The sequence below is a fragment of the Chiloscyllium plagiosum genome, unplaced genomic scaffold, assembly GCF_037043375.1.
Source record: "Chiloscyllium plagiosum isolate Xiang-an unplaced genomic scaffold, Cpla_swu_hap1 HiC_scaffold_45, whole genome shotgun sequence".
In the NCBI taxonomy this organism is placed as follows: Eukaryota; Metazoa; Chordata; class Chondrichthyes; order Orectolobiformes; family Hemiscylliidae; genus Chiloscyllium; species Chiloscyllium plagiosum.
The window spans coordinates 25,097,657-25,223,915 of NW_028270183.1; the positions used below are offsets into that span (position 1 = coordinate 25,097,657).

Consider the following 126,259-nt stretch of genomic DNA (forward strand, 5'->3'; position numbering starts at 1 on the left):
ACTGTGTGGTGGATATTGCACGGTATTGTATATTGAGTGGTGGATATTGCACGGTGTTGTATATTGAGTGGTGGACATTGCACAGTATTGTATATTGAGAGGTGGATATTGCACGGTGTTGTATATTGAGAGGTGGATATTGCACGGTATTGTATATTGAGTGGTGGATATTGCACGGTGTTGTATATTGAGTGGTGGATATTGCACGGTATTGTATAATGTGTGGTCGATATTGCACGGTGTTGTTTATTGAGTGGTGGATTGCTGCTGTGTAGATATTACACTGTGTTGTATATTGATTGGTGGATATTGCACGGTGTTGTATATTGCGTGGTGGATATTGCACGGTATTTTATATTGAGTGGTGGATATTGCACTGTGTTGTATATTGAGTGGTGGATATTGCACTGTGTTGTATATTGAGTGGTGGATATTGCATGGTATTGTATATTGAGTGGTGGATATTGCACGGTATTGTATATTGAGTGGTGGATATTACATGGTCTTGTATATTCAGTGGTGGATATTGCACGGTCTTGGATATTGTGTGGTGGATATTGCACGGTATTGTATATTGAGTGGTCGATATTGCACGGTATTGTATATTGAGTGGTGGATATTACATGGTCTTGTATATTCAGTGGTGGATATTGCACGGTCTTGGATATTGTGTGGTGGATATTGCACGGTATTGTATATTGAGTGGTGGATATTGCACGGTATTGTATAATGTGTGGTCGATATTGCACGGTGTTGTTTATTGAGTGGTGGATTGCTGCTGTGTAGATATTGCACTGTGTTGTATATTGATTGGTGGATATTGCACGGTGTTGTATATTGAGTGGTGGATATTGCACGGTAGTGTATATTGAGTGGTGGATATTGCACGGTATTGTATATTGAGTGGTGGAAGTTGCATGGTATTGTATATTGAGTGGTTGATATTGCAATCTGTTGTACATTGAGTGGTGGATAGTGCACGGTGTTGTATATTGAGTGGTGGATATTACACTGTGTTGTATAAAGTGTGGTGGATATTACAAGGTATTGTATATTGAGTGGTGGATATTGAACGGTGTTGTATATTGAGTGGTGGATATTGCACGGCGTTGTATATTGAGTGGTACATATTGCACGGTATTGTATATTGAGTGGTGGATATTGCAGTGTATTGTATATTGAGTGGTGGATTTTGCACGGTATTGTATAATGAATGGTCGATATTCCACGGTGTTGTATATTGAGTGGTGGATTGCTGCTGTGTAGATATTACACTGTGTTGTATATTGAGTGGTGGATATTGCACTGTGTTGTATATTGAGTGGTGGATATTGCACGGTATTGTATATTGAGTGGTGGATATTGCACGGTATTGTTTATTGAGTGGTGGATATTGCACTGTGTTGTATATTGAGTGGTGGATATTGCACGGTATTGTATATTGAGTGTTGGATTGCTGCTGTGTAGATATTGCACTGTGTTGTATATTGAGTGGTGGATATTGCACCGAGTTGTATGTTGAGTGGTGGATATTGCACGGTATTGTATATTGAGTGGTGGATATTGCATGGTATTGTATATTGAGTGGTGGATATTGCAAAGTATTGGATATTGTGTGGTGGATATCGCTCGGTATTGTATAATGTGTGGTCGATATCACACGGTCTTGTATATTGAGTGGTGGATTTCTGCTGTGTAGATATTGCACTGTGTTGTATATTGATTGGTGATTATTGCACGGTGTTGTATATTGAGTGGTGGATATTGCACGGTATTTTATATTGAGCGGTGGATATTGCACAGTATTGTATATTGAGCGGTGGATATTGCACGGTGTTGTACATTGAGTGGTGGACATTGCACAGTATTTTATATTGAGTGGTGGATATTGCACGGCGTTGTTTATTGAGTGGTGCATATTGCACGGTATTGTATATTGAGTGTTGGATATTGCACGGTATTGTATATTGAGTCGTGGATGTTGCACGGTATTGTATATTGAGTGGTGGATATTGCACGGTATTGTATATTGAGTGGTGGATATTGCACGGTATTGTATACGGAGTGGCGGATATTGCACTGTATTGTATATTGAGTGGTGGATATTGCACGGTGTTGTTTATTGAGTGGTGGATTGCTGCTGTGTACATATTGCACTGTGTTGAATATTGATTGGTGGATATTGCACGGTGTTGTATATTGCGTGGTGGATATTGCAAGATATTGTATTCTGAGTGGTGGATATTGCACGGTATTGTATATTAAGTGGTGGATATTGCACGGTATTTTATATTGAGTGGTGGATATTGCACAGTATTGTATATTGAGCGGTGGATATTGAACGGTGTTGTATATTGAGTGGTGGATATTGCACAGTATTGTATATTGAGTGGTGGATATTGAACGGTGTTGTACATTGAGTGGTGGACATTGCACGGTATTGTATATTGAGTGGTGGACATTGCACGGTATTGTATATTGAGTGGTGGATATTGCACGGTGTTGTATATTGAGTGGTGGATATTGCACGGTGTTGTATATTGAGTGGTGGATATTGCACGGTGTTGTATATTGAGTGGTGGATATTGCACAGTATTGTATATTGAGTGGTGGATATTGAACGGTGTTGTATATTGAGTGGTGGACATTGCACGGTATTGTATATTGAGTGGTGGACATTGCACGGTATTGTATATTGAGTGGTGGATATTGCACGGTGTTGTATATTGAGTGGTGGATCTTGCCCGGCGTTGTATATTGAGTGTTGGATATTGCACGGTATTGTATATTGAGTGATGGATATTGCACGGTATTGTATATTGAGTGGTGGATATTGCACAGTATTGTATATTGAGTGGTGGATATTGCACTGTATTGTATATTGAGTGGTGGATATTGCACGGTATTGTATACTGAGTGGTGGATATTGCAGTGTATTGTATATTGAGCGGTGGATATTGCACAGTATTGTATATTGAGCGGTGGATATTGCACGGTGTTGTACATTGAGTGGTGGACATTGCACAGTATTGTATATTGAGTGGTGGATATTGCACGGCGTTGTACATTGAGTGGTGGATATTGCACGGCGTTGTTTATTGAGTGGTGCATATTGCACGGTATTGTATATTGAGTGTTGGATATTGCGCGGTATTGTATATTGAGTGATGGATATTGCACGGTATTGTATATTGAGTGGTGGATATTGCACGGTATTGTATATTGAGTGGTGGAAATTGCACGGTATTGTATACGGAGTGGCAGATATTGCACTGTATTGTATATTGAGTGGATATTGCACGGTGTTGTTTATTGAGTCGTGGATTGCTGCTGTGTACATATTGCACTGTGTTGAATATTGATTGGTGGATATTGCACGGTGTTGTATATTGCGTGGTGGATATTGCAAGATATTGTATTCTGAGTGGTGGATATTGCACGGTATTTTATATTGAGTGGTGGATATTGCACAGTATTGTATATTGAGCGGTGGATATTGAACGGTGTTGTATATTGAATGGTGGACATTGCACGGTATTGTATATTGAGTGGTGGATATTGCACGGTGTTGTATATTGAGTGGTGGATATTGCACGGTGTTGTATATTGAGTGGTTCATATTGCACGGTATTGTATATTGAGTGTTGGATATTGCACGGTATTGTATATTGAGTGTTGGATATTGCACGGTATTGTATATTGAGTGGTGGATATTCCACGGTATTGTATACTGAGTGGTGGATATTGCACGGTGTTGTATATTGAGTGGTGGATATTGCACGGTATTGTATATTCAGTGGTGGATATTGCACGGTATTGTATATTGTGTGGTGCAAGTTGCATGGTATTGTATATTGAGTGGTGGATATTACACGGTATTGTGTATTGAGTGTTGGATATTGCACGGTATTGTATATTTGAGTGGTGAATATTGCACTGTTATATATTGTGTGGTGGATATTACACGGTATTGTATATTTGAGTGGTGAATATTGCACTGTTATATATTGTGTGGTGGATATTACACGGTATTGTATATTGAGTGGTGGATATTGCACGGTATTGTATATTGAGTTGTGGATATTGTACGGTATTGTGTATTCAGTGGTGGAGGTTTCACGGTATTGTATAATGAGTGGTCGATATTCCACGGTGTTGTATGTTGAGTGGTGGATAGCTGCTGTGTAGATATTACACTGTGTTGTATATTGAGTCGTGGATATTGCACGGTGTTGTATATTGAGTGGTGGATATTGCACGGTATTGTATATTGAGTGGTGGATATTGCACTGTATTGTATATTGAGTGGTGGATATTGTACGGTATTGTATATTGAGTGATGGATATTGCACCGTGTTGTAAATTGAGTGGTGGATATTGCACGGCGTTGTATATTGAGTGGTGGATATTGCACGGTATTGTATATTGAGTGGTGGATATTGCACGGTATTGTATATTGAGTGGTGGATATTGCACGGAATTGTATATTGAGTGGTGGATATTGCACGGTATTGTATATTGAGTGGTGGATATTGCACGGTATTGTATATTGTGTGGTGCAAGTTGCATGGTATTGTATATTGAGTGGTGGATATTGCCACAATATTGTATATTGAGTGTTGGATATTGCACGGTATTGTATATTGAGTGGTGGATATTGCGCTGTATTGTATATTGTGAGGTGGATATTACACAGTATTGTATATTGAGTGGTGAATATTGCACGATGTTGTATATTGAGTGGTGGATATTGCAAGTTTTTGTATAATGAGTGGTCGATATTGCACGGTATTGTATGTTGAGTGGTGGATTGCAGCAGTGTAGATATTGCACTGTGTTGTATATTGCGTGGTGGATATTGCACGGTGTTGTATATTGAGTGGTGAATATTGCACGGTATTGTATATTGTGTGGTGGATATTGCACGGCGTTGTATATTGAGTGGTGGATATTGCACGGTATTGTATATTCAGTGGTGGAAATTGCACGGTGTTGTATATTGAGTGGTGGATATTGCACGATATTGTATATTGTCTGGTGGATATTGCATGGTATTGTATATTGAGTGGTGGATATTGCACGGTGTTGTATATTGAGTGGCGGATATTGCACGTTATTGTATATTGAGTGGATATTGCACAGTATTGTATATTGAGTGGTGGATTGCTGCTGTGTAGATATTGCACTGTGTTGTATATTGAATGGTGGACATTGCACGGTATTGTATATTGAGTGGTGCTATTGCATGGTCTTGTATATTGAGTGGTGGATATTGCACGGTATTGTATATTGAGTGGTATATATTGCACGGTATTGTATTTTGAGTGGTGGATTGCTGCTGTGTGTATATTGCACGGTATTGTATATTGAGTGGATTGCTGCTGTTTCGATATTGCACGGTATTGTATATTGAGTGGTGGATGTTGCACTGTGTTGTATATTGAGTGGTGGAAATTGCACGGTATTGTATATTGAGTGGTGAATATTGCACAGTGTTGTATATTGAGTGGTGGATGTTGCACTGTGTTGTATATTGAGTGGTGGATATTGCACGGTTTTGTATATTGAGTGGTGGATATTTCACGGTATTGTATATTGAGTGGTGGATATTGCACTGTATTGTATATTGTGTGGTGGATATTGCACGGTATTGTATATTGAGTGGTGGATATTGCACGGTATTGTATATTGAGTGGTGGATGTTGCACGGTGTTGTATATTGAGTGGTGGATATTGCACGGTGTTGTATATTGAGTGGTGGATATTGCACGGTATTGTATATTGTGTGGTAGATATTGCACGGTGTTGTTTATTGAGTGGTGGATATTGCACTGTATTGTATATTGAGTGGTGAATATTGCACGGTGTTGTATATTGAATGGTGCATATTGCACGGTATTGTATACTGAGAGGTGGATATTGCACGGTATTGTATATTGAGTGGTGGCTATTGCATGGTATTGTATATTGAGTGGTGGATATTGCACGGTATTGTATATTGAGTGGTAGATATTGCACGGTATTGTATAATGAGTGGTCGATATTGCACGGTATTGTATATTGAGTGGTGGATTGCTGCTGTGTAGATATTGCACTGTGTTGTATATTGAGTGGATTGCTGCTGTGTAGATATTGCACTGTGTTGTATATTGAGTGGTGGATATTGCATGGTATTGAATAATGTGTGGTCGATATTGCACGGTATTGTATATTGAGTGGTGGATATTGCACGGTATTGTATACTGAGTGGTGAATTGCTGCTGTACAGATATTGCACTGTGTTGCATATTGAGTGGTGGATATTGCACTGTGTTGTATATTGAGTGATGGCTATTGCAGGGTGTTGTATATTGAGTGGTGGATATTGCACGGTGTTGTATATTGAGTGGTGGATATTGCACGGTGTTGTATATTCAATGGTGCATATTGCACGGTATTGTATACTGAGTGGAAATTGCACGGTTTTGTATATTGAGTGGTGAATTGCTGCTGTACAGATATTGCACTGTGTTGTATATTGAGTGGTGGATATTGCACGGTATTGTATACTGAGTGGTGGATATTGCATGGTATTGTATATTGAGTGGTGGATATTGTACGGTATTGTGTATTGAGTGGTAGATATTGCACGGTATTGAATAATGTGTGGTCGATATTGCACGGTATTGTATATTGAGTGGTGGATTGCTGCTGTGTAGATATTGCACTGTGTTATATATTGAGTGGTGGATATTGCACGGTGTTGTTTATTGAGTGGTGGATATTGTACGTTATTGTATATTGAGTGGTGGATATTGCACGGTATTGTATATTGAGTGGTGGATTGCTGCTGTGTAGATATTGCACTGTGTTGTATATTGAGTGGTGGATATTGCACGGTGTTGTATATTGAGTGGTGGATATTGCACGGTATTGTATATTGAGTGGTGGATATTGCACAGTATTGTATATTGAGTGGTGGATTGCTGCTGTGTAGATATTGCACTCTGTTGTATTTTGAGTGGTGGATATTGCACGGTATTGTATATTGAGTGGTGGATATTGCACGGTATTGTATATTGAGTGGTGGCTATTGCATGGTATTGTATATTGAGTGGTGGATATTGCACGGTATTGTATATTGAGTGGTGGATATTGCACGGTATTGAATAATGTGTGGTCGATATTGCACGGTATTGTATATTGAGTGGTGGATATTGCACGGTATTGTATACTGAGTGGTGAATTGCTGCTGTACAGATATTGCACTGTGTTGCATATTGAGTGGTGGATATTGCACTGTGTTGTATATTGAGTGATGGCTATTGCAGGGTGTTGTATATTGAGTGGTGGATATTGCACGGTGTTGTATATTGAGTGGTGGATATTGCACGGTGTTGTATATTCAATGGTGCATATTGCACGGTATTGTATACTGAGTGGAAATTGCACGGTTTTGTATATTGAGTGGTGAATTGCTGCTGTACAGATATTGCACTGTGTTGTATATTGAGTGGTGGATATTGCACGGTATTGTATACTGAGTGGTGGATATTGCATGGTATTGTATATTGAGTGGTGGATATTGTACGGTATTGTGTATTGAGTGGTAGATATTGCACGGTATTGAATAATGTGTGGTCGATATTGCACGGTATTGTATATTGAGTGGTGGATTGCTGCTGTGTAGATATTGCACTGTGTTATATATTGAGTGGTGGATATTGCACGGTGTTGTTTATTGAGTGGTGGATATTGTACGTTATTGTATATTGAGTGGTGGATATTGCACGGTATTGTATATTGAGTGGTGGATTGCTGCTGTGTAGATATTGCACTGTGTTGTATATTGAGTGGTGGATATTGCACGGTGTTGTATATTGAGTGGTGGATATTGCACGGTATTGTATATTGAGTGGTGGATATTGCACAGTATTGTATATTGAGTGGTGGATTGCTGCTGTGTAGATATTGCACTCTGTTGTATTTTGAGTGGTGGATATTGCACGGTATTGTATATTGAGTGGTGGATATTGCACGGTATTGTATATTGAGTGGTGGCTATTGCATGGTATTGTATATTGAGTGGTGGATATTGCACGGTATTGTATATTGAGTGGTGGATATTGCACGGTATTGTATAATGAGTGGTCGATATTGCACGGTATTGTATATTGAGTGGTGGATTGCTGCTGTGTAGATATTGCACTGTGTTGTATATTGAGTGGATTGCTGCTGTGTAGATATTGCACTGTGTTGTATATTGAGTGGTGGATATTGCATGGTATTGTATATTGAGTGGTGGATTTGCATGGCATTGTATATTGAGTGGTGGATATTGCACGGTATTGTATATTGAGTGGTAGATATTGCACGGTATTGAATAATGTGTGGTCGATATTGCACGGTATTGTATATTGAGTGGTGGATATTGCACGGTATTGTATACTGAGTGGTGAATTGCTGCTGTACAGATATTGCACTGTGTTGCATATTGAGTGGTGGATATTGCACTGTGTTGTATATTGAGTGATGGCTATTGCAGGGTGTTGTATATTGAGTGGTGGATATTGCACGGTGTTGTATATTGAGTGGTGGATATTGCACGGTGTTGTATATTCAATGGTGCATATTGCACGGTATTGTATACTGAATGGATATTGCACGGTTTTGTATATTGAGTGGTGAATTGCTGCTGTACAGATATTGCACTGTGTTGTATATTGAGTGGTGGATATTGCACGGTATTGTATACTGAGTGGTGGATATTGCATGGTATTGTATATTGAGTGGTGGATATTGTACGGTATTGTGTATTGAGTGGTAGATATTGCACGGTATTGAATAATGTGTGGTCGATATTGCACGGTATTGTATATTGAGTGGTGGATTGCTGCTGTGTAGATATTGCACTGTGTTATATATTGAGTGGTGGATATTGCACGGTGTTGTTTATTGAGTGGTGGATATTGTACGTTATTGTATATTGAGTGGTGGATATTGCACGGTATTGTATATTGAGTGGTGGATTGCTGCTGTGTAGATATTGCACTGTGTTGTATATTGAGTGGTGGATATTGCACGGTGTTGTATATTGAGTGGTGGATATTGCACGGTATTGTATATTGAGTGGTGGATATTGCACAGTATTGTATATTGAGTGGTGGATTGCTGCTGTGTAGATATTGCACTCTGTTGTATTTTGAGTGGTGGATATTGCACGGTATTGTATATTGAGTGGTGGATATTGCACGGTATTGTATATTGAGTGGTGGCTATTGCATGGTATTGTATATTGAGTGGTGGATATTGCACGGTATTGTATATTGAGTGGTGGATATTGCACCGTGTTGTAAATTGAGTGGTGGATATTGCACGGCGTTGTATATTGAGTGGTGGATATTGCACGGTATTGTATATTGAGTGGTGGATATTGCACGGTATTGTATATTGAGTGGTGGATATTGCACGGAATTGTATATTGAGTGGTGGATATTGCACGGTATTGTATATTGAGTGGTGGATATTGCACGGTATTGTATATTGTGTGGTGCAAGTTGCATGGTATTGTATATTGAGTGGTGGATATTGCCACAATATTGTATATTGAGTGTTGGATATTGCACGGTATTGTATATTGAGTGGTGGATATTGCGCTGTATTGTATATTGTGAGGTGGATATTACACAGTATTGTATATTGAGTGGTGAATATTGCACGATGTTGTATATTGAGTGGTGGATATTGCAAGTTTTTGTATAATGAGTGGTCGATATTGCACGGTATTGTATGTTGAGTGGTGGATTGCAGCAGTGTAGATATTGCACTGTGTTGTATATTGCGTGGTGGATATTGCACGGTGTTGTATATTGAGTGGTGAATATTGCACGGTATTGTATATTGTGTGGTGGATATTGCACGGCGTTGTATATTGAGTGGTGGATATTGCACGGTATTGTATATTCAGTGGTGGAAATTGCACGGTGTTGTATATTGAGTGGTGGATATTGCACGATATTGTATATTGTCTGGTGGATATTGCATGGTATTGTATATTGAGTGGTGGATATTGCACGGTGTTGTATATTGAGTGGCGGATATTGCACGTTATTGTATATTGAGTGGATATTGCACAGTATTGTATATTGAGTGGTGGATTGCTGCTGTGTAGATATTGCACTGTGTTGTATATTGAATGGTGGACATTGCACGGTATTGTATATTGAGTGGTGCTATTGCATGGTCTTGTATATTGAGTGGTGGATATTGCACGGTATTGTATATTGAGTGGTATATATTGCACGGTATTGTATTTTGAGTGGTGGATTGCTGCTGTGTGTATATTGCACGGTATTGTATATTGAGTGGATTGCTGCTGTTTCGATATTGCACGGTATTGTATATTGAGTGGTGGATGTTGCACTGTGTTGTATATTGAGTGGTGGAAATTGCACGGTATTGTATATTGAGTGGTGAATATTGCACAGTGTTGTATATTGAGTGGTGGATGTTGCACTGTGTTGTATATTGAGTGGTGGATATTGCACGGTTTTGTATATTGAGTGGTGGATATTTCACGGTATTGTATATTGAGTGGTGGATATTGCACTGTATTGTATATTGTGTGGTGGATATTGCACGGTATTGTATATTGAGTGGTGGATATTGCACGGTATTGTATATTGAGTGGTGGATGTTGCACGGTGTTGTATATTGAGTGGTGGATATTGCACGGTGTTGTATATTGAGTGGTGGATATTGCACGGTATTGTATATTGTGTGGTAGATATTGCACGGTGTTGTTTATTGAGTGGTGGATATTGCACTGTATTGTATATTGAGTGGTGAATATTGCACGGTGTTGTATATTGAATGGTGCATATTGCACGGTATTGTATACTGAGAGGTGGATATTGCACGGTATTGTATATTGAGTGGTGGCTATTGCATGGTATTGTATATTGAGTGGTGGATATTGCACGGTATTGTATATTGAGTGGTAGATATTGCACGGTATTGTATAATGAGTGGTCGATATTGCACGGTATTGTATATTGAGTGGTGGATTGCTGCTGTGTAGATATTGCACTGTGTTGTATATTGAGTGGTGGATATTGCACGGTATTGTATACTGAGTGGTGGATATTGCATGGTATTGTATATTGAGTGGTGGATATTGTACGGTATTGTGTATTGAGTGGTAGATATTGCACGGTATTGAATAATGTGTGGTCGATATTGCACGGTATTGTATATTGAGTGGTGGATTGCTGCTGTGTAGATATTGCACTGTGTTGTATATTGATTGGTGATTATTGCACGGTGTTGTATATTGAGTGGTGGATATTGCACGGTATTTTATATTGAGCGGTGGATATTGCACAGTATTGTATATTGAGCGGTGGATATTGCACGGTGTTGTACATTGAGTGGTGGACATTGCACAGTATTTTATATTGAGTGGTGGATATTGCACGGCGTTGTTTATTGAGTGGTGCATATTGCACGGTATTGTATATTGAGTGTTGGATATTGCACGGTATTGTATATTGAGTCGTGGATGTTGCACGGTATTGTATATTGAGTGGTGGATATTGCACGGTATTGTATATTGAGTGGTGGATATTGCACGGTATTGTATACGGAGTGGCGGATATTGCACTGTATTGTATATTGAGTGGTGGATATTGCACGGTGTTGTTTATTGAGTGGTGGATTGCTGCTGTGTACATATTGCACTGTGTTGAATATTGATTGGTGGATATTGCACGGTGTTGTATATTGCGTGGTGGATATTGCAAGATATTGTATTCTGAGTGGTGGATATTGCACGGTATTGTATATTAAGTGGTGGATATTGCACGGTATTTTATATTGAGTGGTGGATATTGCACAGTATTGTATATTGAGCGGTGGATATTGAACGGTGTTGTATATTGAATGGTGGACATTGCACGGTATTGTATATTGAGTGGTGGACATTGCACGGTATTGTATATTGAGTGGTGGATATTGCACGGTGTTGTATATTGAGTGGTGGATATTGCACGGTGTTGTATATTGAGTGGTGGATATTGCACAGTATTGTATATTGAGTGGTGGATATTGAACGGTGTTGTATATTGAGTGGTGGACATTGCACGGTATTGTATATTGAGTGGTGGACATTGCACGGTATTGTATATTGAGTGGTGGATATTGCACGGTGTTGTATATTGAGTGGTGGATATTGCACGGTGTTGTATATTGAGTGGTGGATATTGCACGGTGTTGTATATTGAGTGGTGGATATTGCACAGTATTGTATATTGAGTGGTGGATATTGAACGGTGTTGTATATTGAGTGGTGGACATTGCACGGTATTGTATATTGAGTGGTGGACATTGCACGGTATTGTATATTGAGTGGTGGATATTGCACGGTGTTGTATATTGAGTGGTGGATCTTGCCCGGCGTTGTATATTGAGTGTTGGATATTGCACGGTATTGTATATTGAGTGATGGATATTGCACGGTATTGTATATTGAGTGGTGGATATTGCACAGTATTGTATATTGAGTGGTGGATATTGCACTGTATTGTATATTGAGTGGTGGATATTGCACGGTATTGTATACTGAGTGGTGGATATTGCAGTGTATTGTATATTGAGCGGTGGATATTGCACAGTATTGTATATTGAGCGGTGGATATTGCACGGTGTTGTACATTGAGTGGTGGACATTGCACAGTATTGTATATTGAGTGGTGGATATTGCACGGCGTTGTACATTGAGTGGTGGATATTGCACGGCGTTGTTTATTGAGTGGTGCATATTGCACGGTATTGTATATTGAGTGTTGGATATTGCGCGGTATTGTATATTGAGTGATGGATATTGCGCGGTATTGTATATTGAGTGATGGATATTGCACGGTATTGTATATTGAGTGGTGGATATTGCACGGTATTGTATATTGAGTGGTGGATATTGCACGGTATTGTATACGGAGTGGCAGATATTGCACTGTATTGTATATTGAGTGGATATTGCACGGTGTTGTTTATTGAGTCGTGGATTGCTGCTGTGTACATATTGCACTGTGTTGAATATTGATTGGTGGATATTGCACGGTGTTGTATATTGCGTGGTGGATATTGCAAGATATTGTATTCTGAGTGGTGGATATTGCACGGTATTTTATATTGAGTGGTGGATATTGCACAGTATTGTATATTGAGCGGTGGATATTGAACGGTGTTGTATATTGAATGGTGGACATTGCACGGTATTGTATATTGAGTGGTGGATATTGCACGGTGTTGTATATTGAGTGGTGGATATTGCACGGTGTTGTATATTGAGTGGTTCATATTGCACGGTATTGTATATTGAGTGTTGGATATTGCACGGTATTGTATATTGAGTGTTGGATATTGCACGGTATTGTATATTGAGTGGTGGATATTCCACGGTATTGTATACTGAGTGGTGGATATTGCACGGTGTTGTATATTGAGTGGTGGATATTGCACGGTATTGTATATTCAGTGGTGGATATTGCACGGTATTGTATATTGTGTGGTGCAAGTTGCATGGTATTGTATATTGAGTGGTGGATATTACACGGTATTGTGTATTGAGTGTTGGATATTGCACGGTATTGTATATTTGAGTGGTGAATATTGCACTGTTATATATTGTGTGGTGGATATTACACGGTATTGTATATTTGAGTGGTGAATATTGCACTGTTATATATTGTGTGGTGGATATTACACGGTATTGTATATTGAGTGGTGGATATTGCACGGTATTGTATATTGAGTTGTGGATATTGTACGGTATTGTGTATTCAGTGGTGGAGGTTTCACGGTATTGTATAATGAGTGGTCGATATTCCACGGTGTTGTATGTTGAGTGGTGGATAGCTGCTGTGTAGATATTACACTGTGTTGTATATTGAGTCGTGGATATTGCACGGTGTTGTATATTGAGTGGTGGATATTGCACGGTATTGTATATTGAGTGGTGGATATTGCACTGTATTGTATATTGAGTGGTGGATATTGTACGGTATTGTATATTGAGTGATGGATATTGCACCGTGTTGTAAATTGAGTGGTGGATATTGCACGGCGTTGTATATTGAGTGGTGGATATTGCACGGTATTGTATATTGAGTGGTGGATATTGCACGGTATTGTATATTGAGTGGTGGATATTGCACGGAATTGTATATTGAGTGGTGGATATTGCACGGTATTGTATATTGAGTGGTGGATATTGCACGGTATTGTATATTGTGTGGTGCAAGTTGCATGGTATTGTATATTGAGTGGTGGATATTGCCACAATATTGTATATTGAGTGTTGGATATTGCACGGTATTGTATATTGAGTGGTGGATATTGCGCTGTATTGTATATTGTGAGGTGGATATTACACAGTATTGTATATTGAGTGGTGAATATTGCACGATGTTGTATATTGAGTGGTGGATATTGCAAGTTTTTGTATAATGAGTGGTCGATATTGCACGGTATTGTATGTTGAGTGGTGGATTGCAGCAGTGTAGATATTGCACTGTGTTGTATATTGCGTGGTGGATATTGCACGGTGTTGTATATTGAGTGGTGAATATTGCACGGTATTGTATATTGTGTGGTGGATATTGCACGGCGTTGTATATTGAGTGGTGGATATTGCACGGTATTGTATATTCAGTGGTGGAAATTGCACGGTGTTGTATATTGAGTGGTGGATATTGCACGATATTGTATATTGTCTGGTGGATATTGCATGGTATTGTATATTGAGTGGTGGATATTGCACGGTGTTGTATATTGAGTGGCGGATATTGCACGTTATTGTATATTGAGTGGATATTGCACAGTATTGTATATTGAGTGGTGGATTGCTGCTGTGTAGATATTGCACTGTGTTGTATATTGAATGGTGGACATTGCACGGTATTGTATATTGAGTGGTGCTATTGCATGGTCTTGTATATTGAGTGGTGGATATTGCACGGTATTGTATATTGAGTGGTATATATTGCACGGTATTGTATTTTGAGTGGTGGATTGCTGCTGTGTGTATATTGCACGGTATTGTATATTGAGTGGATTGCTGCTGTTTCGATATTGCACGGTATTGTATATTGAGTGGTGGATGTTGCACTGTGTTGTATATTGAGTGGTGGAAATTGCACGGTATTGTATATTGAGTGGTGAATATTGCACAGTGTTGTATATTGAGTGGTGGATGTTGCACTGTGTTGTATATTGAGTGGTGGATATTGCACGGTTTTGTATATTGAGTGGTGGATATTTCACGGTATTGTATATTGAGTGGTGGATATTGCACTGTATTGTATATTGTGTGGTGGATATTGCACGGTATTGTATATTGAGTGGTGGATATTGCACGGTATTGTATATTGAGTGGTGGATGTTGCACGGTGTTGTATATTGAGTGGTGGATATTGCACGGTGTTGTATATTGAGTGGTGGATATTGCACGGTATTGTATATTGTGTGGTAGATATTGCACGGTGTTGTTTATTGAGTGGTGGATATTGCACTGTATTGTATATTGAGTGGTGAATATTGCACGGTGTTGTATATTGAATGGTGCATATTGCACGGTATTGTATACTGAGAGGTGGATATTGCACGGTATTGTATATTGAGTGGTGGCTATTGCATGGTATTGTATATTGAGTGGTGGATATTGCACGGTATTGTATATTGAGTGGTAGATATTGCACGGTATTGTATAATGAGTGGTCGATATTGCACGGTATTGTATATTGAGTGGTGGATTGCTGCTGTGTAGATATTGCACTGTGTTGTATATTGAGTGGATTGCTGCTGTGTAGATATTGCACTGTGTTGTATATTGAGTGGTGGATATTGCATGGTATTGTATATTGAGTGGTGGATTTGCATGGCATTGTATATTGAGTGGTGGATATTGTACGGTATTGTATATTGAGTGGTGGATATTGCACGGTTTTGTATATTGAGTGGTGAATTGCTGCTGTACAGATATTGCACTGTGTTGTATATTGAGTGGTGGATATTGCACGGTATTGTATACTGAGTGGTGGATATTGCATGGTATTGTATATTGAGTGGTGGATATTGTACGGTATTGTGTATTGAGTGGTAGATATTGCACGGTATTGAATAATGTGTGGTCGATATTGCACGGTATTGTATATTGAGTGGTGGATTGCTGCTGTGTAGATATTGCACTGTGTTATATATTGAGTGGTGGATATTGCACGGTGTTGTTTATTGAGTGGTGGATATTGTACGTTATTGTATATTGAGTGGTGGATATTGCACGGTATTGTATATTGAGTGGTGGATTGCTGCTGTGTAGATATTGCACTGTGTTGTATATTGAGTGGTGGATATTGCACGGTGTTGTATATTGAGTGGTGGATATTGCACGGTGTTGTATATTGAGTGGTCGATATTGCACGGTATTGTATATTGAGTGGTGGATTGCTGCTGTGTAGATATTGCACTGTGTTGTATATTGAGTGGATTGCTGCTGTGTAGATATTGCACTGTGTTGTATATTGAGTGGTGGATATTGCATGGTATTGTATATTGAGTGGTGGATTTGCATGGCATTGTATATTGAGTGGTGGATATTGCACGGTATTGTATATTGAGTGGTAGATATTGCACGGTATTGAATAATGTGTGGTCGATATTGCACGGTATTGTATATTGAGTGGTGGATATTGCACGGTATTGTATACTGAGTGGTGAATTGCTGCTGTACAGATATTGCACTGTGTTGCATATTGAGTGGTGGATATTGCACTGTGTTGTATATTGAGTGATGGCTATTGCAGGGTGTTGTATATTGAGTGGTGGATATTGCACGGTGTTGTATATTGAGTGGTGGATATTGCACGGTGTTGTATATTCAATGGTGCATATTGCACGGTATTGTATACTGAGTGGAAATTGCACGGTTTTGTATATTGAGTGGTGAATTGCTGCTGTACAGATATTGCACTGTGTTGTATATTGAGTGGTGGATATTGCACGGTATTGTATACTGAGTGGTGGATATTGCATGGTATTGTATATTGAGTGGTGGATATTGTACGGTATTGTGTATTGAGTGGTAGATATTGCACGGTATTGAATAATGTGTGGTCGATATTGCACGGTATTGTATATTGAGTGGTGGATTGCTGCTGTGTAGATATTGCACTGTGTTATATATTGAGTGGTGGATATTGCACGGTGTTGTTTATTGAGTGGTGGATATTGTACGTTATTGTATATTGAGTGGTGGATATTGCACGGTATTGTATATTGAGTGGTGGATTGCTGCTGTGTAGATATTGCACTGTGTTGTATATTGAGTGGTGGATATTGCACGGTGTTGTATATTGAGTGGTGGATATTGCACGGTATTGTATATTGAGTGGTGGATATTGCACAGTATTGTATATTGAGTGGTGGATTGCTGCTGTGTAGATATTGCACTCTGTTGTATTTTGAGTGGTGGATATTGCACGGTATTGTATATTGAGTGGTGGATATTGCACGGTATTGTATATTGAGTGGTGGCTATTGCATGGTATTGTATATTGAGTGGTGGATATTGCACGGTATTGTATATTGAGTGGTGGATATTGCACGGTATTGTATAATGAGTGGTCGATATTGCACGGTATTGTATATTGAGTGGTGGATTGCTGCTGTGTAGATATTGCACTGTGTTGTATATTGAGTGGATTGCTGCTGTGTAGATATTGCACTGTGTTGTATATTGAGTGGTGGATATTGCATGGTATTGTATATTGAGTGGTGGATTTGCATGGCATTGTATATTGAGTGGTGGATATTGCACGGTATTGTATATTGAGTGGTAGATATTGCACGGTATTGAATAATGTGTGGTCGATATTGCACGGTATTGTATATTGAGTGGTGGATATTGCACGGTATTGTATACTGAGTGGTGAATTGCTGCTGTACAGATATTGCACTGTGTTGCATATTGAGTGGTGGATATTGCACTGTGTTGTATATTGAGTGATGGCTATTGCAGGGTGTTGTATATTGAGTGGTGGATATTGCACGGTGTTGTATATTGAGTGGTGGATATTGCACGGTGTTGTATATTCAATGGTGCATATTGCACGGTATTGTATACTGAATGGATATTGCACGGTTTTGTATATTGAGTGGTGAATTGCTGCTGTACAGATATTGCACTGTGTTGTATATTGAGTGGTGGATATTGCACGGTATTGTATACTGAGTGGTGGATATTGCATGGTATTGTATATTGAGTGGTGGATATTGTACGGTATTGTGTATTGAGTGGTAGATATTGCACGGTATTGAATAATGTGTGGTCGATATTGCACGGTATTGTATATTGAGTGGTGGATTGCTGCTGTGTAGATATTGCACTGTGTTATATATTGAGTGGTGGATATTGCACGGTGTTGTTTATTGAGTGGTGGATATTGTACGTTATTGTATATTGAGTGGTGGATATTGCACGGTATTGTATATTGAGTGGTGGATTGCTGCTGTGTAGATATTGCACTGTGTTGTATATTGAGTGGTGGATATTGCACGGTGTTGTATATTGAGTGGTGGATATTGCACGGTGTTGTATATTGAGTGGTGGATATTGCACGGTATTGTATATTGAGTGGTGGATATTGCACAGTATTGTATATTGAGTGGTGGATTGCTGCTGTGTAGATATTGCACTCTGTTGTATATTGAGTGGTGGATATTGCACGGTATTGTATATTGAGTGGTGGATATTGCACGGTATTGTATATTGAGTGGTGGCTATTGCATGGTATTGTATATTGAGTGGTGGATATTGCACGGTATTGTATATTGAGTGGTAGATATTGCACGGTATTGTATAATGAGTGGTCGATATTGCACGGTATTGTATATTGAGTGGTGGATTGCTGCTGTGTAGATATTGCACTGTGTTGTGTATTGAGTGGATTGCTGCTGTGTAGATAATGCACTGTGTTGTATATTGAGTGGTGGATATTGCATGGTATTGTATATTGAGTGGTGGATTTGCATGGCATTGTATATTGAGTGGTGGATATTGCACGGTATTGTATATTGAGTGGTAGATATTGCACGGTATTGATTAATGTGTGGTCGATATTGCAGAGTATTGTATATTGAGTGGTGGATGTTGCACGGTGTTGTATATTGAGTGGTGGATTTTGCACGGTGTTGTATATTGAGTGGTGGATATTGCATGGTATTGTATATTGAGTGGTGGATATTGCACGGTATTGTATATTGAGTGGTGGATTGCTGCTGTGTAGATATTGCACTGTGTTGTATATTGAGCGATGGCTATTGCAGGGTGTTGTATATTGAGTGGTGGATATTGCACGGTGTTGTATATTGAGTGGTGGATATTGCAAGGTGTTGTATATTGAGTGGTGGATATTGCAAGGTTTTGTATATTGAGTGGTGGATATTGCACGGTATTGTATATTGAGTGGTGGATATTGCACGGTATTGTATATTGAGTGGTGGATTGCTGCTGTGTAGATATTGCACTGTGTTGTATATTGAGTGGTGGATATTGCACGGTGTTGTATATTGAGTGGTGGATATTGCACGTTATTGTATATTGAGTGGATATTGCACAGTATTGTATATTGAGTGGTGGATTGCTGCTGTGTAGATATTGCACTGTGTTGTATCTTGAATGGTGGACATTGCACGGTATTGTATATTGAGTGGTGGCTATTGCATGGTCTTGTATATTGAGTGGTGGATATTGCACGGTATTGTATATTGAGTGGTATATATTGCACGGTATTGTATAATGAGTGGTCGATATTGCACGGTATTGTATATTGAGTGGTGGATTGCTGCTGTGTGTATATTGCACGGTATTGTATATTGAGTGGATTGCTGCTGTGTCGATATTGCACGGTATTGTATATTGAGTGGTGGATGTTGCACGGTGTTGTATATTGAGTGGTGAATATTGCACGGTATTGTATATTGTGTGGTGGATATTGCACGGTATTGTATATTGAGTGTTGGATATTTCACGAAATTGTATATTGAGTGGTGGATATTGCACGGTATTGTATATTGAGTGCTGGATGTTGCACGGTGTTGTATATTGAGTGGTGGATATTGCACGGTATTGTATATTGAGTGGTGGATATTGCACGGTATTGTATATTGAGTGGATTGCTGCTGTGTAGATATTACACTGTGTTGTATATTGAGTGGTGGATATTGCACTGTGTTGTATATTGCGTGGTGGATATTGCAAGGTATTGTATTCTGAGTGGTGGATATTGCACGGTATTGTATATTGAGTGGTGGATATTGCACAGTATTGTTTATTGAGCGGTGGATATTGCACGGTGTTGTATATTGAGTGGTGGACATTGCACGGTATTGTATGTTGAGTGGTGGATATTGCACGGTGTTGTATATTGAGTGGTGCATATTGCAAGGTATTGTATATTGAGTGGTGGATATTGCACGGTATTGTATATTGAGTGGTGGACATTGCACAGTATTGTATATTGAGTCGTGGATATTGCACGGTGTTGTATATTGAGTGGTGAAGATTGCACGGTATTGTATAATGAGTGGTCGATATTGCACGGTGTTGTATATTGAGTGGTGGATTCCTGCTGTGTAGATATTGCACTGTGTTGTATATTGCACGGTGTTGTATATTGAGTGGTGGATATTGCACGGTATTGTATATTGAGTGGTGGATATTGCACGGTATTGTATATTGAGTGGTAGATGTTGCACGGTGTTGTATATTGAGTGGTGGATATTGCACGGTATTGTATATTGAGTGGTGGATATTGCACGGTATTGTATATTGTGTGGTAGATATTGCACGGTGTTGTATATTGAGTGGTGGATATTGCACTGTATTGTATATTGAGTGGTGGATATTCCATGGTGTTGTATATTGAATGGTGCATATTGCACGGTATTGTATACTGAGTGGTGGATATTGCACGGTTTTGTATATTGAGTGGTGAATTGCTGCTGTACAGATATTGCACTGTGTTGTATATTGAGTGGTGGATATTGCACGGTATTGTATATTGAGTGGTGGATATTGCATGGTATTGTAACATTGAATGGTGGATATTGCACGGTATTGTGTATTGAGTGGTAGATATTGCACGGTATTGAATAATGTGTGGTCGATATTGCACGGTATTGTATATTGAGTGGTGGATATTGCACGGTATTGTATATTGAGTGGTAGATATTGCACGGTATTGAATAATGTGTGGTCGATATTGCACGGTATTGTATATTGAGTGGTGGATATTGCACGGTATTGTATATTGAGTGGTGGATATTGCACGGTGTTGTATATTGAGTGGTGGATATTGCACGGTGTTGTATATTCAATGGTGCATATTGCACGGTATTGTATACTGAGTGGATATTGCACGGTTTTGTATATTGAGTGGTGAATTGCTGCTGTACAGATATTGCACTGTGTTGTATATTGAGTGGTGGATATTGCACGGTATTGTATACTGAGTGGTGGATATTGCATGGTATTGTATATTGAGTGGTGGATATTGTACGGTATTGTGTATTGAGTGGTAGATATTGCACGGTATTGAATAATGTGTGGTCGATATTGCACGGTATTGTATATTGAGTGGTGGATTGCTGCTGTGTAGATATTGCACTGTGTTATATATTGAGTGGTGGATATTGCACGGTGTTGTTTATTGAGTGGTGGATATTGTACGTTATTGTATATTGAGTGGTGGATATTGCACGGTATTGTATATTGAGTGGTGGATTGCTGCTGTGTAGATATTGCACTGTGTTGTATATTGAGTGGTGGATATTGCACGGTGTTGTATATTGAGTGGTGGATATTGCACGGTATTGTATATTGAGTGGTGGATATTGCACAGTATTGTATATTGAGTGGTGGATTGCTGCTGTGTAGATATTGCACTCTGTTGTATATTGAGTGGTGGATATTGCACGGTATTGTATATTGAGTGGTGGATATTGCACGGTATTGTATATTGAGTGGTGGCTATTGCATGGTATTGTATATTGAGTGGTGGATATTGCACGGTATTGTATATTGAGTGGTAGATATTGCACGGTATTGTATATTGAGTGGTGGATATTGCACGGTATTGTATATTGAGTGGTGGATATTGCACAGTATTGTATATTGAGTGGTGGATTGCTGCTGTGTAGATATTGCACTCTGTTGTATATTGAGTGGTGGATATTGCACGGTATTGTATATTGAGTGGTGGATATTGCACGGTATTGTATATTGAGTGGTGGCTATTGCATGGTATTGTATATTGAGTGGTGGATATTGCACGGTATTGTATATTGAGTGGTAGATATTGCACGGTATTGTATAATGAGTGGTCGATATTGCACGGTATTGTATATTGAGTGGTGGATTGCTGCTGTGTAGATATTGCACTGTGTTGTGTATTGAGTGGATTGCTGCTGTGTAGATAATGCACTGTGTTGTATATTGAGTGGTGGATATTGCATGGTATTGTATATTGAGTGGTGGATTTGCATGGCATTGTATATTGAGTGGTGGATATTGCACGGTATTGTATATTGAGTGGTAGATATTGCACGGTATTGATTAATGTGTGGTCGATATTGCAGAGTATTGTATATTGAGTGGTGGATGTTGCACGGTGTTGTATATTGAGTGGTGGATTTTGCACGGTGTTGTATATTGAGTGGTGGATATTGCATGGTATTGTATATTGAGTGGTGGATATTGCACGGTATTGTACATTGAGTGGTGGATTGCTGCTGTGTAGATATTGCACTGTGTTGTATATTGAGTGATGGCTATTGCAGGGTGTTGTATATTGAGTGTTGGATATTGCACGGTGTTGTATATTGAGTGGTGGATATTGCAAGGTGTTGTATATTGAGTGGTGGATATTGCAAGGTTTTGTATATTGAGTGGTGGATATTGCACGGTATTGTATATTGAGTGGTGGATATTGCACGGTATTGTATATTGAGTGGTGGATTGCTGCTGTGTAGATATTGCACTGTGTTGTATATTGAGTGGTGGATATTGCACGGTGTTGTATATTGAGTGGTGGATATTGCACGTTATTGTATATTGAGTGGATATTGCACAGTATTGTATATTGAGTGGTGGATTGCTGCTGTGTAGATATTGCACTGTGTTGTATATTGAATGGTGGACATTGCACGGTATTGTATATTGAGTGGTGGCTATTGCATGGTCTTGTATATTGAGTGGTGGATATTGCACGGTATTGTATATTGAGTGGTATATATTGCACGGTATTGTATAATGAGTGGTCGATATTGCACGGTATTGTATATTGAGTGGTGGATTGCTGCTGTGTGTATATTGCACGGTATTGTATATTGAGTGGATTGCTGCTGTGTCGATATTGCACGGTGTTGTATATTGAGTGGTGGATGTTGCACGGTGTTGTATATTGAGTGGTGAATATTGCACGGTATTGTATATTGTGTGGTGGATATTGCACGGTATTGTATATTGAGTGTTGGATATTGCACGGTAGTGTATAGTGAGTCGTGGATGTTGCACTGTGTAGTATATTGAGTGGTGGATATTGCACGGTATTGTATATTGAGTGGTGGATATTTCACGAAATTGTATATTGAGTGGTGGATATTGCACGGTATTGTATATTGAGTGCTGGATGTTGCACGGTGTTGTATATTGAGTGGTGGATATTGCACGGTATTGTATATTGAGTGGTGGATATTGCACGGTATTGTATATTGAGTGGATTGCTGCTGTGTAGATATTACACTGTGTTGTATATTGAGTGGTGGATATTGCACTGTGTTGTATATTGCGTGGTGGATATTGCAAGGTATTGTATTCTGAGTGGTGGATATTGCACGGTATTGTATATTGAGTGGTGGATATTGCACAGTATTGTATATTGAGCGGTGGATATTGCACGGTGTTGTATATTGAGTGGTGCATATTGCAAGGTATTGTATATTGAGTGGTGGATATTGCACGGTATTGTATATTGAGTGGTGGACATTGCACAGTATTGTATATTGAGTGGTGGATATTGCACGGTGTTGTATATTGAGTGGTGAAGATTGCACGGTATTGTATAATGAGTGGTCGATATTGCACGGTGTTGTATATTGAGTGGTGGATTCCTGCTGTGTAGATATTGCACTGTGTTGTATATTGCACGGTGTTGTATATTGAGTGGTGGATATTGCACGGTATTGTATATTGAGTGGTGGATATTGCACGGTATTGTATATTGAGTGGTAGATGTTGCACGGTGTTGTATATTGAGTGGTGGATATTGCACGGTGTTGTATATTGAGTGGTGGATATTGCACGGTATTGTATATTGTGTGGTAGATATTGCACGGTGTTGTATATTGAGTGGTGGATATTGCACTGTATTGTATATTGAGTGGTGGATATTCCATGGTGTTGTATATTGAATGGTGCATATTGCACGGTATTGTATATTGAGTGGTGGATATTGCACGGTGTTGTATATTGAGTGGTGAAGATTGCACGGTATTGTATAATGAGTGGTCGATATTGCACGGTGTTGTATATTGAGTGGTGGATTCCTGCTGTGTAGATATTGCACTGTGTTGTATATTGCACGGTGTTGTATATTGAGTGGTGGATATTGCACGGTATTGTATATTGAGTGGTGGATATTGCACGGTATTGTATATTGAGTGGTAGATGTTGCACGGTGTTGTATATTGAGTGGTGGATATTGCACGGTGTTGTATATTGAGTGGTGGATATTGCACGGTATTGTATATTGAGTGGTGGATATTGCACGGTATTGTATATTGAGTGGTAGATGTTGCACGGTGTTGTATATTGAGTGGTGGATATTGCACGGTGTTGTATATTGAGTGGTGGATATTGCACGGTATTGTATATTGTGTGGTAGATATTGCACGGTGTTGTATATTGAGTGGTGGATATTGCACTGTATTGTATATTGAGTGGTGGATATTCCATGGTGTTGTATATTGAATGGTGCATATTGCACGGTATTGTATACTGAGTGGTGGATATTGCACGGTTTTGTATATTGAGTGGTGAATTGCTGCTGTACAGATATTGCACTGTGTTGTATATTGAGTGGTGGATATTGCACGGTATTGTATATTGAGTGGTGGATATTGCATGGTATTGTAACATTGAATGGTGGATATTGCACGGTATTGTGTATTGAGTGGTAGATATTGCACGGTATTGAATAATGTGTGGTAGATATTGCACGGTATTTTATATTGAGTGGTGGATTGCTGCTGTGTAGATATTGCACTGTGTTATATATTGAGTGGTGGATATTGCACGGTGTTGTTTATTGAGTGGTAGATATTGCACGGTATTGTATAATGAGTGGTGGATATTGCACGGTATTGTATATTGAGTGGTGGATTGCTGCTGTGTAGATATTGCACTGTGTTGTATATTGAGTGGATTGCTGCTGTGTAGATATTGCACTGTGTTGTATATTGAGTGGTGGATATTGCATGGTATTGTATATTGAGTGGTAGATATTGCACGGTATTGAATAATGTGTGGTCGATATTGCACGGTATTGTATATTGAGTGGTGGATATTGCACGGTATTGTATATTGAGTGGTAGATATTGCACGGTATTGAATAATGTGTGGTCGATATTGCACGGTATTGTATATTGAGTGGTGGATATTGCACGGTATTGTATATTGAGTGGTGGATGTTGCACGGTGTTGTATATTGAGTGGTGGATTTTGCACGGTGTTGTATATTGAGTGGTGGATGTTGCAAGGTTTTGTATAGAATGGTGGATATTGCACTGTGTTGTATATTGAGTGGTGGATATTGCACGGTGTTGTATCTTGAGTGGTGGATGTTGCACGGTGTTGTATATTGAGTGGTGGATATTGCACGGTATTGTATATTGAGTGGATTGCTGCTGTGTAGATATTGCTCTGTGTTGTATATTGAGTGGTGGATATTTCATGGTATTGTATATTGAGTGGTGGATATTGCACGGCGTTGTATATTGAGTGGTGCATATTGCACGGTATTGTATATTGAGTGGTGGATATTGCACTGTGTTGTATATTGAGTGGTGGATATTGCACGGTATTGTATATTGAGTGGTGAATATTGCACGGTGTTGTATATTGAGTGGTGGATGGTGCACGGTGTTGTATATTGAGTGGTGGATATTGCATGGTATTGTATATTGAGTGGTGGATATTGCACGGTATTGTATATTGAGTGGTGGATATTGCACGGTGTTGTATATTGAGTGGTGGATATTGCACGGTATTGTATAATGAGTGGTCGATATTGCACGGTGTTGTATATTGAGTGGTAGATTGCTGCTGTGTAGATATTGCACTGTGTTGTATATTGCACGGTGTTGTATATTGAGTGGTGGATATTGCACGGTATTGTATATTGAGTGGTGGATATTGCACGGTATTGTATATTGAGTGGTGGATGTTGCACGGTGTTGTGTATTGAGTGGTGGATATTGCACGGTATAGTATATTGAGTGGTGGATGTTACACGGTGTTGTATATTGAGTGGTGGATATTGCACGGTGTTGTATATTGAGTGGTGGATATTGCATGGTATTGTATATTGAGTGGTGGATGTTGCACGGTATTGTCTATTGAGTGCTGGAAATGTGTTGCTGGAAAAGCGCAGCAGGTCAGGCAGCATCCAGGGAACAGGAGAATCGACGTTTCGGGCATAAGCCCTTGTTCCAGGCTTATGCCCGAAACGTCGATTCTCCTGTTCCCTGGATGCTGCCTGACCTGCTGCGCTTTTCCAGCAACACATTTCCAGCTCAGATCTCCAGCATCTGCAGACCTCACTTTCTCCCCATTGTATATTGAGTGGTGGATATTGCACGGTGTTGTATATTGAATGGAGGATCTTGCACGGTGTTGTATATTGAGTGGAGGATATTGCACGGTATTGTATATTGAGTGGTGGATATTGCACTGTGTTGTATAGATTGGTGGATATTGCACGGTATTGTATATTGAGTGGTGAATATTGCACGGTGTTGTATATTGAGTGGTGGATGGTGCACGGTGTTGTATATTGAGTGGTGCATATTGCACGGTATTGTATATTGAGTGGTGGATATTGCACGGTGTTGTATATTGAGTGGTGGATATTGCACGGTATTGTATAATGAGTGGTCGATATTGCACGGTGTTGTATATTGAGTGGTGGATTGCTGCTGTGTAGATATTGCACTGTGTTGTATATTGAGTGGTGGATATTGCACGGTATTGTATATTGAGTGGTGGATATTGCACGGTATTGTATATTGAGTTGTGGATGTTGCACGGTATTGTCTATTGAGTGGTGGATATTGCACTGTGTTGTATAGATTGGTGGATATTGCACGGTATTGTATATTGAGTGGTGAATATTGCACGGTGTTGTATATTGAGTGGTGGATGGTGCACGGTGTTGTATATTGAGTGGTGCATATTGCACGGTATTGTATATTGAGTGGTGGATATTGCACGGTGTTGTATATTGAGTGGTGGATATTGCACGGTATTGTATAATGAGTGGTCGATATTGCACGGTGTTGTATATTGAGTGGTGGATTGCTGCTGTGTAGATATTGCACTGTGTTGTATATTGAGTGGTGGATATTGCACGGTATTGTATATTGAGTGGTGGATATTGCACGGTATTGTATATTGAGTTGTGGATGTTGCACGGTATTGTCTATTGAGTGCTGGAAATGTGTTGCTGGAAAAGCGCAGCAGGTCAGGCAGCATCCAGGGAACAAGAGAATCGACGTTTCGGGCATAAGCTAGCTCTGATCTCCAGCATCTGCAGACCTCACATTCTCCCCATTGTATATTGAGTGTTGGATATTGCACGGTGTTGTATATTGAGTGGTGGATATTGCACAGTGTTGTATATTGAGTGGTGGATATTGCACAGTGTTGTATATTGAGTGGAGGATCTTGCACGGTGTTGTATATTGAGTGGAGGATCTTGCACGGTGTTGTATATTGAGTGGAGGATATTGCACGGTGTTGTATATTGAGTTGTGGATATTGCACGGTGTTGTATATTGAGTTGTGGATATTGCACGGTATTGTATATTGAGTTGTGGATATTGCACGGTGTTGTATATTGAGTGGTGGATATTGCACGGTATTGTATATTGAGTTGTGGATATTGCACGGTGTTGTATATTGAGTGTTGGATATTGCACAGTGTTGTATATTGAGTGGAGGATATTGCACGGTGTTGTATATTGAGTGGTGGATTGCTGCTGTGTAGATATTGCACAGTGTTGTATATTGAGTGGTGGATATTGCACGGTGTTGTATATTGAGTGGTGGATATTGCACGGTGTTGTATATTGAGTGGAGGATATTGCACGGTGTTGTATATTGAGTGGTGGATATTGCACGGTGTTGTATATTGAGTGGTGGATATTGCACGGTGTTGTATATTGAGTGTTGGATATTGCACAGTGTTGTATATTGAGTGGAGGATTGCTGTTGGGAGGAAGTGAGGACTGCAGATGCTGGAGTCCCAGAGTTGGAAAATGTGGTGCTGGAAAAACGCAGCAGGCCGTGCAGCATGGGTGGATCAGGAGAGCCGAGGTTTCGGGTGTCGAGCCTTGTTCAGGAAGGGCTGATGTGTGGACCTGCCCGCGGGGAGGGCGCGGGATGGTCACGTGAGCGAGCCTGCAGCTGGCGCCTGCGCACTGCCCGCTCCCTGTATCGCGCTAAGATGGCGGCGTCCTCCCTGGAGCAGAAGCTGTCGCGCCTGGAAGCCAAGCTGAAACAGGAGAACCGCGAAGCGCGGCGCCGTATCGACCTCTCGCTCGACATGAGCTCGCCCTCCAGCCCGAGGAGGCCCAGACCCAGTAAGCGCACGGTTCTGCGGGTGCGGCCCGTGACCGGGAACGGTTTGTGTGAGGACAGGGGGCCCCCTGCGCTCCGGCCCCGGCCGCGGCCCCCGCCGCCTGACAGCGGAAACGCGCCTGCGTCACCCTACTGGGCGGGGTCGGCGGATGACGGGCGGTCGCCTCGGCCAATCGGGGCGCGGGCTGGCCGCCGGAGACCGCGTCATTCGGCGGTTCCGTCCAATGACAGCCCCGGGGGGGGCGGGGCTTAGCTGGATGTTGTCACGGGGTTGGGGGGTGGTGGTCGCGAGCTGCGGCCGTTAGATCGGGGACCGGATTCTCACAGAAACCGGGGGGAGGATCCCCTCACAGTGTGCTCTCTGAGGCTCCCGACTGACTGCAGAGCTGGGCTGGGGCCGGGCGGCCATCCGCCGGCTGCTCCTCGGGCAGGGTCGGGAGGCCCGGCCTGGTCTGCTCTGATTGACGTCGCTGTCAGCCAATCGTCTGGCCGCGCGGCCCATCAATCAGCGCTGCCGTCCAATGGGCGGCAGGGAGGAGGCGGGTGTGTGGGTGGGACTTCCGGGCAGACCTTGGTCTGTGAGGGTGAGCGGAAGTTGCTCTCTGGGCCTCTGAGTGTTGTTTGTTTATTTATAAACAGTGGGCTCCCAGGGACTCAGGCTGCCCCTTATCTCCCTCCAGCCGTGGGTGTCTGGATGTTCTCAACCTCCCTCTCCCCTCCCAGGCCTGCAGCCCCCCCCATTCTCCTGTCCTGTTATAATTTCCTGGGTTTCTGGAAGTCACTTGATTGTCACCCCCTCCCATCCCATTAGCAACACCCCTCTTCTTTATCTGGGACATTTAATTGTGGAAAACACTCACTGTCACAGAAAACTGGCGACCCCTGCCTGGCTAACTGGTTTAATCAAAGAGAATTATTAAAGTGTGTGTTGAAAGAAGGAAGAGAGACTGAGGGTTTTTCCTCTGGAGTATTTATAAAATTGTATTCGTCCATCTCTGCACATTATGGTCCTTACGTCCCTATGGGTTTTCAAATGATTGTGAGCTAACTTTGTACCAAGGTAAAAGTATATCCATGTGCTGATTGCTTGGGGGGTGAATTTAGGAGTGTTTTGCTGATTCGGATATTCCCCCAACAAGTGCAAGACATAGACTTTCCTGAGGTAGATTCCTTGTACTTTGATGTAAGGTGATAGGTACAGGCATAGGAATTAAGAGCAGAAGTAGCTCTTTGGTATTTCAAGCCTTCTTGCCGTTTGAAACAATAATGGTTGGTCTGTGTCATGGCTCTGTACTTGTACATTATTTAACGTGTCATAACTTGAATTCTCTCCAGTTAGAATTGCTGCTTATTAATACCAGTATTGGAGCAGATTATTTGAGTATTTCTGGTTTGGAGTGTAATACATTGTTTTGATTACTGATGATCTGTGGTTGACCCCAGCAGCAACTGACCAGTTGTAGTTTAAACCTGCAACAGATCACTTCCCTCAGACAGGTTTCAGAAAGTATCAGTCCAAGTTTTGACTATGCTAAACAGTATTTACTGTTACTGAATATATTAAGAATCTGAGTAATGCTTTTTTTCAGTGTGTATCTATTTAGCGAGTCAGCAATTAAAGTCACTAACCAAGCCTCTTTACATGGGCTGAACCTGCAGAATGTCTTGCAAAACGGTAATTAACTCCACAGTGCAGATCTTGTAAGATCAAAACAATGCTGTGATCCCACTTGCAGACTTTGGTTAGCAAGGCTGCTTGTTGTGTAGTGTTGTCTGAGTGTTAGTTATGAGGGGAGAGGGTGAGAGTTATGAGGAGAGTACATGTTGCAGGCATGGCACTTGAATGTTGAGTAGGGAGTGTCAATCAGACATGCATCGTGTGATTATGCAGCAATGTCATTGGTGGAAGAAGAATCGTAAAACACAGCTTCCTAACGCAGACAGTTGGATTAACAGTTTGTGGAAGTTGATGGGCTGGTTTAGGTAGTCATCTGATACATGTATTCATGCCTACGTGTAATGGTTTCTGAAACTACTACATAATGTGAGTCAAACCTTAAATTGTTTGGAGGGGGGGTGGGGGGAGTCCAAATTTCATTGGCTATTGTGTTGCTGTTAGTGTCAGATTTTTGAAGACCTGTCTTTTCTTCAGTAACCGTATCCAATAAGTCTAACTATCGGGGATCAAGGTATTGTTTGGATGGCTTAATGACAGTTGTAGGTTTAAGATTTACTTAGGTTAAATGTACCTTTGATATATCAGAAATTCTTTACAATAATTCACCAGTAATTCATTTGAGCTTGAGTACCTGTAATATATTTGGAACACATTACTGCCTGCATCAACATAGCCAAGCAAGAAAAAAAAATCTTTGCCTTGGGCAAAATAACTTTCACATCTGCAAACCTGTTGGAAGAATATCACCAGGTGTTAGGCGCTGTCTCATCTGTTCCTTATATGGAGGCATAGATATAGGAAAAAAAAACAATCTTCTAAAATGATCTGTTGGAATGGAAATTATGAAGTCTAAATAATTAGAGTGGAAAGGGCGGAGACAGGGTCACACCATGAAAGGTAAGTTTTGGACTGATTCCAAGAGATTCTTTACATATGGTGATCAAGCAGGCCTTCATAGAATAGCAAAGAGGGGAGCTGTGGCCTTTCGAAATAATAGATGAATGGATAGAGTAGGCTCAGTAGCATCCCTTGTACTTCATGGGCCTTTGTTTATGTATATTCAGTGTTATGACAAAGATGGGTACGCGGGAGGGTAGTGTGAAATGGTTATTGATATCCTAGGCCATGCTATGTCTACTTAAGTATTCAAATCCTTAAAAATATATGTATGGGTGGCTTTGGCATTTATGATATTCCTGCTGAATGTGATAATGGTGTCTGAATCAGGAGATTAATGCTTAGTGATAATATACAATAATTGAAAAGACTCTATGATACTACAGGTGCTTTGAGATCAGGCAAATGATAAAGGTCTAAATTAGTCTCTGTTCGCAGCTTGTGCCCTGGGCATCCCCAGCAATTGACTGAATAGCTTTCTAACTTGTGGCAACTTCTGCTAGGTACACTGCAGGCTGAAATTTAAAAGTTTCAAAGGGGTGAAGATTTTTATTTGTTGAATGATGTTCTTTAGAAATAAATTTTTAGAATTCACTTTCAAGATGGTACTGGCAATGTTGATTATTTTCCAAATTCTGTTCATCTGAGAAGAATTTGAGCAACTTTGAGTTGAACAATGGCTTACTGCACCAGAATGAGCCACATTAGTGTGGGGCTGCAGTGACTGGTTGACCATGGCACATGTTTCCCCCAAATGACATGAGTGAACCAGTTAGGTTTTTAACAGCAATCAAACTGTTTCACAGTGACTTTTACTGACTTTGCTTCTTGGAGCTAAGCTCCAGTTTTAAAGTTGTGCCCCTTTGATCTGGAATTGTCTGCCAGAGGAAAGAATTTCTCTGTCTCCCTTTTTGAATTCTTTTACCACATGAATTGCAGTTGTAGGTGAGACTGTAATGAAAATGGCAGACTTATTGATGAACTGCATATGTCACTGTGGAAGAAAAGGATAAAGCAGTATTAATACAATGGAGGCTGAAAATAATTTGGAGGATTGAATTTAAAAACCATCTAAAATGATCTGTTGGAATCGAAATTATGAAGTTTAGTGGAAAGGGTCATACCATGAAAGATTGAACAAATGATAAAGCAGATTATTATAGAATTCTTTAATAGAGAAGCAGTTTATTTCTCCACTCCTCACTTCACTTTCATATCTTTGTGACTTGACTTTCTCTTGCAAATTCATTTATCCTGTCATTGTTCACAAGGTGGGCCATCCAGTCAGTGAGCAAACAAATCCTAATTCATTGCCAAAACTGGTATGGCCTCAAGACTTGTTAGCTCAAGAGTATACTCATTCAGTATATTAGTCCAAATTAATTTTCGAGGTGTCCTGCATTTATTGCACAAGCTGTTCTGCATCCCTCAATCTGCCATAACCACTGCTCTGCTATATGCATTCCTTATTTCCCAATGAACATGGAACAGGAGCCGTTGAGTTTGCTTCGCCAATTCTAGTCCAGGATTCTTCTTAGATTAGATTACTTCCAGTGTGGAAACAGGCCCTTCGGCCCAACAAGTCCTCACCGACCCACCGAAGCGCAACCCACCCATTCCCCTACATTTACCCCTTTGCCTAACACTACGGACAATTTAGCATGGCCAGTTCACCTGACCTGCACATCTTTGGACTGTGGGAGGAAACTGGAGCACCCAGAGGAAACCCACGCAGACACGGGGAGAATGTTCAAACTCCACACAGTCAGTCGCCTGAGGCGGGAATTCTATCTGAGTCTCTGTCGCTGTGAGGCAGCAGTGCTAACCACTGTGCCACCCATTCTGTCAAGGTAAATTTGCAGGTTGAGTCAGTCGTTAGGGAAGGCAAATGCAATGATAGCATTTATTTTGAGAGGACTTTAGTATAAAAGCAGGGGTGTCCTTCTGAGGCTCTATCAGACTCTGGTCAGACTACATTTGGAGTATTGTGCACCGTTTTGAACCCTATATCTCATGAAGGATGTACTGACCCTGGAGCGTGTTCAGAGGAAGTTTACGAGAATGGTCCCAGGAATGAAAAGCTTAATATACGAGGATTCTGTGTCTATGCTCAATGGAGTTTAGAAGGATGAGTCGGGGCGAGGCGGGGTGGGGATCTAATTGAAACATACAGAATATTGAATGGCCTAGACAGAGTGGATGTTGGGAAGATGTTTCCCTTGGTTGGAGAGACTAGGATCCGAGGACACTGCCTCAGAGTAAAGAGACAACGTTTTAGAGTGGAGATAAGGTGAAACTTCTTCAGGCAGAGAGCGGTGAATCTATGGAGTTCACTGCCACAGAAGGCGGTAGAGGCCAGGTCATTGAGTAGATTTAACACTGAGATAGGTTCTTGAGGATCAAGGGTTACCGGGAGAAACTTATCAGCCATGATTGAATAGCAGAGCAGACTCCGATGGGCTGACTGGCCTAATTTCAGCTCCTGTGTCTTATGGTCTTATTTAATAAAATCATGATTGATCTGATTGTAATGTGGGATCTGTAATCCTGCTCACCTTTGCTCATGAGAAATCAATTTACCATTGCTTTAAAAATATTCATGGACCCTTCATGAGAAGGTGGTGGAAGCAGAGACTTCCAAAAAGATTCAGCCCTCTGGAAGGAAAAAAATCTTGTTCTAATCCCTGTATTAAGTGGGCGACACTTTATTTTTTAAGCAGCGAATCCCTAGTTCTAGATTTGACCATGAGAAGAAACATTCTCTCTCCATCTACCCTCTTGAAGACCACTCAGGACATTACAGGAAATTTTATTGAAACATATACTTTTCTATTTTATAAACCTGCAGCTCCATGTGACGCCGATAAAGATCTGTATTGCCAACTCTTGCCAAAATCTTGAATCCTTTGCTGCCTCCTTAGCCCCGCCATGGTATTTCCACTGTCTTACACACCTTCACCGCTGGAGTTTAGCAATGCTGCTCCTTTTCTTCCTGTCAAATTCCCAGTTCCTTCTGAAGAGCCTGGAATATGTGTAGACCACCAACATGTGGAAAGGTCTCATGGCCACCATATTATAGATTTTTATATTCACTTGCAGGGCATGGACATTGCTGGCTGGCCGGCATTTACTGCTCATCCCTAGTTGTCCTACGGAAGGTGGTGAGGAGTTGGCTTCTTGAACTTCTGCAGTCCCTGGACTGTAGGTAGACCCATAATACCATTAGGGAGGGAATTATATCACTTAACCAGATAAATAGTTGAAGGTGGGGGAAAAAAAAAATCAAGGATGTGGAAATAAAATGTGGCAAGTGTGACAAACTGGATTGCTCTCCAAAAGAGGCAGAAATATATGATGAGCTGAGCAACCTTCATCTGTGTTGCATGATTGGAATCCTCACAGTCTGAACTAACTTTCCAAGATGCAATGCTTCTTCAGCACTGGGTTCCCAATAGTACAGTGCTCCCTCTGTACTGTCCTGCTAACAGAGTAATGCTCCCTCTGCACTGGCCTTCCCACAGCACAGCATTCCCACTCAGCCCATCGGGTCCACACTGACCCTCTGAAGAGCATCCCACCCAGACTTACTCCCCTACCCTGCCCCTGGAACTCTGCATTTCCCATGGCTATTGCTTGGACACGATGGGCAATTTAATATGGCCAATCTACCCAACCTGCACATCTCGGGACTGAGAGAGGAAACCAGAGCACCCAAAGGAAGCCCACGCAGACGAGGGAAGGATGTGCAAACTCCACACAGGCAGTCACCTGAGTAGGGAATTGAACCTGGGTCCTTGGTGCTGTGAAGCAGCAGTACTAACCTTCAAGCCCATACCTTCAATGCTATGTGCTTCAACAAACTGTTTCTTCATACAGAGGGAGCATTGCAATGTTGGAGGAACAGAAGAGTGGGAATGCTGTGCTGTTGGAAGGCCAGTGCAGAGGGAGCATTACTCTGTCAGCTGGACAGTACAGAGGGAGCACTGTACTATTGGGAATCCAGTGCTGAAGGAGCATTGCATCTTGGAAGGGCAGTTCAGACTGTGAGGATTCCATGATTCTAAGCATTTAAGGACAGACTTGATGCATGAGGCAAAAAGAATAAGGATCTAGGGAAAGGTGGATACCAGGGATGGGTGGTGGGCAGGGCAAAGGCCTTTTCAGAATATGAGAGCTAGTAGATGACTCACATATATAAAGACTGTACTGCAGGTATTGTGTAATTGTTGCAGAAGTTAATTTCACCTGAATAAGTGAGGATACTTAGGATCAGGAATGCATTGCCTGAAATGTAGAGACCTAACAGAAACTTTCTAAAGGGTATATGCAATGCTGAGATGGACAGAATTTTAATCAATCAGTAAGGGATTCATCAGCTTGAGGGAAAGGGCAGGGAAGTAAAGTGAAGGTTTATCAGATCAGCCATGATCATTGAATCATCCATTGGTCATCTCTTACTGAATAATGGATCAGGCTTGCTGAGTTGAATGGCCTCCCGCTATTCCTAGATCCCACTGTCTTATACTGTCCTATGCCAGCCTTTGGGTGCAGACCACATCCCTATACTGCCTAGATCAGCATTCTCTCTCTTTATCTTTTCAACTGAACTGGCCTCCAGGGTCCATGCACAGCAGTGACCTCTGGAACTGCAAGTCTATGCCACATTGGCATGATAACTCCAACCTTCAGATATGGAACCTTACAGTGGCTCTGCATGCCACTTACAGGGAACATCGGCCAGGACCTTTACAAGGTTCAGGTCGAAAAGCAATGAAAGGAGAAATGCTGATTCATCAGCTTTGACTAAGAGTCCCAACCTTCGATCCCCTGCTTGTCCGAACTCTCTCTCAGAATCAGGTGTCTGAGGTTACTATCCAGTGGAAAGCATTACGTGAGAGAAACTCCTTCATCTTGCACCACTTTTAGCAGAGCTTTATTGATTTGATCTGATCTTAATCATTGTCCTGCAAATACAATCATTTTCCCCAGGATAGGGGAAGCACCAACAAGTCAGCGAGATAATACTTTAAATGCCTATCTTAGAGTGGCAGAGGCAGGACTGCAGGTTACCACCCACATTAGCGGCCAGTAAAGTGTGAGATATGGTGAACCTCCAGAAAATGGCACCCAAAATCCTAAAAAGACTGAGGTTGCCAGTAAACAGTTGTTTTTGTGCTTTGTTGACCTGAGATCACAGGACATGCTAACTCTCACTGTCTCCAGATTACTTGGGTGTACCAACACTGCAGCTGCTACCTCGCCAGCCGAGGGAGCTCGTATTACAATGCCCCTTTTACACAGCACTGCCGTGCCGTAGCGAAGCTGTCAACTCAGCGTGGTATTTTCATGGCTGGTTCACTTGTTTATGCAACCCAGGAGGAGCCGAGGGTGGTGAGCGGTTATTTAGTTAGTGAGGCTGGGAAATTAACGAGTCAATCAAGTTGTGATTTTACGCAGCCTGACAGAAAGCAGTTGCTGTCTTCTGCAGTGTTGATTCATCACAGACTGCTTAACAAACTAGGATCAGTGACTTTAGTTTATGGCAGACATTAGACAGTATGTTTTACCATTTCTGCTCAACAACTGGAAGAGCTTCAAGCAGCTGCTTGTTTCAACTGTGTCTTCATTCAATGAATTGACTATTCTCAGTCAAAACCCCTGAGGATAAATATACTGCTTTGGATTTTTTTTGTAAAACCAGGAAGATTACTTTTAAACAAATAATCCTGTTTAAATCCTATTCCCACATCTTCTTTTGAACCAGCAAAGATGTGTGTTGGTCCCAGAAGCAAAATTTCACATGCAAAGAAATCCTCCACTATTTGACAATGAACAGCGACAGAGTGCAAGTGCTTAAAGAAACGCCAGCACCCGTACACTGAGATGGATTACACCTCAACTTAACACCTAGTGGATGGATAAAATAATGAACTAAAATTAAATACAATAGAGGGTAAGGAAGACTTGCATTTACATAGCACTTATCAGATGCGCTGAACATTTCAAAGGGATTCACAGGCAATAAAGTATCTTTTGAAGAATAATCACTGCTGTAATGCAGGAAATATGGCAGTCAATACGCACTCAAACAATCTTTCACAAACAACAAAGTGATAGGGATAGTATGATAGATAATCTGTTTATTGTGATGTTGATTAAAGGATGATTATTGATTAGGACACTAGAGAGAACTCCATAGGTCTTCTTCAAAATTGTGTCACAAAATTGTTACCATCCACTTGTGTCGGGAGTTTGGCCCTCAGTTTAATGTCTCATCCAAACAACAGCCCCATCGATTTGTACACTCATGACCAGGGATAATCGTGAACATTGGGAAGACTGGATGCCTCCCAGCAGAGCGCTTTAGGGAACATCTCCGGGACACCCGCACCAATCAACCACACCGCCCCGTGGCCCAACATTTCAACTCCCCCTCCCACTCTGCCGAGGACATGGAGGTCCTGGGCCTCCTTCACCGCCGCTCTCTCACCACCAGACACCTGGAGGAAGAACGCCTCATCTTCCACCTCGGAACACTGCAATCCCAGGGCATCAATGTGGACTTCAACAGCTTCCTCATTTCCCCTTCCCCCACCTCACCCTAGTTCCAAACTTCCAGCTCAGCACTGTCCCCATGACTTGTCCTACCTGCCTATCTTCTTTTCCACCTATCCACTCCACCCTCTCCTCCCTGACCTAACACCTTCATCCCCTCCCCCACTCACCTATTGTACTCTATGCTACTTTCTCCCCACCCCCACCCTCTTCAGGCTCTCTGCCTGTATTCCTGATGAAGGACTTTTGCCCGAAACGTCGATTTTACTGCTTCTCGGATGCTGCCTGAACTGCTGTGCTCTTCCAGCACCACAGATCCAGAATCTGGTTTCCAGCATCTGCAGTCATTGTTTTTACCTATAATCTTGAACAGTATGACTGGGAACAGTCCCGTCGATTTGTACACTCATGACCAGGAATAATCTTGAACAGTGTGATTGAGAAGCAAAAGAACTAACAACCAACCAAGCCGTGGCCAACACATGGCAAGAGAAATGGTCAGCAATGATATAAAGGATATAACAGTAAAGACAAAGAGATATGAAATATTGGACAAAGTAATTGCAAAAGCCCTGTCAGAAATAAAGCAGAAGTAATGAAATTGAAGATTTTAAACCGCATGTGTAGCAGTGTTAAGAACAAAATAGAAGAAACACACATGAAGGGCACAAATTCCAACTAATCGCGATTAAAGAAGTGTTCCCAAAATACAGCGACAGAATACCTTAGTGCCGAAAGAGCATTGCATCTCGGAAGGGCAGTTCTGAGAGTGTGTTGTGCTGTCAGATGATTCGAGTACAAGAGCAGGAATGTCTTGCTGCAATGGAACAGGGCCTGGGTGAGCCCACATTTGGAGAGTTGTGCACAGTTTTGATCTCCTTTATCTGAGGAAGGATGGCCTGACAATGGAGAGAGAGAGAGCAGCAAAGACTTGCTGGACTGGTTCCTGGGATGTCAGGGCTGATGCTGAATTGAGAATATATCAGTTCAGACTACATTCACTGGGGTTTAGATACATGAGGAGAGGTTTCATAGAAACCTATAAAATCCTAACATGAAACTTGAAAGGCTTCAGAAAAGATTTACAAGGATGTTGCCAGGGTTGGAGGATTTGAGCTACAGGGAGAGGCTGAACAGGCTGGGGCTGTTTTCCCTGGAGCGCAGAGGCTGAGGGGTGACCATAGAGGTTTACAAAATCATGAGAGATATGGATAGGGTACATAGAGAAAGTCTTTTCCCTGGGGTGGGGGAGCCCAGAACTAGAGGGCATAGGTTTAGGGTGAGAGGGGAAAGATATAAAAGAGACCTAAGGGGTAACTTTTTCACACAGAGGGTGGTACGTGTATGGAATGAGCTGCCAGAGGAAGTGGTGGAGGCTGGTACAATTGTAACATTTAAAAGGCATTTAGATGGGTATATGAATAGGAAGGGTTTGGAGGGATATGGGCCGGATGGTGGCAGGTGGGACTAGATTGGGTTGGGATATCTGGTCAGCATGGACTGGTTGGAGCGAAGGGTCTGTTTCTGTCCTGTACATCTCTATAGCTCTGTGATTGGACAGGGTAAATGCAGGAGGATTATTCCCGATGACCAGCTTGTCGCAGTTTAATGATATGCCATTTAGGGCTGAGATGGGGAGAATTTCTTCACCCAGAGCGTGATGAACCTGCAGAATTCTCTGCTATGGAAAGCGGTTGAGGCCAAACAGCTGAATGTTTTCAAGAGGGTGATAGATATATTTCTTCGGGCTAAAGAGATCCAACTGTATGGGAGAAATCGGGAACGGGATACTAGGTTGGATGATTAGCTGTGATCATATTGAATAGTGGAGCAGGCTGGAAGGGCTGAGTGGCCTCCTCTTGCTCCTGTTCTCTATATTTCTTTGGGACAGTCCATAGGAAGTGCTGCTCTGTCGCAGGGCCAATGTGACAGGGGCAGCATACGTTTAGTGTTTATTAACTGAAATTGTCCTTGAGCATGAAGACATTTTAGATTTTACATTTTAATGAAATGATTTAACCCTTCAGTCACACTGAAGTTTCCTGAAGAAGGGCTTATGCCCGAAACGTCGATTCTCCTGCTCCTTGGATGCTGCCTGACCGGCTGCGCTTTTCCAGCAACACATTTTCAGCTCTGATCTCCAGCATCTGCAGACCTCACTTTCTCCTGTTGAACTGTGAGTCAGTAGTGTTTGATATGAGAGCAAGGAAGTTGCAATGAAGAGCTATCCCTGCATTCAGATTCATGAATAAAGGTGTGATTTAAACTGATGTGGGATATTTCTTTGCCAGCTCAGTAAACCTCTGAAACTCAGGTTCTGAATCTTTGTTTGTCATGGAGACATAGGTTTAAGAGCTTTGGACGTATTTATAAAGGCAAAATACAGGAGATGTTGGAAATCTGAAATAAAACAAAATGTTGGCGAAAACTGGGCTCTAAAGAACGTTCTCGAAATGTTATCTCTGTTTCTCTCTCCACTGATGCTGCCAGACCTGCTGAGTTTCTCCAGCATTCTCTATGCTTGAACATTTTTAAATCAATCTTCGTACATGCTATTACACATTTCTGGACCAGGTCAGAGTTGAAGCCAGATCTCGTGGCTCACTGGTCGGGATACTACAACTATGCCACAAGAAACCCTCATTATCTGTGTTGGTGCCTGTAAATATGCACAAGTGCACTTTCCTGAATAGGATGAGTGTTACTTGTCCTGCCAGCATGCATCCATTCGCACTGTCTCCTTACCAATCTTTTTCTGATAGGATAAAAATCTGCTGTGTGTGTGTTTTCTTGTGTTGCGATATTTGATCTGAAAGCGTGCCCAAATAGAAGGTTATGACGATGTGTGCAACAGAAACCAAACTTCAGAACTGCGGGCACACACATTAATGTAAACCCCGTCTCTGGAACTGAATGCTGAAATGTGACTGGGTGTTATTGCAAACTCTACTGCAGTAAGAGTAGTCTGCAGTGAATGGGTGTGAGGTGTCAGGTTTTATGTGTTTCTATCCTTACTGTAGATTCAGATTTCATCAATTTCCCTTCCCAGTTATTGCAGCTTCAGATGGCTACATGATGTCACTGGCCATCATTCGTCAGTTTAAAAACACCCATTGATGTGATCTGGGTGTCACTGGCAAGGGCAGCTTTTGTTCCCCATCCTAAATTACTAAAGGCGAGAGGCTTGCCAGGCCAGATAAGAGAGCAGTTATAAATCAACAAGGCTGTGGAGAGTCTGGAGTCACATGTAGGCCAGACCGGGTAAGGATCGGAAGTTTTCTTTTTGAAAGGGTATTAGTGCACTGGTTGTACTTTTACAATAATCAACAATGGTCACCAGCTGGTCACAAAGACCAGCTCTCAATTCAAATCTGATTGATTAACTAATTACATTTACGTTCTATCAGCTTCTGTGGTGGCAGTTGAATCCATGCCCCAAAGGATTAGCCTGTAAGCATCTGGAAGATTAACCTAGTAAGATTACTGTCTCCTAGTACAGGTACTGGTCTCTGGCTTTAATTGGATATATGGTGCTACATGCCCTGCTCTGTGTCATTGTCACCTTGTTTACACTGTCTCAACGTTACACCATTTCACATCAACAGGGACACCTTATATTTCTGTGCAGCCTGTACTGTAATAAATGATCTCCAGAAACATAATAAAACAGTGGGCAGTGTGTTAAAGAAGGGAAGTGAAGTACAGAGATTTAGGAACGGGAGTCCAGGATCTAAGACAGCATGGTGCAATGATGGAGCAACTCAATCCAAAATGCTGAAGGTTATGATTTGAATGAAACCAGGTGACTGGTAGACTGTGGGTCTGGAGACAAGAGCAAAGATCCAGAGGGGCAGGCCTGCAGTTGGAGGTGAATTGTGAAAGTGAGCATTTTAAAGGTGAGGATAACTTGGTGCAAACAAGGAGTGATAGGTGGTTGGGGTTTGACGCATGCAGACAGTGGTGAGAGAGTTTTGGATGGCCCAGATTACAGAATGTAGACGATAGGAGGCCAAACAGGAGTGTGTGAAGGAGGCAAGTTCAGAGGTGCTGGTGAAGTGAGGCAGGGTTGAGCTGGGCACAATTAAAGAAGTGGAAATAAGAGGACTTAGTGATGGCATGGATACTTGGTCAGAAGCTATTCTCCTCGTCAAGCTTGACACCAGGTTGAGAGTCACGGGAGAGAGGGATGGAATGGAATGGCTGGTCAGGGAATAGACTTTGTGCAGAGAACTGTGGTGTTTCTTGTATTTAGTTGAAAAGATTTAAAGCATTTGAACATGTCAGAGGACACGACCAAAGCTTTAAGAAACCAGGAAATAACTTTGCAGTCTAAATTTAGTTTGTTTGTTGCTAAAAATAGAACTCAGTAGATTTCTAGCATGTTTATGGTGAGGAGTAAAAACAGCTCTCACTTCTGTTTGCCATGTAAGTTGCATTTTATGTTGTGAGCTCTGAACCGAGGTCAAAGTTAGAGTTCCTCACCCAGCCAGTGATGGCCACATCCCGTGAATGAATTCTTTTGTTAAAAAAGTGCTATGTCTTGCCACCTCACTGAAGGTAAATTTGTAGAAAGTCAATTTAGATGCTGTTTGTACTTGGTATCCTGAGCCTATCTGCTTCTTAGCCCCTCAGTTCATTTCCCAAGAACCGAGGTTATTGGTATTTGTCCTGAATAAATATCAAGTGCCATGAGAATGAAAGGGGTGTGAGGATCAGAAATATATACTAAACAAGGAGAGCACTGAACTACATACTGAGCAGGTATGTTTCAGCTAGGGCTACGGACAAACCAGCAGGAACAGAATTCACAAGTCTGTGTCCAGCCTCAGTAGTGGGACCGATCTTAACAAATTCAGTCATATGACAACTGAATAATACTAACATCAACTGCCATGCAGTATGGGAAACTTAGAGACATAGAGATGTACAGCACGGAAACAAACCTTTTCGGTCCAACCCGCCTGTGCCAACCAGATATCCCAATCCAAGCTATCCCACTTGTCAGCATCTGGCCCATATCCCTCCAAACCCTTCCTATTTAAATACCCATCCAAATGCCTTTTAAATGTTGCAATTGTACCACTTCCTCTGGCAGCTCATTCCATACACGTGCCACCCTCTGTGTGGAAAAAGTTGCCCCTTATGTCTCTTTTATATCTTTCCCTTCTCACCCTAAACCTATGCCCTCTAGTTCTGGACTCCTTCACCCCAGGGAAAAGACCTTGTCTATTCACCCTATCCATACTCATGATTTTATAAACCTCTATAAGGTAATCCCTCAGCTTCCGACGGACCAGGGAAAATAGCCCCAGCCTGTTCAGCCTCTCCCTGTAGTTCAAATCCTCCAACCCTGGCAACATCCTTGTAAATCTTTTCTGAATCCTTTCAGGTTTCACAGCATCTTTCCGATAGGAAGGAGACCAGAATTGCACGCAATATTCCAACAGTGGCCTAACCAATGTCCTGTACAGCCGCAACATGACCTCCCAATTCCTGTACTCAATACTCTGACCAATAAAGGAAAGCATACCAAACGCCGCCTTCACTATCCTATCTACCTGCGAATCCACTTTCAAGGAGCTATGAACCTGCATTCCAAGATCTTTGTTCAGCAACACTCTCTAGGACCTTACCATTAAGTGTATAAGTCCTGCTAAGATTTGCTTTCCCAAAATGCAGCACCTTGCATTTATCTGGATTAAACTCCATCTGCCACTTCTCAGCCCATTGGCCCAGCTGGTCCAGATCCTGTTGTATTCTGAGATAACCCTCTTCGCTGTCCACTACACCTCCAATTTTGGTGTCATCTGCAAACTTACTAACTGTACTTATGTTCCTGTGTTCACATGCTTGGCAAAGAGTGAGCTGCCAGAACCACAAGACTCTGAGCTAGCAAGCTACAGGGAGATTATGATAACTGTTTGTGTAATTTTTATCCTGTGGAGTAATATGTTTGATTAATAGCTGTGTGTCAGTGAGGAAAAGGTGCTTTTAAAGCCATTTATCCTGGGTTTGTTCAGTGAAATTTGCAATATATTCTGGTCAAATATTAGTCAGCAACTGAGATCAGAAACCACATGAGGCTTTGTAATGCCTGATCATGTTGAGAGTGACTTTCTAATTCCTTTGGTCAATGTGACTCTACGGGTGAGCAAGGAATAGTGTCCTTTTATTCCCACAACAACTGGTGTTTCTAATGTCCAAAATAAGAATTAAGAAACAAACCAGAACTCATTTCGAACTCAATGATTACATTGATCTGTTAAATATTCAACATATTTTAAACATTTCTCCAGCTAGTCCCTCATGCAATAGGTTCACTTGTAGTGTGTGCTATAGGCAAGGTCTTTATTTGATGTATGCATGAATAACATAAGTGTTGCCAATATGGTATGTTTAAGTAAATCAGGTTAGTAATTCAGCATTACAATTTTTTATCATCAGAGACAAAGCAATTGAGCATTTGAACAAGTATGAAGTTGTCAAATTTGCTATGTATGTATGAAGGTAACCAGTCAGGTTTTTGATGTCATTGAAAATGTGGGATAGGAAGCAATCATGTGACATGGATTGACAGTTGCTTCAGGATACACGGTTTCCTGGCATATCCCTACTTCCCATCTTTTAATAATGGTGCAACATTAATAGTCTTCTGGCACCTCACCTCTGGCAACAAAATATTTCAAAATTATTGAATGTCTCCTCCTTCTTGCCTCTCTCAATAGCTTGGGATGCATCCACTTTTAAAGCTGCTAAACCCAGTGCATTTATCTCTGTCCCTCTCTTCCCTCCTCTCCATTGACTTCAGCCACCTTTACCCCTAGCCTTGAAACCCCATTCCCTCCTCCTCCTCCTCCCCCCCCCCCCCCCGCCCCCCCCCCCCGACCCACCTACCCACCACCATGACCGCCTTCACGCCCAGGACCTTGCTTCCTCACCCTGGCTTTGCTTTCTTCCTCTGCCCTTGACCTTATTTCCCTCTCTCTGTATATACCTTAGGTTGTGCCCATACTTTCTCCAGTCTGTTGTTCTGAACTTGTGCTGAGGGGCCAAATCCAGTGACAACAGTTGGTTACTCTAGTATCTCTCGACAGATTAACTTCTGCCACATATGCCGCCTGGTCAATCGAAATATCCAAGCCTAATTTTAAAATATAGTTTGAAATATTGCATCACTGTTTATTTTATTATATTAGTTTACAAGTTATTTTTTAATGTATGATGCAGTATTTGAACTTGTACATTTTCCTGGGCAAAGCATGTCTGGTGCAACATAATCTTGACTCGAACATTGATTCCTTTGGGATCCTGCAGTTCACTTAAAGCTGTGATTTTCAGAACCACAGCCACAATATTAAATGAGGAATTGCTGTACAAGCAGGTGTGAATTTCACATTCTATTTGACCAACATTGTTAATGCATGGCCACTAATGGTGAAAGGTTTTCTGCAAGTTGCATGAGCTTGAAGTTTTGAAGGGATTGTTATATGTCCAGACTGTCAGTTCTTTGGCTTTGACACAGATTGAACACCCAGTGTTTACTATTTTTGGGAAAAAAATTGCTATCTTTAAGTTGTGACTAAGTCATACTTGGGGAGAACCGGAGTTCACTGCTGCCTGCTAGTCTTTAGCAACAGTCTGTGAAATATCACAAGATGCAAGAACAACCTGTACATTGTGAGTATAAAAATGATAATCAGTCACAGGATCTGATTGCATAGCAAACTGGGATTTGGGATTTCAGAATGTGCTGTTTCTTCCCAAATCTTTTTCAGAGAAGTGCCCCTGGGTAACATTTTACAAGGCAAGTTGTAAGGATATGAGAAACAATTGAACTTGCAACACTGCCACTGTTTCCACTGAAGCAGAGAGGGTTCAGAGGAGTTAGAATAAGGATTTGTAGAAGAAAATTAGTTTCTTTCCAGGAGTTGTAAGAAGTTGATTGCGAACTGCCTTTTTGGAACCTGTACTGAGTGACCTTGTTTACCCTGAGCTATTTAATTTTAACCCATATTATAGACTGTGGTAGTCTGTCAACTGAAGATTAACTAGTCGAGCTCACTGGCTGTTCTCTCACGTCTCTGTTTTAAAGAGGAATGTCATATTTTTCAACTTTCAGTTCTTGGACACCACTCTGCTTCCCACAGAATTATGGGAGATTGAGGTCAGAGACTGTGCTCAGGATGGAAAGGGGAAGGCACTAGTATTGTGATAATGTCACTGGGCTAGCAGAATGGAATCCCACGGGACATGGGTTCAAATCCCACCATGATTGAAGTTAAAATTTGAATTTAACGAAAACCTAGAATTTAAAAGGTTCACCTAATGGCAACCATTGTTGAAAATTCCCATTGGATCACTAATGCTCTTAAGGGAAGGAAATCTGCCACCCTTACATGATCTGGCCTACTTTTGATTCTAGGTAAAAACAATGACTGCAGATGCTGCAAACCAGATTCTGGATTAGTGGTGCTGGAAAAGCACAGCAGTTCAGGCAGCATCCAAGGAGCTTCGAAATCGACCTTTCGGGCAAAAGCCCTATGAAGGGCTCTTCCATCACCACTAATCCAGAAATTACTTTTGATTCTAGACTATCAGCATATCTTGACTCTTAACTGCTGTCTGAAGTAGACCTAGCAGATCACTAGTTAAAGGGCAATTAAGGATCAATAGCAAATGCTGTCCTAACCAGTGATGTCACATCCCGAAAAAAGATGCTCCAATCATTTTTACATTATGTTGGAGCATGTCTCCTTTTGAGTAATCTTCCGAGATTCCTTAGATTCTGGAAGAGTGCTGGAAAATGAGAAAACAGCCAATGTGACATCTTCATTCAAGAAGGGATGGGGGTTTTTATCCCAGGAGAGAGAGTGCAATACTGGAGTAAATTGTGGGGAATGAAGCTGGATATGTGTCTGAGGTGACGGTGGGGGAACATTTTAGTGCTAGTGACCAAAGCACTGTACATTTTAACTGTATTGTGGAAAAGGAGAACGATGGCCTGATAAAAAGGGTTCTAAATTGGGGGAAGGCAGATTTTATTAAAATAAGGCAGGATCTGGTCAAGGTAGGCTAGGAGCAGCTGCTTGAGAGTAAATCTGCACCAAAATAGTGTGAGGCATTCAGAAAGGTGAGTATGAGAAATGAAAGTACAAAATTGAGAGTACAGGCTTGACCTTTAGGGTGAAATACAGTGCAACAAGCCCAGTAAATGCTGCATATCTAGGAATATTCGAGGCTAGTTAAAAAGGAAGAGAGTGAGATAGAACAGGTAACAAAGGGGGCCTATCAATGGGCACCTTAGACAAGTACTGAAAGTGCAGAAGGGAACTTAAGAAAGTAGTTAAGAGAGGGCAGTGGTGAGCACCGTGAAGGAGAATCCCAAGATATTCTACAAGTATAACGGGGGCAGAAACTAACCAGGGAAAGGAATCCGTCCTGTGAGAAACTGGAGGACAGTGATAGAATGTTTAAAAAGAACACTTTAGATCTGTTTTGACTCAGAAGAAAGAGTATGTAGATACAGAATTTGAGGAGCTGATGGACTGTGAGGGATGTGTTTCCTTTGTTCAGGGCCTCACTTTGACGCAACCTCACATGCCTGCGAAGAGGGTCAAAGGGGGTCACCCAGCTTGTACACGCTTTAATACACTTTAACTGTTTGCAGAAGTTAGTGTGTGCGCATTGTACCTCGTGTGTGAAACCTTGGGAAAAGAACCTAACACAATGAGTCTAACATCAGTTGTCACGAAACCTTAGGTAGCCCCTCAGGAGTATAAGATCAGCAGGCAGACCTTTGGGACCACAACTGGCTGTGCTGTACAGCAGGGTTTAGCAAAGTCCACACGAGCGTGAGTAGTAGGGGACTCGCTGGTCAGGGGCACAGACAGGTGTTTCAGTGGCCACAATCGAGCCTCTAGGATGGAGTGGTTCCTCCCTGGTGCCAGAGTCAAGGACCTCTCTGAGCTGTTGCATGTACAGCCAGAGGTCATTGTACATATTGGTACCAATGATATAGATAGGAAAAGGGATGAGGTCCTGTAGAGTAGTTATAGGGAGTTAAAATGCAGGACCCAAGGCCTACTTCTGGTGTCACATGCTGATGAGGGTAGGAATAGAAGGATTTGGCAGGTGAATATGTGGCCTGAGAGTGGTGCAGGGGGCAGGGGTTCAGATTCTTGGATCATTGGGATCTCTTCTGGGATAGAGGTGACGTGTACAAGAGGAGAGAACCGACGTTTCGGGCATAAGCCCTTCTTCAGGAATGAGGCTGGTGTGCCAAGTGGGCTGAGATAAAAGGTAGGGGGGAGGGCATTTGGGGGAGAGGCGCTGGGAATACGATAGGTGGAAGGAGGTGAAGGTGAGGGTGATAGGCCGGAGAGGGGTGGGGGAGGAGAGGTCGGGAAGAAGATTGCAGGTCAAGAAGACGGTGCTGAATCCGGGGATTGGGACTGAGAAAAGGTGGGAGGAGGGGAAATGAGGAAGCTGGAGAAATCTGCATTCATCCCCTGTGGCTGGAGGGTTCCTAGGTGGCAGAAGAGGCACTCTTCCTCCAGGCGTCTTGTGGTCAGGATCTGGCGATGGAGGAGGCCAAGAACCTGCATGTCCTTGGTGGAGTGGGAGGGGGAGTTAAAGTGTTCAGCCACGGGACGGTTGGGTTGGTTGGTCTGGGTGTCCCAGAGGTGTTCCCTGAAATGTTCCGCAAGTAGGCGGCCTGTCTCCCCAATATAGAGGAGGCCACATCGAGCGCAGCGGATGCAGTAAATGATGTGTGTGGAGGTGCAGGTGAATTTGCGATGGATATGGAAGGATCCCTTGGGGCCTTGGAGGGAGGTGAAGGGGGAGGTGTGAGCGCAAGTTTTGCACTGCTTGCAGTTGCAGGGGAAGGTGCCGGTGCAGGGGAAGGGCGACGATGCTCTCCCCTTCCCACTCCGCCAAGGACATGCAGGTCCTTGGCCTCCTCCATCGCCAGACCCTGGCCACATGACGCCTGAAGGAAGAGCGCCTCATCTTCCGCCTAGGAACCCTCCAACCACACGGGATGAATGCAGATTTCTCCAGCTTCCTCATTTCCCCTGCTCCCACCTTATCTCAGTCCCAACCCTCGGATTCAGCACAGCCCTCTTGACTTGCAATCTTCTTCCTGACCTCTCCGCCCCAACCCCCTTTCCAGCCTATCACCCTCACCCTCACCTCCTTTCACCTATCGTATTCCCAGCGCCCGTCCCCCAAATTCCCTCCCCCCTACCTTTTATTTTACCCTGCTGGCACACCAGCCTCATTCCTGAAGAAGGGCTTATGCCCAAAACGTCGATTCTCCTGCTCCTCGGATGCTGCCTGGCCTGCTGTGTTTTTCCAGCACCACATTTTTCAACTCTGGTCTCCAGCATCTGCAGTCCTCACTTTCTCCTACCTGTACAAGAGGGACAAGTTACACCTGAACTGGAGGGGGAACAATATCCTGGCAGGGAGATTTGCGAGAGCCATTCGAGAGGGTTTAAACTAGTCTGGCAGGAAGATGGGATCCATAGCAGTAGGGATACAAAAGAGAAGGTTGAGTACACTACTGAGGTTAATGAAAGCAGGTTAAACAGTAAAGGCAGTGTTGATAATTCCAGTACTAGACAGGGAAGGTTAAGAGCATGGCAGGACGCAATGGCAGTCTGGATTAAACTGCATTTATTTCAATGCAAGAGGCCTCACAGGTAAACTCTGGCCATGGATAGGTACATGGAACTGGGATATTATAGCTATTATGGAGACGTGGCTGAGGGAGGGACAGGACCTGCAGCTGAATGTTCCAGGATACAGATGCTATAGGAAGGATAGAAGGGGAGGCAAGAGAGGAGGGGGAGCTGCGTTTTTGATTAGGGAGCACCTTGTGGCAGTACTGAGAGCGCATGTTTGAGAGTTCTTTCACCGAATCTATATGGGTAGAACTGAGAAATAAAAAAGGGGAGATTACCTTGATAGTATTGTACTATAGCCCCCCCCCCCCCCCCCCCCCCCAGTAGTCAGTGGGAGATTGAGGAACAAATATGTCAGGGAATTACAGAAAGCTGCAAGAATAATAGGGTTGTAACATAGGGTTTTACCTTTCCGAGGAATCCCATTGTGTTGAGGGCTTGGATGGAGAGAAATTTATTAAGTGTGTTCAGGAAGTATTTCCCATACGGTATGTAGATGGCCGTACTAGAGAAGGGGCAAAACATGACATTCTCTTGAGAAATAAGGCAGGGAAAGTAACGGAAGTGTTAGTAGGGAAGCACTTTGGGGCCAGTGATCATAATTCTGTTTGTTTTAAAACAGCTATGGAAAAGGATAGGTCTGGTCCACAAGTTAAAATTCTAAATTGGGACAAGGCCAATTTTTATGATCTTTGACAGGAATTTTCAAAAGTTGGTTGGGGGAGGCTGTTTGCAGGCAAAGGGACATCTGGTAAGTGGGAGGTTTTCAAAGGTGAGTTAATGAGGTTTCAGAGTTCCTGTTGGAGTGAAGGGTAAGGCTGGCAGGAGTAGGGAACCCTGGATGACTAGGGTTCTTGAGATCCTGGTCTTTAATAAGAAGGAGGCATCTGATATGTATAGGCAGCTGAGATCAAGTGAATTCATTGAGGCGTATAGAGGGTGTCACTTGAGAGAGAAATTAGGAGGTGTATTGGAGGACATGAGATGGCATTGGCAGATAAGGTAAAGGAGAATCCAAAGAGATTCTACAAGTACATGAACAGCAAAAGAGTAACTAGGGCCTCTTTAAGATAAACAAAGTCATCTACGTGCAGAGCCACAGGAGATGGCTGAGATCCTAAATGAATATTTCTCGTAAGTATTTATCGTCGAGAAAGATATGGATACTATAGTGAACTTGAGGAAATAAATAGTGATGTTTTAAAGAATCTCCACACTGCAGAATAGGAGGTTGCTGGAGATCTTAAAACGCATTAAGGTAGATCATTCCCCGGGACCTGATGAAGTGTATCCCAGGACTTTGTGGGAGGCTCGGGAGGAAGTTGAGGTCTCCTAGTGGAGATTGACAGCCAAGGGTGAAGGGCCCAAAGATTGAAGGCTGGCTAATGTTGTGTCATTATTTAAGAAAGGCTGCAGGGAAATGCCTGGGAACTACAGACCAGTGAGCCTAACATCCATGTCGTGGTGGATATGTTGCTGGAGGGGATTTTGAGAAACTGGGTCTATAGGCATTTGGAGAGGCAAGGACTCATTTGGGATAGTCAGCCTGGCTTTTGCATGGGAAATTGTGTCTCATGAATTTGATTGAGTATTTTGAAGGGGTGACCAAGAAAGTAGAAGAGGGCAGTGTGGTAGGCAGTGTCTATTTGGACTTCAGCAAGGCCTTTGACAAGGTACTGCCCAGTAGGTTGTTTAGCAAGGTGAAATCTCATGGGATTCAGGGAGAGCTAGCTAATTGAATACAAAATTGGTGTGATGTAGAAGATAGAGGTTGATGGTTGGGGGTTGTTTTTCAGACTGGAGGCCAGTGACCAGCAGTGTGCTGCAGGGATAAGTGCTGGGTCCGCTGTTATTCATCATTCATGTAAATAATTTTGATGAGACTTTAGGATGTATAGTTAGTAAGTTTGCAGATTACACCAAGGTTGGTGGGATATGGTGGACAGTTAAGAAGGTTATCTGGGAATAAATACGGTGAGATCTTCATCAATGGAGTCAGTGGGCTGAGGACGTTCAGCAGATGAAATTTAATTTAAATAAATGCAAGGTGTTGCATTTTGGTAGGTCAAACCAAGGACAGGATTTACACAGTGAATGGTAGGGCCCTGGTCAGTGTTATAAAACAAGGAGATCTAGGAGTGCAGGTTCATAGCTGCTTGGAAATGGAGTAGCAAGTAGACAGGGCAGTGAAGAAGGCTTTCAGAATGCTAGCTTTTCTCAGAGTATTGAGAATAGGTGTTGGGATATCTTACTGCTACCCGTACAAGACGTTGGTGAGGCCACATTTGGAGTGTTGTGTGCAGTTCTGTTCGCCGTACTATAGAAAGGTTAGTATTAGACTAGAAACAATGCAGAAAAGATTGACTAGGATGCCACCTAGACTGGAAGGTTTGGGTTATAAGGAGAGGTTGGATAAGCTGGGACTTTTTCACTCGAGTCTAGGAGGCTGAGGGATGATCTTATAGAGATGTATAAAATCATGAGAGGCATTGCTAAGTAGATAGTCTACAGCTTTTTCATGGTTGGAGAATCTAAAGCTAGAGGGTATAGGTTTAATGGGAGAGGGGAGTGATGGGGAAATGTTTTCTTACACAGGGTGGTGAGTGTCTGGAACAGGCTGCCACAGTTAGTTGTGGAGATATTACTACACAGCAGTAATACCCCTCTGTTAGTTCAACCAGACTCCCAGAAAAGTTCACCTCAGCTCGTAATCTGTTAAAATCTGAGTGACACAGAACTCCCAAATTCCACTATTTAAGGAAAATAATATCAATTTATTTTTTAACTCTGAAAGTGAACATTAAACAACTATTCAAAGTTTGGGAGAAGATTTGTAGCTCGGCTGCTCGTTGCTGTGGTTCTGTTCGCCGAGCTGGGAATTTGTGTTGCAGACGTTTCGTCCCCTGTCTAGGTGACATCCTCGGTGCTTGGGAGCCTCCTGTGAAGCGCTTCTGTGATCTTTCCTCCGGCATTTGTAGTGGTTTGAATCTGCCGCTTCCAGTTGTCAGTTCCAGCTGTCCGTTGCAGTGGTCGGTATATTGGGTCCAGGTCGATGTGCTTATTGATTGAATCTGTGGATGAGTGCCAAACTCTAGGAATTCCCTGGCTGTTCTCTGTTTGGCTTGTCCTATAATAGTAGCCAAACAGAGAACAGCCAGGGAATTCCTAGAGGCATGGCACTCATCCACAGATTCAATCAATAAGCACATCGACCTGGACCCAATATACCGACCACTGCCACAGACAGCTGGAACTGACAACTGGAAGCGGCAGATTCAAACCACTACAAATGCCGGAGGAAAGATCACAGAAGCTCTTCACAGGCGGCTCCCAAGCACCGAGGATGTCACCTAGACAGGGGACGAAACGTCTGCAACACACATTCCTCGCTCGTTTAACAACTATTTGCAAATCGAAGTCCCCTTTTCTCCTAACTGCTTATTGTCTGCTTCCAACTCAATAACAATATGCTATTCCAATAAGACACTTGTTAAAATTACATCAACTTGATTTCAAAGCCCCACACCCGCTGTTGTCTTGGCATCTGTCTTCTTCTGGTTGAAGATCTCCCTAGGTGGTCTTTCTTTTTAATGAGAATATGTTGATAGCACTACTGCCTCACAGCATCAGAGACCCAAGTTCGATTCCAGCCTCGGGTGACTGTCTGTGTGGAGTTTGCATATTCTCCCTGTGTCTGCGTGGGTTTCCTCCCACAATCCAAAAGATGTGCAGGTTAGGTGAATTGGCCATGCTAATTGCCCATAGTGTTGAGGGATGTCTAGGTTAGGTGAATTAGTCAGGGGTAAGTGTAGGGAAATGGGTCTGAGTGAATATTCTTCGGAAGGTCAGTGTGGACTTGTTGAGCCAAATGGCCTATTTCCACACTGTAGGGAATCTGTGGGGAATCTAATGTTTCATATGCAAAGATACCTTTTGATAGAGAGTGTTTCCTAATTTCTTGGCTCTCTCTCGATGGCAGTTGCTCTCTCTCCAGTTTTCAAAACCCCCGCATATTTATATCCCCAACATCAGGTCGTCTCATTGGTTCAATGTTGGCAAAACAATAAATTCAAACTCGATTTAGGTTTTAGTATCCTGGGGCATAATTTAAACTGATTAGTTAAATTTGAATTGTTGTTGAAACAGCAACCAAAACTCAGGTATCCATTTCACAGCTGAATGTGACATATTTTCAGTTTTCCAGTACACTCTGAGACTGCCATCTAGTCATATACACAGGTGCTTGTAATCTCTCAGTTCAGAATAGCATTCACACTCTCTTAAAGGTATTGTACATGCCTTCACCTTCGTAACAGAAGTAAATACAATTTTGTTATTTAAGAACCATTTAGGTAGGTACATAGATGGAATAGGTATGGAGAGATATAGACCAAATGCAGACAAATGGGATGAGTTTAAATTATGAAACCCGGGTGGCATGAGCAAGTTGGGCTGAAGGGCCAGTTTCCATGCTATCGACCTTTCCGACTCTTTTCAAAACTCAAGCATGGCATTGTACTCTGCCATCCTTCAGGACTGGGGAGTCAGGTATAGTGCGTTGAAATTGTATTACCTCTTCAGAATTCTTTTAAAATAGATTGAAAAAAACCCCCACTGAAAATGACCCTCGGACCAGCACTTGCTAACGTTCAGACAGCAAATCTCAGTCACACGCACACACCATCAGTGCACACGTTTGGAAAGTTTTAATTGTTTATATTCTTGATGGTAAAATGAACTGCCTCATTTTCACCAGTGTGATATACAGTATTACAGGGATTATAGATCGGTTAAGTGTCGGAGAAATTACACCAATAAATTAGAGATCATAGAGCACAGTTTAAAGTGAAATTGACGAACAGTTTATTAGTACGCAATATCGTGGAAGAGTAATTGACTAAGCTGAAACAGCAGAGACGGTCTGTCCAGGTAGCTGAGAATTCACATCCTCGAGCTGAGGATGAAGCCGGGTTTTATAGGAATCTTGTACAATAAGGTTAATTAAAATGGAGAACGACACAATGTATTTCGAAATGGAGTAATCTAGTTACAATGATGCTAATCGGAAAACAGTTATCAGATGAATGTCCTGATTCTCAATGCAGTGCAACATCCTGGCAGTATCAATGTGATCAGGAGATTCCAGTTCTCTTTGCTGGTAGGTGAGAATCTCTCTTTTGAATTAGTTAAGGTGCTCCCATTGTTCCTGTCCAGAGAGTGAGGTCCTTGGTGGTGCCTCTGCATCTGACCTGTTCTTTATATGGCTTTGGTATTGCTGGGTTATGAGACTGCCCTCGGGGCTTTGGGACAGCTGTGTTGACCGGGTATTGTTAGTGGGTGCTGGGGAGCATATTCCCCTGTCTGCAAGTGCTGGATGGTTCACTTGTCAGCCTGTTTGGTCCCTGCTGAGGCATTCTGGGTGGTTCTGGAATAGTTTGGCCAAGTTTGCTTTCCTATGTTCTGTGTGGGCCTGCTATGGGTAGGCAGGGTGGCAGATCTTTTCCCACATTAAGTTAGTAGACAAAACCTTACCGGCTGAAGGGCGATTTGAGAAAATGTGAGATTATGGATTTTCATAGCACGAATGGAAAAGCAGCATATTATTTATTGGAGGGAAGCAGCATACTTGTGTAGTATACTGGGGTCTTTGTGTCCTTATATTGGATCTCAATATCAACATACAGCAAGTAATTAATTAAGTGAATGGAATATTGGGCTTTATCACACAATTGATGGAGAATAGGATACTGGTGGTGCATTCCTGTAAATTGTAGCTTTATATGAAGCACGGTTTCCTGTTGGATTAATGGTAAAACCAGAGCTAGATGTTTCAGTACAATTTCTATTTGGAAAAGCCAACGTAAAAGTTGAAATACTGTGCTGTACGTGTGCAGTTCCATGCATTCCTCACCCTGAAGTAAATTGCGAATTAAAACAAGGACAGCTGCAGTGAAGAAATGTGGCTTCATGCTTGCAGAGAGGTCTCAAGAAATGTACAGAGCAATACAAGTACAGTCCAATTTCCTTAACTACTGTATCTGTACATGTAAAGTCCTGTAGACTAAACCCAACAGGGAATTTCTAAAGAACTAAATCCAAGGAGCCCCTCATAAATCCAAGATAAACAGCAGAGAAATGTAAAAAACAGATTAAAATGAAGTTAACTTCAGTACCTGAGTCAAGAACTGTTTAGAAAAAAATGATTTTGACTGCAGAGAATAGACACAATGGCCATGACAGTAGCAGCACAATCAAGGAACCTGTGAAGAGATGCACAATACTGTAAGGTGTAGTCAAGAAGGAATGTAACTTACAATGAGGGAAGATGGTATTAAGAAAAGCACAACTTTAAAGCAAAACAAACTTTAAAAGGGGAAACTTAAAACAAATTTTTGTGAAACTATCAATATTTTTCTTTCTCTTTTCTCTTTTGTTTGGTCTGGAACTGTGACTCGAAGTTAAGAGTTGCACTTCCAACAGTTGCTTGTTTTGAAAGAGAACAAAAGCTGATATTATCTGTTGGGAACTGCCCTGGAAAGTAATACAACCTATTTACTGTTCTAAAGACTTGAACAGTAAATTTGGCACGAAGCTATTGCTATGCTCAAGTCAATCGCTGTTTGGATGGTGATTTAGTCAATCAAGGGAGGACCAACACTAATCAGCTAACCACGGTTAGTATTGATTTAAAAAGGGGGGAGAATGTAGGTTTTGATCAGCTTTTTAGAGGAGGCTGCTGACAGTTCTCTTGTGCTGTCTTCTCTGCATTTATCAAATCGTTGAATGTTTTGAGAAAAGAATCTGGATCTGAAACTAAATATTTCTGCAAGATTGCTGAAGCTGTTTGCATTCACCAGTGATGTCAAATAAGATAAACAGTACGATGTGCCTGTGAACAATTCATTGTCCAAGGATTTCATGAGGCCCGGTATTCTTCACTTTAAATTGTTTAATTGAACCGGTGAACTAAATTTTCTTTTTGACTAATCCCTACAGCGTCTATCTGCTGATTTGCGTGTATTTTTTTGTTTGTGTGTGGCAGGGATTTGGGTAATGATCGAAGAAGGTTGGATTTAGATTGCAGACATTAATTAGATTACTTTGTTTATCTTTGTTTTAGAATAATCACATTATTAATCATAAACTGTTGCATTTTGTTTCAGTTTTAAACTTGGTGTCCAAAATATGTTATTCATAAAGTTTGGTTAGGAGCATGAGGCAATTTTGAACACCACTGAATGTTTTAATCTCGTTGCAAATCTAGTGATAGTGAGACTGAACAGGTTTGCTTGGCATCTTTGTGTTGTAACTGAACAATTTCACTCTGTGTAGGGAAATCTTGTTACAACTACTGAGACCAGACCTTGATTACAATATACAATTTTGGTCTCCTTGTTTACAGAGGGATATATTTGCATTGGAGGAAGTTCAGAGAAGGTTTGCTAAGTTGATAGCTGAAATAAAAGTGTTGTCATATGAAGGAAGGTTTTGCATTGATGAAGCTTTGTTGGAAGAATCAGAGGTAATTGCATTGAAACATCGAAGATTTTGAAGGGGCCATGACAGGGTAGATGCTGAGAGGAGGATTCCCTTGTAGGAGGATCTAATGTAGAAACATTCGAACATTTGACTTCTCAAGCCTGCTCCACAATTCAATCTGATCATTGTTAATGTTTGAGCTCCTCCCCTCATAGCCTTAGATCACTGTAGTCTCCCAGAACTACGTCTGACTTCTTGAAAAGACAATGCTTTGGTCTCAACCACGTTTACTAGTGAATTCCACAGGCTCCTCATCTCAGTCGGAAAGGTTTACCTTCTATCCTTAAACAGGGACTCCTAGTTCTGGACTCCCTCCCCCATTCGGATCTCCAGCCTATCTAGTCCCGTTAACATTTTATAGATTTCTGTGAGATTCACCATCATTCTTCTAAACTCCAGTGAATACAATCGTAACCAACTCAATCTCTCCTTAAATATCATCTGTCTTGTCTCCCCAGGGATAGGGTAGGGCTCTGGGTCTGCATAGGATGCTCTCTGGAAGGTTGGTATGCACCCAATTCCGCCCCCCCAACCCAGTCCAACCCCGCCCCCCAACCCAGTCCAATTTCACCCCCAACCCGGTCCAAACCCACCGCCCAACCCATCCCCCAACCCAGTCCAACCCCGCCCCCCCCAACCCAGTCCAACCCAGTCCCCCCAACCCAGTCCAACCACGCCCCCAACCCAGTCCAACCCCACCCTCCAACCCGGTCCAACCCCACCCTCCAACCCGGTCCAACCCCACCCTCCAACCCGGTCCAACCCCCGTCCTCCAATCTGGTCCAACCCCGCCCCCAACCCGGTCCAACCCCGCCCCCAACCCGGTCCAACCCCACTCTCCAACCCGGTCCAACCCCCGTCCTCCAATCTGGTCCAACCCCGCCCCCAACCCGGTCCAACCCCGCCCCCAACCCGGTCCAACCCCGCCCCCAACCCGGTCCAACCCCGCCCCCAACCCGGTCCAACCCCGCCCCCAACCCGGTCCAACCCCGCCCCCATCCCAGTCCAACCCTGCCCCCATCCCAGTCCAACCCTGCCCCCATCCCGCCCCAACCCAGTCCAACCCTGCCCCCAACCCATTCCAACTCCGCCCCAACCCCGCCCTCCCAACCCAGTCCAACCCCACCCCCTCAACCCAGTCCAACCCCGACCCCCCAACCCGGTCCAACCCCGCCCCCAACCCAGTCCAACTCCGCCCCCAACCCAGGAACTATGAACCTGCACCCAAGGTCTCTGTTCAGTAACACTCCCCAGAACCTTACCATTAAGTGTATAAGTGCTGCACTGATTTAGCTTTCCAAAAGGCAGCACCTCACATTACCCATCTGCCTCACCTGAGCCCATTTGCCGATCTGATCAAGGTCCCATTGTACACTGAGTTAACCTTCTTCACTGTACTGGCATCCTCCTCCTCCTGAATAAAGACAGATATGATGAACTCACTTACCAATGGCCTCTGGCTTGACACACAGATTGCCCCCTTGATTCCTAATAAGCCCTTCTCTTCACTGGCTATTCTCTTCTCCTGGATAGCCTTGTTCAATATCTTGGCATTCTTCCGAATCTCACCCGCCAGCGTTTTCTCATACCCATCTTTTTGCTGCTAATTGCTTTCTCGAGTTTCCTGCTGCACCAACTCTTGAGCCATGAATTAATCTGCCCTAGTCTCTCTTTCTGTTCTCGCTACCAGGAGTAATCTTGAGGTTCTTACCTACTGCCTAGCTCTCTGAACTCTAAATGCAAGACCACATTCCTCATTCTACCTTTATCGTTGCTGCCAATGTGTACCACAATCTCTGTCTTAGCCCTTTCCCTCTCAGTGACATCCCTGATCCTGGCACCAGAGAGGCAACACACCATCCTGGAGTCATGTCTGCACCTGCAGAAGTACCTATCTGTCCCCTAACTAATGAATTCCCTACTGTTATCACTTGAGCTTTCTTCACCCTGTCCTCTTGGACTGTCTGCCCTTTGTGGTGCACTCCCTTGAGGTACCAGCACCCTCCTCAGCTTGCAAATGGAAAACTGATTTGTTCATTCCCCCCTTTCCTCCAGCTGTTATGTGACCACCCTTCTAAACGTGATATCCATACCGTCTCAGTCTCACGGATGTCCTGCAGTGTGTCCAGCCTCTGCTTGAGCTCTGAAACCCGGAGTTCACCTTTGTGCAGTAGGGAGCACTTCCTGCACACATGGTCAACCTGGATGCCTACTTATGACAGGACGCTCCTAATGCCCTAACCTGCCATTATTAAAGCTTCTTTAGTCTTGCCTAAACTTCCTTAGTTTTACTAGCTAATGTTATCCCTGAATAATTTTACACTTGTTAAAATCACTGCAGTTTATGAGGACGCTCTTTGGTAGTTTCCTTACCAGTCAGTCTGTTTGCTGCTTTCCTGTGACATTGCTCCGATTTTGTTTCCTCATTCAGAACCAATAGCTTGTATACTCGCAGCTCCATTCACCTCCCTCACAGGCTCAGATTCCTGGGCATATGGGCCTAAATTCTGGAACGTTTTATACTCGCCAGTCCATGCCTTCCCTGAAGGCTCTGACTCCCAGGTAAGGGGTCCCCATTCCCTGACTGTAAAGGTTTATACTCACTGCTCCATCCACCTCCCTGGCAGGCTCCCGCTCCCAAGTAAGTTACTGATGATCAGCAGTAGACTGATGGGTTTTTAATAGGTAGGATTGGATCTGTCCTGTTTTTTTGTGGACAGGACATATCTAGCCAACTTTCCAATGCATTGGCTAGATTCCAGTATGGTTTTGTTTTAGTAGCTGTTTGGGATCTGTTCTAATTGAGATTGGCTCATTCTGGAAGACATATCCTCAGGAACAGGAGCTAGATGGACATTGATATTCCAGAGTCGGGAGTGTGGTGCTGGGAAAGCACAGCCGGTTAGGCAGCATCAGAATTCCTGATGAAGGGCTTATGCCCGAAGCGTCGATTCTCCTGCTCCTCAGATGCTGCCTGACTTGCTGTGCTTTTCCAACACTACACTCTCGACTCTGATCTCCAGCATCTGCAGTGCTCACTTTCTCCTAATTGATATTCCAGACCCAGAGTACATTTTGTGCACTTGCTATTCTTGGTGCTCCTTTCAACTGGTGTTCAACATGAAGAAGGCAGGTAGGTTGTAACTAGCAGCAAGTTTCTGGGCTCAGGTTTGACATAATGTTTCAGGACTTCGTGGAGTCGAAAGTCAGTGTCAAGAAGTGCCAGAGTTGCTCGCTCCAGACTGTATACCACCGTACTGCTGCTTCTGGCAAGGATTTGTCGTGTCAGTGGGGCAGGACCTATTTAGGGATGGTGATCAATTGGAGATATCAGTGTTAGGTGTGATTCAGTGAGTATGGTAAGGTGAGGTTGCTGGTAGCATTAAAATCTGGGATAACTCTCTCAATTTTGGAACAAATTAAACTTGAGAGGGTGCAGAAGAGATTTACGAGGATGTTGCCGGGACTGGAAAGTTTGAGTTGTAGGGAGAGGCTGTTTTCCCCCTGGACCGTTGGACGCTGAGAGATGATCTAATAGAGGTTTATAAGATCGTGAGGGGCATGGGTAGGGTGAATAGCCAATGTCTTTTTCCTAGGGTGGGGGAGTCTCAAAATAGAGGGTTAAGGTGAGAGGGGAAAGACTTAAAAGGGACCTGAGGGATAATGTTTTCATGCAGAGGGTGGTGTGTGTGTGTATGGAACGAGCTGCCAGAGGAAGTGATAGTGGTTGGTATAATTGTAACATTTAAAAGACACTGGATGAGTATATGAATAGGAAGGCTAAATGCTGGCAAGTGGCACTAGGTTAGATTGAGATATCAGATTGGCGTGGGCAAGTTGGACTGAAGGGTCTGTTTCTGTGCTGCATGACTCTAAGTCCCCCAATAGTATAAGCAAGTTTGACCTAGAGACAGTACGGATTGCAGATACTGGAAGATGTGGAGCTGGAAAAGCACAGCAGGTCAGACAGCATCTGAGGAGCAGGGGAGTCAATGTTTTGGGCTGGAACTCTTCATCAGGGCCAGTCTGACCTGTCAGGTTTACCATTGACCTAAGCACTGAAGGTGACAATGTCAGGTAGTCCATCCGGTTCTGTTCTTAATCTCCTGCAATCTGCAAGTAGCTTACTCAGCCATTTCAGAACCCAGTTAACAGCTAAGCACGTTGCTGCAAGTCTGGAGCCAATCAAAACCAGAACGGGTAAAAAGGGCAGAGGACACTAATGAGTCACAGTAATTTTTAAAACAATCCAGCAGTTTTGTGACCATTGTTACTGGGTTCACCTCTTTCTTCCAGATTTATTAATTAATTGAATGTAACTTCCTTCAGCTGCTGTGGTGGGCTGCAAAGTTGTGCCAGTAGAGGATTACGATAATGTTGATGTGTGCTTCTGTATTTTAGTGTGTCCAAGTATAACTGTGTTAACGTAGGACAGAAGCAGAATTCCAGAAAGTGGAAATGGGCCTATTGGCATTGATTCATCTCCACACCAGGCAAATGATTCACATCCCATTCACCCAGCCCGGTCCTGTATCCATCATTATCCCTCTTGAATGTTGGCACAGTTTCTACCTTTGCCATCTATGGTGGTCAGTGAATCCCAGCAACACAGTGCAAAAGACCTCATGCCCTGTGTTCTGTAGAATAGGTGCTTGTACATGTAGGAGGTGGAGAGGGAGAAGGACTATACGTGCGTGCTAATCTGGTGGCTATCCTTTGTGTGTAATCCTTTGGCTATAAATTCTGTGAGCATGATCATATTCTTCACAGCCCCCTGATGGAGGAGCAGCTCTCTGAAAGCTAGTAATTCCAAATAAACCTGTTGGACAATGACCTGGTGTTGTGAGATTTTTCACTTAATCTGTTTGTGTATTGTGGAGAGCTATGTTGTCTAGTGGTACCCTATAAGGAGTTGCTCAAGTCCAGTTAATCCAACCTGCTAGTGTTTCTTCCTTTTCCATTACTTGTCCTCTGTCTATGTTGAACATACACATTGAGAGTTGACATCCATGTGAAATTACAAATAAGAATGACTTTATTTTAACAATTATGTAGCAATTTCTTCTGAATCTTGTTCTATACTGAGTGATCAAATAAAATAAAGGCTTAAATGTTGCTTTTATGTCAAGGAGGAAGAAACTTTGTGATTTTTTTAAATGAGCTCTTATTTTGCATTCCGGAGTGATATTCTCATATTAAAGCAGTTGATGTGGGGAAGGTTTTTCACAATCTGAGTATTGAGGAAAGTGAGATGCAGTGGCCCAGTTGTGTAATTGATGGTGAGCAGATAGTTCACTTACTGGACCCTGGGTCTCCCCTGTGTCGTTTCCTACTCAGTGCCAGGCTCCTGCTGTGGGATGCAGAGACTTCAGAGTGTGTGAATTCACCCATTTGCCTTTTGCCTGTCACTCAGCTCTTATGTTTCATTGCTGATTTCATTCCTGAATGAATTTAATTTATCCGTTAATAATTGTTTTATGTTTATGCCAGAGTTTTGGTACATTATGATTTATCCAATTTTCCTTTTCCTGATCCAGTTATAGTGATCACTCTAAGCCCTGCTCCTGCCCCATCCCAACGAGCAGGTACCAAATCTCTTATTTATCATATGCACCTACCTAAGTTTCTCTGTTCCCCTTTCTTGCTGGTTTATATATTGTCTCCATGATGTTGTGCATTCTGCATTCTCAAAATTCTCTTTCCTTGCTGCAGTTTTCTACATTTCTGTCTTTCCTATTCTCGTTTCTCTCTAGTGATTTTCAATGCTATCACTTTTGCTCTCCCTCACTTATTCTCTCTTTTTACTTTTATTCTATCTTTTCCTCTTAATTTCATTCACGCTCTCATTTCACTCCCCACCCCCCCCCCCCTGCTTTCCATGTCTCTCCCCTCTCTCCCTTTCTCATGCTCACTTTCCTTCTCTCTTGCTCTCATAAGACCATAAGATATAAGAGCAGAGTTTGGCTATTTAGCCCAATGAATCTGCTCTGCGTTTGGTTATGGCTGATATGTTTCACAACTCAGTTCTCTTAACTTCACCGTGTAACCCATGACTTAAATATGCTCAGTGCCTTGGCCTACACAGCCTTCTGAGGCAATGATTTTCACAGACTCACCATCCTGTGGCTGAAAAAATTCCTTCTCATCTCTCATCCCTTCAATCTGAAGCTGTGTCCTTAGGTCCTGGTCTCTCTCACTAGTGGAAGCACCATCTCCATGTCCATTCTAACCAAGCCTCTTGATATTTGGTAAGCGTCAATGAGATTCCCCACTCATCTTGCCCCAATTAAAATATTCTAAGCTTATATTCCTCCTACCAAAATGCATAACCCCTTGCTTGCCCACATTGTATCCCATCTTTGCCCACTCCCCCGCCCTGTCCAAATCCATCTGCAACCTCCCCACTTCTTCAATACTACCTGTCCCTCCACCTATCTTTGTATTATCTGCAAATTTAGCAACAATGCCCTCAGTTCCTTTGTTCAGATTGTTAATATATAATGTGAATAGTTTGGTCTGATGATGATCCCTGTGGAACTCCGCTAGTCACCAGCTGCCCTCTTGAAAAAAGTCTATTTTATCCCAACTCTCCGTTATCCCCCTCTCTCCTTCTCATTCTCTCCTTCTCATTCTCTCCCTCTCATTCTCTCCCTCTCATTCTCTCCCTCTCATTCTCTCCTTCTCATTCTCTCCTTCTCATTCCCTCCCTCTCATTCCCTCCCTCTCATTCCCTCCCTCTCATTCCCTCCCTCTCATTCCCTCCCTCTCATTCCCTCCCTCTCATTCCCTCCCTCTCATTCCCTCCCTCTCATTCTTTCTTTTCCTGTCATCCTGTTTTTTTGTTATTCCATTCTTTCATTCCTTCACTTTGTTTCTGTCTCTCTAATTACTGTTTCCCTCTTTAATTACCCACTTCCTCTTCCCTCTGCTCATTATCCTGATCATGTTATTTTACTCACTACTCAAGCATACACTGGAGAGACTGATCTCTGGCTGATGCATGCTCTTTTGTAGTTCTTAATGAAATGGCTGCTCTTGTGCATGACCACAGCATGCAGTCTTGGAACTTATCCTGTAGCATGACTGAGATAGAATGGCACGGTTATTTTTCTGTCCACACAATGCAAAGAGATGTACACGTGCAAATTTATGAATGGATCTTCTATTTTCTAGATGTAGCAGTTTTGGAAGCAAATCGATGAAATCATGGAGTGGACCAGTGATCATAATATTTTCTCAACTCTATCTAGCTTTGTGACTGGTTCCCATTGCTAAAGATTTTTATTGTGTTTCCCCCCCTAAACATTTTGTTTAGTTTATCAGTAAGTTAATGGCTCGTGTATTCTGTATTGATTACGAAATTATTTTTGCTTCCCCCCCTGCTAAAAGCAGTCTCTGTTTCGATGTGTTTCATGAACGTGTGTCAGTGTCGATGGGTGAGTACTTCTCTCACCTTGGTGTCAGAACGTTGTTCAGTTTCCAGCTCAGAGACTTGAAGCAAGCTCAAGGTGGGCACTTTAATGAGGGAGTGCCGCTCTGCCAGAAGTGCTGTCTTTCAGATGAAACATTAAACGGAGGCCTCATCTACCCTGTTGGTGGATGTGAACTATCCCATGGCACTAATGAAAGAAGAGCAGCACCATTTTCCCTTGTTCCCTGACAGATATTTGTCCCTGAATTGAAACAGATATTCACAAGCACTAGAAAATAGGAAAGCACTTCATAAATTTGCCTAGTATTGTTACAATTGCATATAATCTTCTTTTCAGATTTTACAGTACAGAGAATATTGGTGAAGATTTGGTTTGTATGTGTTTTATATTGTGAAACTCCTTCAACCTGCAGGCTGTGTAACCTAATCTCCCTCACTGTTATGGTCACCACCATCCTGTAGCTGCTGTTAAATACAAACATTGGAACACTTATCGAATCTTTGTGCTTATTGGATATAATGAACTGCCTTGGCATAGCTGGCTGCCTACCTAGGGAAATGTCAGGGGAGTGAAGAACTGATAAATGCTTAAACTCCACAAAGTCTTGTCCCTTATTTTAATATCCTGGCAGTTTCCAGACATTTGCTACAGATGCTAACAAGTTTTGGCTAGTTTATTTTAAATATTTCATGGCTTTGGGTTCCTTCTCAGTCCTAGAGTCATAGAGATTACAGCACTAGCCAGTGCTCTCCAAGATATTTTCCTGTCTCTCCTGAAGGAACTGATGATGGGCCTTGCTGACTGTGACTGCCAAGGTGACTGTGATAAGCTGGCCTAGCCTAGTGCTAGGGCACAACCTAATCCTCTTCCTCTACTCCCCCTCCCACCCAAACAACATTTCAACATGGGACACAGACCACAGGGGGGAGGGGGAAGAATGATCAGTAGCAGGAACCTTAGGAAGGCATGAAGTTGTGGGTTACAACAGTGAGGGATTGCTGCGGTGAGGGAAGCAATTGGGGTAAGGGGGTAGGGTAGAGTATGAGGAGGGAAGAGTGGTGCAGGACAAAACCGTTACAGAGGCGAGAAGGGATGGAATTTGGACAAACTTGCTGAGCTACCTTTTCTGGGTGCAAACCAACCAGCTCCTCACCCCTGCAGCAGCCCCATTGTTCCTGCTGCCCCTGCACTCCCTTTCACACTCAATTCTATTTCACTCTGCCTTTGTTTCCTTCTCTTAGCTTTCCCTCCCGCCTCGATCCCTCTCCTCCTCTCGCTCTCATGTTCTCTACCTCACAGTTTTCTCTTTTGCACTGTATCCCCCCAAGCCCTCCCTTTTATTCCTTCTCTCTGTTGCTGTCACCCCTCCCGCACCTGCCTGTTCTCCACCTTGTGCTTCACCCTCTCTTCCCCCCCTTTCCTCGCCCACTCTCCCCTCACACCCCGCCTTCTCTTGCCTACTTCCTTACCCCTCGCACACCCTCTTACCCCCACACACACACTTCCTCTCATCCTTTTCCCACGTGCACGTATGCTGTCCACCCTCTTCCATTCTTTGTGTCCTGCCCTCTGTCTCCTGCAGGTGTATGACCTCCTCTCACCTCTACATGCCCTCTTCTGCCCATCTATTTGCCTGCACACCTGCATGCGTTTTCTCTTTCTCCACCATGCATGGCTTCCCTTTATCACACGCATGCCCAACCTCAGTCCTCATGTCAGGATCTCTCCATCCCACTGCTCCATGCACAGCTTCCCTGCTCTTTACATTTGCTGTTGTGTTAAATCACTGTTTACTTACCAACTAGCCAGCTGGTACTCTGGAGGTGCTGAATTGACCAGGGTTTCTGTGTCAGCCATGTTTGTGGTGTGGGGATGTTTGTATACCATGTAATAGTTGTGTTTCTTTACTTTCAGCTCTTCAGCTTCCTTTAGCAAATGATGCTGGCAGCCGGTCATCTTCATCAGAAACCTCACCACAGCATCACCCGGCCCCATCGCGCCCTAGGCACATGCTCAGCCTCCCTCAGCCTCAGTATCTGTTGCAGAAGAGCATGGAGAGGTAAGAAAAGACCTCCTTCACCATGTCATCTCCAGGATAGGCCCTTGTTGTATGTCTAAGTTGCAAGTGAGTTCATGATTTTGGGTTGTGACTGAAGAGTTAGTTCTGGCACCAGCATGGATGTCCACAGTACTGGCAGCTCATGGTGTTGTCCGTGGTGGCTAGTGACTTCACTGTAGCCTTCCCTGGGGCAATACAAATGCTGGGAGGTTGGTCATCTAAACTGGCAGCATTTCATCCTTATCTAAACATAGCACAGCTTGAGCATAAATCCAAGAGAGTAACCACTATCATTGTCCCTCAAAGGAATGTAGCAGAGTATTCAGGTTATTTCACATCAGTTGAGCACAACATGAGGCTGATGTCAATGAAACGTAATCAATCAAGTGACCGGATTGAAAGTGCAGTCAACCCCTGTTAGTGGTGTACACCAGAGAGGTAAGTTTGATCTCCAGAGACAGAGCACTTGGTTATGAGGATATGTCAGACGTAACTCTTCAGTAATCCACATATATGCTGGGACAGTGGGTTAATCTTGTTAAATCATGGAAATATACAGAAAGTCTGGATGAAGACAAGTTCAAAACTGATGTCAGGAAGCACTCGAAAGGATAATTGGAGTAAAACTTATGGAATTATTCTGAAATTATGGAAGGTGCTGTACAGGGGAAATTGAGGATTCCTACAGAAAAATGACATCCCTCAGCTGCATTTGAAAGCAAGGAAGTTCTGTTAAACCTGCACAAAACACTGGGTCAGCCTCAGCTGGAGTATTGCTTTTCATTGTGGGCAGCAGGCTTCAGGAAGAAAGGACAGCTGTTAGTAAGGGTGCAGAAACGATTGACAAACAATAGACCGAGGGAAGAGCAGTTTCCAAAATGGGTAAGTTGGAGATGCTGGACCTTGGAAAAGAGACGATTGGCTAGAGGTGGTCAAAATCAGAATGGGTCGAAAGTGAGGAGGTAGAAATTCACTGCTTCCGTTAGTGAAGGATTGGGATGAGATGGCAGAGATTAAAGCAAAAGAAGTAAGAGTGACATAAAGAAAAGCCTTTGCATGGAGTACGTGGTTAGCATCTGGAATGTAATGTGGTAGAAGCAGGGTTTATGGATGCAGGGAATTGGATGATTGTCTGAATAGCCGTAGGTACACTGATTGTTCAGAGGGTCAGCACAGACATAATGAGCTGATTGGCCTCCACGTGTGCTGTGATTCCATGATTCTTTGACCTTGGTGTTGAGTGGACAACAGGGAACCTGTGAATGTGGTGTATCTGGATTTCCAGAAGGCATTTGATAAGGTGCCGCACAAAAGGCTTTGCATAAGATTGAGGTGCATGACATAATGGATATGTGTTAGAATGGATATAGATTGATAAGCTAACAAACCAGAGAGTGGGGATAAATGGGTGTTTTTCTGGTTGGCAGTCAGTGGCTGGTGGTGTGCCTCAGGGATCGGTATTGGGACTGCAATTGTTTCCAATGTACAGAATAAATTTGGAATTGGGGAATAGGTGTCATGTGTCAGAATTCACAGGTGACACTAAAGTGAGTGGAAGAGGACACTGAAAGCCTGCTGAGGGACAGAGATAGATTAAGTGAGTGGACAAGGGTCGGGCAGACGGTCATCCATCTTGGTAGGAACAACAGCAAAATGGACTATTATTAAATGGTGAAATGTTGGGTATCCTTGTGCATGAATCACAAAAAGTTGGTTTGCAGGTAAGTAAGAAGGCAAATGGAATATTGTCCATCTTTGCTAGAGGGATGGAGTTTAAAAACAGGGAGGTTATGCTACAATTGTATAGGCTGCTTGTGAGACCAAACCCAGAGTATCCAGTTTCGGTCTCCTTACTTGAGAGAGGACATACTGGCACTGGGTGGGGTGCAGAGGGGGTTCGCTAGGTTGGTTCCACAGCTGACAGGGTTGGCTTCTGAGGAGAGATTGATTAGACTGGGACTAGACTCACTGGAATTTAGAAGGATGAGGGGCAATCTTTTAGAAACATTAAATTAGGAAGGGAGCAGATAAGATCGAAACAGGGAGGTTGTTTCCTCTGGTGGGTGAAGCTAGAACTAGGGGGTATCACCTCAAAATAAGGGGGGAACAGATTTAGGGCTGACTTGAGCAGGAACCTCTTCACCCGAAGGGTTTGTGAATCTGTGGAAGTGGTGTAATAGCCGTTGGGGCTACCTCAATGTATGTTTTTGAGGCAAAGAGAGATGTTTGAAGAGTAAAGGAATTAAGAGTTCTGGTGAGTGGGTGGATAAGTGGGGCAGAGGTCACAAAACAATCTTGTTAAAGGGTGGAGCAGGCCCAAGGAGCCAGGCGGCCTACTCCTGCTCCTCCTCCTTAGGTTCTTATATCTGTTGAGTAAAGCTGAATTTGACATTTATTTCATAAGATGTTTTTGTCGCACATGTTTGGGGTGAAATGCTGTGTGTGTTAGGATGGGTGGTTTGCACTTGCTTTCTGAGCAAAGAGCCTGATGTTTGTCATTTAATTTGAGTTTTCTGGATTTCTCAGTGTGCGTACCTATCTTGTTTCTGTTCACAGTATAGAGATTGAGCAAAAGCTGCAGGAGATAATGAAACAGACGGGGTATCTGACAATAGGAGGGCAGGTAAGTTACACTGCTACCTGTGCTTCGTGCTTATCCCTGGGATGGATAACACATGACAGATTTAACATGTCAGTCCTTCATTTTACCAAAACAATACAGCCCCAGTGTACTCTCAGAGCTGTTGCAGCCTGTGGAGAAAGCAGTAGCAACAGGATTAGGCCATTAACCCCTCTGAGTCTGTTCTGCCATTGTGTTTAATGATTTCCACTTCCGTTTCTGAAGAACTTCTTGACATCACCCTGACTGTGCCAGCTGTAATTACCTTCACTGACAAAGAGTCTGTATCCTGTTCAATCTGAGCAGTATGGAAACTATACTGTCATGTTAACCTGGACTGCATCTAAAATATCTTTCAAGGTGTTAATAATGGGAATTGTTTTTTCCCAATTCATTCGCATGAGCTTAGCTGACTGGGCCAGTAGTAATTGCTCACCCATATATGCTGTTGTGAAGGAGATTGTGAGCTGCCAAAATGGTGAGTGGCTCGGAGGGGAGCTTGCAGGTGGTGGGGATGCTGTGTCAGAAGTCTGAGTGAACTTCTGTAGTGCATCTTTAGATAGTGCATCCTGCTCCTACCAAGTGTGGTGGTGGAGAGAGTGAATGTTTGTGGTACCAAGCCCATTGAGAATGTTAAATGTTTCAGTAAGTCTTCTGTCATTCCTCTGAACTCTAATGAATACATGTCCTGCATACTCAACCTCTCCTCAATGGAAAATCCCTCCACATTCAGGATTAATTTACTAAACCTTCTCTGGACTGCCTCCAACACCTGTATACATTCTCTGAGGCAAAGGCATCGAAACTGTTCACAATATTTCGGCTTTGGTGTGACCAGTGCCTTGTTTAGTTGCAACAAGACCTCCCTGCTTTCCATCACCAAGAGTGGCTCGGCAGCAGGACTACTGACTGAGCTGGTCGAGTCCTCAAGGACATCGCCGCTAGACTAGGTCTGCAGCAGGTGGGGAGGGAACCAACAAGAGGGAAAAACATCCCTGACCTCACCCTTACCAACTGAGGTCTGAGCATCCATTAGGCACTCTGTGGACTATCAACAATGGCCTCAACAGCAGAAGAACTGTACTCCAACATAATCTGCAACTTCCTGGCCTGGCATATCCTTCACTTAGCTATTACCATCAAGCCAGGGGATCAACCCTGGTTTAATGGGGAGTGCTGGAGGGCATGCCTGGAGCAACCTGGTGTCAACATGGTGAAGCTACACAACAGCACCATAGTAGCATCAAGCAGCATAAGCAACAAGTGAAGGATAGAGCTAAGGCCACAGCCAACAGATCAGATCCAGGCTCTGCAGACCTGCCTGATCCAGTTGTGAATAGTGTGGGCAATTAAACAACTCAACTATCCCTGTCGTCAGTGATGGAAGAGGCCAGCATATCAGTGGAGAAGCAAATGCAAAAGCAGCCGCAGAAGTGCCGGGTGGATGATCACCCAGTGGTCCCCAGCATCACAGCTGTCAGTCTTCAGCCAGTTTGCTTCACTCCACGTGATCAAAAGAAATGACTGGAGGCACTGAATGCTATAGGAAAGGCTATGGGCCCCAAGTGCATTCTGGCAATAGTACTGAAGACTTGTGGTCCAGGACATGCCACTCCCCGAGCCAAGCTGTCCCAGCATGGCTCTTACACTGGCATCTATCCAGCAGTGTGGAAGATTGCCCAGAACTATCCTGTACACAAAAAGCTGGGCAACTTCTATGATTCTAACAAATCCTAACTGGCTCATCACCACCCTATCAATCTTACTGTCAATCATTGTAAAGTAATGGAAGTTGTCATCAGCAGTGCTTTTAAACTACAATAACCTGCTCACTGACACCCCGTTTGGGTTCTGCCAAGGCCAGTCAGATCCTGACCTCATTATAATCTTGGTTGAAGTATGGACCAAAGAGCTGAATTTGAGAGGTGAGGTGAAATGAGAGTGACCATCCTTGACATCCAGACCTCATTTGACCAAGTATGGTATCAAGGAGTCCTATTAATGGGAATCCAGGCAAGCTGGTTGACTGAAGTCCTACCGAGCAGACAAGACGGTGGTTGTAGGTGTTGGAAGTCAGTCATCCTGGATGCAGGCCATCTCTGCAGGAGTTCCTCAGGATGGTGTCCTCTGCCCAACCATCTTCAGCTGCTTCAAAAACAGAAATTGCTGGAAATGCTCAGCAGGTTTAGCAGCATCTGTGGAGAGAAATCAAAGTGAACCCTTCTTCAGATCTCTGCTGCCAGACCTGCTGAGCTTTTCCAGCAATTTCTGTTTTTATTTCTGATTGACAGCATCTATAGTTCTTTCTGTTTTTAATCTTCAGCTGTTTCATCAACCCCCCCTGCCCTCTGGGAAAGGAGGGCTTGAGTTAGAAAAGTAGGCTGGGACTTTCTTCACTGGAGCCTTGGAGGTTGAGAGTGACCTCAGAGGTTTATAAAATCATGCGGGGTATCGATAAGGTGAATAGCAAAGGTCTTTTGTCCAGGGTGTTGTCATTCAAAACTAGGGGGAATTCTTTTTTAAGGTGAGAGGAGAACGTTTTAAAAAGGACATGACTGACAACCTTTTTACACGTGTGGCTTGAACTGCCAGGGTGGGTGCAGGTACAGTTAGAACATTGAAAAGACATTTGGGTAAGTACATGAATAGGAAAGGTTTGGAGGGATATGGGACAAATGCTGGCAGTTTGGGAACATGGTCAGAATGGATGGTTTGGACCAAATGGTCTGATTCAATGCTATAGGACTCTGTATGGTCAGAAATGGGGATATTTGCCAATGTTCATCCCTATTTACAATTCCTCAGGCACCGAAGCAGTTGACATTAAAATGCAGCAAGACCTGACTGATAACGGTTAGTTTAAGGCACTGCACTATGGTGATGTCCTGTCGACAAGGTGACTTACACACAACCACAACCAGCTTCCTTTCTGCTTGGCTGTACTCCAACCACAGGAGAGTGCTATCACTCTTCCCCCCCCCCCCACCCTTCCCCACCCCACCCCACCCCGGCCTGGCCTAGCCCAGCCCAGCCCAAATCCCCAGCCTTGTTCATTTTTGTCCATGTTTGATATGATTTGATGTCGGAGCTGAAACTGAGGCCTCACAGGACGACTCCCTCCCACCAGTATATTATCCCTCCAGCTCTGCTGGTTCTGTCCTGCTGGTGGGCCTCAATGATATGGTGATGGTGTTGTCTGTGACCTTGTCTATAAGGTCTGATTCCATGGTTATGACTGTTTCAGGCTGCTGCTTGACGGGTCTGTGAGACAGCTCTTCCAGTTTTGGAACTGACCCCAAAGAGTTGGTAAGGAGGGCTTTGCAGGGTCAGGCTCATCCAGCCCGCACTTCTGGCTGAAGGTTTCTGCGGATGCTTTTGCATTTGCTTCTCCATTGATGTGCTGGGTTCTTCCATCATTGATGACAGGGATGTTTGTGGAGCCGCCTCCTCCAGTGAGTTGTTTAATTGCCCACCACCATTCATGACTGGATGTGGAAAGGGCTTCGTCGCAGTTATGACTTCTCGTGCCTCGGCCAATACACGGTGGGTTGGCAGATTTCATTCTCCTTTTGAGACTTTTTGCCAGTTGATGCAGCTGAATGGTCAGTTCGCCTATATCAAGAGGACAGTTATGAGTCAGCCACAATGGTAAAAAGATGATGGAGGCAGGTACATCCACAATATTTACGAAGCACCTGGATGATGGCTTAAAATGCTGGGGCATAGTGACAGAGTCATAGAGATGTACAGCATGGAAACAGACCCTTCAGTCCAACCCGTCTATGCCAACCAGATATCCCAACCCAATCTAGTCCCACCTGCCAGCACCCAGCCCATATCCCAACAAACCCTTCCTATTCATATACCCATCCAAATGCCTCTTAAATGTTGCAATTGTACCAGCCTCCACCACTTCCTCTGGCAGCTATGGACCAATGACAAGTAAATGGGATTAGTCTAGTTTGATGTATATTGGTGAGCATCGACATGGTGGGCTGAAGAGTGTGTGTGTGTGTGTGTCACACACAGGCCTCACCACATAAGGACAATAGTTTTCCTTGCCTTAAACAACCAGTTTTAATGACAGGTGACAATGGTTAGCACAGCTGGCTCACAGTGCCGAGGATCCAGATTCAATTCTAGCCTTAGACGTCAGTCTGTGTGGGGTTTGCACGTTCTCCCCATGTCTGGTTGGGTTTCTGCCCAGTGCTTTGATTTCCTCCCACACTCCAAAGATGTGGACATTAGGTGAGCTGACTGTGCCAAATTGCTCTGTCGTGTCCATGGATATGCAGGGTGGGTGGATTAATCATGGTAAATGTGGGGTTATGAGGTTAGGGTGTGGGGATGCTTTTCACAGGGTTGGTGCAGATTTGTTGGACTGCTTGGCCACTTTCCGTACTGTAGAGATTCTATGATACAATGACAGTGGTTTCACAGTCATCAGACTTTTAGTTACAGGCGCCATCTGTCATTGTGGAATCTAAGCCCAGGTCCCCAGAACATTGCTCGAGTCACTAGGTTACCAGCCCAGCAGAAGCACCACGATGCCATTGCTTCCTTAACTCTGGGCACCTGTACTGGAATCACGCTGAGGTTGGCATTCAGAGCACCAGGTGCCAGTGCTAGATTTGACATTGGGAGAGGAGAGATTGCTACCTGGAGAGCTATGAGCCAATGCTAGAATTGGCACTAGGACATCTGGAGATTCCTGATAAAGGGCTTTTGTCCGAAATGTCGACTCCCCTGCTCCTCGGATGTTGCCTGACCTGCTGTGCTTTTCCAGCACTACTCTAATCTTGACCAGGAGATCTGAGTCCAAGTCCTCAAATTAGCACCTGGAGGGTCGGATACCAGTGCTGGAATTGAACTGGGAATGTTGGGATTGGCACCTGGAGGGTCAGATACCAGTGCTGGCATTGAACTGGGAATGTTGGGATTGGCACCTGGAGGGTCAGATACCAGTGCTGGCATTGAACTGGGAATGTTGGGATTGGCTCCTGGAGGGTCGGGTACCAGTGCTGGCATTGAACTGGGAATGTTGGGATTGGCACCTGGAGGGTCAGATACCAGTGCTGGGATTGAACTGGGAATGTTGGGATTGGCTCCTGGAGATCTAGGATTGTCACTTGGAGAGTTTAGTGCCAGTGCTGGGATTGGCACTGGGAATGACAGTATTAGTACCTGGAGATCTGATACTGGTTTTGGGATTAGTACTGGGGAGAATTGGGTGCCAGTTCTTAGATTGGTAAACAGCTCACCCATGGCCAGTGTTAAGATTGGCTCTGGGACTACTAGGATTTGCACTGAGAGCGCTGCGTACCAGTGCTGGGATTGGCAGTGGGTGGATGCTGACTATCACTGCTGGGATTGGCCTGGGAATGGGCTGGCTTCCAGTGTTGAAATCAAATCTGCAGGTATTCCCTGCCAGTGCAGGAGGGTGAAAATGCAATGTTTTCTTTTCACATTACAAATATGCAGTTATGTTATTTGATAGAAATGTTTATACTCTGGTAAATCAGTGAGCTGTCCTTGTATCTCCACACTGTTGATTTGTACACCGTCAGCTCTGCAGAGAAGTGTAATGTCATGTGATTTCTAATACAATGATGGGGTGTTGTGGTTTGGGTTACAGCAACCATCGCATGGTCACTTCTACTTTGTGTCTTAATACCAGAGATATCAAGCTGAAATCAGTGACCTGGAAAATTTGGGCGAGATTGGCAGTGGCACATGTGGGCAGGTCTGGAAAATGAGGTTCAAGAAATCAGGACACATCATTGCCGTGAAGGTAAGTAAGGCACAGCCAAGCAGATTAAATGCGGGTCTGTGTTTAGTCTGAACTGGTTATTGCTGTGATTGAAGAAAACATTTTTGTATGACTTTTTTTTAAAAGAATGTCAGCATTTTCCAACTGAAATTGGTGCTGTAACAAAGCTTATCATTTGCTGATGGCCGTGTGAGAATGTTATCTTGTATCTCTTGAAAAACATAGAGTATTCTTCTGAATCTATTTTGATTTGGAGGTGCTGGTGTTGGACTGGGGTGGACTAGCTTTCAGAGCACTGCCTCTTCACCTGATGAAGGAACAGCGTTCGGAAAGCTAGTGCTTTCAAATAAACCTGTTGGACTATAACCTGGTGTTGTGGGAGTTTTAAATTTGAACCTATTTTGGGCTGCATTGTAGTTTATTGAAATTACTGGTTTTTACCAATCTGCTGGTTTAAGTGTACCAGGGCTCACTGCTTTGTTATGTTATCAAAAAATGGCAAAACACAAAGTAGCCATTCAGTCCTCCTGCTGCCTGTTTGATAGAGGTATTCAGTTAATACCAAACCACTGCACTTCCATAATCCTGTAAATATTTCAATTGATTATTCAATTCTTTTTTGGTGTTCCCGCTGAATCTGCTCTCCCCCCACCTTTTAGACAGTCTGCGGCAAATCGTCACAGCTCTCTGCCTAAAAATAAGTCAAGTTGCCGTAGTTCTACAGGATCAAAGGGTTGCTATCTCCTGAGGGAGATACAACTGGTGGTGAGTTTGACCTGAGGGTCACTGTGCCTCAGGCGAGAGGTGAGGTTGAGAAGGTGGGGTAGACGCAGCCACTGTGGGAATTGAACCCGTGTTGTTGGCGGTACTCCTCTCACAAACCAGCTCACTGACCACCAATAATAACACGCATGTTGCTATGTTTGTATTGAGAGTAGGAACAGCTTGCCTGGCCCCTCAAGCCCGCTGCATTGTGGAATAAGATCGCGGCTGATCTGCATTCAGATCTGCAAGTCTCCACTCCTGCCACCACTCGAGAACCTCTTCCTCCCACCCCCTTCTCCACATGCTTAACAAGAATCTGTTTAGCTCTGCCTGAAAAATATTCACTGGCGATGAGAGCATTTATTGCCCCATCCCTAACTGACCTGGAACAAAGTGGCTTGCTCAGCATCTCAGTGGGCAGCTAAGACTCAGCCGCATTGTTGTGGATCTGGAGAGCCACTTGTAGGCCAGATCAGGTGAAGATGGCGGATTTCCTCCCCCGAATGGTATTAGTGAATCAGATGGGTTTTATAACAATTGGCAGTGGTTGCAAAGTCTCCTTTAGTCGAGCTTTTACATTAGATTAGATTAGATTACTTACAGTGTGGAAACAGGCCCTTCGGCCTAAAAAGTCCATACCGACCCGCTGAAGCGCAACTCACCCAGACCCATTCCCCTGCATTTACCCCTTCACCTAACACTACGGGCAATTTAGCACGGCCAATTCACCTAACCTGCACATTTTTTGGACTGTGGGAGGAAACCGGAGCACCCGGAGGAAACCCACGCAGACACTGGGAGAATGAGCAAACTCCACACAGTCAGTCGCCTGAGGCAGGAATTGAACCTGGGTCTCTGGCGCTGTGAGGCAGCAGTGCTAACCACTGTGCCACCGTGCCACCCATTTAATTCCAGGTTTCTCTTGAAATCTGATGTGACCACTTGTCACAGCTGGATAGAATAGATAGGGAGAAGCTGTTCCTGCTTGGAAAATAAAGGGCAAGTGGACATATGTTTAAAGCAATGTACCCGTGGAAACATGGGTGACATAAGGAAAACTACTTTCACACCGTGATTAGTTAAAGTATGGAATGCATTGCCTGGAAACGTCGAGGCAAATTCAGTTGAGGCATTCAAGAGGGCAAGGGATGGTTTCTTGGATTGTGCAGGGATATGGGGAAAAGGCAGAATTAGTGGTCCCAGAGCTGGAGGTGATACAATGGGCTGAATGGCTTCCTTGTGCACTGTAACAGTTCTGGGATTAGGGTTTCAACTCACGTCTCTGCAGTATTTGAAGCTGGAGTTGTGGATAACTTGTCCAGTGATTGTGACTACACAGCTGCTTCCACGTGTGTGACGCAGTGTTATACCTGCATTGTGCTGGAGGATACTTAATGTTCTTCCATTTTGTTCTGGTGGTTCTGACTGAGTTTGATGCCGAGCGGGAAGATAAAAAGCACACGTACTTGATATTTGATGTTTTGTTTTATTTACAGCAAATGCGTCGCTCAGGTAATAAGGAGGAAAACAAACGAATCCTCATGGACTTGGATGTGGTGCTGAAAAGTCACGACTGCCCTTACATTGTGCAATGTTACGGCACCTTCATTACCAACGTAAGCCCATTCTCAGTTTGCCTTTCTCTTTAGGGCACAATTCCCAGCAGTATGACCAAAAAAGGGCAGTGCATGCCAGCTGATGTTCTTCAGTCTCCCAGCTCAGTTTTACTTGGCAGGGGAAATTGAGGAGCTTCAGCCCTCCTGCTGATAGGGAGTGTGGGTCATCTAGGGCCACCAGCTGTCATGCACTGGAACTCACTTCTCGAGGAGAAAGTGAGGACTGCAGATGCTGGAGATCAGAGCTGAAAAATGTGTTGCTGGAAAAGCGCAGCAGGTCAGGCAGCATCCAAGGAGCAGGAGAGTCGACGTTTCGGGCATAAACCCTTCTTCAGGAATCCTGAAGTTTCCTGAAGAAGGGCTCATGCCCGAAACGTCGATTCTCCTGCTCCTTAGATGCTGCCTGACCTGCTGCGCTTTTCCAGCAACACATTTTTCAACTCCCTTCTCGAGGCTTGGGAATTAATTACCCGTCCACCCTCCATGCTGGCTGTGACGTATAGTCAGCAGACCATCGTGTGCCAACTGCAGCATGAAAAGCTGCTGATCAGCTATATTAGAATCTAATCTGCACCATCAGCCAGCAAATTTCGATCATGGTGAATATGATTTAATTGGAATATGCCCTGTAAGTAATCATCCGTCACATTGTGAGCATTTTACTATGAAACACTGCAAGCAAGCATATAAATTGATCGATATTCAGGTTTTATCCCTGTGTACTGTGATCTAGGGAGACCACTTGCTGAGCATTTGTGAGAAAACTTTTGAGAAGTTTGTCCGAGAGGTGCTGTCATGTTGCAGTGCTGAGGACTCCACCATCTGAAATTACAATCATGAAAGTATGAATTAGAGATAGAATTAGGTCATCTGGCCCGTTAAATACGTATTGCTGAAAATGTGTTGCTGGAAAACCGCAGCAGGTCAGGCAGCATCCAAGGAGCAGGAGAATCGACGTTTGGATGCTGCCTGACCTGCTGCGCTTTTCCAGCAACACATTTTCAGCTCTGATCTCCAGCATCTGCAGCCCTCACTTTCTCCTTTAAATATGTATTGCCTTTCAAAAGTCATGGATGATCCATTTGTGTTCTGAATTGTACATTCTCGTGTCTCCTCAATTGTGGTTTTGGTTCCTTTGCCTCCCAAACATCCCTCTACTTTTGCCTTAAAAATATTCACGATCCGCCTGCATCACCTTCGACGCACAACCCTAGAGCAAAAATTCAACCTTTCCTCTATCGTAAAAGAGTAATCTGTAATTTTAAAAATTTGTGCTTAGTCTGAAGTCACCCTCCAGAATGAAAGTACAAATAAAAATCCTTTCCATTTCTCCCCTTGCCAAGAGCACTCAGGATTTGATCAACTTCAATTCGATTACCTCCTACTCTATTGAACTCCAATGAGGACAAGCCCAGTCTGCCTCACCTTTCCTCTTAAGACAGCACACTCATTCCAGATATCAGTCTCCTCTGAACCTACTTCCAATGCATTTCCTTCCCTAAATAAGGAGATCAAAATTGCACTTAGTGTTCGAGATTTGCAGAGGCTCCAGGGTCTGACAACATTCCAGCAATAATACTGAAGATTTGCGCTCCAGAACTTGCCACTCCCCTGGCCAAGCTGTTCCAGTACAGTTACAACACTGGTATCTACCCGACAACATGGAAAATCGTGTAAGTATGTCAGTGCACAGAAAGCAGGACAAATCCAACCCAGCCAATTACTGCCCCATCAGTCTACTCTCCATCAGGAAAGTGACAGAAGGGGACATCAACAGCACTATCAAGCAGCACCTGCTCAGCAATAACCTGCTCAGTGACACACAGTTTGGGCTCCCCCAAGGTCACTCAGCTCCTGACCTCATCACAGCCTTGGGTCAAACATGGACAAAAGAGCTGAATTCCTGAGGGGAGGGAAGAGGGACAGCTCTTGACATCAAGGCTGCATTCGACTGAGTGTGGCATCAAGGAGCCCTCATGAAACTGGAATCAGTGGGTATCAGGGCAAACTCCCCGCTGGTTAGAGTCATACCTGGCACAGAGGAAAGTCATGTTGGAGGTCATTCCTCTCAGCTCCAGGACATCTCTGCAGGAGTTTGTCAGGATATGGTGTCCGTGACTTAAGAATCTTCAGCTGTCTTATCAAAGACCTTTCCTCCGTCATTAGGTCAGAAGTAGAGATGTTTGCCATTGATTGCACAATATTCAGCACCATTTGCAACATCTCAGATACTGAAGCAATTCATGTCTAAATGCAACAAGGTGTGGACAATGTCCTGGCTTGGGCTGAACAGTGACAAGTAACACTTGAGCCACACAAATGCTAGGCAATGACCATCTCCAGTAAAAGGCAATACACCTACCTGCCCTTGGCATTCAGTTACTGTCACTGAATTGCTCACTGTTAACATCCTTGGGGTTACCATTGACCAGAAACTGAACTGGACTCACCGTGTAAATACATGGCTGCAACAGCAGTTCAGAAGCTAGGAGTACTGCAGCAAGTAACTCTCTGACTGGCCAAAGCCTGTCCATCATCTACAAGGTACAAGTCAAGAGTGTGATGGAATGCTGCCCATTTGCCTGGATGGGGGCAGCTGCAGCAATACTCAAGAACCTTGACACCATCCTGGACAAAGCAGCCTGTTAACAAGCATTCACTCCCTCCACCACAATGCTCAGTAGCAGTAATCTACAGCATCTATAGAAATTTACCAAAACCCATTAGACAGCACCTCCCTAATCCACAATCACTTCAATCTGGAAAGACAAGGACAGCAGATATATGGGAACACCACCACCTGCAATTTCCCCTCCAAGCCCCTCACCATCCTGCCTTGGAAATATATCGCCATTCCTTCACAGTCGCTGGGTGAACATCTTGGAATTCCCTCCCTAACGGCATGTGGGTCTACATGGACTTCAATGGCTCAAAAAGGCAACTCACCATCACCTCCTCACGTTAGCCAGTGATATCCACATCCCAGAAATGAATAACAAAGCAAGCTCAGCAAGTCTGGCAGCATCTGGGGAAAGAAACAGAGTAAACCTTTCAAATCCAAAGTGATTTATTTTTTGCAACTAACAGAAATGTGGGGAGACAATACAGGCTTAGTGGTACAACTTTGTGGTGAGTAGAGGAGCAAAGGGACCTTAGGGTGCATAATGTGACCAGGCCAGTTGAAACAGTTGTTGATAAGGTTTATAGGATCCTTGGGCATAGAGTATAAAAGCAATGCTAGACCTCTACAACTTGTTGGTTAGACCACGTTTGGAGTATTGTATTCAGTTCTGGATACCTTATTTAAGGGAGAATATTAGTGTCCTGGAGAGAGTTCAAAGGAGATTTATTAGAAGTGATACCAGGAATGAAGGATTTTCGATACAAAGAGAGATGAAAGAAATTGTGGTTATTCTGCTTGGAGTAGAGAAGATTAAGGGGTGATCTTATTGATGTGTTCAAAATTATGAACAGGTTTGACAGGGTTAGAAATGACAAGAGACTCCGAGTGAAATGAGGAGAGAAGTCTTTAGTCAGAGTTGTTTGGATTTGAAACACCCAGCCTGAGAGAGTGGTGGAGGCAGAGGTTTACAAAGAGAGCTGAGCGATGTTACAAGTGATGAGTGCAGAGGGCTACAAAGAGTGGCCTGGAGAATGGGGTGAGCAGGACGGCACTGTCAGGAGCTGGTACAGATGTGATGGGTGGAGTAGCTTCCGCTACTGGGAACCCCTTATTACAATGTCTCGTTTCCCACATTGTGACTGTGGTTATGCTTTAAAAGTAACTATTTAATGGTCAAGCACTTTGGGCTGTTCTTGAAAGGTTCTATTTAAATACAAGTCTTAGTTTTCTTTGAACATTACCCTCTATTCCTTCTCCCCTTTGTGTTTAATGTCCTGCCTGTAAAAACAGTAATGCTATTTGAATCCAACTACTCCTTAGAAAAAGCAACTTCTACATTCTGACCACCCTCCCAGTATGTTTCTCCTCAATTCTTTCTTGAATTTCTTAGTTCACCTCCTAGATGCGTGGCTCCTAGTTTTGGCATCCTCCCACAAACGGAAGGAGATAGTGAGGGCTGCAGATGCTGGAGATCAGAGTGGAGAGTGTGGTGCTGGGAAAGCACAGCAGGTCAGGCAACATCAGGAGCAGGAGAGTTGACATTTCAGGCATAAGCCCTTCATCAGGAATCAGGCTTGTGGGCCGGGGGCTGAGAGATAAAGGGGATGGGGATGGGATTTGGGGGAGGTAGCTGAGAAAGCGATAGGTGGATGAAGGTGAGGGGGGAATGATGGACGGGTCCAGAGGGCGGTGCCAAGTTGGAGGCTTGGGACTGGGATAATGTGGGGGGGAGGGGAAATAAGGAAGCTGCTGAAATCCACATTCATCCTGTGTGGTTGCAGGGTCTCAAGGCAGAATATGAGATGTTCCTCCTCCAGGTGTCGGATGGTAACAGTTTGGTGATGGAAGAGGCCCAGGACCTGCATGTCTTTGACAGAGTGGGAGGGGGAGTTGAAATGTTCAGCCACAGGGTCTTAGGGTTGGTGGGTGTCCCAGAGATGTTCTTAGAAATTTTCCACAAGAAGTGGTCCTGTCTCCCCGCATATTCTGCTTTGGGACCCGCCAACCACACAGGATCAATGTGGATTTCAACAGCTTTCTCATTTCCCCTGCCCCCACATTATCCCAGTCCCAAGCCTCCAACTCTGCACCACTCTTGTGTCCTGTCCATCACACCCCCTGAACAATCACCACCTCCCTCACCTTCATCCACCTATTGCTTTCTCAGCTACCTCCCCTCAATTCACCCTCCCCTCCCATTTATCTCTCAGCCCCGGCCCACAAGCCTCATTCCTGATGAATGGCTTATGCCCGAAACATTGATTCTCCTGCTCCTCGGATGCTGCCTGACCTGCTGGGCTTTTCCAGCTCCACACTCTCGATTCCTACAAATGGAAACATGTTTTCAATTTCTAGCAATCAAACCCTGACATAATTGTAAAAATCTTTTTGTTACTATTCCATGGGGCATGGGTAAAGCTGGTGAGGTTGACATGTGTTGTTCATCTCTAATTACCCTTGGCACTTCCTTGAACTATTGCAGTCCGTCTGGGTGGGACATGTGGATTAGAATGTGCTATGGACCTGGCCATGTCCACTCAAAATATTTGAAGAAGGTAGGCAAGACCCTAACTTTATCCTATTTTAAAGGGAGATGTGTAGTACATGTTCCAGATATGATACGTATGGTCAATATTAAGTAAAACACAATTTATTTAAACACAATTGTTGAAAAACAAACAACAGAAAGAGGAATTTAGAATAACTTAACTATTGGAAAACTTCACTGAGTAATAGGTACAGTACTCATTACTAATTAACTGTTCCAATAGAATACATCCCATAAACACAGGAGGCACAGTGGCTCAGTGGTTAGCACTGCTGTCTCACAGTGGCAGGAACCTGGGTTCGATTCCAGTCTCAGGCGACTGCCTGTGTGGAGATTGCACATTCTCCCCGTGTCTGTGTGGGTTTCCTCTGGGTGCTCCGGTTTCCTCCCACAGTCCAAAGATGTTCAGGTTAGGTGAATTGGCCATGCTAAATTACCCGTAGTGTTAAGGGATGTGTAGGTTAGGCGCATTAGCTGGGGTAAATAAACAATAATAGGGTAGGGGAATTGGTCTGGGTGAATTGCTCTTCGGAGAGTCAGTGTGGACGTGTTGGGCCGAAGGGCCTGTTTTCACACTATAGGGATTCTATAAACACATCCTCTGGCAAAAAGGTAAATTCAGGCACCAATTCTAACATGCAGTTCTCCAGTTCAGGAGGAAACAACATCGAGAGATTTCAGAGAAAGTAGCAGTGAGGAATGATTCACTGAATCCTCAAACTGTTCTGGGACCCCAAACAGCTTCTGACTGCTAAAGCTAGAGAAAAACTAGAAAGCCTGATCTGAGAGAACTGGCCACTTCAAGCTGCTCCCGTTGCTGCAACGTTTATAAAAAAGCCCAAAGGTCTCCTAAGTTAGTTAGTTAAGCCATTTTCAGTAGCTAGTGCGGCGCCTCTGCCTTTACTACGTGTCTTCAAATAAAAACCGGAAGGAAATTGAGAGCAACCTCACACCTCCCCCCCCCCCCCCCCCCCACCTCCTCCCGCCAAACACACGGAACCATTAGTCTCCAAAGATGGCTTCACTTTAAGTAAAAACCCTTAGTCTTCCTTTATTAGTGCACGTCTAGCAAGTACATTACATTGACTCAGAGCATGCAAACGTTCACAACCACATTCTAGTTCAGTTTGTTTATTCCCACCACCGAACGCCTCCACCATCCTTCATCAAAGTCATGACAATGTGTCGACAATTACGTTTTCTTGTCCTGTCACGTGTATAATTTTCAAATTGAACGGCTGCAGTAATAAGCTGCATCTGAACATTCTGGAAGGTTTGTACGTAAATGTCTCCAAAAACGTTATTGGGTTACGATCAGAATATGCAACTGTCTCGGAAACAGTACTGGCAACATAAATATTGAAATGTTGTAATGCCAACACCAAGCTCACAGCTTCTTCTCAGTCATGGAATACATCTGTTGATGAGTATTCAAGTTTCTGGAGAAATACCCAATAGGTCTTTCTATCTTCTTGTTGTCTTGTTGTAAGGACACAGCACTAACACCCACATCACTCACCTAGAATGGCTTTGGGTAATTAGGTGTGGCTAACACTGGGGCAGTGGCTAACACAGCTTTCAGGCTATCCAATGCCATCTGACAGTTCGCCATCCAGTGAATCCTTCTGCATTTCTTCAATAAGTCAGTCATTGGAACAACCGCATTGCTAAACCTCAGTACAGACTTCCGATAAAACCCACTCAATCCCAGGAATCATAGTACTGCTGTCATCATCAATGGTATGGGAATCTCCCCAGGAACCTTTGTGTTCATATTCTATGGGGCCATCTGTCCCTGTCCGATAACATGGCCCAGAAACATGACTTGGGCTTATGCGAACTCACTTTTAGTCAGGTTTATCACCAAGCCTGCCTTCCAAAGTAGGTCAAACAATTCTGTTAAATGCTGCAAATATTCCTTGCATGTGTGACGAAAAATCACCAGGTCATTGACGTACACCACACAATTGGTTAATCCAGAAATGACCTTATTGGTTAGTCTTTGAAATGTGGCTGGTGCATTTTTCATACCAAACAGTGTGGCTTTAAATTGCTATCGTCCATTCAGTGTCACAAAAGCAGAAATTGTCTTCGCCAGGTTAGAAAGAGTTTTAAACAAGGGAGTCTTGAGATGTTTTTGGGAGGTGGGGAGACTGACAGGAAAATGGGGTGAGACCATAATCCGATTAGTCATGGTCCCATTACACAAAGCAGCAGATGAATGGGCCGAATGGCCTCCTCCTGGTTCCATTTCCTCTGATTTGATGTTCTTGGTTCTCAATGAACAATCCCTCCGCAATGGTGCTTCACCCTGAAAATCTGCCCCAAATCCTCCTGCCAGGCACAATGCTTACCTGCACCCATACAAACACAAACAGAGCCTGGGGTCCAACCCAAACTTTGGGTCTGCTATGTGGATGACACCTTTGTCATCACTAAATGAAACAAATTAAAGGAACCTTCAAGACCATCAATAATATCCTTCTGGCACAAAGTTCACCAAAGAGGAGGAAAACAACAACAAACTGCCATTCCTAGATGACACAGTCGAGCGAACAGCCAATGGGGAACTTCAAACCAGCGTCTACAGGAAAACAACACATACAGACCAAACACTGAACTACAGAAGCAATCATCCTGACACCCACAAACAAAACTGCATCGGAACATTATTTCAACAAGCCAACACACACTGCAGCACAGAGGAATCACACAGAGCAGAGGAAAATCACCTCTACCGTGTGTTCAAAAAGAATGGGTACCCACTGAACACAGTCCGCCGATTTCTCAGCAACAAACTCAACAAGCAGACAAAACACTCCAGAAACCCAAGCCACTGTCCCCTACATTAAAGACATCTCGGAAATGACTGCCAGACCACTCAGACCCCTTGGCATCATGGTAGCCCACAAACCCACTAACACTCTAAAATATCAGCTAATGAACTTAAAAGATCCTATACAGACACCAAGCAAAATTAATGTCATTTACAAAATACCGTGGGAGAACTGTAACAAACACTACATTGGACAAACAGGCATAAAACTAGCCACCAGGATACATGAACACCATCTAGCCACAAAAAGACATGACCCTCTCTCACTAGCATCCTCACATACAGATGAGGGACGACACCATTTCAACCGGGACAACACATTCATCCTAGGACAAGCCAAACAGAGACACGCACAAGAATTCTTAGAAGCATGGCATTCCAACCGGAACTCTATCAACAAACACATCAAGTTAGACCCCATCTACCACCCCCTGAGAAAAGGAACTTCACCACAGGAAATGACATCACCAACCCAAAGAAACCCAAACATATAAACAGAAAGCAGGAATATTCAGCATTGCTTTGCCTGAAGCCCACTGAAGATGTTACCTAGTAAGGTAAGGAACCGTCTGGAAATGAACCTTCCAGCTCAGCGAACAAACCTACATCCGAAACCTCAACCTGAGCTACAAATCTTCTCAAAACTCGCTAAGTAATCTTCCATCCACTTGGTCATCAAGAATTGCCTGGACCTAGGTTCTGTATCCGTTGCTTTTTGAGGAAGAAAATTCCAAAGATACGCAATCCTCTGAGAAAGCATGTTTCTTCGATACTGTCCAAGGAGCGTTGTAACTGTACATTGCTACTACTGTGCCAGTGGTAGAGATTGTGAACTTTGAGCAGGTGCTGATTAAGTGGGCTGCTTTGTCTTCTGCCTGCTGAGCTGGAATATTATTGAAGCTGCAGTCTAGGCAAGTGAGCAGTATTCCATCACACTGCTGACATATGCCATATGGAGGGTGGACAAGGAAAGTGTTACCCACCACAGACTTCCCAATCTCTGACCTACTTTTGTAGTGACAGTATTTACCTAGCAGACCCAGTTCAGTTTCTAGTCAGTGGTGACCTTACTATGTTGAAAATAATAAGCCATTGAATGTGAAGGAGAGGTGGATCTCTTGTTGGACATGATCATTGCCTGGCACTTGGGTGGCATAGATGTTTCTTGCCATGTCATGCCAAACCTGAATGTTGTCCAGGTTTTGCAGCGTGTGCTACGGATTGCTTTAGTATCTGACAAGTTGCTAGCTTTAGAGAACAAAAACGTCTCCTGTGGGATCTGGGGGTTGTTGGCTGTGCTGAACATTTATTGCAGTCCCTAGTTGCACCTGAGAAGGTGGGGGTGAGCTGCTTTCTTGAACCACTGCAGTCCATTTGCTGTAGGTAGACCCACAATGTTGTTAGGAAGGAAGTTCCAGAAGTTTGACCCAGCAACGGTTGTTTATTTCCAGGTCAGGATGGTGAGTGACTTGGAGGAGAACTTCCAGGTGATGGTGTTACCGTGTATCTTCTGCCTTTGTCCTTTTTGATGGAAGTGGTCATGGGTTTGGAAGGTACTGTTGGATGATCTTTGGTGAATTTCTGCAGTGTGTCTTGTAGATAGTACACACGTCTGCTATTGAATGTTGGCAAGAGATGGAATGGATGATTGTGGATGTGGTACCAATCAAGAGAGGGCTGCTTTGTCCTGGGCAGTGTCAAGCTTCTTGAGTATTGTTAGAGGGGCATCCAGGCAAGTGGGGAGTATTCCGTCACACACCTGGCTTGATCCTTGCAGATGGTGGGGACAGGCTTTGGGGAATCACAGGTGAGTTACTCGCCGTAGCTTCTGAACTGCTCTCGCAGCCACTCCATTTGCATGGCTAGTCCAGTCCAGTTTCTGGTCAATGGCAACCCCCATGATGTTGAAAGTTGGGGATTCAGTGATGGTGACATCATTAAATGTCAAGGGGGTGGTTAGTATGTCCACTATTAGAGTTTGAGTGATCCTGAACACTGCAATCATCAACATCCCCATGTCTACCGTCTTGCTGAGAGGGATTATTATTGCTGAAGCTGGTCAGGCTTAGGACACTATCTTGAGGACCTCCTACACTGACTTCCTGCAATGTCCCCCAACACTCAGAATCATTTTCCTTTATTGCTAGGTCTGACTCCAGCCACTGGACCATTCCCCCCGTTCCCATTGACTTCAGTCTTTCTAGAGTTCTCACTTGGTTACAAGCTGCCTTAGGGCATTATCAGCCATCTGCGAGGGAAGGGCCTGAGCCAATTTAGCCTTCCATGTTGTCCATATTCTCTGGGTTTTTGTTTCCTTGCATCTTCACCTGTACACCTGTGTCCCTTGTTATAACATTGAGACTGGAAGTGGACCCCAAATGTGGTCTAGCCAGGCTCTGTACAAGTTTAATATAATTCTGTCACTCTAGAAGTAAACCTGTTATTTGCGTTTCTTTACTCTGCAGTTCCTTTGCTCCTGTATGCCATTTCCACTCTTATTAGTCAAGCACTATGTGGTCTCCTTTCCACTAAACTGTAACATCTCATTCTTGTCTCCAGTGAAATTTATGTACTCTCATGTATTGTGACAGCCTTTCTCTATATTAGCTGTACCACCAATCAATTTTGAAATTTAGTTGCCAGGTCTAAATTGTTTGTGTGAATGGTGAATACAAAGGGTCTGGTCACCAATCCCTGTGGACACGTTCCTAACCTTTTGCTTGTCTGACTAGCTACCCTTGTCATTTTCACTGGTTTAGTTTAATAACCGGCTTGTTATCCATGCTACTACCTGTTCCTTGATTCCATCTGCTCACCACTTCAATCACGGTCAACCTATTCTACATTATCAAAGGCTGTTATAGTCCAAATACAGTGAAAATACTGCATTACTCTTGTCTTCTCTTTCTGTAATTCATCAAAGAATTAACAGGATTGGTCAAACAATGTATTCCTCATTGGAATCTGTTCTGATTATTCTTGATCATATTTTTATTTTGTTTTCACTTTTCAGGAACGATTACGTTATTTTCCTCCTACCAATATGAACTGGTCTGTGCAGTATCATAGTTACATAAGACCAGGAGTAGGCCATTTGGCCCTTCCCACCTGCTCCACAATTCAATAAAATCATGCCTGATCTGATTATGACCTCTTCCCTGTCTTATTTTCGTAAAACTTGACCCACTGGTCTTCTGTGGACGATAATTCCATCTTGTAACAACCGCCAAGAAAAAGAAATCTTTTCTCCGACTTAAAAGACATCTCATTCTTAAACAATGTCCAACCCTAGTTAGTAAGACATGTCATTCTTAAAGTGTGTCCTGTGTTAGCTAGTTTCCTCACAAAAATAACCATCATCTGGATACTCCCACTGTCAAGATCACCTCTCAATCTTCGAAAATCCACAGGATAGCAGCCTAACCTGTTCAATCTATCTTCATAAAGTAAGCCCCTCGTCCTATGAATGAGTTAAGTGGGCCTTCTCTGAACTATTTTTACTATAATGACACCTTTCTTCACATAAGGAGATCTTTAAAATAAGGAAGTGCAATTTGACCAAGGTGCTGTATAAATGCAGTGAACCTTCCCTGCATGTATTACATTGCATTCCCCTTGCAATAAACAACAACCCTAGTCTTGGTTCCATCTCCTGTGCTAAATATAGGTGTCACTTCAACTGTCTGCTGGCTCTCTTTGCTGATTATTTTTGTGTCATAATATCACAGGAACTTAACTATTTCATAAAAAGCTGAGCTGCAGTTGGCCTGCCCCATGTTGTCATAGCTGTATGTATTTTAAAGCATTTACATAGTGTCTCAGGGGCATTGTACCTTGCTGTACAAGATTACCAGCAGACCTCCAGGATCTCAAAACCTGCATTTCATTTAAAATGAACCCAAACTATCTAAGTGTAGACATATTGTGTGGTGACCCAGACTTTTATTCTCTGTCATACAGACTGATGTGTTCATTGCCATGGAACTGATGGGCACTTGTGCTGAGAAGCTGAAGAAACGGATTCAGGGGCCTATTCCAGAAAGGATTCTCGGCAAAATGACAGTCGCGGTGAGTAAAGATGAGGAAGGCAGTACTCCGTCTTCTTGCCACTTGTTAAAGGAATAAACAAAATCAGAAGCAGCCTGGTTAAGGTAGACAGGGAGAAACTGTTCCTGTTGTAAAGTAGACAGGGAGAAACTGTTCCTGTCGTAAGGTAGATGGAGAAACTGTTCCTGTTGTAAGGTAGATGGAGAAACTGTTCCTGTTGTAAAGCCGACAGGGAGAAACTGTTCCTGTCATAAGGTAGATGGAGAAACTGTTCCTGTTGTAAAGCCGACAGGGAGAAACTGTTCCTGTCATAAGGTAGACAGGAAAAAACTGTTCCTGTTGTAAAGCCGACAGGGAGAAACTGTTCCTGTTGTAAAGCCGACAGGGAGAAACTGTTCCTGTCATAAGGTAGACAGGAAAAAACTGTTCCTGTTGTAAAGCCGACAGGGAGAAACTGTTCCTGTTGTAAAGCCGACAGGGAGAAACTGTTCCTGTCATAAGGTAGACAGGAAAAAACTGTTCCTGTTGTAAAGCCGACAGGGAGAAACTGTTCCTGTCGTAAAGTAGACAGGGAGAAACTGTTCCTGTCGTAAGGTAGATGGAGAAACTGTTCCTGTTGTAAAGTAGACAGGGAGAAACTGTTCCTGTCGTAAAGTAGATGGAGAAACTGTTCCTGTTGTAAAGTAGACAGGGAGAAACTGTTCCTGTCGTAAAGTAGACAGGGAGAAACTGTTCCTGTCGTAAAGTAGACACAGAAAGTGAGGACTGCAGATGCTGGAGATCAGAGCTGAAAAATGTGTTGCTGGAAAAGCGCAGCAGGTCAGGCAGCATCAAAGGGGTAGGAGAATCGACGTTTCGGGCATAAGCTCTTCTTCAGGAATGAGGCCTCATTTCTTAAGAAGGGCTTATGCCCGAAATGTTGATTCTCCTGCCCCTTTGATGCTGCCTGACCTGCTGCGCTTTTCCAACAACACATTTTTCAGATAAAGTAGACAGGGAGAAACAGTTTCTCTCGTAAAAGGAACAAGGACAACATCTGCAAATGAAGCAAGCTTCAAGTCATCAAGTCATACAGCATGGAAACAAGCCCTCTGGTCCAGCAAACACCACATTACACTCATCCCATTTACCTGTACTTGGTCCATAAGCTACTATGTCTTAACATTTCCAGTGTTCGTCCAGGTGCTTCTTAAATGTTGCAAGAGTATTTGGCTCCACTACCCTCTCAGGCATACATTCTGTATTTCTGTACCCTCTGATTGAAAAACCTTCCCTCAGTTTGCCTCTAAAGCACTTGTTGCTCACCTTAAACCTCTACCGTCTGATCTTAGACACATCAGCCATGGGGAACACATTATCATTACTATTCTGTCTATGCCTGTCATAATTTTGTATACCTCAGTCAGACCATTCCCTCAGCGGCCTCTACTCCAGGGAAAACGAATCCAGCCTACCGAGTCTCTCCTCACAACTGAGACATTTCATCCCAGGCAACACGCTGATGAATCTCATCTTTACCACCTTCAGTGCAATCACATCCTTTTCAAAGGGCGGTGTCCAGAACTGCACACAATATTCCATCTGTGGTCTAGCCATAGTTTTATATACTTGTAAAAGGACTTACATGTTCCTATATTCTACACACTGGCTAATGTCGGCATGCATGCTGTCTGCTGCTTTCTTCACTCTGTCTACCTGTGCTGAGACCTTCAGGGATCGAAGGCCCTGTGTACTAAGGTCTCTTTGTTCTTCAGTACTTCCTAGGGACCTACCATTGTGTATATCCTTCTTTTATTAGACCTCCTAAAATGCATCACCTTACACCTATCAGGATTAAATTCCACCTGCCATTTTATCAGATGTCTGAGACCATCCTACTATCAGCGACACCACCATTTCCACACCATCTGCAAACGTATTCATTTTAACCTTTAACCTTCACATCAAAGTCATTAATGAACATAAAAAACAGCAAGGCTCCCAGCACTGATCCCTTTGGAATACTGCTTAACATAGGCTTCCAAACACGAAGATAATCCCCTGCCATCACCCTTTGCTTCCTATTTGCAAGATAATTCTGGATACAGTTTGTCAACTTACTTTGGATCCCATGGGCTCTTCCCTTTTGGACCAGCCTTCCATGTGGGACCTTGTCAAAGCCCTGACTGAAGTCCATGTCAATCATATCGACTGCACTACCCTCGTCAATATATTTAGTCAATTTCTTTAAACAAATGTCACTTATATTAGTCAGGCGGGATCTCTCTCTTATAATGCTGTGCTGATCAATTCCTGCCTTTCCAAGTGTTGAATAATCCTGTTCCTTAGAATTTTTTCCAATAATTTCCCAACCACTGATGTATAACTAACTGGTGTATAATGACCTGGCCTATCACTGCTACCCTTCTGAAACAAAGGAACCACAATAGCTTATCCTTCAGTCATTTGGCATGTGTCCTGTGGCCGGCAAAATGTTAAACATTGCCATCAGAGCCCCAGCAATCTCCTCTCTCACCTCCCATAACAGCCTTGGGTAAATCTCAGCAAGCTTTGAGGATTTTCTGCACGTTTATGCCCGCTAAGGCATCGAATATCACCTCCTTATTAATCCTAACATGTTCTAGAATCTCAACGTTTCAACTCAAATTGCTAGCTGCACAGTCTTTCTCCTCTGTGAATACAGCCACATCTGACCTCAGCCACATCCTCTGACTCCAAAATTCCCATTTTGGTATCTAATAGGTCCTACTTTTCCCGTGGGAATCCTCCTTCTCTTAATGTACTTATAAAATGCCTTAGTGTTTTCCTTAATCCTGTCAAAGATATTTTGAGGCTCTCTTTGCCTTCCAAATTTCTTTTTTTAAACAATCTTTAATGTTCTCTATACAGCCAGTTCTCCTATAACTTTGTGTCTATTCAACACGAATTGGTTTATTGTGATAGCAGAGTTTAGTCTATTGCTAGTAGAATGCGAACTTTCCTTACCTGTATTGGCTAAAACATGATTCCGGCTCCAATAGCTGCTGGCACTGCTTTTGCGTGGTCACACGAGAACCAAACTATCGCGTTCTATCAGAACCGACTGTACTTGTGAAGGCCTCCACTGTTTGTAATGTGTTGAACGTAGCTTCCTTCTGTTTCCATAACGCTTGGTATCCCCTTGATATCTAGGGGTTCCTGGACTTTGCTGCCTTTACCCTTCACTCTGAGAGAAACATGGTGACCCTGAGGTCTCACTAGATAACTTTTAAAAATAAAACACCCCCACTTACCAAATGTAAACATACTGTACTTACAAATAACTACTCCCAGTCTATGTTTGCCAGATCGTGTCTCATCATTATTGAAATTGACCTTCCTTCCCCCCCTGCTTCAGACATTTAACTTCTGCACTGGCCTTATCCCTTTCCATAATGACTTTGAAACTTCAAGTTATGGTTACTATCCCAGAAATGCTCACCCTCTGAAGCTTCAACCACTCATAGGGTCATACAGTGATACTGAATGGAACGAGACCCTTTGGTCCAGCCAGTCCATGCTGACCATAATCCCAATCTAACCTAGTCCCACCTGCCCACTCCTGGCCCATATCCCTCCAGACCTTTCCTATTCAGCTACTTATTAAATATCTTTTCAATGTTGTAACTGTACCTTCAGGAGGTTCATTCCACATGCGAGCCATCCTCTGTGTAAAATATTTGCCCCTCGTGTCTTTTCAAATCTCTCTCTCTCACCTTAAAAATGTGCCCCCTAACCTTGAAATCCCCCATCCCAAGGAAAAGGCAACTTCCATTCACTCTACCTAGACCTCTCATTACTTTATAAACTTCTGTAAGGTCTCCCCTCAGCCTCCTATGCTCCAGTGAAAGAAGTCATAACCTATGCTACCTTTCTTTATAACTCAACGTCTTTATATCTATCTGTGTACGGGCACAAAAAAAAACTCTCCTCTGGTATACTTGAAAAATTCCACCTCATCTAATTATTTCACACTAAAGTGATCCAGTTAATGTTTGCAAAGTTGAAATCCCCTAAAACTATGAACACGATTCCTCTCACCTCTCTGTGATTTGCCTACATATCTGCTCCTCTATCTCCCTCTGACTGTTTGGAGGCCTGCAGTACAATCCCAGCAAGGTAATAGCCCTTTCTCTTTAAATTTCCAAACTCAACCCAGATGGCCTCAGTTGAAGAGCTTTCTAGGACACCCTTTGTTATTACTGCAGTAATGCTGTCCTTTGACAATAATGCAAAGCCCGCAGCTCTCTTACATCTCCCTTGATCCTGCCTGAAACCTTTACACCCTGGAATGTTAAGCTGTCAGTCCTGCCCTTCTACCATCTCTCAGTGATTGCAACAATATCACACATGCCCACATTCTGATCAGTGCCTTCCCTGTCAGGCTCGTTGCATTTAAATAGACGCTAATTATCCCATGTGCCTTATCACACCCATATCATCTTCACTTGCTGGACGATCTTAGTATTCCTTCTATATCTGACTGAACCTTATTCTTGACTTGAGAGATCTATTCTGTGCCCCATCCCATTGCCAAATCAATCTAAACATTTCCCCAGCAGCATGAGCAAAGTTCCCACAAGGATATCAGAACCATTCTGGTTCAGATACAACTTGTCCAGGTCCCGCCTACCAGGGTCCAACACAATATGTCAGTTTGAGGTGTGGATGGCCCATATTTACTCGTCTGCCCTGGTGGCCAGCCAACACTTGTGCCTGGGTAGCCCTGTGTTGTCGTGTGACCAGCTTGCTGAGCATGCTATCTGTCGTGCTCCATGGTGAGTGCAGCCACAGCTACACCCATTCCATGTGGTCAGTCAGGAGTTACAGCTGAAGGCACTTCCATGGAGATTGGCAGGGTCCCTTATTTCCCACATATTGCAGGAGAAGCTGAGTTCTCCTGCCATTGGGATCCCAACAAACTATAAACAATAAACTAGGAACAAATTACGTAACCTTACTCACTGCTCACCAAGTGTAATTACTTGCTTGCTCTCTCCCTATTCCGAACTAAGTACAAAGGGCTTTACACTCTGTCTCCCAGTTGGACTCACTCTGTCCCTAGCTAATGTTCTTGTCCTGCATCAATACTTTGAAACTTGCCATCACCTGAAGAGCTCTGCCTCTGGTTTCAGTGAAGGGTTGCTCTGCTCTTCTCCCACTGCTGCTCTGTCAGAGCTCAGACGAGAAGCTTTTCCACTCAGCCAGTAGTTAGGGCATGGAATGCACTGCCTGGAAATAAAGTTAAAGCATTCACAAAGGCTTTGGGTAATGATTTTGATTAAATTACTGTATAAGTGGATAGGAGAAAAGGAGGAGATTAGCATGCCCCGAATGCCAATGTAAGGGTGGCACAGTGGCTCAGTGGTTAGCACTGCTACCTCACAGTGCCAGGGACCCCGGTTTGATTCCGGCCTCGGGTGATTGTCTGTGTGGAGTTTTCACATGCTCCCCATGTCTGCGTGGGTTTTCTACCGCTGCTCTGGTTTCCTCCCACAGTGCAAAGGTGTGCCATACTAAATTGTCTATGGTGTTAGGTGTATTAGGGTAAATATAGGGTAGGGGAATGGGTCTGGGTGGGTTACTCTTCAGAGGGTTGGTGTGGACTTGTTGGGCCTAATGACCTGTTTCCACACTGTAGGGAATCTATCTGAAGAGTTAGTGCAGCATGATGGGCTGAGTGGCCTCCTTCTGTGCCATAGGAATTCTGTGATCCTACTATTTGAAGGCACATCTGTTATGGAGGACTGAAAGGAATGGTCAGTTTGTATATGGCTGGATCCAGTCAACACAAGTGAACAGTGTTGTTTTTTTATTTTATTTGAGGAAAGTGTGTTTGCCAGGCCCCTGGGAGAGCTTCCTCCCCAAATAGTGCGATTTGAGCCATTAGGTTCGTCTGGTCAGACAGAGCCTGAGTTCAATCCTCTGACTCCTTCGATATTGCTGAATCCTAGATTCGAGGCTGAAGTTTAAAATGTTAGAGCCAATCAAGACAAGACAGCCACCAGTTTCCTGATGAAGAGCTTATGCTTGAAATGCCGACTCTCCTGCTCCTCGGATGCTGTCTGACCTGCTGTGCTTTTCCAGCACCACTCTAATCTTGACTCTAATCACCAGCATCTTCAATCCTCACCTTCTAACACAAGACAGCCTCTGACTGAGTTGAGCTAGGTTGAACTAACAGTTAAGTTCACAACTTCTCTTGAGTACTTCAGGGAAGACAGGAAACAGCAAACAAAGTTCACAGTCCCCATCTCAGCTCTGTGAGAGCCTGTGACCCCTCAAATAAAGAGGATAAGCTGGATCATACACTCAGCAATTCTAGCAACTGTTCTGCTATCAGTGACACAGGAAGGGAACATTCCTTCAATTAGCTGTTCCTGCTACTATGGAAGACTAACTCCATTCCGTAAATATTCCGTCAACAGGGTGGCACGGTGGCTCAGTGGTTAGCACTGCTGCCTCACAGCAGTGGGTTCAATTCTAGCCTCAGGCGACTGACTGTGTGGAGTTTGCACATTCTCCCCAGTCTGGGTTTCCTCCGGGTGCTCCGGTTTCCTCCCACAGTCTGAAGATGTGCAGGTCAGGTGAATTGGCCATGCAAAATTGCCCATCCATGGCTGTGGATTCTTCATCATTGAGTTCATTTAAGATTAAGGTTAGCAGATTTGTGACCACCCTGGGAATCAAGTGATATGGAAAATTATGAATTGATGATCAGGCATGATCGTGTTGAATGGTGGACCAAGCTTTAGGGACTGAATCCTGTATCGCTCCTGTTTTGTATAGTCTTATTGTGATCCACTGGACACATAATACCAAAAGCCATATAGGGGCAGGAATGAGTCTGCTCTGCCATTCAATCAACCATTTTCTCCCTGTAATCCTTGATCCCCTTGATACTCAAGAACCTATCTCAGTCTTAAATAAACTCAATGGCCTCCACCATTTTCTGTGGCAGTGAATTCCATCGATTCCCCACTCACTGACTGAAAATGTTTCTCCTTATCTCCATTCTAAAAGGTCTTCCCTTTACTCTAAGGCTGTGCCCACGGGTCCTAGTCTCTCCGACCAATGGAAACAGCTTCCCAACATCTACTCTGTCCAGGCCATTCAGTATTCTGAATGTTTGAATTAGATCCGCCCTCATCCTTCTAAACTCCATCGAGCGTAGTCCCAGAGTCCTCAAACATTGCTCGTATGTTAAGCAGGCAGAATAGCATCAAGATTGGCACAGGCATAGTGAGCCAAAAGGCCTAGTGCTGTGCTGGACTGTTCTGTGTTCTAAAAGGAGTATTGATCCTGATTGCGTGGATGTATCTAATTGAAAGCTTGCAAAAGGAGTACATCAATTTGCCTGTTAATTCATTTGAACAGATTGTCAAAGCTCTCTTCTACCTGAAGGAAAAGCATGGTGTCATTCACAGAGATGTGAAACCCTCAAATATTCTCCTGGATGAGCGGGGTCAAATCAAACTCTGTGATTTCGGGATAAGTGGAAGACTGGTAGACTCGAAAGCGAAGACGAGGAGCGCTGGCTGTGCAGCATATATGGCGGTGAGTGCTTTATCTGTTCGATTGGTTATGTCTTAAGATGCAGAAGGGAGAATAACTGCCTGTTTCACTTGGGTAATGGGATATTTGTAGATATTGCATAGAGGGAAGAGGTATCTGTGTAATTCATGTTGCAGAGGGGGGCAATAACACCACCAGGTCCAAGACCAAGTGTTGGAGACATTTCATAATGGTGGAGGAAAGGTTCTAAATTAATCTGGCAGGGAAAATTCAGAATTTAGGATCATAAAGAAGAATTAGTGTGCCGAAAAATTTACAAGGAACCAATAGCAGCTGACTAAGAAATAGAAAGGTACTGGTAGTCCCTGAGTTGTGTACATGAGTCCATTTGCAACTCAATTTGTGTGCAAGTCTGAACACAGTATAGGGCGACATAAAATAGCCATTTCTAAATGTAAGAAATGTTCATGTCAGATCTTTAAAATTACATGTCTGTATGGAATCTTGTTCATAAGTGGGACATTAATAAATTGGGAACCCTGTATTAATTGGAGTTAGAATAAGAGGGAATGAAGTCAGGCCTATTAAATTAGGCTTTACAGTATATGCATGAAAATGCTCAAAGTCTGGTAACCAAGATAACAAAACATTTTATTTTTCTGAGGGTTGAGTCTTCGGAGTTTCCTTGATCTGAAGGAAGAGAATGCAGAATCTTGAAGTATTTTTAAGGCAGAGGAAGATCGCTTCTAGATTACCAAGAAATCAACAATTGAAAGGTTATCTAGGCTCTGTCTGAATGTCGGGTTGAGGTTAAAACCAGGTCAGCCGTGATCGTATTGAATGTCAGAACAGGCCTGAAGGGGCGACACAAGTGGCCTACACATGTCGGAACAAATTATGGCAGATGCTGGAATCCGTACTGAAAACAATAAATGCAGGAGATCACAGCGGGTCAGGCAGCATCCATGGCGAGAGAGTAAGCTAATGTTCTGAGTCGAGATAAGGATAAGGAGTCATCTCGACTCAAAATGTTATCGTGCTCTCTCCCACTGATGCTGTCTGACCCGCTGTGATTTCCAGCATTTGTTGTTTCAGTGGCCTATGCTTGTTCTTTGTTCGCAAGGTTGGTGAGCTGCAGGCACAGGTACCCCCATCAGCATGTCAATAATGGAGACCAGGCTCAGAATGGGGCAAGAGTGGGCATTAGATATCTCCAGTGCTTCAGAGAAGGGGTGCTGGTGGGGACTAAATGTCTTGCAATGCAGAGGGATTGGGAATAGCTGTGTGTTTTGCAATGCAGTGTGTGGGGACTAATGGTATGCAGGATATATTGGTGCCTTGCAGTAATGTTGTGTCTTACACAAATACTCCCCCTGACACACTGTATCTTCCGCTACATCAGAGGGGGTTATCAGTGCATTTTGTATTGGGGAAAGTGGGGAGTATCGAGGTGGGTAGGATATATCTGTGCTCATTGCAGTGTATCAGAGTGGGCTGCCTATGTATTTTAAAGACTGTATCTTTTTAATTATCTTGCATTTTTGGTTGTAGATTGAAATGGGAAAAGGACTGTTTTAAAAACCATGGATAGTGGAATGGATTACTGCATTTGTTAGATCAGGCTGCCAACCCTTATAATAACTGTTGTTATGGACCAGACCAAATCCCCTCAAAATAAGAGGTAGTGTAAACCCTGACTATTTTATTTAAAGGCAAAGGTGAGGTGCAGTGTCCCAAAAGTGATTTGATTGGTCCACTGCAAGGATTTAAGCAAAATACAATATATACTTACAATACAGTTAAAAATACAAACAAAATCAAAGGCATATGTTTAGCTCTATTGAAAAAATTAATAAAATACCATATTATTTGATTGCTATTGAGCAACTGTTGCAATATAGCAACTTTCACTAAACACCCCCTTGGGAAAGGCAAATTCAGCAAAAAAAGGGTTTTCCCACATGCTATCTCCCTTCCAGTGCAGAGAAAGGAACACTGAAAGAAACAGTCCAGCAGCAGAGACAAAACTGAAGCATTTTACTGCACAAAGAGAGAGTGATGGAGAGCTTCAACTCCAAACCCCAACTCAAAGCAAAATGCAAACTGAACCTGACTCCACCCACTTCATACTACTTCTGTCTAATGTAAGAAAAACACTCACAGCTCAAAGCTGTTTACCCACTGCTTCCAAACCAGACATCCGGGCACTGCTATGGTAACCCTCTCTGCACGAGAAACAGCACACAACAAATCTACCTTAAATGCACACTGTTGTTAGTTGAAACGGTGGGAAACGTTTCATTGCAGACACAGTGGCATTGCAGAATGTGTACAAAAACCAATTCGACCAGCAGCAAGTGGCCGATTGATCTGTGGAGTAATGACCAGTCACTGATGACAAAGGCCTTCTGTTCGTAGACAGGCAGGAGGCTGGAAGAACACAGCAAACCAGACAGCATCAGGAGGGGGAGAAGGCAACATTTCAGGTATAACTCTTGAAGAAGGGTAACCCTGAATGTTGACTTCTCCACCACCTGATGCTGGCTGGCTTGCTGTGTTCTTCTCCTGCCTGTCTACTTTGGATTCCAGCATCTGCAGGTTTTGTTTACCTCTAAAGGCCTTCTGCTTGCCAGCCACTATGTGATTGGCTCCCAGGTAGCTGAGCAGCTATTGGATGTGAATAAGGTGATCACAAGCCTTTGGACTTCCTCAAAATAAGTATCTCGTGCATTTGTCTCTTCTGTCAAAAAAAACCCTTTCAGGCTGAAGAAAGCCAGTGTATATTCTGTTCATCACTTGCTGTCAGCTGTTGCTTTTAACCAATAAGTTAGAGACTTCGTACAATGTGAATGAGTAATTCTCCTGTAGGTAAGTGAGAGTATCTGGAAAGGAGAGAGATCACCACACACAGGGTTTTGAAAGGCAAAAGGATCATACCAACGAACCCTGTGGACAGGAACCATTGACCTGCCTCCCAGTTTATTCCCTCTAGCCATAACACCAGTTTTCTTTTGTCTGTGTGCAGAAGGGAAGCTTACTAAGGTTTTTACTGATTGTGTGTCAATAGTTCATAGTCATACAGCAGCCTTCAGTCCAACTCCTCCATGCCAACTAGACATCTCAATCTGACCTGGTTCCATTTGCCAGCACTTAGCCCATGTCCCTCTAAACCCTTCCTATTGATATACTTATCCATGCACCTTTTAAATGTTGTCATTGTACCCATCTCCACCACTTCCTCTGGCAGCTCATTCCAGACTCTCATCATCCTCTACGTGAAAAAGTTATCCCCAGCTCCTTATCTTAAACCTCTAGTTCTGGACTCCACCATTGTAGGGAAAAGACTTTGTCTATTTACACTATCCATGCTCCTCATGATTTTATAAACCTCTAAAGGTCGCCACTCAGCCTCCAACGCTCCAGGGAAAACTGCTCCAGCCTATTCAACCTCTCCCTGTAGCTCAAACCCTCCAGACACAGCAACATCCTTGTAAATGTTTTCTGCACCGTTTTAGGTTTAGCAACATCCTTCCTATAGAAGGGTGACCAGAATTGTACATAGTTCTTCTCCCTTAACAAGAATCTATTTATTGGTAATAAGTTATATGTTTCAAGGCTGACAGCGAAATTTGGTACCCATGAGGATGGCCTCAACCGGGATCTTGGGTTCATGTCACACTACAAGTGACCCCACTGCATTTTACACACACACACACACACACACACACACACATACTCTCTCTCACACACTATCTCTCTCTCACACACACACACGCGCACTTTCTCTCACACACGTGCACACTCTCTCTCACGCGCACAATCTCTCTCTCACACACGCGCACACTCTCTCTCTCTCACGCACACACGCACACTCTCTCACACGCGCACACACACACACTCTCTCTCACATCCCCTCACAAGCATATACTCACATGCACACTGTCAAGCATCACAGGCACACACTCTCTCTCTCCCCCATACTCACACATGCAAGTCTATGGGATGAATTTGTTTTTCAATAAGCACACAATCTGTAGGCAGTCAGTCCACGTGACATTTTAGAAATTCCTACTTTGGAAACAGAACCAGTCTGACTCAAGGTTGGGATACAGACAGACTCGAACCTCATACCTTTAATACATTGTCTGAGCTGAGATGTGACTTTTCTTTTATACAGATTAAAACCTTAAGTTGTCTAGGGTCTGTGACATAAGAAATTCTGGGATTCACACATTAATCAATGGAAACCTGCATTCCCCATTCTAAGTGATTAGAGACTTAACACCAATCTACATTTGTTCAATACATCACATCCGTTGTAAGACACTTTGATCTTTTACTATCAGTCGTGTCCTATGATTCTGTCACACTAGCTACCTGATGAAGGAGCAGTGCTCCGAAAGCTTGTACTTTCAAATAAACCTGTCGGGTGATAACCTGGTGTTGTGAGATTTTGAACTTAATTAATGCTGACCTTCGGTTGCCTTTGGTGGCGTATACTTGACAGAATTCCCAAGTGAGTCGAGGTCAGAAGTGAGTTGAGTTGCAGTCTGTGTTTCCCTCCTCTTTCAACCTCCTTTTTCTCTGTCCATCTCCCACAGTCTTCCACAATTCCCTCTTTCTCACCCATCCCTGTTTTACGTTTCGCCCAAATCTCCCATTGTCTTATCCTGCCCCCTGAATGTTATGAAAATGATCCAAGTGGCTCTGCACTCCAAACATTTTGACCAGTACAAATCTTGTCTGGAGAGACTGAAATGCAATTTGAGACGAGGTGATTTCTTAATGAGAAAAGAAAAATTAACAAGAGCAGCTCAGCAGCCTGACGAACGGGCCAAGAAAAGCAAACAGTAGAGCTTATTTAAACATCTAAAACGGAAAAGAGAATGGACAAAGTGAACATAGGCCCCTTAGAGAATGCAGCTTGAAAATAACACGAAGGAACCTGGAGATGGCGAAAAGTTGATGAATACTTTGCATCAATCTTCATGGGACAGGACACTAACAGCATTCTGGAAGTACTAAATAATTAGGGTATTAAGAGGGAAAATAAAGAAAATAAAGTACTAGGGAAAATAATGAGGCTAAACGTTGGTAAGAGTCTTGGTGCTGATAGATTGCATTCTAGAATTGTGAAAGTAGTAATATGAGATAGTGTATGCACTGGTTATAATCTTCTAAGAATCCATAATTTGGGAAAAGTCCCACAGAATTACAAAATTGTCAGTGTTTTCAAACATTATTCCCTTAATTCAAAAAAGAAAGACAAAATAAAAGGTCCCTCTAGATCGCACAGCTTGTTATCTCTCATTGGGAGAATGTCAGGTCTTTTATCAAGGATGTAATAGCCGAGCATTTGGAAATAGATAATGTAATCAAGCAATGGCAGCATGGCTTCCTGAAGAAATCAAGCCTGAGTAATTCATTACCTGCTTTGAGCAAGTAACAAATTGGGTAAATGGGAAGCACTCGATATAATATATTTGGACATGTTTAATGATGCTACATAAGGTTACAGACAATAAGGTGTTAGAGGGAATTTATAGGAGTCCTGGAGGATGGGCTCGTAGACAGCAGTGTTAGGATAAAGGAGGCATTTTCAGGATGGCGGCCTGCAGTCAGTGTAACAGATATCCATGCTAGACCACTATTCTTTACAATATATCAATGACTTAAGACGACAGATGTGAATGTACCATTACCGAATTTGCGGATGAAACAAATATAGGTAGGAATGTATATCTTGATGGGTGTTGGGGGAGGGATACCTGTGTATTTTGTTGTTTTAGGGAAATGTCTGTGTTGTGGAGAGGGGTAATGTTTCTGTAGTTTGCACTACACCAGGAGGGAGTATCTGTCTGTCTTGCATTGATGAGGAGCAGGGTATCAGTGCATCATCTGGTGCAGAGAGGGAGATATTCTATAAAGTACTGATGATTTCTCATAGTCACATGTATACCTACACATTACCAACATTCTGGGGACAGGCATGTCATAAGCTGGAGTGGAGAATCTAACCATTATTAGAACAAGTACCAGATCAAGGTGAGGACGGGCATGGACTTTGCACACAGCAACTTCATAGTGAGGGCATGCAACATATCACCATCCAGAGGACTATCCCTTCACACTTATTGACTTTTTATTGACAGCCTGAACGGATAGATCCCCCGGATCCCACCAAACCTGACTATGATATCAGAGCGGATGTATGGAGCCTTGGCATTTCACTGGTAAGCAAAGAGCTTTTAGTGCTTAAACATCTTTGGGAAAGCAAACTCCTCCTCAGATAGTAATACTGAGATTCCCACTGTAACAGTGGTGTCCAGGTGCACTCACTGATGCCCACGTTAATGCCATCCATCCTCGATGATGGAAGAGTCCAATACATCAGTGGAAAACATTAAACAGAAGCACACACAGAAACCTTCAGCCAAACGTGCAGAGTGGATAATCCATCTCGGCATCACCGATTTTAACCAATTCAATCCACTCATGAGATCAAGAAATGGTTAGATGCACTGGACATTGCAAAGGCAATGGGCCCTGACAACATTCTGGCAAAGGTACTGAAGACTTGTGCTCCAGAACTTGCCGTACCCCTAGCCAAGCTGTTCCACCACAGTTACAACACTGGCATCTACCTGATAATAATGAAAATTGACCAGGCATGTCCTGGTCAATTACTACCACATCAGTCTACTCTTGATCATCAGTTAAGTGATGGGGATGTCATTCCTGCTGACCTCATTACAGCCTTGGTTCAAACATGGTCAAAAGAGGTATGGTCTCGAGGTGGAGTGTGATTGTTAGCCTGTGACATCAAAGCTGCATTTGACTGTGCGTGGCATTCGAGGAGCCCTGGCAAAACTGGAATCATCAGGAATTAGAGGCAAACCCTCTGCTGGTTAGACTCATAATGGCACTTAGGAAAATGGTGTGGTTGGTGCAGGTCAGTCATCTCAGCTCCAGGATCTCCCTGCAGGAGTTCCTCGGAGTAGTGAGGAGGCCCAACCATCTCCTTCCATCATTAGGTCAGGAGTAGAGCTGTTCTCCAATGATAGCACAGGGTTCAGTACCATTTGCGACTCCTCAGATACTGAAGCAGTCCGTGGTTAAATGCAACAAGATCTGGACAATATCCAGGCTTAGGCAGACAACTTCCAAATAATGTCACGAAGACACAAATGCCAGGCACTGACCACCTCTAATAAGAAACAATATAATCACTGCACCTTAACATTCAATGGTGTTACCATCAGCATCCCCCACGGTCAATATCCTGACACTGGTATTGACCAGTAACTAAGCATCAGCCACCATATAAGCAAGAGCAGGTCAGAGGCTAGGAATACTGCAATGTGGAACTCACGTCCTGGCTCCCCAAAGCTTGTCTACTATCCAAAGGGAAAAGTCAGGAGTGTGATGGAATACTTCACACCAGCCTGGGTGAACAGCTCCAACAAGAGGCTTGCCATCATCCAGGGCAGATTAGTCCACTTGATTGGTGCAACATCCGCAAACATCTCCTCCCTCAGCAGCAGTGTGTACGATCACTGCAAACGTTCACCTGAGATCCGCAACACCTTCCAGACCCCTGACCCCTTCCTGACCCCCAACCCCTTCCATAACGATAGGCAACGGAAGCCATGACCTGCAAGTAACACACCGTACTCACTTGAAAACATATCACCATTCCGTCTGTGTCGTTGGGTCAGAATCATGGAATTCTATCCCTAATGTCATTGTGTGTCTACCTACCGCATGTGGACGGAAGCGGTTCATCCCCACCTTCTCAAGCACACCTAGGAATAGGCAATAACTGCTGGCCACCACTGAGGGCCAGGTTCTACAAATCAATATAAAATATTGTGTAAAGGTGAGGTCAAACATCTCACTCACTGCAGGGACACTGTTGCTATTGTTGTTGTCATTGACTGTAGTGACAGTCACCAACTCTCACAGACACGATGATGCATTGTCACTAATCTTCTCCCTGAAACACACATGACACAGTGATACACAGTCACTAATGTTCACCCTAAACACACTGACACAGTGATACACAGTCACTAATGTTCTCCCGAAACACACTGACACATTGATACACAGTCACTAATGTTCACCCTAAACACACTGACACAGTGACACACAGTCACTAATGTTCACCCTAAACACACTGACAGTGATACACAGTTACTAATGTTCTCCCGAAACACACTGACACATTGATACACAATCACTAATGTTCACCCTAAACACACTGACACAGTGATACACAGTCACTAATGCTCTCCCTAAACACACTGACACAGTGATACACAGTAACTAATGTTCTCCCTAAACACACTGACACAGTGATACACAGTCACTAATGTTCACCCTAAACACACTGACACAGTGATACACAGTCACTAATGTTCACCCGAAACACACTGACACACAGTCACTAATGTTCACCCTAAACACACTGACACAGTGATACACAGTCACTCATGTTCACCCTAAACACACTGACACAGTGATACACAGTCACTAATGTTCACCCGAAACACACTGTCACAATGATACACAGTCACTAATGTTCACCCTAAACACACTGTCACAATGGTACACAGTCACTAATGTTCTCCCTAAACACACTGACACAGTGATACACAGTCACTAATGTTCTCCCTAAACACACTGACACAGTGATACACAGTCACTAATGTTCACCCTAAACACACTGACACAGTGATACACAGTCACTAATGTTCACCCTAGACACACTGACACAGTGATACACAGTCACTAATGTTCACCCTAAACACACTGACACAATGATACACAGTCACAAATGTTCACCCTAAACAGACTGACACAGTGATACACTCACTAATGTTCACCCTAAACACACTGTCACAATGATACACAGTCACTAATGTTCACCCTAAACACACTGTCACAATGGTACACAGTCACTAATGTTCTCCCCAAACACACCTACACAGTGATACACAGTCACTCATGTTTACCCTAAACACACTGACACAGTGATACACAGTCACTAATGCTCTCCCTAAACACACTGACACAGTGATACACAGTCACCAATGTTAACCCTAAACACACTGACACAGTGACACACAGTCACTAATGCTCTCCCTAAACACACTGACACAGTGATACACAGTCACTAATGTTCACCCTAAACACACTGACACAGTGATACACAGTCACTAATGCTCTCCCTAAACACACTGACACAGTGATACACAGTCACCAATGTTCACCCTGAACACACTGACACAGTGATACACAGTCACTAGTGTTCTCCCTGAACACACTGACACAGTGATACACAGTCACTAATGTTCACCCTAAACACACTGACACAATGATACACAGTCACTAATGTTCTCCCTAAACACACTGACACAGTGATACACAGTCACTAATGTTCACCCTAAACACACTTGACACGGTGATACAGTCACTAATGTTCTCCCTAAACACACTGACACAGTGGTACACAGTCACTAATGTTCTCCCTAAACACACTGAAACAATGATACACAGTCACTAATGTTCTCCCTAAACACACCTACACAGTGATACACAGTCACTCATGTTCACCCTAAACACACTGACACAGTGATACACAGTCACTAATGTTCACCGTAAACACACTGACACAGTGATACACAGTCACTAATGTAAACCCGAAACACACTGACACAGTGACACACAGTCACTAATACTATCCCTAACACACTGACACAGTGATACACAGTCAGTAATGTTCACCCTAAACACACTGACACAGTGATACACAGTCACTAATGTTCACCCTAAACACACTGACACAGTGATACATCGTCACTAATGTTCTCCCTGAACACACTGACACAGTGATAGACAGTCACTAATGCTCTCCCTAAACACACTGACACAGTGATACACAGTCACCAATGTTCACCCTGAACACACTGACACGGTGATACACAGTCACTAATGCTCTCCCTAAACACACTGACACAGTGATACACAGTCACTAATGTTCTCCCTGAACACACTGACACAGTGATACACAGTCACTAATGCTCTCCCTAAACACACTGACACAGCGATACACAGTCACTAATGTTCACCCTAAACACACTGACACAGTGATACACAGTCACTAATGTTCACCCTAAACACACTGACACAGTGATACACAGTCACTAATGTTCACCCTAAACACACTGACACAATGATACACAGTCACTAATGTTCTCCCTAAACACACTGACATACTGATACACAGTCACTAATGTTCACCCTAAACACACTGACACAGCGATACACAGTCACTAATGTTCACCCTAAACACACTGACACAGTGATACACAGTCACTAATGTTCACCCTAAACACACTGACACAGTGATACACAGTCACTAATGTTCTCCCTAAACACACTGACACAATGATACACAGTCACAAATGTTCACCCTAAACAGACTGACACAGTGATACACTCACTAATGTTCACCCTAAACACACTGTCACAATGATACACAGTCACTAATGTTCACCCTAAACACACCTACACAGTGATACACAGTCACTCATGTTTACCCTAAACACACTGACACAGTGATACACAGTCACTAATGCTCTCCCTAAACACACTGACACAGTGATACACAGTCACCAATGTTAACCCTAAACACACTGACACAGTGATACACAGTCACTAATGCTCTCCCTAAACACACTGACACAGTGATACACAGTCACTAATGTTCTCCCTAAACACACTGACACAGTGATACACAGTCACTAATGTTCACCCTAAACACACTGACACAGTGATACACAGTCACTAATGCTGTCCCTAAACACACTGACACAGTGATACACAGTCACTAATGTTCTCCCTAAACACACTGACACAGTGATACACAGTTACCAATGTTCACCCTCAACACACTGAAACAATGATACACAGTCACTAATGTTCTCCCTAAACACACCTACACAGTGATACACAGTCACTAATGTTCACCCTAAACACATGACTCAGTGATACGCAGTCACTAATGTTCACCGTAAACACACTGACACAGTGATACACAGTCACTAATGTTAACCCTAAACACACTGACACAGTGATACACAGTCACTAAAGATCACCCTAAACACACTGACACAGTGTTACCCAGTCACTAATGTTCTCCCTGAACACACTGACACAGTGATACACAGTCACTAATGCTCTCCCTAAACACACTGACACAGTGATACACAGTCACTAATGTTCACCCTAAACACACTGACACAATGATACACAGTCACTAATGTTCACCCTAAACACACTGACACAATGATACACAGTCACTAATGTTCACCCTAAACACACTGACACAATGATACACAGTCACTAATGTTCTCCCTAAACACACTGACACAGTGATACACAGTCACTAATGCTCTCTCTAAACATACTGACACAGTGATACACGGTCACTCATGTTCTCCCTAAACACACTGACACAGTGATACACAGTCACTAATGTTCTCCCTAAACACACTGAAACAATGATACACAGTCACTAATGTTCTCCCTAAACACACCTACACAGTGATACACAGTCACTAATGTTCACCCTAAACACACTGACACAGTGACACACAGTCACTAATGTTCATCCTAAACACACTGACACAGTGACACACAGTCACTAATGTTCATCCTAAACACACTGAAATAGTGATACACAGTCACTAATGTTCACCCTAAATACACTGACACAGTGACACACAGTCACTAATGTTCATCCTAAACACACTGACACAGTGATACACCGTCAGTAATGTTCTCCCTGAACACACTGACACAGTGATACACAGTCACTAATGCTCTCCCTAAACACACTGACACAGTGATACAGAGTCACCAATGTTCACCCTAAACACACTGACACAGTGATACACAGTCACTAATGTTCTCCCTAAACACACTGACACAGTGATACACAGTCACTAATGTTCACCCTGAACACACTGACACAGTGACACACAGTCACTAATACTATCCCTAACACACTGACACAGTGATACACAGTCACTAATGCTCTCCCTAAACACACTGACACAGTGATACACAGTCACTAATGCTCTCCCTAAACACACTGACATAGTGATACACAGTAACTAATGTTCTCCCTAAACACACTGACACAGTGATACACAGTCACTAATGTTCTCCCTGAACACACTGACACAGTGATACACAGTCACTAATGTTAACCCTAAACACACTGACACAATGATACACAGTCACTAATGTTCTCCCTAAACAGACTGACACAGTGATACACAGTCACTAATGTGCTCCCTAAACACACTGACACAGTGATACACAGTTACCAATGTTCACCCTGAACACACTGACACAGTGATACACAGTCACTAATGTTCACCCTTAACACACCTACACAGTGATACACAGTTACCAATGTTCACCCTGAACACACTGACACAGTGATACACCGTCACTAATATTCTCCCTGAACACACTGACACAGTGATACACAGTCACTAATGTTCTCCCTAAACACACTGTCACAGTGATACACAGTCACTAATGTTCACCCTGAACACACTGACACAGTGATACACAGTCACTAATGTTCTCCCTAAACACACTGACACAGTGATACACAGTCACTAATGTTCACCCTGAACACACTGACACAGTGATACACAGTCACTAATGTTCTCCCTAAACACACTGACATAGTCATTCATGTTCACACTAACCGTACTGACACAGTCACTCATGTTCACACTAACCGTACTGACACAGTCACTCATGTTCACACTAACCACACTGACACAGTCACTAATGTTCACACTAACCGCACTGACACAGTCACTCACGTTCACACTAACCACACTGACACAGTCACTAATATTCACACTAACCACTCTGACACAGACACTAATGTTCACGCTAACTGCACTGACACAGTCACTCATGTTCACGCTAACCGTACTGACACAGTCACTCATGTTCACACTAACCACACTGACACAGTCACTAATGTTCACACTAACCGCACTGACACAGTCACTCATGTTCACACTAACCGCACTGACACAGCCACTCATGTTCGCACTAACCGCAGTGACACAGTCACTCATGTTCACACTAAACACACTGACACAGTCACTCATGTTCACACTAACCGCACTGACACAGTCACTAATGTTCACGCTAACCACACTGATACAGTCACTTATGTTCCCGCTAACCGCACTGACACAGTCACTCATGTTCACACTAACCACACTTACACAGTCACTAATGTTCCCGCTAACCGCACTGACACAGTCACTCATGTTCACACTAACCACACTTACACAGTCACTAATGTTCACACTAACCGCGCTGACACAGTCACTAATGTTCACACTAACCGCGCTGACACAGTCACTCATGTTCACACTAACCGCATTGACACAGTCACTTATGTTCACACTAACCACACTGACACATTCACTAATGTTCACGCTGACCACAGTGACACAGACACTAATGTTCACACTGACCACACTGACACAGTCACTAACGTTCCCACCAACCACACTGACACAGTCACTAATGTTCACACTAACGACACTGACACAGTCACTAATGTTCACACTAACCACACTGACACAGTCACTCATGTTCACACTAACCACACTGACGCAGTCACTCATGTTCACGCTAACCGCACTGACACAGTCACTAACGTTCCCGCTAACCGCACTGACGTTCCCGCTAACCGCACTGACACAGTTACCCATGTTCACACTGACCGCACTGACACAGTCACTCATGTTCACACTAACAACACTGACACAGTCACTAATGTTCACACTAACCACAGTGACACAGACACTAATGTTCACGCTGACCATGCTGACACAGTCACTAATGTTCTCCCTAAACACACTGACATAGTCACTCATGTTCACACTAACCGTACTGACACAGTCACTCATGTTCACACTAACCACACTGACACAGTCACTAATGTTCACACTAACCACTCTGACACAGACACTAATGTTCACGCTAACTGCACTGACACAGTCACTCATGTTCACGCTAACCGCACTGACACAGTCACTCATGTTCACACTAACCACACTGACACAGTCACTAATGTTCACACTAACCGCACTGACACAGTCACTCACGTTCGCACTAACCGCACTGACACAGTCACTAATGTTCACACTAACCGCACTGACACAGTCACTCATGTTCGCACTAACCGCAGTGACACAGTCACTAATGTTCACACTAACCGCACTGACACAGTCACTCATGTTCACACTAACCGCACATACACAGTCACTCATGTTCGCACTAACCACAGTGACACATTCACTCATGTTCACACTAAACACACTGACACAGTCACTCATGTTCACACTAACCGCACTGACACAGTCACTAATGTTCACGCTAACCACACTGATACAGTCACTTATGTTCCCGCTAACCGCACTGACACAGTCACTCATGTTCACACTAACCACACTTACACAGTCACTAATGTTCCCGCTAACCGCACTGACACAGTCACTCATGTTCACATTAACCACACTGACACAGTCACTAATGTTCACGCTAACCACACTGACACAGTCACTAATGTTCTCACTGACCACACTCACACAGTCACTAATGTTCACACTGACCACACTGACACAGTCACTAATGTTCACACTAACCGCACTGACACAGTCACTAATGTTCGCACTAACCACACTGACACGGTCACTAATGTTCACGCTGACCACGCTGACACGGTCACTAATGTTCACACTAACCACACTGACACAGTCACTCATGTTCACACTAACCACACTGACACAGTCACTCATGTTTACGCTAACCGCACTGACACAGTCACTAACGTTCCCGCTAACCGCACTGACGTTCCCGCTAACCGCACTGACACAGTTACCCATGTTCACACTGACCGCACTGACACAGTCACTCATGTTCACACTAACAACACTGACACAGTCACTAATGTTCACACTAACCACAGTGACACAGACACTAATGTTCACGCTGACCATGCTGACACAGTCACTAATGTTCACACTAACCGCACTGACACAGTCACTCATGTTCACATTAACCACACTGACACAGTCACTAATGTTCACGCTAACCACACTGACACAGTCACTAATGTTCTCACTGACCACACTCACACAGTCACTAATGTTCACACTGACCACACTGACACAGTCACTAATGTTCACACTAACCGCACTGACACAGTCACTAATGTTCGCACTAACCACACTGACACGGTCACTAATGTTCACGCTGACCACGCTGACACGGTCACTAATGTCCCCACTAACCACACTGACACGGTCACTAATGTCCCCACTAACCACACTGACACGTTCACTAATGTCCCCACTAACCGCACTGACACAGTCACTAACGTTCCCACTAACTGCCCTGACATGGTCACTATTTGGCACTTGTCTTCGCTGTCACTATTTGCTTAGATCATCTTTGTACAGTTTAATTTGCATTTGAATTGTAATATTTTAAGTGTTGTAAGTCCTATTCCTGTGCTGCTGATTGAGCTGAGAGTTGAGACTTTGAATAAATTTCTGTGCCATTGGCCTGTAACCCAACACTCTGACTGTCGACAGGTTGAACTCGCCACGGGGCAGTTTCCATATAAAAACTGCAAAACGGACTTTGAGGTTTTAACAAAGGTGCTGCAGGAAGATCCTCCTCTGCTCCCTCAAAGTATGGGCTTCTCAATGGACTTTCAATCATTTGTAAAAGATTGGTGAGTAAAACATGGGGATAGTATCTGGTAGAAATATATCTCAAACAAATAATCGTTTGAATGATAATGTCTATTAAAAGAACTGAATGTTTCTATATATTTCCCTGATTCTAATGGAGTGAACCATGCCTATGTTTCAGTTAGCATAAGGAAAGGTCAAGTCACACAGTGTGAGAGGACCATAAGGTTGCTGCCTCTTTAGGAAGAGGAGTCTGTTGGCGTCTTCACGTAAAGGGCCATAACACCTCAGACGCTGGCTGAGGTGAAGAAAGCGTGTCTTTCCTGGTCATCTCAGCCAGTGCAGGGATTAAACCCACACTGTTAACAACATGCTGCATTGCAAACCTGCTGACCAGGCAACTGAGTTCACCAACCCCCAGAGCAGTGGGCCTTCGTACGTAAAAGAGGAAGCAAAGTCTCAAAGTATATAGAACATAGAACAATACAGCGCAGAACAGGCCCTTCGACCCTCGATGTTGCGCCGATTTGTGAACTATTCTCAGCTCGTCCCCCTACACTATCCCAAAATCATCCATATGCTTTTCTAAGGATTGTTTAAATCTCCCTAATGTGGCTGAGTTAACTACATTAGCAGGTAGGATGTTCCACGCCCTTACCACTCTATGAGTAAAGAACCTGCCTCTGACATCTGTCTTAAATCTATCACCCTTCAATTTGTAGTTATGCCCTCTCGTACAAGCTGACATCATCATCCTAGGAAAAAGACTTTCACTATCTACCCTATCTAATCCTCTGATCATCTTGTATGTCTCTATCAAATCCCCTCTTAGCCTTCTTCTTACCAATGAGAACAGACCCAAGTCTCTCAGCCTTTCCTCATAAGACCTTCCCTCCAGACCAGGCAACATCCTGATAAATCTCCTCTGCACCTTTTCCAATGCTTCCGCATCCTTCCTGAAATATGGGGACCAGAACTGTACACAATATTCCAAGTGCGGCTGCACTAGTGTTTCGTATATTTGCAGCATGATATTGCGGCTCCGGAACTCAATCCCTCTACGAATGAAACCTAACACACCATATGTCGCCTTAACAGCACTATTAACTGGGTGGCAACTTTCAGGGATCTATGTACATGAACTCCAAGATCCCTCTGCACATCCACACGACCAAAAATCTTTCCATTGACGCAGTACTCTGCCTTCCTGTTATTCTTCCCAAAGTGCATCACCTCACATTTAGCTGCACTGAAGTAGTTTACAGCTAATTAATTACTTTGTAGTGTAGTCTCCTTTATAGTCATGGGAGTATATTTTGCATGCTGCAAATTCCCTCAGATCGCAATGTGGTACTTGGTCATCAGATGTTAACCTAGATCTGAAACTGAAAAGATGCGCACTTCCTCAAGCTGGAGTTGAACCAGTCATCAAAGATTTCGAGGGTGAGCTCTGGTGTACTGTGTTGTTTTTGTAGCCCAAACAATGTACCAGAGTAATCTGGGTGCTTTGTCAGTGGAAATTGGAAGCAGAGAGCCTATAACGATGGGCTGAGTTCATTTTCAAATAATCAGCTGCCATCTCTCCTTTTTTGGGAAGGTGTGTCGTCAATGCAGAGGCTGGAACATTGACAGAAACCAGTGCAAGGCCTACAGTGGCTATTTCTTTGGAAGTACTAGTTTAGGAAAAGTTCTTTCTTTGAGAACCTCACGTCATACTTTGTCAATGACCTCAACTTCAAAACCCTCATTGTTTATTGCTCCCTCCTGACGTTCTCCTTGAGATAACTTCTATCCTTCCCTCACTCAGCCACAGTACTCAATGAATCCTCATCCATCACAGTTTCTGTCTCCTTTCAATTTCATCTGCTCTCTGAATTTACAGCCGCCTTGTCCTACCAAAACCTCTTCCTCCCCCAAATCGCATCCTTCCATATTTCCCTCTGCACAAAGTCTTCTCCAAAGTCCCTTACTACTCTCTTTTTGAGCTTGCTTGCTCAGCCACTCCTTGAACTCTATCGTGTTTACTGCCTTGCAAAACCTTCACCATCTCCCACCTCAGTGCCACTGTTGTGATCCCGTCTTCACATCCAACCCCGAAGGGCCACAGAGGTAAGTATATCATACTGCTGGAAACGTTTGTCATTGTCTTTCCTTCAAAGCTGAAGTATGATGAGGAAGGCACGGCAAAATAGCCGATATTGTCGAAACTAGTGCTGCGTGTTTGTTCCTGAGGTTCACTTGCTCGGATCTTTCTCACTGAAGATTTCACTCAAAGAGGTTTGTTTCACCAGAAGTGCACAAAGCCCTGCTACAGGATTTTTAAAAAAACTATTGTTGTAGAGTTCTCTCTTTGTTCCCTGGACTGCGACAAATATCGTTAAAAATGAGAAACACTGTCGATGTAGTGGCTCGGGTGGACAGTAAGCTGGAATGGATAGTAAGAGTAAGGATGTCTCAAAAAGGCCTGACAACTTATTCCTTAGTAATCTGATTGTGCGTTTTAATAAAAATGGTTTCCACATAGTCTGTAACAATAAAGATGTATTTATGATTACAGAAATTGTTTGTCACACTGACCTTCCTGGATATTCTAGCAGCGAGTATATTGGTTAATTGGCCCAGTAGCTGAACCCAGCAGTTCTGTCGACCTTTTATTCTGCCTTGAACATTGCCTAAGGACTGTTTCAAGATAGTGTTCTGGATTGTATTGGACTTAGTTATCATATGACATTGAAATTGTCATGTTTGAGTGAGGGATCTAATTGGTTTAAAACCCCATTTTGGGGCGGCACGGTGGCTCAGTGGTTAGCACTGCTGCCTCACAGCACCAGGGACCCAGGTTCGATTCCAGCCTCGGGCGACTGTCTGTGTGGAGTTTGTACATTCTCCCTGCGTCTGTGTGGGTTTCCTCCGGGTGCTCTGGTTTCCTCCCACAATCCAAAGGTGTGCAGGTTAGTGTGAATTGGCCATGGGAAATTGCCCGTAGTGTTAGGTACATTAGTCAGAGGGAGGTGGGTCTGCGTGGGATACTCTTTGGAGGGTCGGTGTGGACTTGTGGGTCTGAAGGGCCTGTTTCCACACTGTAGGGAACCTAATCTAATCTAATCTCAAATTCTGATTTGCTGGAGGTTCACTGAATGTGTATGAGAAAAGTAGATCTCATTTACCATGGTTACTTACTAAAGCTTGTAAGTGCTAGAGAAGCTTTGGCAGATTTCTAGATACGTTCACCATGTGTCTTTGCAATGAAGAGCCCTCTTCGTTTGTTTTAGTGGCTTGGTTTCCCATCTACATTGAAAGTCCCCTTGATTGTACAATATGTCAGAATAACACAACAGGAAACTGGGACACTGGCAGTTAGTGCAAGGCTAATATATCCAACAGAGGACTCAGTGAGTAGTTGCATTACCACATAATGCTATTAAGTCTAAATGTTCCACTAAGTGAAATACAAAATTGCTATTAAAAGAAACATGCTGTCAATTCTTCATTGTGAGGGCAGAATTGCAAAAATACCAAGATGTTTGAAAGGCACTCCCTTTCCTCAATGTGCTGGTTAGGAAGTCCATTAGTGGGTTCTCTGCTACAGGCTGCGGTAAACCCACCTTGACTAGTCTTGGACCTGTATGAATGTCAAATGCAGCCTGAGGCATGTAATCAGTGTGCAAGCTTGGAAGCTGTCCGTGTGGGATAGTGGCTGATCCAATCAGATCATTTTTATTAGATCAGTTATACAGGTGGTTTGTGGAGAGTTCCAGCAGAGTTCCACAGGCCTCAGTCCTGGGTCATTGTTATTTGTCACTTATATAAATGATTTGGATGAGAATATAGCAGGTACCAAAATTGATGGCACAGTGGGCAGTGAAGAAGGCTATCTAAGATTACCGAGGGATCATGATCAATTAGGTCAGTGGGCGGAGGAGTGGCAGATGGAGGTTCATTTGGATAAGTGAGAAGTGTGGTATTTTGGTAAACCAAACAAGGGCAAGACTTACACAATTAATGATAGGGCCCTGGGTAGTGTTATAGAGCAGAGAGACCGAGGGGTTCAGGTACATCATTCTATGAAATTCGACAAGTTAGTTAAGCTGATTAGAGTTCTTGCCTTCATTGCTCACACCTTTGAGTATAGCAGGTGAGATAGCCTGGTCATCCTGTTATAGGAAGGACATTATTAAACTGGACAGGATTCAGAAAAGATTTACCATGATGGGGCTGGGAATGAAGAGTTTGAGTTATAATTATCGGCTCGGACTTTTCATTGCAGCATAGAAGATTGAGGAGTGACCTTATAGAGGTTTATAAAATCACGAGGGATGCAGATAAGGTGAATAGCAAAGATATTTTCCCTTAGGTTGGGGAGTTCAAAACTAGGGGGCATATTTTTAAGGTGAGAGGAGAAAGATTTGAAAAGCACATATGAGAGGCAACTTGTGTTTTACACAGACAGTGGCTCATGTGTGGAATGAGCTGCCTGATGAAGTGGTGGATGCTGGTCCAGTTACAGCACTGAATCGTAGAGACCCTTTAGCCCAAACTAGTCCATGCCGACCACAATGATATGTCAATCAGTTTATGAACAAGAATGGTTCAGAGAGATATGTGCCAGGCACCGGGCTTGGTTTGGGAACATCATCTGTGTGGACTGGTTGCACTGAAGGGTCTGTTTCCATTCTGTATGGCTGTTTGCAAATTCACGAACGAGCCTAAGGCCACACATACAGCTGTGAAAAGCTCTCAGACTACCCGGGAAAGGTAACAGCCACTTCTCACTGCTGCTGTGCAGGAATAAGGTGGGAGGTATTCTCCACTAGCACGGTGCTGCTGTCAAACCCAAAAACAAGGGCCAATATAACAATGGGTATGTCGACGGTGTGTACCAGTAACTGGTGGACTGTATCCAACAGCACATCTCTTTGTCTGTCTTTGAGGATGCACTGCTGTCCCAACATTCAACAAAGCAAAACTCCTCTTCCTGGTTCGTCTCCTTCAGCCCGAACTCACTTTCGCAAACTAAAGAGCAGAATACTGCAAATATTGTGATCTAAAGCTAACACAGTAAAGACTGCAAATACTCCACAGGTCAGGCACTAAGGGCACAGCCACAAAATGAGTTCACCTTTTTTTAGGTCAGTGACCTCAGACCTGTTTGACATAATTGCACATTTTTCCACTCTGACATATTGCTGCCAAGATATCCTGAGGTCACCAGCACCTGGGCATCTGTTCCCTTTGACCAAGCCCACCAGGAGTACGTTCAGCAGGAGAGCATTTCCATTCCAACAGACCAAGACTCACCCCAATCTTTGCAGGATTTGGATTTGCCCGGGCATAAGGGCTCAGCAGCATGAATTGTGTGTTTAATTTTAAATTATCTTCTGACATACCTCTCTTTTCTTCTCCTATTAGCCTTACAAAGGATCACAGGAAGAGACCAAAATACAATAAGTTGCTTGTAAGTACTCTGTGTTATAGTTGAATAAGGACTGCTGGTGTTTAATTAAAGCTGCCCAAGTGTCCCTTTCCCACCACTTGTTTGTGATGGGAAATATTCTGGATTGAATTGAGATTGATCCAGCTCCAAACACTCAGTGTACAAGGTTAAGGGGAAATGGTGAGCAGTAAGTGCCCTTTGATTAGTTCTGCATTTTAACAGCCACAGTTTGCCCAATTTGCTTGTTTCCACTCTAACAAGGGAAGGAATACCATTTGTTCCGATTCTGGATACTATGGTCATCGAAGTGGGTCACATTTCTGCGATCTCAGTGTAACTAACTTAGGTGTAAGGGTGGGTTTTAAAAAATACAAAGACATGGATGTTTAATGAGGAAGAAGGTGAAAGACCACGTTTCCTGCATTCAACAAAACATTGGTAGTGAGCGACTAGATATTTAAAAAGGAGGAGGAGGAGGAGGAGAGGATACAAACAGAATATGTTCCAAGAAGGTGGGGGGAAAAGTGGTGCTGTCAGCTAGAAACCTCTGGCTGAATGATTTGGGCATATTCGAAATTTTTAAAAATGCATTCTCAGAGCTATTAATTTAGAAAGTTAGAACAGATGTATGGAAAAGAGGAAAACTGAAGTTGAAAGACGATGCGAATACAAGAGAAAAACAGTTAAAACATAAAAGACAGTATTTTTGTAGGCATTCTGACTGGGAGAGGATATTCAGTGTTGTTGGGTCACTATGAGAGTCCATATGTAAGAAGGGCAGGTTTATTAAGTAATGAACTTGCTGAATTTTCAAGGTAGATTTTGAGGTTGTATAACCCCCAGTGATGAGAGTAAAATGGATAGTGAAAATTATTATTTTCAGGCTGGAGAATGGGTCCAGCTGGGGAGCTGCTTTGTGAGCTGGAACAGACACAATGGGTCAAATGGCCTCCTTCTGGACTGTAATTTCTATGATATAGTAAAAGAAATGTTACTTAGAGAACTCACTGAAATGTAAGGACCTGATTGATCATCAGTGACCCCAGAGAAGCTCTGGGAACTTCTAAAACCTTAGTTTGGAATTGTTCGTTGTTCTATAATTGGGGAATTTTGCAAGAGGGATGGAGAGCAGGAAATGGAGTTTTTGTCTTTGCGTTCTCAAGCGTATGGTACATGAAGCCATTCCGTTTGTTGAGTGTGTGCCAGCTCTCTGTAGAGTAATTCATGAAGTCGCATTCCTTCATTCTCGTCCCGTAAGCCTGTAAAATTGTTTCCTTCACATGCCCATCCAACTTCCTCTGAAATCATTAATCATCTTGCTTCCCCCATCTTTGTGGCAGCAAACTCCAAGTCATTACCTGAGGCATGGATTTGGGCCCAAACTCCTTCCAGGTTGCACTTTGAAAATCCAGCCCAAATATCTGTCTACCTCAGCCACAAATGTACTGGTGTAAGAGTATCCACATCCCTCAGGGAATGAGAATTCCAGTGGTATCAACGCTGCCAGTGAAGAAATGTTCCCTCATTTCTGCCCAAAACTATTAACCATTGAGACCGTGTGTCCTGTATTTCAAGTTCCTCTAGCCAGGAATAACACAAAAACCTCTTAACATTACTCTTGTCAAGCCCCTTCAGAATCACGGATGTTAGGATGAGATTGCCTCTCAGTGTTCTAACCTCCAAAGGGTGTAGTCTCAATTTACTAAGCCCCTCACTCAGAGGCAGCTCTCTCAACCCAGGAGTTTTGCTATCAATGCATGTATATCTCACTCTGATTATAGAGTCCAAACCTACACACCTTACTCCAAGTGTGGTCTCAACAAAATCCTTACATACGTTGGAAGATTTTCTTATGCTTGTGCCTGAATTCCCCAACCTGCCATATGTTTCCTATTGCTCAATGTGCCTGTATATTAGCTTATTGTTGTCCTTGGATGAGTATGCTCACACCTCTCTGAACATCAGTGTTTAAAAGTTTCTCATTTTCCTCTTCTTCCGACCAAAGTGAATCGTCTCAACGTTTCATGCGTTAAGCTTCAATTGCCATCTGTTAACACTCTTAACCTGTCCTTATCTTTTTTACAATCTCTTGGTGTCCTCCTCACAACTTGCATTCCTACCTTGCTTAGTATCGCTAAACACGTTTCAGGTGGTGATTGAGAAAGAAAATGAGCTGTAAACAGGAGAATATTAGAAACAAATCTTTCGAGATGTCACTGAGATGAGATCTGAGCTTAAGGCAAACTGTGTTCTTGATTTCAGTGGTTCATGTTGCACGGATGCAAGATCTTGGTTGAACCACAAATGTGGTTTCATTCCCTCGGGCGAATAGAAGTGCAATGGGAGTTTTCCAGGGCTGTTATCCATGCTGGGCACTTGCATGAGTGAAGAAGTGTATGCTTTTGTGTATTCTCAGACTCCCTTTGCTACTTGCCTGGGTGACTTGAACAACCTCTTCTTGTATTGCTGCAGGAACACAATTTCATTAAACGTTACGAGACATTAGAAGTGGACGTGGCTTCGTGGTTTAAAGAAGTCATGGCAAAGACTGAATCTCCACGAACAAGCAGCATCCTCAGCCAGCAACACCTCCCCATCTTCTCCAGGTAGCCAGCAGAGCAACAAATGGACATGCAGGGGACAGGAGGGGGGAGTGGAACCGGCAAGTCACCGCCAACAGCCATGCCATCAAGACAAAGCTCCTGAGACCAATGAATTGTACTTAGCCTATCCATGGTCTTTCTGTCTAGTGTTGTGATCTTTTCAATTGACTCAGGAGAGTGTGGGTTGTTGTGCTTTGAAGAGCAAGGAAAGGTGGTACGTGCCACATCTTGGACTGAGGTTTAATCTCATTGCTACTGTGAAAAGCTGACGTGCTGCCCTTCCCCTTTAACCTCTCCTCACAGGATACATGGTCATTGCACGCTGCAGAGGAATTGCAACTTTATATAGTGTTTAAATATTACCGGGTTATGCACTGTGATCAAGGAAAGCAAAGGATTTTACCTAATTTATTAAATATGAAAGTTGAAAGTGGAGCTGATGTGAACTCTCGATGTATTAGTGTGCAGGCACCTGTGTTATTATGATAGTTTAGTGTGTTTCAAACGCATGAGAAACTGCTGCTTTATTTTATTTCAAACAATGACTTTTCAGCCTTTTTGGAAAGGGTTCATAACTGAGAGGCTCTTCTCAGTGAAAGTCTGGCAGAATATACCAAACCATTTTGCTTGGGTATTTTTTTCTTCTTGTTAGTTGTTTTGATGCAGTGTGTGATTGTGCACGCCCAGTGCCAACACTGGGGTTCGCTGACTGGGTTATAAATGTCAGACTATCAAACATTTCGGAAACAGCGTCCACGGGCAAATGAAGAGATTGGGTAAACTGTCAGCGCTGCTGCAGCCTCACATCGCCAATGTGCTGGCAATTTATATATTTTTTCCAAGCTCTGCATAGTTGATGCTGTGCGTACGGGTGCCAGTGTAATTTGGGTATTGTGCCAGTGTCTCCCAGTTGCCACTGGTTTGCCTCATGTTGCTGAAAGCAACCCAATGTCAAGCTCAGTGGGGGATTTGTTTTCTTTTAAAATCTGGGAGCAAATGGGGGAATGATTGTGAATCCTGATAAACCTCTGATTTCTCTGAACTTGTTTCTAACATACTCACTGCCAGGATGCACTACAGCTGATTATTTGTTTCCTTTTGGTTCCTAACTATTGCAGCTGTGGAGAATTTTAGTTAGGCCACATTTGGAATATTGTGTACAGTTCTGGTCGCCACACTACCAGAAGGATGTGAAGGCTTTGGAGAGGGTATAGAAACAGCATGTTGCCTGGTTTGGAGAGATTCGACAAACTTGGTTTGTTTTCACTTGAACATCAAAGGATGAGGGCCGACCTGATAGAAAACTATAGAATGGGGAGTCAGAATCTTTATCCCCAGGGAAGAAATGTCAATGACAGCGAGGCGTTGTTTGAAGTTAAAAGGGGTAAGTTTAAAGGAGATGTGAAAGGCTGTTTTTTTTTACACACCGAGGATGGTAAGTGCATGGAACGCACTGTCAGAGGAAGTGGTGGAGGCAAATGCAATAGCAACATTTAAGAGGCATCTTGACAGATACATGAATAAGCAAGGATTAGAGGATACACACCACATAGAGGCATTAGGTTTTTAGTTTAGAAAGGCCTGTGTTGGTGCAGCCTGGTGGGCCGAAGAGCCTGTACCTTCCTCCTTTGTTTCCAGTGCTAGCTGAGGTGATGGTTTGCTGTTTGAAAAGTTGCAGCTGTCACTGAAAAGCTCTGCAGAGCTGTCAGACCAGGGCCCGGCTGCTGCCTTCTCACTGCTGCCTGGTTTGGTGAGAAATTCCCTGCAGGTTAACCGACTGTCACCTGGTTTGGTGAGAAACTCCCTGCAGGTTAACCGGCTGTCACCCGGTTTGGTGAGAAATTCCCTGCAGGTTAACCGACTGTCACCTGGTTTGGTGAGAAACTCCCTGCAGGTTAACCGGCTGTCACCCGGTTTGGTGAGAAACTCCCTGCAGGTTAACCGACTGTCACCTGGTTTGGTGAGAAACTCCCTGCAGGTTAACCGGCTGTCACCTGGTTTCCGATTTCATTCAGTCAGTTTTGAAACAAGCTGAAACAGAAGATGTAGGGCAAGTGAGGGTTTGTACCTATCACACGTAGTTGTTCCTTTGAGCACTGCTGCTGCAGGGAGAATTAAGTACTGGATACTAAATAACTGATTTCACCCAGCATTGTTATTGCGTTTTGCAAATTTGATGTTCTGGGCATTAAATTGCCTGTTCCTTGATCGGTTCTGGCACATTGAAACCACATCATACTGAAGTACTTCCCGTAAACGAGTTTCAGTTGGTTGCAATATCAAACCAGTCAAATCATTTATCTGAATCTTTAACATTGAAATTATCCAAATTGCAAGTTGTGACTTTGAAGATTTGTGTAAAATGATGTCTGTTGGATTTTTAAAATTATTTTGCTCTGAGTGTATCCTTTCCCAAAGTGGCCTTGACACATCAGGATGAACTAGTGGAGGTGGTCAGAGAGTGTGAGAGGTGCGGATTTCCTGGTGGGGAAGTATTCGCAGTGACAGTGCAATGCTATAGAATGTCTTGATTAATTACATTGACTCATCATTATCAGTTCTGAATCAGTTTCTCATGTGCACTGGCTCATAATTTTTATTTATGTACATATATTTGAGGAGAAAGGAATTAGAGGTTATAGCATTGGAACAATGCCTACTTAACCCTGGTGCCTTGTAACTGGAACATGTAATTCCTCTTTCAACGCTCACCCACCCTCCCTCCTTCCTCCACCACCATCCCTTCACCCCACCTAGATTTGGGGAAGCTGACAAATCCAAGTTTAACTTCACCTTGACTGTAATTTGGAAGGAGCAAGAGTCTGTGCATCCCATTGATAAATGGGGTTAGAGTTTGACTGGGTTGAGGATTTGCTTAGGCCTTGGAAAGAGGGCTGAGGGAAAGCAGTAAGTAACAGGGGACAGGAAGTGAATTTAAAGAATGTTTAAACGTGAAGAGTGGTGGCTGTGCCTGTGATAATGGTATCTTTTGGAAGCCAATATTCTCTGGGCTACGCAAACTACATGTCTATTTACCCTTTCTAGATTACTTGTATGGGTTATTAGATTAGATTAGATTACATTAGATTAGATTACATTACAGTGTGGAAACACGCCCTTCGGCCCAACAAGTCCACACCGACCCGCCGAAGCGAAACCCACCCATACCCATACATTTACCCGTTACCTAACACTATGGGCAATTTAGCATGGCCAATTCACCTGACCCTGCACATTTTTGTGACTGTGGGAGGAAACCGGAGCACCCGGAGGAAACCCACGCAGACACGGGGAGAACGTGCAAACTCCACACAGTCTGACAGACTGAGGCGGGAAGTGAACCCGGGTCTCAGGCGCTGTGAGGCAGCAGTGCTAACCACTGTGCCACCGTAAGGTAAGCTGAAGAAATACTCTAGAAATACTTCTACCAATTCAGATTTATTCCTGGGAGCAAATAAGAGCAAAGAATAAGTTCCAGCAAGTTTAAGGGGTCGCACGGTGGCTCAGTGGTTAGCACTGCTGCCTCACAGCACCAGGGACCCAGGTTCAATCCCAGCTCGGGCGACTGTCCTGTGGAGTTTGCACTTTCTCCCAGTGTCCACGTGGGTTTGCTCCAGGTGCTCTGGTTTCCTCCCACAGTCCAAAGGTGTACAGGTTAGGATGGATTTGCCATGCTAAATTGCCCATAGTGTTCAGAGATGTACTGCCTAGCTGGATTAGCCATGTTAAATGTAGAGTTACAGGGATAGCATAGGGGATGTGGGACTGGGTGGTCTGCTCTCTGGAGGGTTGGTATGGTCTCAATGGGCTAAATAGCCTGCTTCTGCCGCACATTAGGGATTCTATGATACCTGTTTTTTTTTCTGTTGTAATTTTTTTTGTCCTTAGTGTCATATAAAAAGTGCTTCTTCAGTCCACTTTCAGCTACAATATATGGAATTTACCAACAGCAAAGTTCATGTAGTAAAAGCAAATTACTGTGGAGGCTGGAATCTGAAACCAAAAGAGAGAATGCTGGAAAATCTCAGCAGGTCTGGCAGCATCTGTAAGGAGAGAAAAGAACTGACGTTTCGAGTCTAACTGACCCTTTGTCAAAGCTTTCGGTCTGACAAAGGGTCAGTTAGACTCGAAACGTCAGCTCTTTTCTCTCCTTACAGATGCTGCCAGACCTGCTGAGATTTTCCAGCATTTTCTCTTGAAGTTCATTTAGTGGTTTCAGATATACAGCAAGTTTATTGGTGTGGAAACTGGAGATCAGATGTCAAGAGTTGAGACTGACTGTGGTCAGAATGCCTTGAGCAATTGGCTAGGCAGAGGGAAGTTGGAGAGGGGTGTTTTTCTGACTGGAGGTATGTGTCCAGTGGTGTTCCACAAGGAATAATGCTGGGATCTCTGTATTTTGTAACATATATGAAATTGTAGGGGGTCTTGATCAGTAAGTTTACTGATGAAACAAAAATTGGTGGTGTGGATAGTGAAGAAGCTGATCAAAGAATACAGGAGGATATGGTTCAGTTAGAATGTTGGGTGGAGAAATGGCAGATTGAGTATAATGTGAGCTGATGTATTATGGGAGGTCAAATGCAAGAGGAAAGTATACAGTGAATGGCAGGACCCTTAGGAGAATTGATGGATATGAAAATTTCAAAATATGCAAATAACTTTGAAACAAAAGCAGAAATCATGTGATATGACCATGCTCAGAGGGAAACACATTGTCTGTGCAGCTCCCATTGCTGAATACAGGAAGTTCAGGTGGCACCTGGTAGCAGCTTACATCATAGCCTTGATAATCCGTCTGATGTGCTGTATCCACGCAGCGGGCTTTTCCGGATGTTTCTTTCCTCCCTTTGAGGTGAGGATTCGATCGTAAGTTACACAAGTGCACGTGAGTCGTAACAAATGATATGTGTAACGGGGTTGGACTGCGGGTGTACAGAATTCTCTCATCCATGAGATGGGATGTGCAATTTGCTGGCCAAGGATTACGTGGGGTAGACAGGAAAGTGGATTTGAGACCATGACGAGAGGAATCAAATGGCTGACTCCTGCCTTGAATTCTATGTTCTGAATTGTGCTGTGATTTGAGTTCTCTAGAAAGGTGAAGCCTATAAATGTTTCAGTAAATGTAAGGTTAATGTTCACAGTTGTTTATTGAACTCTGTCTGGTGAAACAGAGGATGTGAGCAGCAGAGAGCAGACACGACCTTTTGGACCAGCTGATTTGTAGGCTGGATGTAAAAGGATAACCAT

The 126,259-nt window shown here is 43.4% G+C and overlaps 1 protein-coding gene across 2 annotated transcripts; it reads left to right on the forward strand.

Annotated features, from left to right (window-relative positions):
- The first annotated feature begins 28,817 nt into the window (after positions 1-28,817).
- On the forward strand, positions 28,818-121,441 carry map2k7 (mitogen-activated protein kinase kinase 7). 2 transcript variants are annotated; one of them, XM_087983094.1, is made up of 12 exons: positions 28,818-28,953; positions 62,845-62,892; positions 66,655-66,799; positions 69,356-69,422; positions 75,097-75,210; positions 77,451-77,570; positions 89,538-89,645; positions 97,020-97,199; positions 103,310-103,390; positions 112,868-113,010; positions 118,379-118,424; positions 120,876-121,441. In XM_087983094.1, exons 1-12 carry the CDS (start codon positions 28,818-28,820, stop codon positions 121,011-121,013), a joined length of 1,326 nt encoding a protein of 441 aa, XP_087839220.1. In that variant the 3' UTR covers positions 121,014-121,441. The 2 variants fall into 2 exon arrangements, with proteins under 2 accessions (XP_087839220.1, XP_087839221.1); XM_087983095.1 differs by lacking the exon at positions 62,845-62,892.
- The last annotated feature ends 4,818 nt before the right edge of the window (positions 121,442-126,259 follow it).

Coding starts and splice junctions, on each gene's coding strand:
- map2k7 (XM_087983094.1), top strand. CDS start 28,818: ATGGCGGCGTCCTCCCTGGAGCAGAAGCTGTCGCGCCTGGAAGCCAAG. Junction 28,954..62,844: donor CCCGAGGAGGCCCAGACCCA/GTAAGCGCACGG, acceptor TTCCTGATCCAG/TTATAGTGATCACTCTAAGC. Junction 97,200..103,309: donor GCTGTGCAGCATATATGGCG/GTGAGTGCTTTA, acceptor TTTTATTGACAG/CCTGAACGGATAGATCCCCC.